Source organism: Solanum dulcamara, chromosome 7 (genome assembly GCF_947179165.1).
Source record: "Solanum dulcamara chromosome 7, daSolDulc1.2, whole genome shotgun sequence".
Taxonomy (NCBI): Eukaryota; Viridiplantae; Streptophyta; class Magnoliopsida; order Solanales; family Solanaceae; genus Solanum; species Solanum dulcamara.
The window spans coordinates 1,353,264-1,476,473 of record NC_077243.1 but is presented as its reverse complement, the minus strand read 5'-3'; the positions used below and the strand labels follow the sequence as shown (position 1 = coordinate 1,476,473).

The following is a 123,210-nucleotide window of genomic DNA, read 5'->3' as shown; positions in this document are numbered from 1 at the left end:
TTAAAAAAAAAATATTATTCTAATATTTTCTAAATATTTTTTTTATTATTATTATTTATATTTCATTTCATTCTCATTCCTCATCCTTTACATTTTCATTCATGCAATTTTTCATATTATTTATTTATTATTATTCTATTTCTTTTTAAAAATAAAATTTTGTTAGTACATTGTGTTAAAATTTGATATAAGAGCATTACGTTAAATTTTTTGTTTTGAATTTAGGATTTATGTCATACTTTCAATTTCATTTGTTTTAATACTATTGACTTGATATTTTACACTGGAAAATATTTATTTTTTAGTTAAACTTGATAGATTATAATGTTTTAATAATTTTATGACATTATATTTATAAAATTAACGTTTTTGTCAAACATACATATCATGATGTTCATAAAAATCTTTTACTTTTAGTTTATTCGATTAAATTATTTAAAATATACTAATTTTAAAAATATAAATAAATTATTTTTTATAATATTAGTTAAGAACATATGTTTATTAATTAATATTTACGTTAATATCATTTATAAAGATCCTTATTTGTCTAATATAAATTTTAAATTTAGAAAATAACTTTTATTTTTAAAATTTAATAGAACCTTGTAATTACACTTGTACAACTAAACAGAGCAATTGTAATTAAATTATGGCAAATAAACAGGTCATCATAATTATCAGATTGTATAATTAATAGACTAGTAATTACTATTCTAGTAATTACACCAATTCCAATTATCAGGTGACTTTTCAAACAAACCCTTAGGAAGAAAAATAAAATTGTACTACTGTACTTAGGTTTTCCTGTTCCTCATTGGGTTGGAGTTTTCTCTTTTTACCATATTTAGCTAGGTTTGGCTACATATTTTCAAGTATTTTTGAAAATTGATTTAGATTGAAGTTTCAAAATGTGTTTACTCATCATTTTTGTAAAATATATTACATTTTTTTATAACATAAAAAGGTCAAAAATATTTTTAAAATATGTGAAATTGAACAAAAATATCATTAGTTAATAGTTTAATCTAAAAATGTCTTATAGTCAATAGGTTGGTCCAAAAATGTCATAATTATTACTTAATGGAAAGAAAAATACTTTTTTTTGAAATCAATATATATTTTTTTAAGCACATTCGTTTGCTAATGATAATTTATTTTATTAGCAAATTTTTATCCTATTTCAATTCAAAAAGATTAGGAAATAAAAATATTTCCTATTTTATTATTGAAAGAAAAAACTATTGCCATGTTACTTGAACCAAAATTAATAATGGAGTTACTATGTTCTTATGTATATGACATATATTATCAATTTAAAAAGTACACAAAGTTATTGTATTTTGATTGATAAAACGAGATTAAAGAAGAAGAAAAATATTATTTTCTGCTTATTTATTAGCTAAATTGATTTTAAAAGAAAAGAAATAATAATAAGGTTCTTTAAAAAATAAAATTATTATGATATTATGAATAGAATGAGTTTAAAAGGTAGATATATTTATTAGGAAAAGCATATTTTTGATCCATTAAGTAACAATATAGATATTTTCAGACCGAATTATTAACGGATGACATTTCTGTTCAATTTCACATAGCGTAAGGCATTTTTGACACTTTTTCGTTTTTACATGAAGTATGATTTTGCATCCATAAGTTCTAAAAACTATCAAACTAGTTATTTAATCATATTAAACAAACATACTTGTTAATCCCAAATTATAAAAAATCCTCATTGATGACATTCATATCACAAATCCTAATCATATATACAGATAAATTTGGCACAAAATTGTCATTTTTATAATGAATTAGATGATATATTATCCTAATATCATAACACAACATTTCAATAAAAAGTGTTAATAGCACAGTTACTAGCTACTATATTTTGCCAAATTACAATAAGTTATGAAGATTCATTAGTGAAAAAAAAAAGATAATACATATAACAATGGTAGGAGATGAGAGACCTCATAAATTAACAAGAATTTACAATTTTGAAGAAAAAATTACAAGCAAATAGCATTCAACCAGTGTATGGGATGTTTGTTCCTTTTCATTATTATAAAAAAAAATTATATTAGAAAAAATTGTGCTACAAAATAGAAAATGCTGAAATTAACAATATTGATTTTACTATTCATATTTTATTCACTAAATAAAATTCATAAAAGTAGAACGGTATATTTGCCATCAAATAAAAAATATGTAAGATTAATTAAGATAATATAATCTTTAATGATATGAATATGTTGGTCATTTCATTAATCTCGACCAGAAAATTGAATCCCCTTCCAGTAACAAGCATGTAAAAAGTAAGAATTGATATAAATAATAGAATTTTTATTATCCACATAACTTATGACATACTTTATGACATTATAGAGGATAGTCAAAAAGGTTGAACTAAAAAGACCTTTCTAGAGAGAAAACACGACCGACGTAGTCACTAGTGTCAGAGACCCCCCCCCCCCTTGAGTACATCACCGGAACCATCGGATCCACTAAGGCAAGAAGATGAAGAGATGCATCAACGCCTCTCCTTCAAAGAAATCCTAATCGACAAACTCCCTACTATGAATCAGGGTTATGAGACAGCACCATTAGAAGACAAAAGGACAAAGGCCGATTCCAACGAGGAAGGCAAATCTACGGGTGCCATTCCTCTCTCAGCTGAAGATAGGCAACAGATCTACCAACCATGGAGGTTCTTTGTCATTGTCAAGTTGATAGAACGGAAAATCCTCACCAATCTCTCTAAACAAAACTTACGGATCTATGGAAATCAATGAAAAACTTAGTCCTAATTGATATAGGATGGGGTTTCTACATAGTGAAGTTCTCAAAACAGGAAAATAGAGATAAAGCCATACATGGAGGACCCTGGTTCATATTGGGAAATTTCCTATGTGCTAAACAATGGGAACCCAACTTCGCACCCCATGAATCCACCCCCAACACTTACCGCCATCTGGGTTAAACTCCCACGGTTACCAACAAAGTTTTATGACAAACAGATTATGGAAAAAATAGGAAGGAAATTAGGGATACTTCTCATACTAGACGCATGCATCTAGCCATCACTTTCTCTATTTAAAGAAAAAGAAAGAGGGTGCGGGTCAAATCCACACGTCCTCAAAACTGAGAGGGCGTTATGCCCATTTATGCATCCAAGTCCCACTAGGCTATCCAGTCAAGAAGACAGTCCAAATTGAAGACAGCTTACAAGTCAAAAAAAAAAGTTGGTCTGCACCTATTTTTTAAAAAAACTTATAAGCAGTTTTCAACTCATAAGTTGCTTAAAAATAAGTCAATCCAAACAGGCTATAAAAGTGCTTACGTGCTAATTGACCACCATGACCAATGTCAGTAGAACACTAACACTAACAAATCCTGGATCTGGAGAATACAAGCCCCTAACAAAATCAAGACTTTCTTATGGCTCTTCTCTCATGGGAGACTTTCCACCAGTCACTACCTCCATATTATTGGACTAAGTGTGAACCTTATCCGTAGATACTGCGAGCAAGAAACAGAACATATTGATTATATATTCTTCCACTGCATAAGAGCAAAAACCATTTTGGAAAGCATGGCCAAGCTTAGCATCTTTGTGGAATACATAGACTCATCCCAGTTAAACACCAGCAATTGGAAGGAACACTAGAATCTCCTTAAAAACAAGGCCTTTGATAAATGGATCCCCTGAGGGACAGTCCTGCCATACTGCTCGTGGGAAATATGGAAAGATAGGAATGAGAACCTCTTTCAGAACAAAAAAAATCCACTAATACTAATCATGTTATCTCTCAGGCAAGAGAATACTACTTCCTAAACCAAAAAGAGCCATCGAGCAGGAAACAAAGAACTGAGATGCAAAAAAGTTGGCCCCCCCAGCCTACAATGTCTTCAAACTAAACACTGATAGAGTTGTCCCGACCCAACCACGGAGGGGAGGGATAGGAGGAGTCATTTGAAATCATAACGAGGAATGGATAATTGGATTCATCAAATCATGTGCTCACACTAGTGCGACACAAGCTGAATTGCTAGCCATACTGTATGGCTTAAGAATAACTATATCCAAAAACCTCCGCCCCTTGGAAGTCAACAGTAACTCAGCGCAGGCTATACAAATGATTACTAACAATGCCCAATGTTTTAACAATATAATTTTTGAATGCAAGTACATAATGGGAGAATTGCAGGTCACAACTATTAGGCACATCTTCAGAGAAGAAAACATGATGGCGGACAGGTTAGCTAAGGAAGGAGCATGACGCCTTTTTTTGGAAGAAGTTAGCTTATTGGAAGTTCCACCGGTGTGTGCTATAGATGTTTTTGAAGCAGACACCCTCGGAACTCCTTACACAAGAAAAGTTAAAACTTGTATTATTCAAAGCATTTCAGGCCAAATCTTAGCCCCTAATGATGTACCGGCTAACACCGAAAACAATGTACAAAGCTTTTTGTAGAAGTAATATAACCTCTCCGTTCTACCAAAAAATAAATAAATAGGATAGTCAAAAAATGATGAACAAAAAAAAGCCAAACGGAACGAGGAATTAATAGCATGCTCTAATTATCGTTTAGAAGTGAAAGTAATAATAATAGGAAATGATCATACCTCACTTTATCAGTGCAACTTAAATCAAGTAATTTGCTATCTGTCTCTTGCACCTTACTTAAGTTCAAAATTATTTAAAATTGCAGAAAAATATTGTTAAATATTTATTAGACTTTACAAATTTAGCATTTTTTTTGTTTTTTCTTCATGAATGAGTTCTTTATTGGACAACATCAAAGCCTCATGTTTCGACTGATAAGTGGCCAATTGATCTTGCAACATTTGCATTGTTTCGAAAGATTTGTTTGTTTAAGATATTTTCTAATATAATTTATTGAAATAATAATTTTTGAATTTGCATAAGTCCACGATACTTAGTTGTTTAAGTCACTTGAATCGTTTGGTAATTTAATTGCACTCATTGACTATTTGTTATTACTCGAAAGTATCCTTCACATGAATACCTCCATCATGATCACGTATAACAATTGTAATAGCTATTTCACCTTAGTGATTACTTCATCCACGTGCTGTGACACTAGACGTGTTGAAATTTGAATTGTTTGCACAAATTAAAATCATCATTTTCCGCATTTAACACATCAATATCAGTTGAACTTTATCTCCTTGATTGATAAGTAAGTATAATAATATTTTAAAATAATTAAAATTATCTTTATCGCTTAAATGAACTTTATCTCCTTGATTGATAAGTAAGTATAATAATATTTTGAAATAATTAAAATTATCTTTATCGCTTAAATTAATGACAGTAATTTGAAATTCTCGATATTTCCCGCAATAATTTAGAGTCTGTTTGGATTAATTTATTTTAAGTGCTTTTTAGTTAAAATAGTTTTTGTTGGATATTTAAGGTGTGAATGGAAAATCAGGAAATGCACATTTTGGATGACACCTCTCCATCTCACCTTTTCATTGTCTATAAATTAAAAGGTTTTGCTTAGATTTTTAAAATAATGAAATATAGACAATTTTGAAATTATTCTCTTCTTCTTTGTGTGATTTGCTCTGTTTGTTGAGTTCGGTGGAGTAGTAACTGGGTTAAACACATATTACCAACAATTTTAAAATACTTTTGGAGTGTTTGACTAAATTAAAAATGTGCTTACTTATAAGCAATTGGCTTTAAGCTAAAATAATAAAAATAAGCCAAAAGTCAAATTAGAAAAATAAGCCAAAAATCAAAGTAGAATTTCTAACTTGTGACTTTTAACTTATAAGTTAAAAGCTAAAAGTCAATCCAACTAAGCTTTTATGCGGGTTATTCTTCTAATAATTCTGTGATCACTCTTTGTTTAGAAGTATCAAAAAGTACAAGAGGTTGTTTAACATGAGATATGAATTGAACTTTTTAATCGTGAATATTTTGAATCGCAAAATAAAATATGATTAATTTAAGTCAAATATAAACTAAAAGCATGTTTAAATGGGGAAGCCTAACAAAATGCATTTCAAATTTTGAAATTACCAAATCTAAATTCTAAACTCCACTCCAACTAGTGAAAGAAGACAATTCTAACTTATGAGAGAATCGAAGTCACAAAAAGAAGTGGGCAATGGGTACTGAGCATTCAAAGTTGTACTCTTCATTGCCAGTGGGAGTAAAACCTACACGTACTTATTGAATTAATTTCAGTTGTTGTAGCCACTAAATAACCAACTATATGTAGCAATTGTTGTTTAATCATAAAGATGACAATTGACATTATTTTTAGATTTTGACAATTGATTACCTGCAAGTTGTCGAATCACAATTAAAAATAAATCTCTTAATTAAAGTATCTCAAATTTAAAGCTTTTTGAATAATTTTTTGATTAAGTTCATCGCACGAAATTTATTTAATACAATTTACTTCTTATAATTAATTTTTAAATTATTATATTAGAATGAAAGTTATCCGTGCACACACAAAAAAATTACAGATTCCTTATCAGAAGAAATGAAGGGCTAATTGAGTTAATCGCTTTCGGATCATTTCCGGTACATATTGACGAGTCATTGAGGAAATATACTTCTCTTTTTATAATTACTCAAATCTTTACGAAAATAATAATAATTAGAAAACCACACAAATTGAATTCATTAGGCGAAATATTTATTTAAATTGGACCCAATTTAAACTATTCATTTGAGTTGGCCCCACAACCCAAACTATTTACCTCTATGCAACCTTCTTCTATTCATTGTCTTCCTACTTGATACTACCAGAGTATATATATACTTTGATGATATCAAACAATAATTAAATATTTTTTTACTGAAACACTGTCTGTTATATACATACTCTAATGATGTCAGTGAATAAATGAGTAATGTTATCTTTGATACCATCAGAGTATATGTTATCTCCTGTATTAAGATTAGTAAACCAGAAACACTAAATATGAAGAATAAAATAGTATTCGAGTCCACAGAATTTATTACGTGTCCTTAAGGAATTTAATCCCCTCGCTATACCCAAGGATATGGATTATTTTCTTCCAGGATAAAACGGATAGAACATTAAAGAAGTAATGATACCTCAAATTTTGATAATATCAGCGAACTCGAAAAAACAGAAACGTAATCACACAAAGACACAATTTTGTGTGTAAGAAAATATATGTAGAAGAATTTTTTTTTCGATGCCGAAAATTGAGAGGAGACCTCTTTATTTATAGCCAACAATGGGTTATAATATGTTTGTTCAGAACAGTCTCATCTGTTCAGAATAGGCACAGTGTCTTTTGGGAAGGAAGTGTCTTTTCGGAAGGAACATGTCCTTCTGAAACATTTCTGCGAAATTTAAAATAAAATTACGGTTTTAGTTATTTCGGTTATTTTAGTTAATTCCGTGAATTTAATTAATTCAAATATTAATAATCAATAATTCTGACTTAATACTGAACTAATATTCAACAAAAGGAAATCAAATAATGAGATTAATAAATAAATTTTATTTAAAAAATTATCAATCAAATCATTTGCCAAAGTCAAAGTCGAGACGAGCGAGTGATAATGACGACGCTAGGAGACACTCTCTACTCAACCCTTTATGAGTTAAAGGAAGTCTTTTCTAATATAAAGACAAGACTTTTACTTTCTTCTACTAATGAGGGAAAAATGACTTTTCATTTTCCCTTCATTTTGGTTCCCTCACATTTCCAATTCTTCTTTTTCATTATTTTCTATTTACACTTCACTTAAACCCAACAATATATATATACACGAATGATATTAAAATAAGGATATGAAAGTAAGGGAATAACTATTCGTAAATAGTTTTCATTTCTAGTATAAATATTCTTTTTCCAAAAAAAATAAATAAATTGAGGGAATGTTTTGGTCCAACTTTATAAAAGTTGATTCTATATATTACGGGCCACACGCGCCGCTGGACGGCATCTCTCTTTTTGTTAAAAAACTTAATGGGCGGTTGGTGGGCCACATGTCGGTCATCTAATTAGTAGACTTCGTCATGCTAATTTCCTTTATTGTCTTTAATAATTACTAGTATAAGTAATTTCTAATTTTTTCAAAGTATTCGAATTATTATTACTTCATTCTTAGCAATTTATGTAAAACAAATTCAATTTATTCAGAAAAAATATTACTTTCTTTTATAATTAAAATAACTTAACTTTTAAATTCTTTTTTATTTTTAATAAATTAATTTATAATTATATAAATATTTAACAAAATTTAAATTATGAATCTTAAACGTCTTTTAAAAAAAAATAGTATTTAATTAAATAATATCACATAAATTAAAATGAAAGAAATAATAAAATAAAATAAAATAATATTGTGTATAAATCACTTTTTTCAGATTCATAGGTGAAATTTTATTAGATTTGTTGGTGGTGTTATTGTTATTGGTTAATAAAGTAGGACACGGTAATTAGTAGGAGGCAATAAAAGCTTTTACCAACTCATTTCATTACTTTTTCAGCTTTCCCAATAAGTTAAATGATGAACAAATTCAATTCTTATGATTGACATTAAAAAAATCAAATATATTTTATTTTCGTAAAAGGAAAAGAAAACAATGACTTGTGTGTTCTATGACTTTTTTATTAATAAAGAAAGCATAGCACTGCTTCAAAATTTCAAATGTACTCATATTCATTATCGTAAAAATTGTGTTCAAGTTTTCCTAATTGATTTTAATTACTGGGTTTAGACAATTACAAATGAGGGTAAATTATTTAATTATGACTTGCTTTTTACATAATATAATAATCCCTCACTTATTACTTATGACATATTTTACTCAATTTAAACAGTAATGGTTGCATATTATGTAGCATATCAAATTTGAATTTGTATTATTATCGTTTTAATATTTTCATATTAGATTTATGTAAATTAAAAGAAAATATTTTTAATTTTTATTATTTTATTGATGACATATATTTGGTATCAAATAAAATATTTTAAAATTCATCATTAAAACAAATAGAAAAACTATTTTCGAAGGATTGCAGTCTAGATTATCTTTTAATTTTGTCAAACTAAACCCCAAAAAAGGAGGAAATTACTCTATCTTTAGAGTAGCAAAATGTTCTTGTCTACTTCAATTTTTTCAACCTAAAAAAACACCATTTGATTTCACCTCTCTCTGTGAAAATAGAAATAAAAAATCTCAGTGTTAGTGCAAAATTCTTGTTTGTTCTTTTTGTTTTTCCTTTATATTTCACCTGTGTCATCAGATCATCGGATAGTCCAAGCACACTTTTTAAGACAAAAAGGGCTGCTGCTTGCTACCCCTCCATCTGAGATCGCAAATTGTCTACTCCCTTCCCCTTTTTCAAGTTTCAAGTCTTTGCGATCTTCGATTGGGACCTTTTGATCGAGATTTCTACTTCTCAGATGGGTATGTTTTACTTTCTTGTCTTCCGATCCATTTTTTCAATTCTTGAAGTTTTATGTCACTACCCCTTCTTGAAAACCCCTAAAATTTTGATGATTCATTTACTGATTTTGTATAACTGAATGATATTAATTAGTGGGGTTTTCACGGTTTAGCCCCCTTTTCTTGGGTTTATTAGAAAGATTGGTTTTTGTTTATTGGATGTTTGAGTTCTTTAAATCTTGATCTTGATTTATGGTTTCTTGTTGATTGCACTATGTTCTTCTGGTAGACGGCAGTTTGGCTTAGAGATGAACTGAAACTGAGTAACCTTTGATTTGATGATTTAGTAGATGTAATTGGGTTTTTGCAGCTCATGCATGTTTTCAAGTTGGAATAGTTTGATTGCTGTAGATAAAGTAGTTTAGAAGTGTTTTTCTTGGGGGTTGTTCTAGGCTGGAATCAGATTACTGCACACTGTGAATGTGCTGAGTGCAGTTGTTGAACATACTTTTTGTTTGTTGTGTAAAAATGTAGGGTGCCCCCAAGAGGGAAGGTTGGTTTGAACTGATAAATAAGAGTAAATTTTACCCACTTAATAGCTTGACCATGGGACTTTCAGCTTTTCTGAATCAACTGTAGATTCTCCTTTTTTCCATCTTGTTATGAAGTACTATGATGCTTTAATGAAGGTTGTTCTGTTCATGTACAGAAGTTGGGTTTTTGTTAACTTTATACTCTAATGCTTTCAGATAATAAGGATGAGTGTTGTTCAACTCACCTCATTGACGGGGATGGGATGTTCAATGTTGCTGGAGTCGAGAACTTCATGAAGGAAGTTAAACTGGCAGAATGTGGCCTTTCATATGCCGTAGTGTCTATTATGGGCCCACAAAGTAGCGGTATGGATTCTCTCTCTTAAAACCTTAAATAGCTAACACTTTGGAATATAATTACTTCAAATTAGTTTGGTGAAGCTTGACGAATAGTAGGTCCTTATCATATCTTTATGTCCTCGTCTGTGAATGCTTCATGTTTTTGACTAACACTGGAGCTGATTCAGATCTTTATGTCCATGTCTTTGAGTGCCTCAAGTCTTATCCTCTCCTTTTTGTCAGGGTTTCCTTATTGTATCCTTACTGTTTGACTACACTAATCACCCTACTGTCCTTTATGAACTAATGCTATTATATTGTTTTCCTATAGTGACTAAATTTAACTGTGATAATGCAGGGAAGAGTACACTGTTAAATCATCTTTTTCATACGAACTTCAGAGAGATGGATGCATACAAGGGAAGGTATGTGTAATTGTTTTATTTGCTAGATGTCTGCTGTTTAATTGTAGGGTGAGCTGACCGAATTAAGTATTTTCTAGGTCACAAACCACAAAAGGTATTTGGATGGCTCGATGTGCTGGGATTGAGCCTTGCACCCTTGTCATGGATTTAGAAGGAACAGACGGTAGAGAACGAGGAGAGGTGTGTTGAAAGTACTTTTTAGATGATGATTTACTTTCCGTTTGTTGGGCTTATATAAAATAAAGATTAATTGAAAACAAGTTATATGCTTGTGACCCACAACAACTGATAAGGCCAACTCCATCATTTATTTTCGTGTGACCAGATGTATATTATCCTTAAAGCATTTTTCCCAAATGCTGCACATCTTTAATAAGGGTGCAGATGAAAGATAGCATCATGGACAACTGTTTGTTACTTGTTGAAAAATAAAGTATGGATCATTGATTTTTTTCACATCCCCACTTCTTGCTCTACAAAAATAAATTTCAAAATCATTGTAGCTTCCTCTTTGCAAATTTTAATCCTATGATGAACACACTGAATAATTTTTGACAGATTTCAGTAGATTCCCAGCCTATGAGATCTTTTACCTCACTGTTCTGTGTGTTAATGTAGTTGCACTGTGTCCAAAGATGTCTATGGATTTCTTTGCTCGATATACTGGGAACCATTAACTGTTCTGTGATTAATTTGGAGCTAACCGAATTTTGAGATGATCCTTGAATAAAATTGCTCATGAGGTGGGATAGCTAGCAATTGAGCAGATTGTTTCTCATTCAGGAGTCGCAATTTTTTTTGTAGGATGACACTGCATTTGAGAAGCAGAGCGCTCTATTCGCTCTTGCTGTTTCTGATATAGTGCTTATCAACATGTAAGTTCCTCTATAATGTGAAATATGCAGCACTTGAACTTCCAATAATTTAAAATTCGAACAAAATATGTCTGCGTGGCTCAAGAGTTTAACAATTCAGGTGGTGTCATGATATTGGTCGTGAGCAGGCTGCAAATAAGCCTCTTTTGAAGACTGTCTTCCAGGTAAAGTACATAGATGTTTCTTTTTTCCGAATATTCCTTCTGGATGTTTTACGACTTACTTTTTTTTTGACCAGGTTATGATGAGGTTATTTAGTCCACGTAAAACAACATTGATGTTTGTTATTCGTGACAAAACAAGGGTATGTGCCTTCTTCTCTCAGAAGTGCTTTTCTTCCATTTATAGTATCTACGGGTCCTGTGAAAAAAAATTATTTAAGCAGGTTGTTTTTTCACTTTGTAGACTCCCCTCGAAAATTTGGAACCTGTTCTAAGGGAAGACATTCAGAAGGTACCATATTCATGTTTTTTTTAGTTTTCTTGTTTTGTGTTTCTTTCTAATCTCTACATTATTGATTTTATCGTACCTGTTCTGGCTGTGTAGATATGGGATTCTGTCCCAAAGCCACAAGCTCACAAGGATACACCGTTAAGTGAGTTTTTTAATGTGAGTCACAGTAAGATTTTATCTGCTGTTACATTCTTGTTGTCTGTTTATATTTATGCTCACAGATTTGGTGAAATTGATTGAGTGTTCCAGGTTGAGGTCGTGGCTCTTCCTAGTTTTGAAGAGAAGGAAGAACAATTCAAAGAGCAGGTGTGTGTTTTTATTTTTTTGAGCATTCATTGATTATATATATTCCTACAATATTCGTTGTATTACAAATACAATTGTCGTTCATATCTTCTTCTATCATATATGGTTTTCTTGGATATGTTGTAGCCAATAATCAGATCAGAAGACTTACTTTTTGTTTAGTTGACTCTGATTTACATGTGTGCTTTCCTCCTTGTTTCTTTGTTAAGGTGTCTAGTCTAAGACAGCGATTCTTTCATTCAATTGCACCTGGTGGGCTTGCTGGAGATAGGCGGGCTGTTGTTCCTGCTTCAGGCTTTTCATTTAGTTCACAACAGATATGGAAGGTCATAAAGGAGAACAAGGACCTTGACCTGCCTGCCCATAAGGTTATAACCTAAAAATCTACTGCAATTGAAATTATCAGCTAGTTATCCATGTATCTATGACATGCTCAATATTGATCTAATTACAGGTTATGGTAGCTACGGTGCGGTGTGAAGAGATTGCCGATGAAAAATATGTTTCTTTCACTGAAAATGAGGTATACAGAATTGTTTAGAGGTTTATTTGAGAAGTTATATCTTGTTCTGTTTTATCTACTATTCTAAAGATCACTGTTAACTTTAAATTAATTGACCTTGTTGTAGGAATGGTCTCAATTAGAAGAGGCAGTTAATTCTCATTCTGTACGAGGCTTTGGAAGGAAGGTCAGCTCAATTTTGGATGCTTGTCTATCAGAGTAAGGACACAATTTTCGTGCGGTATAGCATGGTTGTGCTTCTAGTAACATACACAAATAATGTTGGAAAGCTAGTATTTTCACACGTGAAGTTCACCTGGAGCAGATGTTCTTAATGTGATATTTCTTGCCTTCCAAAAGGACGCGTATAGCCGTTCTTGTGATTAGAGCAAGGAGAATATACGAATTAATTGATCACTTCATTTTCATCATATTTGATAAAGCTTATGGTATGAAAAACAGCTAGATGAGTATAACATTAAAGAGCGTTGAGGACAAAGGATAAGGCCGAGTGGTTTCTCTCTATTTTATCCTGGTCTAGTTCTCTGCTAGAATCCTTGAAATTTTGTTCTTATCTGCTGCTTCTCCCTTCTTTTATTACCTAATTAGCTGTTTAATGACTTAAGGTGTTGGGAAGGAAATGCTGGTGGAGCATGGTTTTTAGGTTGATATACACAAGAACTAATGATAGGCAAAAACTATGGTTGAGGTTCGGGTGGACCTTATTTTGGTTTAGCATCAATGTAGGAAAGCAAAGAGATTTAGATGACTACTTTGGTCAATATCTTTGCCATATCGTGCTAAAATGAAAGTTCTTTTTTTTTTCCCGATAAATAGTTGTGAGGTGTTACTAGGTATGTCAAAAAAGGTTTATTACGGACTGATAAAAGAAAGGGTGTTGCGGTATTAGGTATGTGGACCCTTCGGGGTGGCCTAGTGGTTTGGGTTGGGACTTCCATGTTGGAGGTCTTAAGTTCGAAACCCCTTGCTAGCAAAAGCAAGGGGTTTGCCTTTTGGGTCGAGCTCGTTGCACCAGACTTGCTTAGTGCGGGTTACCTCTCTTGTGTGATTTGCGAGCTATTGCATAAGAGCGGAGTTTTCACTTTGTGCGCATCCAAAGGGTAGTGGCTGCGGGTTTCCCTTGTCATAAAAAATGTATTAGGTATGTGGTTGTTGTGGCGGGCTGTGGATGATCCACCTTCTCATTTGTTTTCTCTCCGGATTTACTCTTTGACTGCAATGAAATTCTTGGGTTGTGTGCCTAAAATCCCTCTGGATATTTTAACAAATATGATTACCTAAACCTAGGGTACAAATTAAAGGAAGCAAATCCTTCTCTCAGCATTCCTCCCATCCTTCTTTTTGTCCTTTCAATTATCGGAGAATTACCTCTGGTGCACTACTCTTTCTTTTTTCGTCCTCGAGGGTTAGCCAATTGCCAAAGGTTGAGGAATTTGTGTCTTTGGTCACAGGTTCGACCTTTGCGCCAAGTGAAGTAACTATAGTATTTAAGTGGAGAAGGGTAGAAGGGTGGGCTGATCGTCCCTGAGTTCCGGTAAAACTACTTTCTTTTTCTTTTTCTTCCCCCTCACTCCCAACTTTAGTCACCCACCCCACCCTCTTTTTGCAGGATTAAATTTTTTCTCCTCTACCGTCTTTCTTCCATTCTACCCCTAGACTAATCATGATGGCTAGCTAAAACCGCAGGACGATTTTTCCTCCTTACTTATTCTATATCAAAACAATCTATCAACTATTCCACAATCCTACATTTGTTGGTGTCCCGCCATACAAATCCTTTGTATCCATTCCCTCTGATTAGCCCTCTTTTTATTCTAATAGTAATTTGTTTTTAAAGGAAAATTAGGAGATTTTTGAACTTGGAGTTCTCTGAATCTCACTCTTATCGCTGTACTGATATACACGCCTCTAGTAAGGCTAAAAACACTCCTGGCGAACAGCAGATCTGATATATATATAACAACTACTGAGCCTTTACCACAACTAGTTGGTATCTATTATATAAGTATTCTGCTTCTGTTGTATTTGTTTTTTTTTTTTGCTGAATTCCCCTTGATTCCATGAGAATATAGCTGTTTTGAGACTTATTTCCTGTCATTTTAGGTTGTACATCTTTCTATTTAAGTTTGATTAGTCATCATAGTCACACCTACAGAATGGTGCATTTTGTGGGATGTGATAACTTCTAGTTTTTTCTGTTCTTGTATTACTGCACATATGTCTGAACATCTGCCTTTTTGTGACGATCATCCTGTGGATTTGTTGGGCTTCAATCTCATATCACACTCATTTCGTGACAGTATGGCCTGAATATGAGTGGAAGCAAATATTATAATAGTATTTGAATTCAGGAAAAAACTTTCAGATGTGCATAGGAAGACTAGAACATGTTTAAGAAGCCTTAGTCGACCTCCGGAGGACAACAATTTGGCTCAGCGAAAGAACTGCCTAAGCATACTTTTTCGGATCCAAACTTCAAGGTAGCTTGCCTGCCAAGCCGATAGTATGATGGTGGTTGTTAACCTTCTATTTAACGGTCTAGTTGAGTTCAGTGATTCGAAGGAGTAAAGAGTCTTAGTCAAGGGGTAATATGTTCAGTTAGTTTGATCAAAATATGTGACTTTGATTGGTTAAATGAATGTGATCTGTTAGAACTTTAAGTTATATGTATAATATTAGCAGGAAATTTTGTGATGTCCTGAAATAGAAAGTATCATATAATTTGAAATGGAGAATATTCTTTTTTATTGTAATTTCTTCTTACCATTTTTCTCCATTGGTATGTAATTATTGTTTTCATTTATGCACATATACATTATAAGAAGGGCACACATGGATAATAAGAATTTTTTCTTCATAGGTATGATACTGAGGCTACCTTCTTTGATGAAGGCGTTAGATCCTCAAAGCGAAAGAATTTGGAAGAGAAATTGCTTCAGGTATCGGGCTAGTTCTGCTTTCTCCTAAACCTGTTTTACTACATACACACAATCCTTTGGGTATATTCCCTGCACTAATCATTTAAGTTGCTGGTTCCTGTGTCTTAATGAGAACTCTTTGGCTTCTTAGAGTCAACCAAATCAATTCACATGCTAAAATTTCTAACTTAATGGTACTCTTTCAACTAATGGTGTAAATGCATTTTGTATCTCCCACTAGAAAAACACTTTTTTTATACTCATTTTCCCAAAATGAAGGGCCATTTTTTGATTGCAATCTGCTTCTGATTTATCCCGTCTTTTGTTGTAGCTTGTCCAACCAGCCTACCAATCTATGCTGGGACACATCCGATCTGATGCTTTTGAAAGATTTAAAGAAGCATTTGAGAAGGCAGTGAAGGGGGGTAAAGGATTTGCTCTGGCTGCTCGTGAATGCACCGAGTCTTTTATGTCCCATTTTGATGAAGAATGCACAGGTATAGGATGCAATCTGCCATTGCTGTTACTGGTTTACCCTTCTTGATTTATATCTTTTCTGCTGATAAGGACATATTATCCTTAATGTCAACCCCCCCACAGGTCATAAAAAACAACCAAGGAGTTGATACTCTACCATGTAGGGAGTCTAGTTATAAAAACTGTTGGTACTCTGGAAATAGATTTGTACAGCTGACTAAGATTCTTTCAAGTGTCGGTTAGTTGAAGTAGTTGCTTATTACTGATAATTATTTCTTGAAATGTTCACTTGGGTTTGCATGGTAAATTTCTGATATTTTTTGTTGCTATAAGGTACCCACTTCTATGCCTTTTTGGTGTATGTCATTTGAACTGCAACCACTGTTGATATGTTCTTCTTCCCCTTTCTTGGAGAAATAACAACTTTTCTGGTTGGAAATATCCAACCAGAAAATAATTTTTGCAAAGAGATTGATTTTCAGCATTCATAGGAAACTACTGTTCATTAATATTTTTCTTCTAAAGATCTTGCTGAACTTGTAGCTAATGAAATGCCCAAAGAGGGAAAGCTTTAATAGGTGATATTTTGTGTGGGAAATAAAATGTTGAGCATAAATGTTACCTTCTCAAAAAAGGAAAAGTTGAGCATAGTGTCAGCAGCTTGCTTTTTGAAATTTGACAGCTGATGCATTACTTTGTAGATGCTATTATTGACCAAGCAAAATGGGACTCATCTAGAGTGAGGGATAAGCTGAGGCGTGATGTAGATGCTCATATTGCTGAAGTTTGCAGTGCCAAGCTGACTGAAGTGACAACCTTCTATGAGGTATAAAATTTGACAACCTTTATCGTTTTCCATTAAGTCTCACGTTGTAGCCATTGTCTCCTTACATTTTGAAGGATGCTCGTTTCTGGAGCTAGCTTTTGGGATTGAACAATGCCCAAGGTCCATTTTCTTAAAATGATATTGAAGCCATACCAACCTTTCCTTCTTGTTGTGAAATCCAATGATAGACCCTTGTGTTATACAACACAACAATCATAGACCCTTGTGTTATTCACCTCCAAATATCCAGAGTGTGTTGTGCTTGAGGTGCTAAGGGTTCCACATCGGTCCAGTGCATGGGATGTCATCTCCCTATTTGGTCGTAGATAATCCTCACCTTCTTATGTAACTTTCGAGGTTGAGTTAGGGCCAAAGTTTACTATATTAATGTGAATTTGAGCTTACTTCAATTTTTTGTAGTATTCTGTTCTAGGATTTTGAGGTAAACAAAATGGGTGTTGGCATACTTGGTATGCTTAATAAATATTATTTCCCTCATTAAAGGAACATGCCAAAACTTAGTTGCCTCTGATAGCTCAATAGCTAGTGCCGGATGCATAATATTTGTAACTATTTGTTGTTGTTAGTGGATCCCACATGATAGCAAACTAGTGGGAGGACCATTTGATTTTAACTTTAAATGTAAGTATATGCTGGAACTGAAGAGAAATTCTTTGTTTAGACAAAATTGAACGAGGCATTGGGTGGACCAGTTGAGGCCCTTTTAGATGGAGCAGGTGATGATACTTGGCCAGCAATAAGAAAACTGCTTCAGCGTGAGACTGACACAGCAGTAACTGGTTTTGCTGCTGCACTTTCTGGTTTTGAAATGGATGAAGAAAGTAGGGATAACATGGTTTTGCGGTTGAAAGATTATGCACGTGGAGTAGTTGAAGCGAAGGCAAAGGAAGAAGCTGGAAGGGTCTTGAGTCGCATGAAGGACAGGTATGGACATGAGTTGATCTTGTTCTGCAGCTCTGAAATACACTATTTATAATACAAAGAATATGCTGATGACCTGAAAATTATTGGCAGGTTTTCAACATTGTTCAGCCATGATCAGGATTCTATGCCACGAATTTGGACTGGCAAGGAAGATATTCGCGCAATTACTAAAACTGCACGATCAGCTGTATGATTGACTGAAATAAGTTTTCTTGTTTTGGTGTTTGATTTCACGTGTCAATTATTACATCTAAGATTGTACTGACTTCTGTCAAATTTCTTTCAGTCTCTGAAGCTCCTGTCAGTTATGGCCGCAGTTCGCTTGGAAGATGAGGGCGACAGTATAGACAAGATACTTATAGTTTCTCTTGTAGATGGAAAAGCAGGTACTTCCTCCTCAAAGAGCATTACATCAGTTGATCCTCTGGCGTCTAGCACTTGGGATGAGGTAATTGGCTTACTTATGTGGGTTGTCTTGGATGCTATTTGCAAGCAAAAAAATTGGTTGAAGAAAAGGGGAAGATAAGATTCTTTCCATTAATAGGCCAGTCATCGTTACATAGTTCAGAGTGTAAATATTTTGTTTGGGATCTTGCTGGTGATGACCATCAAGTAAATTATGTCAAATTTTCAATTGTATATAATACAACCCAGTTCTAAACGTACAAGCCAATCTCCACTGCATAGTCTGGGGTGTTTTTTGCTTCATCTGAATGATTTGATTTTTAGACCTGAAAAGACTACAAAGGTCCCTAAGAATATTTTCGGCTTTAGGAACTAGACTCTTTTTTTGTATGATGAAGTAATCTTTGTGTGGTATAGTTCATCCCATCAAAATTTTCATCTTGTGGTCAATTTATATTGCAGGTCCCTCCATCAAAAACTTTGATTACACCTGTCCAGTGCAAGTCTTTGTGGAGGCAATTCAAGACGGAGACTGAATATGTTGTTTCACAGGCCATTGCTGCTCAGGCAAGATATTAAATTCTACTGTGCATCTCTTTCTGCTTTTCTGAAAGTACATTCTTTTATGTTGTTTGATTGTTGGTTGAAGCTTGAGAAGGTTCAACAAGGGTAACAAAAGGATTGTAAATGCTGGCTATTTTCACTAAATAATGGTATTAAAAACAGGAAGGTATTGTAAATGCTGGGTATTCTCAAATTTCACTAAATAATGGTATTAAAAACAGTTGAAGTGCTATTTCGTGTCCATTGAACACCCGAGATTTGTTATTTGGATCAAAGAGTGGGATGTACCTTTTGGTACTAGGATTTTGATTGTTTTTCATGCTAGGTGTATGAATTCTAATTTTTAGTGCCGAAAAGTTGGAGAGTACCTAAACACCTGTTGGTGATGTTCTGGCATCGATAATCTTTATTTGAAGTTTTGCCCTGCGTTCTTGATAGCTTCTGATTCTCTTATTCAACTTTCAGGAGGCTAGCAAGAGAAATAATAATTGGTTACCACCTCCATGGGCAATTGTTGCCATGGTGGTTTTGGGATTCAATGAATTCATGACACTTTTAAGGTATTCCTTCTGAGTTGTAGCTCATGATGCCTCCTATATTTTACAGTATAACGTGGTTCATCTCATAGCTCATGTGGGTTTTACGTTTTTTTTTTCTTTCAGAAATCCTTTATATTTAGGGTTTATATTCGTCGCCTATCTGATATTTAAAGCTCTTTGGGTGCAAATGGATATCTCAGGCGAATTCCGCAATGGAGTTGTAAGTGCTGAATCTTCTTTCTTAGAGTTCTAATATTTGCAAACTAGAATGAATTCAACAAATATCTATTAAAAAAAGCAATTCAACCAAAAGTGTCTATAAAAAGGAAAAGCAATTTTACCAAATAACTTTTGCAGACTCTTGCTAGTCGCTACTTTAAAGACTGTTTGAATATTTTTTTTCTTAACTCTTGCAAGTACAACACACTGATGATTTTCAGTTGCAAATGACTTTCTAAAGTTCTGTTCGACATAGTTACAAAAAAGAAGTAATGAAGTTGTGATCGTCCCGTGGAGCTTCCTTTCATGGGTTCGTTATTTTCCTGGAGATGTTTTACCTAGGCTAGGTAACTAGGGAGAAAGAAGAAAAAAATAGGAGAGCTGGAAGGGAAATAATTCCCTTTCGTTTCCTGATCTGATCATCCAAACAAACACAGCAACAGAACAGAAAATTTTATAACTTTTCCTTTCTTTCTCTGTTTCCAAGCTATTCAAGGAGTAGACATTTGTGGTCTTTCAGTAGGTTGTTATCTCAGTTGATTTTCCAAGGGTGAAATAGATTTGTCATTTCCTTTCTATTTTTGCGACATTTTATACTTCTGTTTATATTTTGACTTGCTGTATATGAGTTAAACAACCACTCCGGTTTAACTTATTTATCTTCTATAATTACTTCATTCACATGTGGAAACTTTTGAAATAATGGTCTTCTCGGGGATGTGATCTTCTATATATGCGTTTTGGCAGCTTCCTGGACTTCTTTCTTTATCCACGAAGTTCCTTCCTACAGTCATGAATCTTCTTAAACGACTAGCAGAGGAAGGACAAGGTATGGCAAATGGTCAACCTCAGGGTAACCCTGCTCCTGCATCAAAGAGCTTCCGCGGTAGCACAAACGATAACGGTGATGTATCGACCAGCGGTACATCCGAAGTAACTTCAGAAAATGGAACAGAGTACTCTAGCTCCTCGTTACATGACAAAACACAGTGAGCTATTGTTTATAACACACTCTTATTCTGCTACAGTAAAATTTTTATGCTCATCCAGACGTGGTATGGTGCACAATTATGCTTGACGGGGGCTATCACCTTTAGAGACAAGGCATATGAAAGAATCAGACACTGAAGGCATTGATTTTTGTACACTGAATAGGCTGTCTTTTAATTCTCTCTTGTTCTTTTTTCAGTTGATTTTATTTTGTTGGTGAACTAAGAGGGCCATTCTTTTCTGTGTTGTTTGTTAGCATTCTCCTTGTTTGCCATCAAAATTTTCTTGTGAGAAGCCTAATATGATGTCTGTATTTTATGGATAAGCTGATGAAAGATATCAGAAACTATATTTCTAATGAGATGGGATTTTTGTCAAGATTATTAGTGAATCTCTGAAATGTTTTTCTTTTTGTTTAAGATACATGCTAAGATTGTGATGTAAAATATGTGCATCTAGGGAAAAGTGAAACTACATCCTAACATGTTATGAATTTGGTAGGCTATATGAATTCTCATTGTCCAGGTTTCTCCATGAATTGGTAAGTTTTGTGCCAGCCTATCATAACCCTCCTCCTTTATCTGAGCTTGAGATAGACGACATATTAGTTTGGTTGTAATCTGTTGTATGAATTTTCATTGGCCATGTTTTTGCATTTAAGCTCTATATGTTAGCCTATGGTAACCCTCATATGTTTAGTAGTTTCCAGAATTAAGCATCAGAAACTAGTAAGCCATAAAAAAAGGTGAGATATATAGTTCCTACAAAAATGTACAAAAGTGAAAGATTGTATTTACTATTTAGAGGAAGGGTGTAAGGACCACCAATTATTGAATTTCTAGGCTGTAATTTACATTATTTATCTAGCTATATATTGCTATATATTAGTGAGTCTTTTCTGGCAATCTTCAATTATTATTTTTATTAATTGCTGAGTTGTTATTATTGTGCTATTACTGAGCCATGTGAGCAGCCTATAACTAAAGGAGTAAATTGAATTTTTCAAAAGGAGGAGAAAAAAAGCTTTTACTTTTTCCAAGCCATTTATAAGAAAGAACTACTATACTTTCTTAATAGTTGTCATATTTATCTTTTCAACAACAAGAACAACTACATTAACAACATTCCCATCACAGCGTAATCCCATAAAGTATCTCACAAAGTAAGGTTTGGGGATGATAGAGTGTATGCAGATCTTATCATATTTATTTTTTTGCTAAATTAAATTTAAAATATTCTAAAACTATATGGAAAGTATTTAAATTGCAATTTTCTCATGCCAATATGATGAAAAAATATATTTTAAAATAATGATTAAAGTTCATATTATTTGATTCTCAAAAAGGAAATTGTGACAAGTATTTTCAATTTGTTTGTTCTATTTTGATTCGACACGGAGTTTAACTAAAATAAAAAAGAATTTTGGATCTTAATCTTTTAGTGTTAAATATGTCATGCATAAAGTTGGAATTAAAAATTGTTTAAAAACGAAAGTGTAACAAATAAATTAAAATGGAGGAAATAGTAAAATTGACCAGATAAAGTATGCACCTGACATTTTTGATCCTTCAACTTTGTAAAAGTTTAATCTTTTAATTATGTCAAATGTTTATCGATTTTATTTGTTAAATTTAATAGGAACTATGAAAAAGAAATTATTGGGACTCACATTTAGAGGTACAAGTTTTGTAGTTTTTTTTTTCTTCTAAAGATTGGTGCAGTTTTGAGGTGTAATTTCTGCTATTTTTTTTTAAAAGCATATTTTTAGTGTTTAGCGCAGTTTTTTGTGTTGTGTATTTTAGAATTTGATAGAATTTTTTATTTTAGGTTTGTGGTCAAATAGTTTTTTTCACTGTTTCGACAGATATTAAAAGTGTTTACTTTTAGAAAAAAATTAAAAGACCAATTATTTAATGCATATTTAAAGAGAGGCTATTTGATTCCACCCTCAACCATATGGTCATCATTTTTGTTATTTTCTCAATAAAATGTGACAAACATATCTGGTCCAGCTGGGTGCATTTATAATATTTCTTACAAATATTATGTGAAGTTACTTTCAAAGGTCTATTTCTCTAGCATCTAACTATGTTACGTGATTGAATACTTGCAACATACATAATCATAATATTAGGTAAACGAAAGAAACTCTTTTTTTTTTTTTTAGTTTCTCATCCGATGATGTTTGATATCTGTATTAAAGTTTGATTAATTTGGATTTACGCATTGCGAAATTCATTTCTTGAGATAGCATTTTTAATCGAATTTTTTTCATGCCTAAGATTCGAATTCGGGCCTTTTAAATAATGATAGAGAGATCCCAACCATTAAAAATTTTAAAAAATATCCTACGTACGTACACATCAAGAAATTAAAGAGCAAATGTTTTAATTAATTAGACAGTCAATTACATGTAATTAATTGGATCAGTACTGAGCATGAATTAGTGGACTATAAAAGAGAATGGATAACATATTTGATGAATCCTAATTAAATCTGTTGACTAAAAGAGAACGGATAAGGTGCTCGTTTTTAAATTGTAATTTCCAACAATGACATACCCGTAGAGTCTGAAGAGGATAATATATACATAAATTTTTGATATTTCTTGACTTAAAAGAGAGTATCCGATGCTTAATTGTAAGCAAAAGAATAGTAAAGTAACAAGATACAAAACAAATAATAAATAGTAATAATTGAAAAATATAAATGGTCATTTGACGTATTCATTGATTTTGGATATTTGATATCATTTGTGGTTTACTGTGTTTAGATAATCGCACCTTATTGTTATTGTTACAGTTCCTTGCATTTATGTTCCGCAATGCTTTGCTCTTAGTTATGTTGTCATGTTTCTCCCCACTATCATTTTTTTCTGTTTAATTATTATTTTAATTTGCTTAAGATGAGGATTTTTCGAAAACATCTCTACCTCAAAAAGATACTAATAAAACTTATATACACTATATTCTTTTGGGACTTTACTTTGTGGGATTTCTCCAAAAAGCTATTGGACTTCAGTTATTACTGCAAATTAGAAATGCAAGTTGTTTTTAATTAACCAACAAAGGAAAAAAAAACAGAGAAAGTGTAAAAGAGGAACAATTAATTTCCAGCTGGATGGATGGGTGAAATAATACTAATAAGAATAGTGTAGAAGGTAGCTACCTTAATTTATTTATTAAGAAGGTAGCTATATGATGAGCTAGCTAGCAAAAAAGGTAAAAGAAATTTTTTTTTAAAAAATCAAGTGAAATTGAATGTATCAGTCCAAATCCACCTCTACCTCTATTAATGATATGATTCCAGCTCTTGTTTAATTATTTCTCTCATGTATTTCATCCTCCCTTCTACAAATACTACATAATAATATAAATAATAAGTATTAAATATGTCTGGTAATAATAATATGGGCAAGTGAACATACATATATGTATATATATAGATTTCTGAATTTTTATAATAAATCACTAATTAAGTGGTCGGTGGAAAACGGACATACCCGAAGAAAATAAAAAAGTATAGAAGAAGGAAAATATGGAGAAAAAAATAATCTGTTGTACATTAATATATAAAAATTTAGAAATATATAGTTATATATATGTAATATAATAGATCCCTCTCTGTTGGTTATTTCACCTATTTATATATATGTATATTCCTTTTCTTCAATGATTAATGACTGACAAACAGATAATATATCCTTCTAGAAGTCTCTGTGGTGTAATTTTATACATTCGAGGATTCTTATATATTACTCCTCCTCTCTAATTGGAAATTGTTCATGGGATGTTGTCTCTCTAAAATTTGTATAATTTTTTGATATTGAGTTATTTACGATCAATATTTATAAATGTACCTGAAATTCATGATGATCCCAAATGAAAGAGTGTGCGCATTCTCTTGTAGTTTGTTTGTTGTTATATATAATTAGAGTGTCAAATGAATATGTTTGAGTTAAATTTAAAGAAGTAAAAAAATGATCTAAGAGTCCGTTTGGATGGGCTTTAAGTTGGTTAAAACCAACTTAAAGCTCCTTTTTAGCTTTTGGACGTGTTTGCCTAATGCTGACTTTAAGCCATAAAGTTCTTAAAGTCAGTCAAAAATAAAAAGTTAGGATTCTTAACTTTTTTGTTCTAAGTGTTTAAAGTCATTTTCTTTGACCATAGAAATTACTTTTATATCCCTTATATTTTAACTAAATTCCCAAACTACCCTTTTTATTCTTTTAATCCTAAAATTCACATCATTTTCCTCATTTAAACACTTTTATCCAAACACTCAACTGCTTAATTATAAAAATAGCTTTCAGCTCTTCAAAATTCTAAAAGCACTTCATACATAAAAGTTACTTTTTAAGCCCATCCAAACGGGCTCTAAATTGATAAAAATCAATTTTTCGGGTTATAATGCATTTAAAAAGAAAAGTAACAATATGTATCAATATGAACATTTTGACCAAAGTATTAATAGCATGGATATTTTTTTATCAAAGTATTAATAAAAAGAGCATTTTAAAACAAAACTATTAATGAAAAACGTTTTTGTTGTATTTTACATAATTTAATGGCGTTTTTTCTTTTATCCTTTTTCGTATATTCCATGATTAACGTTTATGGTTTGGATTTTCACACCTCAATTTAACATGATATGGTTAATAAGGGATAAAATTCATTAGGTTTTTTCCTTTATCCTTTTTCGTATATTCCATGATTAACGTTTATGGTTTGGATTTTCACACCTCAATTTAACATGATATGGTTAATAAGGGATAAAATTCATTAGGTTTTTTCCCCACTTGTATCCTTATCTATATTATATTAAAAGCGATCTTTAAAATTTTGATTGAATTTTTTGTCCTTCATTAAAAGACTTCGCTTTAGACAAAATCGTCTTTTCATCAAAATATATGGTAAAGTGAAGAATATATTTTAAAAATAAAGGAGTCCTAAAATATTTGGATTAATAATTAAGGAGTCATAAAATATATGTAAAAAAAATATATTTTAAAATTTAAAGTTTACTATTAATGTTGTCATTAAAAGACTATAATAAATAAAATTATCATTTTACTATTTTTTAAAAATATTTAAGAATTTAAAATCAATTAGAACTTCCATATTTGAAGTATAATAATAATGTAGTAAATCATAAGGGATACGTAGAACCAAATATAAGCACTAAGGTGCAAGTTGAAGTACATGGAAGTAACAAGATTAGTCCACTTCCAATTCAGGTAGGAATCACCTTTAAAATTCATCAACTTTTATCATATAATAATTATTTTCTTATTTGAAAAAGGAGTTAAACTCAATAATAAAGGCACTAAGTACATGTTTGACCGCCCGTAGGACTACAATATGAAGCCCACAAGAAAATTTTCAATCATCTTCTCCGTTAGGAAAAAAATATTTTAAAAATAAGAGTCCTAAGATAGTTGGTAAGAGTAAAATCTATGGTGAGAGGTATTAAAAAAATTAATAAATTAAGTAGTCTTAAAATATATGTAAGAGAAAAATATAGTTTTTAAAATTTTAAGAGTCCTAAAATATATGACAAAGAGAATAATATATAATTAGAATTTTAAAGTTAAAAATTTTAAACTGTAATAATTCATATGTTTAAATTACTTATTACAGGACACTTTAATTTAATCGGCACTTTAATTCGAAAAGAAGACTAATTAGCATCTTTGATTATTAAATTTTTATATTAAGTATTTTAATTTATTTTTAAATAAGTGAGTAAATGATATTTGCAATTACATTAAGACGTTTTCTATCATAATCAGAATTACCTAACTCAATTCAAAACAAAATGACAGAGAAAAGATAGTTTGTGATAGAGTCACTTAAATGAAGGTGTTGTTCTTCAAGGCACATACATTAAAAGGCACGATGTAATAGACGTTTGAGAATATGCAAAAAAAGAAAAAAGAAAAGGAAGAGGCCAGTGAGAGATGTCAGATAGAGAGGCGAGCGACAGTGGAGAGAGAGAGGAGAGAGGCGAGGGAGGAAGAGAGGGAGAGAAGAGAGAAGAGAGAAGAGAGAAGAGAGAAGAGAGAAGAGAGAGAAATTTGCTATAAAATTCTAACTATATTTACGAATTGTAATTCGCTTAAACTATAGTTATGTACAATAAATACATATCACATGTTTGTCTTCCTATGTAAATTTTTCTATAACCAATTACTACGTGTTCAAAATATATTGATTCTAATCATTTTATCAATATAGTATTTTTATTTTCATTATTTGAATGAATTATGCATTTAGTATAAGGTTATAGTTTTTTTTTAAAACGGTTGTTTTTCTTATTGTTTTATATTAATTAACGCAATGCACACGTGCAAAACACGCACTCTAAACTAGTTCTAATAATGCAAAGAATGACTAATGAGGTAAAAGGAAGAGTAATATAAAATTGAGATAAAAATAAATAAATAAGAGTAGTTTATTTTTCAATTACTTGTCAAATTCTAAGATAAGATCAATTAACTCTCCCTACTATAAAAGAGGTATATATAACGATTTGTAGTTTGTCCTTGTATATACTTAGGGTATCAAATGAATCGATTGAGACACTTTAAATTGAAGATATATAAAATGAACTAAATTAATAAATAGACTAATTGAGCTGATTATATTTTATGGTTTAATTTCGTCACCTTTAATCATAATCAAACCATAAATTAAATTCTTCATCATATCCATTAAATCTTATGTGATTCAATTCACCTAAAGTTTATTTGTTATATAACTCTACCAACTCAACAATGACCCAAGCAAATAACTGAAAGCTAATGTACTTTTGTTTTAAAAAATATTGTTATCGATTTAAGTTATATTCCAAATTATATATATATATATATATATATATAATTTTTTTTTACTTCTTATTAAGAGCTTTTATCTTTACATTTTATTGATGACTCGAATTCATAATTTTAAAATTAGAAGTCCAAGAATATTTATCACATGAACAACCCCAATCCTACCGCCAAAGCTTGACTTTACTAAACTCCTCTGATCAAAATCTAGGAATTTATTGTTGTGTACATGTTAGGATTGCGTAATGTTTTGACAGAGTATTTTGATGAGTCATTTTACATTTTACCCTTTGAATTATAAGTCAAACAAACGAATCTAATACAATTCCAGTGACTTTACTATATTTTACACAAACTTATGTATAGTTCTGTGTCTTCTCTTTTTTTATTATATAACTAGTAGAGTACTCCCCAGACGATCTATCTTTATTCGTCTGGTACTCAACCTCTCTTAAGAAGGAATAAATAAAATAATAAATTTTATTTTATTATTTATTAAATATAATAAATTTAATATTTTGAAAATTAATCATAGTTAATAATAAGGATACATAAATTAAAAATTAAATGATAAATTAATTTTTAATTTTCTGAATTAAACATATAAAAATAAATATTTAATTTTTATATAGTGGACAAATAAAAATATACTCATTTTTTTTAAGGTGTCAACGGTATCAAGCAATATATACAGTACATGCATTATATTATTTGTGTGTGCACATATATAGTGAGCTGTCACGAGAGGGAGAAAGTAATAAAAAGTAGTACTCACTATTAGTAGCTAGAAATGAATCGAACGGCCAATATGAATGCATTGATGATTCAGTGTAGCAGTTGGCATTGATTTCCCACACCATTAATGCGAGCTTGAATTTAATACCCACCTAGCTCTTCCAATGTAAATTGCCATTTGTTTCAATATATACTTTTACGTTCTTGTTTGTTAGCAGTAACTCATTTCGTAGAGCGTATAAAAATAATATCTAAATATAATTTAGATATTATTTTTTATATATTATTTAATTTTATGTATTAATTTTTATCATTAACAAATTAATTATAAAACAAATATATATGCAACTATTTGTTGACATTTATATAAAACAAATTTATTTTTGAAAAAAGTATTGAAAAAATTTATGAATTTGACATAAATTATTAGTTTCATTTTAAACTATCGACAACCTTAAAAACATTCTTCTACTTAATTAATTAAATTTAAATACACTTTCAATCGATCACATAAATCGTGAGACTCCTAATAAAAGTGGATGGATGATTATACTGTATACATTTGGCACATACATTAGTAGTGCCTATATATATATATATATTAGACACACAAAACAAGGCCAAGGAGAAGAAGCCACATAGATAAAATTAAGGTTGAGGTAGGAAGGTTCTTGATGTTGTAGAGAGAGTAAATTTTGTGTTAATAATATATTTTTCAGTGTAAGTTTGTGTCTGAGGTCAAATGGCTGTGGTTGGTCATGTGTCTGTGATTTTGAAGCTTCTTCTCTCTTTACTTGTATGTCATCTCCACTTCACTACTCTCACTCAAGGTATTTATTTTCAATTCTCTTCTAGCTATGGTGATTTCATTTTTCTTCGTCAAAATCGAGGTGGTCGGTTAGTGTCAAATACTAGTATTAAAATTCTTGTAAAAGAGATCATGGATCTTCCCTTTTCACTTGTTTTTTGTTTTCTTAATTGATCATGCTCATCTGCTAATCGATCTATCCATCACAGATACACTTAATTAAGTTGCATGATTTGTTGTTAAAATTTCTATTTTTCGAGTTCCCACTAAGTCTTATCAGTTAAACCAAAGATTTTTACTAATTTTACTGCTAGGTTCGTCCAAATTTACGTTGCTTACTTTTCTTTTTATTTTGTACTTAAAAAAATTCTCTCTTTCGGTATTTGCTACAGTAGTTAAATTGGGAAGGGAGTAAGTTATTTAAGTATGAAATTGTGTGGTTATCTTATCTAAATAAATGGATAGATACTTTCAAAATATATTTTATTTATTTAATTATATTATCATCCATAGTTGCTCAAAATGTATAATGTTGGTTTTACTTGCTTTTACAGATGAATTCAAAATTTTTAATAATCTTCACCATTAACTATTAGTATTAAGTGCATCGAGCTTTTGCAATTTTGAATTCAGTTTTTTTAAAATTTAATATTTGTTAAAATTTCACTAACTTCTTTTTTATATATATAAATTCAATTGAGTCTCAATAAATCTATACGTACATTAAATTGAGAAGGAAGAAAAAAACTAGCCTAGTACCTGCATTATAAGTATATTCTTAATTTATGACAAGTATTGCCTAATTTTGATACAGCAGGAGAAGGGAGATGGGAAGATAAATACCCATTCATAAGAGAAGCAAGTACATTTTCAACATTATCATATTCTACAAACAAGGGTTATTATGACTATATAATAGTAGGAGGCGGCACAGCTGGTTGTCCTTTAGCAGCCACATTGTCACAGAAATTTAGAGTCTTATTGGTTGAAAGAGGTGGAGTTCCATTTGCAAATGCAAATGTGTCCTTCATGCAAAATTTCCATATCTCTCTTGCTGACACTTCATCTACTTCCGCTTCACAATTCTTCGTTTCTACCGATGGCGTTTTTAATTCAAGAGCTAGAATTTTGGGTGGCGGCACTTGTATTAATGCCGGCTTTTACACTCGCGCTGGTCCAAGGTACCTTTTTTCTTCGTTTCATTTTACTTGACTCATATATTAATATTTTTTTATTCATCTATTTTAATCAACTTCCTTTTTGGTATCATTTTTTATTTATATTCTCTTCGTCCCATATTAGATGGATTTATTAAAAATATTTGTCTCATATTAGTTGATCATTTACTAAATTAAAATAGAATTAATTAATTTTTTTCTATTTTACTCCTACAATAAATATGGCCGGCTTTTTGAATGTAGACAATTCCAATACTAACATTGATATAAACAAAGGATAAAATGGTAAAGTTAATAATTTCTTAATCAACTCAATGCTAAATCTAAATACAATAAATAAATAAAAACGGAAGGAATAATAACTAACTACCTAAAGTAAAGCTAGTAGTTAAATTTAAATGTCTAAAATATAATTAATAAGATTAATTTAATAACATAAATCTTTAATAAATACTCGATGAAAGTGTCCAAAGTCAATATGTACACACTAAAATGAAACGTAGGGAGTATGACACTTCTTGTCTTATCATGCATTTAATTTATATGTATATCACCTCTACAAAAAAAAAAAAGTACAGGTTTCTTGTTAAATAGTTCGTACATAGGAATATATATTTTTTAATCGAAAATTTATCAAAAAAAACTATATTCTATTTTTAATTTGTGGTAGGGTAGTTGTTATCATAGACAAAAATAATAATGCTACAGCCTAATTTTGAGTTATTCATGGCTGTTTGGTGGATGAATAATGAACTCCCCAACTAGAAAAATGAAATGAGCTTGTGGTTTTTTTAATGCCAATAAATTTTGGTCATATTCTTGTACTCACATTAAGTTAATTTTTATTGCTTCTTTGAACCAAACAAAGAAAGAAAAAGTAGTGGTTGTTAATTTTTTAAAGAAAAGTGAAAAGATGAAGCAAAAAAAGGAAAATATACCCACCTATTTGTATGGCCAAAAATGTGTAACTTAGTACGTCCTCTTTTTGAAAATGTCCACTTTTACTTTTTCAGATAAGAGATTGAGAGATAATTTATTACTTAGTTCTTAATTTACCTTTATTATTAGTTATAGTCATTTTTTAAAGAATTTAATTTCTTATATTCAAAGGATAATATAGTAAAATTATCAATCCATTCATTGTTTCTTAAAATGTGTGCGAAGTTAATACTGAACAAGTAAAAATGAATGTAGACGAAACTTTGTTTTATCAATGAAAAAGATCGAGTTAATTGAGAGAAACTTAATTCATTTCTATGTCAATATATGTCATTATCAAAAGTATGCGGACTAATTTTAACTAAATGCTTTAAGATTCAATTAATTAATGTGTGCCTTCACAGAAATATTTTCCATTTTGGTCAGCCTAAGTACAGGACCTTACCAAACATGATTTAGACTTTTGAAAAAACTCAACTACAATTATATTCCATTAATTGTCTAGTGAGACCAAAATATAGGGACCCATTACAAACCTTCTTTTTAGTTATATGACATATTTCACAGGAAATTTTAATACTAAGACGTTAGAGATTTGTAATGTAAGTTATAATTGAACTTTTTTAGGGTCATTTTCTTCTATTTAAATCATAAGTGGTTACTATTATTTTTACCATCTCCTCTAAATATAGCTGGGGTTGTCCTTATTAGTCCCGTGAAATCACGTTAAGAACACGTTTATAATGTCAATATAAAAAAAATCTTTACATGTAGCACTAGCGTGTGATAGGTCTTATTTCAAGATACACATCCCATATTTTGAAGGAAAGCTTACTTATAAATATCCTTTCAATGGCCTGATAAATATGAAAAAATAATAATTTAAACTGATGGTGTATATATAACTAAAACTCTTTTCAGATAGGCTTTGGTCACTACAAAAAAGTCTATTATTTTCCCATTGAAATTTCTCACTTAAAAATGTTCAGTGACTATTCACACATATTTTGATTGAATCAAATCAGTGAGAAAAGAAAAAATAGTAGTGTTTTCACACGAAAAAATTTAGGAAGTTTCTTAATATTTTGATGATAATCTGTTTACCACCATGTGTCTTCCAAGTAAGTTGGTTCGATAAGAAATCATATTTTATAGCACAAATTTCCCATTGATTCGTGGTAAAAAAAAGTCTCTATTTCTTGTATTTGTGGACATGAAGCTTTAAGGCATTGTCCTTGATTAACTGATTAAAGATAGAACTTTTAATAGAGTATTTGAGACATATATATATATGATGGCTGTCTTCTTTATTTCTTATCCTTGAAATAAAGATTTGGTAGGGAATGCAATGCACAAATATTTAAAGACATAGCAGAAAATGAGTGTACATGTTTAAATTGAGCCCATTGTCTATTAAAACAGGCCAACTACCAATCTTACATAGTCATTTATTGTACTTAATACTATCAAGGACAATAAAATTTAAGTTCCTTATTTATGATGTTTATTCCGTACTATTGTTTAAGCATGGGTGGTTAGTGATGAATCCAAATATGAAACAGAGAAGTAGGTGCACAAGCAGTTAATGTCTTGTCCTAATGCTAGCTTACATGTCCTAAATATAAGTAGTCGCATTGATGGAACTAGAAATTTTTTTATTTTTTCTTTCAAGATTGGGTATTAGTATTAATTAGGCGAGATGTTTAATGAGTGATGATAAGGGTAGTTTACACAAATACTCTTTATGTTTAAGGTGGTTGCAAAAGTTCCTTCCAGGACATATGATAAAGAACGGTTGCAAAAAATCTTAAAACACAGATAATATGGATGGGAAGTAGTAGCTTGAATTGACCTTCAATACTTTTGTCCAGAACTTAATCCATTCTTTATACTTTAGATTCCTTTTATCTTTACTATTTTTTGTCTTGAATTAAAGGGACAATTTTTTTCCCGCTACAATTTTTTTTCCCGCTAAAGCGACACGTATTTTGGGACGGTGGGAGTAAATCAAACAGGCTCCAAGTACCGAGTCACAATTGTTGTGTTAGAGTTATAAAAAATTGCAGATCATACATGTTGACGTTGTGATCTTCTTGAACTTGCAGTTACATCCAGAAAGTAGGTTGGGATTCTAAATTGGTGAATGAATCATATCCTTGGATTGAGAAACAAATTGTTCATAGACCAAACTTGGCTCCATGGCAAGAAGCAGTAAGGGAAAGTCTTCTTGAAATTGGTATCTCACCTTTCAATGGATTCACTTATGATCACATCTATGGAACCAAGGTTGGTGGGACCATATTCGACCGTTTCGGACGTCGTCACTCTGCTGCTGAACTACTTGCCTCTGCTAATCCTAAGAAGCTGGATGTGTTGGTGCATGCTATAGTTCAAAAGATTGACTTTGATACATCAGGTACGTCTCGATTAGTTAGTTAAATGTATCCTGAAACACGGAATTTGTGTAACAGTAGTAGTAATAACCGGATTGAAATAATTATGTAGGAAAGAAGCCAAGAGCAGTGGGAGTCATTTTCAAAGATGAAAATGGGAAACAACACAAGGCATATCTTTCAACGAGGAAGGGAAGTGAGATTATAGTGTCATCTGGTGCAATTGGGAGCCCTCACATTCTGATGCTTAGTGGAATTGGACCAAAGGCCGAATTGGAAAAGTTGAACATCCCAGTGGTTCTTGACAATAAGTTCGTTGGTCAAGGCATGTCAGACAACCCCTTAAACACGATCTTCGTCCCCACAAATAGGCCCGTTGAACAGTCACTGATTCAGACCGTAGGGATTACTAAAAAGGGAGTCTATATTGAAGCTAGTAGTGGATTTGGACAGTCTGGAGATAGCATTAGTTGCCATCATGGAGTCGTTTCTGCTGAGGTTAGTAGCAATGTTTCAACTTCTATGAATCACATCCTGATCGGATTGTTGTTTCCCGTTGTTTTATAAGGTATCGTTTCATTTTTTGGTTTGACTGTATTGTACTAGTCTTTATGTCCATTAATCATGGTTTTCCTCGCATTTTGGAATAACCAGATTGGGCAACTGTCCACCATTCCTCCAAAGCAGAGAACACTTGAAGCAATTGAAGCATATCGAAGAAGCAAGAAAAACATACCACACGAGGCGTTCAGAGGAGGTTTCATCTTAGAAAAGATAGCATTACCTTTGTCAAGAGGGAACATTAGCCTGGTGACTACCAATCCTGACGACAACCCTTCCATCACCTTCAACTACTTCAGCCATCCACGTGATCTAAAACGATGTGTAGATGGAATACGCATTGTGGAGAAGATCGCGAAATCTAAACACTTCACCAACTTCACACAGTGTGACAAAGAGACATTAGATAGGCTGCTTAACATGAGCATCCAAGCTAATGTTAATCTCATACCAAAACACACTCATAACACAGAGTCCTTAGAACAGTTCTGCAAAGACACTGTGATCACAATATGGCATTACCATGGCGGATGTCAAGTTGGAAATGTGATCGCCCCCGATCACAAGGTTCTTGGTGTCCATAGGCTCCGTGTCATCGATGGTTCCACATTCAAAGAGTCGCCAGGTACAAATCCTCAAGCCACAGTGATGATGATGGGCAGGTAACATCATAATACTACAAACTACTCCCTAGGTTTCAATTTGTTTGCTTTACCTTACTTTTTAGTCCGTTTCAAAAAGAATTCTCTTTCCTTTTTTGGCAACTCTTTAATTCTAACCTTCTAAATGACATGTTTAAGACCGCAAGATAAAAGGACATTTGGTAAATTCCACATTTCTTTAATTTAAACCACAAGATTCCAAAGTCTTATATACTTTCTTAACTCCGTGCCAAGTCAAAACCAGGCAAACAAATTGAAACGGAAGTAGTAACTAAAATGCTATACGTAATACGACAGTCAACTTAAATCATTTCCCGCTAATTTTCTCATGATTCTAGTTGTCCCATTTGATGCAGGTACATGGGAGTGAAGATTCTAAGAGAGAGATTAGGAAGAGCAGCTGGTTTGTAAAGACTTACACAACTTTGAAGTAGAAGAAGATTAGACCCATTCTTTTAGTTTGTTTTGTTGAGGGGGTGTTGAATCAAGTGGAAAGAATTTGCTGCTGCTTCTTTTTTAACCAAAGACTCTAGGTTTTTACCATTCTAATTCTTAGCAAGCATGTGTAGTCTGTCAAGATTGGCTTGCCATTGAAAAAAAAAGTGTGTATGTGTGTGTATGGGGTTGGAATTGGAACTTTATGTGCTGTTGTGTTCACATTGTAATGTGTATGAGTATGACGTTCATGCTTAATTATTATTTAACCTTGCATCTATATTCTCATCTCTAGCTATCAATCTTTTTGTACACCGTCAGTGCATATAACTTGAACTCTTTCTGTATATGTTATTTCATGAATTTGAACGACTTGCAAATATGTCCATGCCATGTGAGTTGTACTAATAACTCAAACAATAGTCATTAGGTTGATACGGCAGTAAATAGACACAGAAGCAGTAACCATCATGCTGTAGAAATAGCAATGAGAGTTCAATGATACTGCAAACAAACAAGTTTTAAGAGGTTTACATTACTCTAGCTAAATGAATTCATGCCAGAATCTGTCAGGAAAGATCAACCCTTTGAGAAATGAAAGGAATATCGATATATGTAGATACGAATGGTCCTTCTGTTTTACAATTAGTAATGGTCAATTTGATTAATTTCCTGAGTGAAGTACTGGTAGAAGGGGACTGGAATTGTGGTCTACTGGTCACAACACACATAAGATTTCAGAAAAAGAAGAAAAGGAAAACAGACAATAGAGAATGATCAGTACAACAACAACATACTCAGTTTAGTCCCCCCATGAGCAATACTATGACTACTAACATGAACAGACTGCAAAACACACTACTACGTACTAACCTTCTACCAGAATTTGTGTCCTCCACACCCCTTTATCTAAGATCATGTCCTCGATAAGCTAAAACTGCACCATGTCATATATAATCACTTCTCCCCATTACTTCTGAAAATAGCTTCAGCTATTAAAAACTACAAAATAAGCATGAATTTCTTAATAAAAAAGAGGAACTACAAAGTTGTAGTCGTACATTAAGTTTTGCACTTCAAAGTAGAGAGAAGTACATAAAATGGACATTTTAAATCATCTGGCATTGAAAATACTAATACAAAATATCAGGTTTAAATCTTCTTATATATCTACAGACAAGATAAGACAAATCCAGGAGCAAGAACACAGAACAACAATTTCATGTTCTGATATAATATAGGACTTTATGATTGTTGCTAAAAGTTCTCGTCATGTTTTTGATGAAAAACTATGTTCACTCATGCTGCCACTTGAAAGAACTCTCAACCTTTGCCAGAAATTCCTTTTTCTTCCCATTTTCAAAGGAGCAGAATTGAATTGTCTCCTAAAAGACTCAGATTCTAGTGTTTCATATCTAGCTGATGCACTCTTTAACTCTGAAGCTGACAATGCCATTTGGACATTTAAAGGAGAATCAAAACCTGGAATTGGTTTATGGGCTAATGAAGTGTCTGTCATAGAAAGGTCCTCGCGGCTGCAGCTTCGCGACATAGGCTCTCGTGTATCATCAAATTCATCACATACTAATTTCAAGGCTTGAACCACTTCTCCCATGAAAGGGCGATGTGATACTTCTGGCTGTACACACATTGATGCTATTGCTGCAACTTTGCTGATGCTCTCAATTGGGATATCAGACTCTATAGCTTTATCTATTATTATTTCTAAACCTTCCTTGGTTGTCAGAAGCGGACGAGCCCAGGCTACAAGATTTTCTTGACCTGGAGGCTGTGATAAATCCACAGGTTTTCGTCCGCTTAAGAGCTCAAGGAGAACTACACCATAGCTATAAACATCACTTTTCACCAGGAGATGGCCAGTCATTGCATATTCTGGAGCTAGGTAGCTGCAGCAAATAATTAGCAAAAGTTAGGTACAAGCCAAGATCATATGTTGGGATTCTTCGCCATGTTGCTTATTAGCAGAGGCGGATACGATATAAATGTAACGGGTTTAACCATATAAGCAGACCACTAGTCCGATATGGCATATCTGCCTAACTCAACCCCAAAAGTTAACTCATGAAGGAAGAATTGTCTAAATCCATATACGCAGACCATTGGTCCATTTTCCAACCAATGTGGGACTCTAACCTACTCTAACAAGATCACAAAATCTGATCGCGTCAAGTTCAAATTTTGACTATGCTTCTGCATATTAGCGATGTCGCCTGTCAGCACTAGTAGAAGTATAGCAAGACAGAAAACTTCTCTCAATGAAAGAGTGCATAATGCATACCCAAATGTGCCCATCACATGAGTGGAGATATGTCTGTTTCCCTCCTCCAGTGCTGTTCTAGCCAAGCCAAAGTCTGAAACTTTTGGTGTAAAATCATGTTCCAGCAAGATGTTACTAGACTTGAAGTCCCTGTGTATTACACGAGGGCTTGAGTCCTCATGCAAATAGGCCAATCCTCGAGCTGCACCTAATGCAATCTTCATTCTTTCATACCAATCAAGAGGAGAAGCCTCCTTATCAATTCCTGAAAGAGAAAAAAGATAAACCAAAAGCACTTATTCAACCGGATATCTAATGTATGAAATTTAAGTTCTCGTGTATTCATTTGTCAGATATGTACCAACCATGTAAGTGTGACTCTACACTCCCATTAGGAACAAGTTCATAGACCAGGCAGCGACAGTTTTCCTCTGTGCAAATACCTATCAATTTGACCAAGTTTCTGTGATGCAGCCTACTAAGCATCTCAACTTCTGCCAAAAACTCACGGCCTCCCTGCCGATCATCTCTTTTTAAAATCTTAACTGCTACTTTCCTTCCATCATCAAGGGTTCCACTGTACACAAGTCCAAAACCACCTTCCCCAAGGACCCTTGAAATGTTGAAGTTGTCAGTGGCTCTCTCTATATCGTTTGTACTGAAAATTTTCGCAGTTCCTGTGTAAGCTAAAATACTAGAACTGAAGGACATTGATTTTGAGCTGGGCTTACTGCCCAAAAGCATAGATCCAGTACCACCTGTTCAGTATATATTCATTAGTTCTAAGACACATCATGTAACAGTTTATCTGCATTTTCTGTTTACTACTCCCTCCGTTTCGATTTGTTTGACTTGAAACAGAGTTTAAAAAAATAAAGGAGACTTTTGAATCATGTGGTCTTAAACTAAAGATATGTAAATGCACCAAAATGTCCTTTAATCTTGTGATCTTAAACATGTCATGCAAAAAGTTGAAATTAAAGAGTAGTCAAAAAAGGAAAGAGACATTCTTTTTGAAACATACTAATAAGGAAAATAAGACAAACAAATTGAAACAGAGGGAGTATATTTCAGATATTGCATTTTCTATCAGTAGAATTTACCTGATGTTTTCCCCTGGGAGGAGATTAAAATATGTGGAGGTCGCTCGGGTGATTGAGCATAACATCCGCGCTTAAACAACAGAAGCCAAATAAATCCCATGCAAACAACAAAGGCTGTGATTGATGAAAGGACAATCACAATGATCATATTTCTAGCTATACCCTTCTTTCTCATTCTTGGAACATCTACCCCCAGAGGTTTGATTGTCATTCCACCATTTTCATTGCCAGGATAGGCTGGTAGATCATCAATAGTAGCACTGCTCGAATGACGTGAAGGCGGAGAAGGTGGTAACCCTGCAAAAGAATCAACTTTATAAGAACTCAAACAATTGAATACGTATAACACTAATAAAGTGCAGAGACACGGTTATCAGAGAATGGAGAACAAGCAAAATCAGCATGATAGAACTAATTTAGCCAGTGAACATTGACATTATAGAAATAACAACCAATTAAATATTAATGGTACTAATTGACAACCTGGATAACGGACATAAACCATCTCATAGGCACCAAAATCCGTAGATTTAATGAATACCGCCCTCTTCCAGAACTTCTGGTAGATGGAAAAAGCAGTGGCAGCATCAAATTTTCCATTTGTAGGAACCAAGTTGATGTGTACAATTGTTTTCTCAAGCTGTTGATCAGCTGCATTTGCTCCCATAATATGCACTTGACTCATGTTTAGCGAAACGCCAGCAGCAATTTCCTTGGCTAGCTCAGATACCATAGGAAAGAAGGTATAGAGTGTGACACTGAGGCGCACCGCTACCTGAATGGGCCACACACAGCCGCAGGGTGATCCAGGAGGTGTGTACGTCAACGGCTCAGTGCATGTCAAAGAACTGCAATCTAAAAATCATACATTTTACTTAATCAAAAATGATAAATAACGGAAACACAAAGAACATCAATAAGAGAGCTAAAGGCACTTGTCTAAGTACCATGATTTGGAGGCGGTGGTGGCAGTGTCATCACAGGTAAACGTGGTGCTCTCAGTTTCTTTCCTTTTATAGATGATCTCGATGGCGATATTGTAGGTGTACCCATCGGAACTGACAACAATACAAAGAATCAGAGTTAGCATTTGTTAAGTGTTACTTTTTATTACAAATAAGAAATGAGATGATGCATTAGCATTAATATTTAGATACATACTTCCTGTGTGACTAGGTTGGATTATCGGTGATGATACAGGTACCCAACTTATTGAAGAAGGAACAGGAGACGTGAACGGAGAGATTGAAGGACCTATATGTTTTATGAAAAGAAAAAGATAGTCACTTGTTTAGGTAAAACCAAAAAAGTTAAGCTAATCTTTGAGCCATCCAAAATTATTTTCTATTTACAAGACCGAAGGCAATATGTTTTTAGAATAGCTTACCTGACCAGCTTGAGCTCGGTGGATGAAGGGGATCATATGGTTTAGACGTAAAGTCAATGTGTTTGTTTCTCCTGTTATGATGCCTAATATAGGAGATTGAAGGTGCGGATGCAGAACTGTGTGCTTGCTTTCGGCCAGAATTCTTAAAATGGGGTGAAGTTGAAGGTGCATCCGCGTAATTAGATGGTTCCATGATCTTGTGCTGATAAGTAGCTGTAGAACCAAATCTGACTATCAGGTTATACTAAAAAAAAAAAAAAAAGGACAGCCCGGTGCACTTAAGCTCCCGCTATGCGCAGGGTCCGGGGAAGGGCCCGACCACAAGGGTCTGTTGTACGCAGCCTTACCTTGCATTTCTGCCAGAGGCTGTTTCAAAAAATAAATAGTTCTAGCTATTGAAAATACCTTTAGTTGGATGATGATATGGCTGTGGAGCACTGTGAAATGCCTCGACATGGAGCGCAGCAGCAAACACGTCATGTCTCTTCCAGCTAGAAGTTGGAACGGGAGAAAAATCTACAATGTGTAAGCAATCCAACATTATATCAAAAGATCTGCTAGTCAGGAAATATCTATTACATTTTACATGACAATAGCTTTTTGTCATTTTCAGGTTTATACACATTTTTGCATAGCAAATGTTGTTTATAATATCATAGAAACAAACTTTAGGTGGCCTTAAGTAAATGAAGACACACGAGTGCTAACATACGAGGAGCATGACTATAAAAGGCCTCAAAATGACGAAATCAAAGAGCATATCCTCGACTTCTGTAAGCTGATGATATATTAGGGCAGAGCTTGTGGTGAAAAGGGGAACGTGAAAGGGGGAACATCGATTTCTTTTGTGACTGTTTGGCTAGAGAAATTTGCTCTGATTTTGCTCTCAGGATGTAAAGGGAGAATGTTGTAAAGGCGTTTGCCATTATCAAAAAGGGGGAAATTGATAATGCTCTTGAAGTTGGTTTTGATGATTTGACAAACTCGGGGAACAGGTCGAGGACCTGTTCCCTTTGAGTACTTCTTGCTGATAATGACAGCAGACAAATAGTACATAACAGATCCTGCCAAATCTTTAGGTCTGTGTGTACGCGGCCAAGTCCCTGCGCAGAAGGTCAGTTGTCTAACCAATACAAATCGTCCACCACATGGTATATCGGTGATATATACATTCTTTACAACATTTTCACATTTAACTTTTTGAATCTGAAAAAGGAATATCCATTAAACCTCATGCTCTCAAGTATTGGAAATTTTCTCTTGAAGAAGCCAAGTATCTAATAGAGTTACCAGTGTTTTTGTTCTTGTTTTAGAGTTGTAATTTTTTGTTCTTAATCTTGTAAGGTCTACTTCCTAATTTGTAAAGTAAGTTAGATCAGCTCTCATTTGTTATCTCTTTTGTTCATCTTGTCGATTGTCGAAGTAACTAGAGCTAGTTATGGAGACCACCTGAACTCTAAATCATCTAGGAGGTTAGTGATTTAGGAAGCAATAGAGTTATTGTTTCAAGTCTGTAACTGAGTTGTTACAAGGAGTGGAGAGGGATTGTGAGTACAATTCCTAGGTTACAATAGCTTGTAATCTGAATCTCGGCTCAGTTGTTCTAGTGAAATTTGAGTTGAAATCCTGTGGGACAGGTCGTGGTTTTTCTCCCTTGAGCAAGGAGTTTCCACGTAAAAATCTTGTGTCTATTTTATCTTTCTGTTCTTTAAGTTTTTGCACTAATTTCTGATAAGGGTCCCGGTCCCTACTGTTCTTGTGGAAGCATACATTCTAACAACTTCCTTTCTAGTCTTAACAGTGTATCGAAAGGCAGTTCATATCTCTAAAAATTGTCATGAAAGGACTAATGTCAGAGCAAGATCTGGCAGCTTAAGGATATATGGATACAGTGTATACACTGACAGATGAAATAGATGTACATTTGAGAAGTAAAGCACTAGATGGCAAGCATTTTAGAATAAACGACCATTGTAGAGGTCAGAGATCAAACACATTCAAACGGAAAAAATGTCACCTTCTTGTAGTAGGGATTTACGTGATCCTACATTTCTCTGTACACTAAGATCAATTCGTCCGTCCTTGAATTTGAAAAATGCAGAAGCTGCTGTTTCCAGTGAATGTAGATTGAATCCTGCAATGGTGCTAAAGCTACTTAGTAACTCTAGAATACTCATACAAAACTAGATCATCACTTCATATTCCTACTTAATTCCTAAAGCCATCCATTGCATTTACTCCAATTTCTTTTTATCTTTTCCTTCCATATCTTGAAAACAAAGAAAAAACAACTAAACTAGAAGTCCAGAATCAGCGAAGCTTATAATCAACGGGTTCAATTCAGTACACGTAATATACATATGTGAGAGTGTGTGTGAAACACTAAGTATACAACACATTTTAAATTTTGAGCCCTTAGTTATACAAGGACGAGTTCAGTACTAAGATTGAACTCATTAAGTTTAAATCTTGGATCCGCCACTTGACTGCAACAAACACGAATCCCCATCTTAACCCTCTATCTTAACCCTCTTTCATTGGAAGAGCAAACTCACAATCAAAGCCCTTGCCCAAACAATCAAGAATTGCATTGTTGACACAACAATAACAACAATATACCAAAGTGTAGTCCTACAAAGTGAAGAATAGAACGTACATAGAACTTACCCTACCTTAGAGACAGACATTGTTTCCAATAGAGCCTCGGTTCAAGCAAAAACAGTCCAAAAACAAATAACGGAAATGAAAGCATAACAAAGCATACTGAGTAGTAACGTACAAGAAACAACATAAATCAAGGTACAAGAAACTAACTACAGGACAATGTGATCACAATATGATACCTGCAGATAATTGGACTGAGAAAACACTTAGAATCACCAAGAATTTCAGCAACATGAAAATCTGCAGCAACCCCATTTCCATCCTCAAGAAAAATGCAGAGAGGATCAAATTACAAAACCATTCATTGGTCTATCAAACCAAGAAAAAAGAATTTGAATGAAAACTGTACTATTTTAGTACAATGTGGTCAGAAAGAACATGATTATATGTTACAAGGACTACAAAAATACAAGTGTCTTTAGCTTATGAAAATGAGACCCCAAAAATGGTACTATTAAGAACCCTGTTTAAGTTTGGTGGGGAATAAGTAGTAATAAAACCACAAATTTGTCATATATTTTTTTTTTATATTCTTGGAGTGAAATAATCATAAAAAGGGGGTTTTAAAGACTGTTAAAACTGATCAAAGGAAAAAAAAAAGATATAGTACGATACTAGAGGGTTGATCAAGAAAAGAGCTAAAGCTAAAGCAAGAGAGACACTGTGAAAGAGAAAAGCTCTTTTCTTTTCTTGTGGGGGATGAAAGAAACAAAGGATAGAGAAGAAAATATTCTTCTTTGAAAATTATTCATAGATCCATTTGACATGATTTGTTTAGTTGAAAATTACTAATAAACATTGAAAATCTCTTCAGTTGAGATTGTTGACATATTGTTCAAGTGGAATGCCACCCCCATTTTACTGACTTTATATTTTAATGCTATAATAATAGGTGATTCTCTCCGGAATCACAAGATTTTAGGTTCAAATTTTTTTCTATTTATCTAAATATTGATAGGCAAAATTACTCGAAAGTTATGTTGATGGAGATACGAGGTAATTATAAAATTAGTCGAGCTACGTGCAAACTAACATGAACACTGCACTTTATCGAGATACGAGCAAACTGACCCGAGCATTAGACTTGAATAATACTTCCTCCATTTTAATTTGTTTGTCTTACTTTTTTTTTTTAGTTCCAAAAATAATATTTCTTTTCTTTTTTTGATAACTCTGGAATTTCAATTTTCTATGTGGCATGTTTAAAATAACAAAATTAAAGAACATTTCTATATTTTCGTATTTTAAATTTAAAAGCACAAAATTTAAAATTATGATTTACTTTAAAAAATAAAGTAATAATTTGTTATAATGGTCAAATTATACTGACAATATTTTAAGGTATATTTTTAATCCTTGGCAGGTCCCATCATTAGGAAGTAATGGTCCACTTGCAGTATCATTTTCAACTCACTAACTTGAAAAGATTAGTCTTTGATTTGTTAATTACACTCTAATGCAAGCAAACTAAACTTGAGGATAATAAAAGGTAGTGTCATTTCCACCTTTTACTTTTAAAAAAAATTGAAAGCAGCAAATTACATAATGTCCCACGTTCCATACGTGATTGGACTTTGATCAATTATTTATCATTTACCATGATCTTTAAAATATTTGTACACATTAAATTAATCAATACCAGTAGCTACTTCAATTCCTCTTGTTTCTCATTTACAGATAACTTTTTCCCTAACATCAATCAATACACCAATCTTAAATCTGAAAGAATTTTTTAAATGAACTTTTGTTTCTTTTTTTTTTTGTATATAATCATTGCTTTCTAATCAAGTTTGCCTGAACTCGTTGCATTTATATATATATATATATTGTGTCTCAATAATTATCGGTTGAATTAATCAATTATTGATCAAGTAACTTAATCTATCAAAGCTTAGGCAAAAATAAATAAATGAATAGAATCACCTTGAGTATTTTATTTTGTCGAAATTTAAATTTTGATCTCTACAGATAAAAATCAAATATCTATGGGACTTACATCTCATTACTCGCGGTTTACGTTTTATCTCAATTCTCACATCCAACCTCTTAGAACGCTGATTCTATTGATAAATAAAGATGAAGTAGATCATCTGATAACATTATAGCTTGTCGAAATTTAAATTCAAAGCTCCTATAATAATATATATTTTACTTTATTAACCAATGAATCACACCGTTGAAGTGCAAGTGAAATTCCATCATTGGTATATGAATATTGAAAAATTGAAACAAGAATTGGACAGCTTCTAATGGGTAGAACCTAAATGTCATGTCTATTAATTGTCGATATATGGTGAATAATGTGAATCAGAATGGGTCTTGATATAAGTACTATTTCATAGATGACACAATATAGAATTGGAATAATATGGGTTATGTCCCCACACAATATAATATACGAATCTAATTGAATTCAATAATTTTTTATTTAAATTATATATTTATATTAAAAAATTAATTAAGTATATTTAAATATTAGATTTAGAATACAAGTAATATTATCTTTTAAAATCGTCATATTTAAATACGAAATTCATAAAATTAAAATTCTAAATTTACCTTACCAAAAAAGTTAGGTCAGGTTAGATGATTTTGGAATCTGTATGTATAATCTTCTTCTTTTTTTTTATGGTGGAAATGAGATGTACTTTGACGTCAAAAACTCTTCGACATTTTGTCGGTGCTCTTGGCGCGCTTCCCAATAAACTCTATTGACCACAAACTCTTGTTTTAAGGGATAATAGCATTTTTAATTCCTCGATTATTAATAAATTTTGATTTTAATCATCATGATATATGCTCCAACATAAGTAATTAATCTTCATCGGTTAAAACGTGTGATTTTATTCTCTTTGTATAGGAAAATATGTCTTTCTCCCTTCATCCTAATTTATACGATGTGATTGAAATTTTAAGAATAAAAGAAATAAAATAGCCAATCATTTTTGGATCATATCAACCATATAAACAAAAATATTATTCAAGTTAATATATTTGTGTAAGATTTTCATAATATATGAAGAAAGCGTTTGATTTCAAAAGATTATGAGGGGTAAAAATAGACGCATCCAATGGAAAGTATTAAATAATTTAATGTTTTTTACAGTTGACGGTAAAGAACCCTTTAAAATGTCGTGGAATTTAATTATTATTATTTTTAGCATTTAAAACATTTATTGGAAGGGAGGTGAGAATTCAATAGTCTATTAAACCACTTGTTCTTTTTTCTTTTGAAAAAGAGTCAGATCTTTTGAATAAAGGAAATGAAAGATTTTAATTTATTTTTTTGATGAAAAAAATATACTTTAATCATATGCTCATTTATTGTAAATAGCCAAATAATTTGTCATCATTAATGTTGCCCATTCATTTAGCAGGAAGACTATTGGGTCTCCTTAAGGCCCAATGAGTCCATTAAGTGGGATCGGCAGGTTGAGTATTTTGGCTGTTGGGTTTCTATAGGCCCATCAAGGCCGTTACTGGGCTTTTGCTATTTCTACGAATCTTACAAAAGTATTCGCAATGTAAAACACGGAACAACTCTAGTAAATGATACTAAAACTCGAAGGATGATTCATAAGGTTCAAAAATTGGTCGTATAACAAATTCGAAAACTGGTCATCCCACCTAGTTTTTGTAACTTTGACTAAAATGTCAATAGCAAATTCGAAAACTGGTCATGCCACCTAATTTTTAGGTTCGTACCAGCCTAATTGGGCCAAACAGAGGCAATAAAAGCAAAACGCAAATGATTTAAGAGTTGAAAGTAGCCCATAATATGTGCAACAACCAAAGAGAGGAAAGGCGGGACCCACCCATCACTCTTACACTTGCCTTTTGCTTTTAACATTCAACTATTCCACGCAACGCAATGCTGGAGAAGTTCATCAAGGATAAATATATAATATCCGATTCAATTTATCTGTATTATTTATTATTTGAACAATCGAAAAATATTTTATTTGATCAGAAATTTTCTAAATAGTTTGAATTGTTAATTATTATGATTTATAACACGTCTAGGATTCGATCAGATTTAATAGAGATCGATTTAACGAAATAAGGAATTAAATAAGGATAAACGAACCTTACTGAAGTCTCTCTTATGTTCAATTCCGTCATTTGAAAGGATTTCTTTCTGCCATATGTAATTTTCAAAAGAAAAATGAAAATTTTATGTTCGAAGTGGGACATAGTTGTTGAGGAGGACACATCTATCTTAGGTGCAAATTACACAAATCTAAACTCCCACTCGTTTACCACGCGACTGTACCACTAATTCAGCTTCCTCCTCCTCTTCCTTTTTTGGTTTTATTTATTATTATTATAGCCAAAATTCTTAAGAACTATTTTCCAATATTCCTTTATGCTTTTCTGTATTACTTTCCTCACACGTCAGAAAAAAAGTAAATATTTTTTTCTATTAAAAAGTAGTACTCCTAATAACATTTCAATAATAAGTTTGCTTTAATTGTTTCAATTTGCTTTTCCTCTCTTCTTCAATCTGACTCGTTAACAAAAATACTTAAGAAGAAAATGAAGGCAAGTGGCGGATTAAGTAAAATAACTAAAATAAACTCTCTCCATTTCAAATTAAGTAAATTTGTGACGGATTTTTTATTGTTCAAAATAATTGAATTGTTCAAAAATCAAGATAGATATTTGAAAATTTTTTTTCCTATTTCTCCTTTCATTTATTGAAGTTTTATATTTTCTAGGAGATAAATCACACTTACTTGCAAAGTTATATTTATAATTTTACAAAGGCCAACAGTAGAAAGTATGGTTCAAATCATGTCCTTAAATATTTTTCTTAATATATGTGCATTGCCTCACAAATTCACTTGGAATGAAGGGAGTATATATATTAGTTATACATAGATTGAAAATACCATCAAACAAGATATTAAAAAATTTCAAAATTAATACATCCTACCAAACGGCCAGTGAAATTTATCAACCTAACTTCATGGAATCGGCCATTCAAAGATAGTGCCCTCATCCATATTAGATAGACATCTTATTAAAAATAGTTGTTCTATGTTATTTGATCACTTATTAAATTAAGATATAATCAATTAATTTGTTTTCATTTTACTTCTACAATTAATACGGCATTTGGAATTTAAATGATTCTCAATACTTGTTATTTCTATAGTCTATGTATATTTTTCTAATTTATTTTATATTTTTATGTGCATTGATATAAACATAGAGCAAAATAGTAGTAAAGTTGATCAATCTATTAATAATTTTTTAACTATCATATAAAATAAAAAATGACCATCTAATATGAATCGGAGGAGTAGAAAATTTATATTATCAAGATCTTTAATATGAGATAAGTATCAAAAACAACGAACTTCATCGGTGGCCCCTAAAGTTGACACCAACTTTCACTTAGACACATCAACTAGGCTTTATTCATTTTAGACACCTCAAGTAAGGCTCCAATGTGTTATTTTGACACTTTTTTGACAATCACCAAAATATATTAAGTGTGTGTAATGCACTAGCCTGACGTGTCAAAAGCAGCGAATTAAATAAAGACACATGGCATATATATACATATTCATATCAAAAATAATTATCAAATAATGACTTTTGAATATAAAAATGACCAATAATTTGATGACACATGGCATTTTTAAAATTCAAATAAAATTTTTTAAAAAAAAAAAAATTAACAACTATTAACCCCCACCCCCACACCCTATCTTCCAACAACACCCACCCCTATTTTTAAACTAGATTACTACTTTACCGGCATTGTTTATTTTCTCTCTATGCTGATCGATAATTTCTCCAGCTTCCTTCATATGTCGAAGCATGAGATATGATGAGAGTATGCAGACATAATTTCTGCTAGTCATTTTTTGATTAGTCATCTGTAAGGATTTTTAAATTTGATCAAGCTTGTCTTTATTTCCAAATGCACCATAGAGAATAAAATCCGACAAACCTCCATTTTTTTCGGCAAGATTAATACAAATCTAAAATTACTCACTAATTATTTTGATCTCAAACAACTCTTCAGCAGTAGAAGGAAATTTAATCTAAAATATAAATCAAATTGGTCCAAAAAATCCGACGAACCTCCATTTTTTCCGGCAAGACTAATACAAATCTAAAAATATTTTCTTTGAAATTGTTAAAAAATTCAAACCTTAAACAACCCCATTGAAAGCCTCGACTACGAGTATGAATCATTTTTGTCAAAAACTAATTGTACTTGTCGCTTTGGTCTTTGTTTTCCAACTTGTTTTTTTTACCCAGATTACCAATTCAATCAATTATAATTGTGAATTCTCTCTATGCATTATAGTCAACTCTTTTGATGATGATGATAATACTTTCTTTTTCTATGTTACTATTGATGTTAATAGAAGAACCAAGAAAATGAACTGCTATGGTAAAAAGTCGATTTGATCTTTGATATTCAAATCCTCGAGTCTTTCTATTTATGGCTGTCTGGGTCCTTTTTATGGGTTTTGGGCAAATGGGTATTGAAGAAAATGGAGAAAGATTGTGTTTTTTAAAAGAGATTTGAACCAGAGCGTTATTGCAAAAGAAGAACAACAAATGAAAAACAAGAATGCTAAAAATGAAGAAGAAGAAGAACAAAAAAAAAAAAAAAAAACGTTGTTCACGCGCTTAAAATGGGTGCAACACACGCAATGTGCCAAGTTAGCACAAAGTGTCAAAATGCCACATCGGAGCCTTATTTGAGGTATCTAAAATGAACAAAGCCTAGTTGAGTTGTCTAAGTGAAAGTTGGTGTCAACTTTAGAGGTTCACCGATGGATTTCGCCTATAAAAAACACACTTAAACTATCTCTCTTTTTTGAGTTTCATATATAAACTATTGGGAATATGAGTTTCATATATAAACTATCACTTATTACTTTGAAAAACACACATATTCTTTTACTACACTCTCTCTTTCATTTTAAAAAAAATTATGACATCACATTCCACATGGACAAAAACAAAAATTAAATAAATTATTAGAATTAGTTAATTAAAAATTAAAGTATTAATATCCCCCAACCCCACCACCTTCAAAAAAAATTATAAAATATTTTTCTTCTCCTACTCTACCACTTTCTCTCACCATAACCCCCTTCCAAATTTTTTAGTTTTATTTTTATTTTTTTAATAAAAGCTTTTTTAAAAAGAAAATCTCACTTCATCTGTCCCTCATTCAAATAATAATTTAGATATTATTTTAACTTTTTTAAAAAAAATTCTACCTGCCCCACCTAATCCTCTGCTTCCAATTTTTTTTTCCGTTTTGTATTAGATATATACACATGATTTTAGAAAAATATTTTTTACTTGCCGCAAAACTTTTATTGTTGTTATATTTGGTACACAAGTAGAAAAAAATATTTTCCTAAAAAGACATGTACATATCTAACACTAACACAAAATGAGAAAAATGTAAAAAATATTTTTTTTTAAAAGAGCAGAGGGTTAGGTGGGGTGTATTATAATTTTTTTTTAATTTTTTTTTTGAGATTAAAATACTTTAGTCTTTGACTTTATTAATATTAATAGTTTATTTAATTTTGTCAATGTGTAATATTTTATGCATGTGGAATATCATGTGGTCAAAAAATAGAGAGAGTATTACACACATCACTAAAGTGTATTTTTCAAACTAATAAGTGATAATTTAGATATGAAACTCACACTTTAGTTCAAACTGAAAAAAAGAAATAATTTAGGTGTATTTTTAATACTTTATCTCCTTTAGTATAGTTGACCTTCTACTTGTAACGTGAAACTGTAATCAATAGTTCAAACTCACACTTCAGTTCAAACTCAAAAAAAGAAATATTTTAGGTGTATTTACTTTATCTCCTTTAGTATAGTTGACCTTCTACTTGTAACGTGAAACTGTAATCAATAGCTGCAACTCAAATCTCATAGAAATGTTACATTTCCATTTATAAAATGTTTTGAAGTAAGGCAAGTTTTCTTATAATAAACAAATTGTCAGAAACTTGCAAGACTTTGAGAAATGAATTGTTTTTCCTTCTTTTTTTTTTTGAAAATTGGGCCCTTAAATAAAGAAAAAGATGACATATTGGCGAGATTTGAGGCCTTGATCAGTTGATTGGTTGGGCATGGCATGATATTGAATGCTTTGGTGAGTTAATTTTGATTTTCGAATTTTAAAGATATTACATGAATTTGATATCTTTCAATTTAATTTTAGTATTTTATTATATGATACGATAAATCAATAATCATAGTTTATTCGATTTTGACTTATATATACTCATATAATAGATAATTATGATTACAACTTTCTAAAAAATCTCTATTATATCATACTAACACCTTATACATATAAAAATATTCAAAAAAAAGTACAAACAATTTTTCTGTTGGTTAATCAATTACCCACACACAAAAAAAAATTCAACGTTTAAATAATTAATTTTTTAATAATACTAATTTATATATCTATTAGTATTATGAGAAATATATATAAAATTATATACTTTGATATTATTCAATATTTCTTTCAAATAATATTCATATCATATCATATAACAAAAAAAATAATCAAAATTCGTATCAAAAAATAATATCGAATCACAATATTAAAAAATTCGATCAATATCTATCGTATCATGCTCATTCCTACTTCCGACCAATAGTTTAAGAGCCCGTTTGGATGGGCTTAAAAAAAGTAACTTTTATGTATAAAGTGCTTTTAGAACTTTGAAGTGCTGAAAGTTATTTTTATAAATAAGCAGTTGAGTGTTTAGATAAAAGTGCTTATGATGTGAATTTTAGGGTTAAAAGAATAAAAAAAGGTAGTTTGAGAATTTAGTTAAAATATAAAGGATATAAAAGTAATTTCCATGGTCAAAGAAAATGACTTTAAGCACTTTGGAAAAAAAAGTTAGGAATCCTAACTTTTCATTTCTGACTTTAAGAACTTTATGGCTTAAAGTCAGCATTAGGCAAACACGTCCAAAAGCTAAAAAGGGGCTTTAAGTTGGTTTTGACCAACTTAAAGCCAATCCAAACGGGCTCTAACTCTGATCTCAAAACGAATCTTTAAATGTTGATTCATAAATTATTTTCCATAAATTAAAATAACTGTACTGCATATACAGTTAAAAAGGTAATAACAATAATAATAATAATAATAATCATTAATGACCCTAATTAGTGTTGATTAAACACTCGCTAATGAAAGCGTGTGGTGATTAGTTGGTGAGTGACACCTATAATTTGAGTATTATTAGTTATAAGGTACTTGTCTCTTCAAAAATCTCCATTGTTGTTCTCATTTCACCATCATCAAATTCACCATTAATTAATTCTCCTTTTTCTCTATATATAACTCACAAAAGAAAACCCTAATCCCTATTTCCTATTTCCTTTTTTTTTTCTTCAAAAGTTGCTAATAATATGGCGGATAGAGTATACCCAGCTGCTAAACCCGCAGCCGCTAATGGCACAGCCGCTCCTGCTCCTGCCGCCGCCGTCAACGGCGGAGCTAATCAGGCGTTTCCGGCGAATAAAGCTCAACTTTACAACGCTGCTAGACCTACCTACCGTCCTATGCCGCCTCCCAAACGCAAACACCGACGGAGCTGCTGTTGCTGTTGTTGCCTATTTATTACCTTTTTTATAGTCATCGTTATACTACTTGCTGCAATTGCCGGTGCTATTTTCTGGGTACTTTACCGTCCTCAGAGGCCGTCGTTTTCTGTTTCTACTCTTCAAGTCTCTCAATTCAATCTTACTTCTACAAAGCTCGCTTCTAAGTTCAATCTCACCGTCGTGGCTCGGAATCCTAACAAGAAGATCTCTTTCTTCTACGATCCGATTAATATTTCGTTCAGTTCCGACGATGTTGACATCGGAGACGGATCGTTACCGGCTTTTATGCATGATACGAAAAATACAACGATGTTGAGGACTGTAGTGTCAAGTTCGTCGAAAAATCTCGACGATTCGGCGATTTCTAATCTGAAATCTAAATTGAAGAAAAAGAACACTCTACCATTGGAGATAAAGCTTGATACAAAAGTTAAGGTCAAAGTTGGAAGTTTGAAAACGAAAAAAGTTGGAATTCGAGTTAAATGCGATGGTATTAAAATTACTATTCCTTCCGGCAAAACTCCGACGAAAGCTACTACTTCCGGTGTGACATGCAAAGTGGATCTTCGGATCAAGATCTGGAAATGGACTTTCTGATGGATACTTTAATTTTAGGGGTACAAAGAAATGGTGTGATTTTCCTTTACCCTTTTGTTTTGCTTGTTGAAATCTTTGTTCTTTTTGGCTTAATTTTTGTTATATACACATAATCTGCAAAATCAAATTTGTTCAGTTAGGATTGGGAGTAGCAGCCATATATTCATTCTTAATATACAGAGTATTTGTCTGTGGTATTTGATCATATATTGAATTTGTATTTCAATGATTCTTCCCTCGGCAATCATCCAACTTTTTTTCATAAAAGTGGTGTCCGGTTCACCTATTGTGCGACTCGTCTCTATCGATAATTTAAATTTTTCACTAAGATTTTCATCCATTTTATTACCGGAATGAAAGTTGATGAAAGCTGTCAAGTGATTAAATTATTGTGTGTTTGATTAAACAGAGTGCATTGACTTAATTAAACACATGATTGGAGTAGGGGCAAGTGCCTGCACACCAGAAAACAGCTGTGGTAATTTGATAGTCAAAATCTGTAGACAGAGGCGTACCACAGTATGATATGTGGGTTCACGGGAACCCACGTTAGGAAATCCACTAAATATATATTAACTTGATGTTATTAAGAAAATTATAAATTTTAAATTTTGAATTAGCGCGAGGCAAGTAGGAAGGGCTGAGGGGGCGAAGGAGTGGTCCAGGGTTCAATTATGAAGATTAGTTTAATATAGTGAATACGGTGAAGAAAGGTGTCGGTGAAAAAACATTAGCTGGAGTAGTAAGACCATTCGACGTTTCCCTTCAATTTCCGAGATTTGTCATTAGTTGCCTTTCTTTCTGATGCGAGCACAAATAAACTGATTAAAGTACACAACTAAAAAAGGGTTTGGAAAAGTCAGTATGTCAAGGCATGTTGTGGAGATATCAAGACTGTCTTTAAGGAAGGCAAAACAGTAATTTGAAGGGTTGACAAGTAACATGGCAAGAAATGATGCCAAAGCATGGCATTTGGTTCCAAGTTGCACAAAGCAAAGGTATCTTGAGGGTAGTAAGGCAGTCTAGTAAATGTTGGATGTATAACTTGACATGGCAAAAGGACACCAAGGCATGACATATCATTGCCTAGGCAAAGCAGTTAGACGGTGTGATGAGCGGAGCTAGGGTCCTACAAGGGGTTCATCCAAATCTCTTTTTAAAAAAATTATACTATATATTTACAAAGTCAACTTCTTTGTATGTTTACTTATTTATATTTTTAATATTTTTAGTGAAAATTTTTAACTCTGCTATTGATTGGTGCTGCTCTTGCACGTAGGAGTCACTAATGGCATGAGCAAGGCAGGATTCGGCTAAAGCGCAGGCAACAAGCATATGTTCATGACAACAATTGGACGAATTTATGCCTGGCATGTTCTAAACATGGGAGTTATTTGTGCCTTATGTTTTTAAATTAATTTGAACACCTAACAATTGGGGATGTCAGTTTTCATAGGATAAAGAGTCATTCTCAGTCTGACGCGTGTAAGTGGCAATACAACACATTTGATAAGACAGAATTTCAGCAAAGAAAATCACAGTATGACACTAGGGATGACAAAGATCAATGAGAGAGGAAGGTATCTCTTTCATAGTATTGAAGAATTGAGTTAATGAGTACATAGACATCAAAGGCATGTGTAAGCTTGGGTAAAGAACCACTATTTCAAAACAATACTACAAAATGGAATATGCAAATTGCAATTAAGTAGCATGATTGGTATATGGTGATTGGGCATGTGGACAATGCCATATTGATGTATACTACTAACAAGTCCAACAAATAGTAACATGCCCACATGTTTAGTCATACTTGGCTATACTTCTTAAATCATTGTAACTTAACCAATTCTCCAGCCTCCAGCTCATATTAGAGTGACCACTGCCTCCTACAATGGTCTATTTCATGGAATTGTCATTGAATTTAAGTTTTATACACTAACCATGCATAAAATTTTATTCTTTGTTTTAAGCTATCAGAAGCGAATTTTGAATTTTGAATTCTGAATTTTAAAAAAAGACAATTTATGGGATGCTACATAAATTATTTATGCATATTAAGTAGATTTATTAAAGCAAATATAGAATTTCGGTCAAAGCTATTGAGAGCCCGTTTGAATGGGCTTTAAGTTGGTCAAAACCAACTTAAAACCCCTTTTTAGCTTTTGGACTTGTTTGCCTAATACTAACTTTAAGCCATAAAGTTCTTAAAGTCAGTCAAAAATGAAAAATTAGGATTTCTAATTTTTTTTTTCTAAGTGCTTAAAGCCATTTTGTTTGACCATTGAAATTACTTTTATATCACTTATATTTTAACTAAATTTCCAAACTACCCTTTCTATTCTTTTAACCCTAAAATTCAAACATTTATTTTCAACATAAGCACTTTTATCCAAACACTCAACTGCTTATTTATAAAAATAACTTTCAGCACTTCAAAATCCTAAAAGTACTTCATACATAAAAGTTATTTTTTTAAGCCCATCCAAACGGGCTCTGAGTCTTGCTTACCCATAATAGACACTCTAGCTCCGCCTCTAGATCTAATATCTAGAGAGATAACGTAAATATAGTTAGACCTCTCTATAAGAGTTATACTCTCTATAACTATATTTCACTATAATAGTTCCGGACAAATAATATCATTATAAAAAAGTTTGACTATATTTAATCCAACTATGTCAGCGATTGTATAAAAAATCTTTGTTATCATTGTTATTATATTAATATAAATTTAGGGAATCTAAGTAACTTAGTTAATTGACTATATAAATTTCTACTTTGTTGGTGAGAGTTCGATTCTGGCATACAATTATGAAAGTCATTGTCCTCCTTCCTATCTAAGTTCAATGATTGGAGGCAGTCACCAGATAAGCATTTCCCTAATTCTACACTAGTCCACTACAGCTCATTCATTAATTATTTGTAAAATATATCTACAATTAGAATAAGAATCCCTCTATAAGTCGTAAAGTCTCAATTGTTAGGTTTTCACTACTTTATTTATTTATTACTGTTTTCTTAATAAAGACCCACATAATTTCTTTAATACAACTTTTAAGTACGTGGATGACGTGTGTTAGCAATTAATAAGACCAATTATATTTCTAAATCCCGTGTATTTATAGTGGGAAGTTAAGAAATTGCAGGCTTTTTAATATATAGTCGAAAATATTTTAGGCAAAATGTTGAGACAAGTGTAAAATATGTTGGATATGAAAAATAATTTTTTCGTACTCTCACGTTTTTGTTGCATCTATTTGTCCACTACTACTATCTATTTTGTAGATCAATTTCTTAGGGGATTAATAAAGCGTAAATTTTCCTTTCTTGAATCGAAGATCTATGAAAAATAGTTTTTCTACCACACAAAGATAGAGATAAGCTAGAAAAAGCACAAAGCTTTCCTGTTGAATGAGGCTATCTCTTCTATCGCTCCTTCCAAGTGAGCCTCTTTCATAGGAATTCCCCCGTCAGATCAGGGGGTTCCAATAGGGGCCAGGTACACTCTACCTGAAAATGAGACAGAAATGAATGCAAGACTTCGAAAGCTTGCAAGGCTTGAAGCTCAAAAATGGATGATTTGAGATCCGTTGAATTCAGAGGTCTTATCCTTACTCCTCCCCGGATCTCACAAAGGCAAATCTAGATAGTTGATTTAAAAAATTGTCTTCAATTTCCCTATTGGACAACGACCCAGCTACTATTTTTAGGGAGAACTAGAAACGTGCTACCTAAAGAATTAGCATTTCACTTGACTCGATGATGATTTCATAACAACTACTAATGTTTTTACATAATCTGAGTAATTAATTCTTTTTATTAGTAAAAGATATTTCTGATTTCTTTTCTTTTCTTTTCAACGAAAACATCAAACAATCTGATCATTTAACAGTGACAACCCATCCAGCCACCTAAAATTTTCAAGTATCGATCAAGCTAGACATATATGTTGAATGTACAAAAATCAAAGAAATTAACGCAGTACCACAGCTTGTATTCTTGGAGACATTTGAACTAATCAGTAAACTATAATGTGCCGGCCTTTCCTTTAAGCAACCACCTTTATCTATATGAAATGACAAGTATGAAAGCTATATATGCAGCTAACCAAGAAGCTTCCCATTTTACATACACAACCTGCCAAACAGTAGCAGGGCGACAAGCTCCTAAACTTTCCAATTCAATAGTTCTCTTACACACTTTCTGCCTGCTATAAGTCTATATACATTAACTTCAGATTAACTCATTGTAAATTTCTTAATCTTAAGCCTTTGTACCTGCAAGTTCTGGATTCTAATTATTCAGTTAATTTTTTTTAGCTTGCTTCATGGTTTTCTGAGTGGGAAGGTAGAAAAGTTAGTTCTCATCCTCACCACTAAAGAAGTAGAATTAAAACACAAATTGGCTTTACACATTCTTTTCCCTAGAAACCTTTAAACCTTCCACTACATCCCAGATGTTTGGCCTTACGCTGCAGCATAACCAATAGAACCAACACTATGCCTCCATCCCAAGTTAGTTGGGGTCAGCTATATGAATCTTCACTATCAACCCATAAACGTATAGCCAAGCAGGGCAAGGAATATGTGTCTGAAACTACCGACAAGGAAGCTGCAGGCCAGTCTTCTTGAAGAAGAAAAACAGGCAACTAGAGCATGGGTCTTGTCTGAATTAGTAAAAGCTAAATAAGACTGAAGATTCAAATTCCTAAAGCAACATCACATAATAACAACCCAACAAACCCGGCTCTTCCTTCACATTTCACATATTGCAGAGCCTCTCACACTGCAACACCAAAAAACATGGAATCTCGGGGACAATAAAAGCAAATTACTATTTCACATTCGAGAGTGATTGTGCTGTTGCAGGTGCACATACATTAAGCATCTAAGTTCAATCTATTGATCCTGCATCTTACGATAAGTGATGTTGTCGACAGGCTATTAAATTGGGTCTTGAGACTGAAAAATGTACAATGTTATATATAAATAATAATATACCTTTTCCATTTTGAGAGGAACAACCCAATTCATAAACATAAATTGGTCCTCCACCAATTCTTGATATACGTCCCTTCAATTTTGTTCCTCCAGCATCTCTCCAAGTAATTCCGCACCTCTTTTGTTAATGTCACCACCTCTTAACAGTGTTGTAAGGAATCTCGCAGGATAATCCAGGCTACCAGGCATATCCTACACAAATTAAACGCAAAGGTCAGCCTACGTTGTGCAAAAAGTAGAGACTGCAGGTCATAAGTGATAACAAGAAGAGAAACAACACTTAATGTGCTTACCTACAACAACAACATACCCATAGTAATCCCACAAGTAGGGTCTGCACGCAACCTTACCCCTACCTTTGTGAAGGTAGAGAGGTTGTTTAGGATAGTCCCTCGGCTCATGTAACTACATCCATTTTTTGATGAAGTAATATCATTAAAAGACATCAAGAACATGCAAATAATAGTACAAAAGATGATAATATGTTAGCACCACATCATGTAATTTAATTCATGCCATGTTATAGGACACTGTTGGTGCAATACGATACATGTAAACCAGCACTATATCATGTAACTAACTTGACCAGACACTGGGCAGTTAAGCCACAATGATGAGCAGAAATGGAATTACAAGCAACAGAGTTTGATTGCAAATCAACAAAAGTATTGGAACCTGGAAAAGAAATGTATGCTTTTTCAGAACCATAAATCTAAGGTTCAAATAGTCAACAATCTGCCACCGAACATAACCTTCATCTCCCGTTACTTCCATCCTTACCATTTAATTCTATAGACCATTTTTTTGCAGCGGATTACAACAGCATCTAGTTTACTTTTAGTCATTGTCCAGTGGATAGCTGTACTACACACGTACACACAAAGAGAGAAAAAACATGTCCCCAGACGACCACATTAACCTCAATTTGACATCATCATCCATAAATGATAAGCCTGAGCCTCTAGTTGTACCTTCTAGCTCGTCAACTTTTAGGTGCATCAGATAAATCATATATATATATATATAACACTCCGTTCATTCACTTTTACTTATCCACTTTGGACTTTGCATGCCCCTTAAGAAACAATGATCGACTTGAGTATTTTACCACACTACTGTATTAATTGATGTTAGTCTTAGGTCTTGGGAAATGCTTTGGATAATAAGTAATTAATGTTAAGGGCAAGACATGAAAAAATGTTTATACTGATATGCTAAAAGTGACAAGTAAAAGTGAACAGATGGAGTAATATTATTATTATATTATATTATAGATTATACTAATCTAAAAGTGGGAAGCCCCCAAGTCCAAAGTTGCATTATCAAACTGTTCATCAAAAGTTGAATGACCATTTTACCCCTCAATCAATCACTACTTCTATAATAACTTTATACAAATCAATATTACTCTATCAGATTTGAATACTATACAATGAATCAATGTCCATCATAATGTGTCTTGAATATATTAATTACACAATGTGTTTGGTATTTCTTGGGAACTGTTGTATGATTTGTATTCCATATAATACGAAAGGTTGTACCAGGCCGGAATAGGGTTATATACATTCTCATAATGAGAAGGGGCCATTCGGGCCTATCTAAATAGATACTATGTTTGCATATGGATCCTACATCGTATTTTATATATATATATATATATATATATATATATATATACTGACTAATACTACTCCCAGATTCTCAGATCTTTGTCTCCATCTGGCCGGACATGAACTCAAGCCAGCTCTCTGATATCCTCATTCTTTATAGGTAATTTTTTGCGTTTTTTTGTTTACCATTAGTTCAAATTTTTTTCCTTTTTTTTTATTTCTATAATTCTTTAGCCAAATTTAGTATGTTTATATTATTTTATAGCTTAATCTTGTTAACTAAATCGATTTCTTCCTTATTGTATCTAGAAGTAAATTTCAGTTCAAACTCATTTCTTGGACTTTTTATGTGATTTTTCATGTTGGCTTGACTATAGGGGTTTCTATTTTCAACCTTTCTAATTCTATAATGTTCAGACTCTTTTCTGACTTTTTATTCTGTATGAGATCAAACAATTAGAAGATATGCAACAAAATTTACCTTTTTAACACTTAAGAGTAATATATAATGTCACCAAAAAAATTGAGGAGATATAATAGGTGAAGAATTCATCAACATCAAAATTAAAAGAATTATGCCTTTTTTATATGGAAAAGCCTCCTCATTAGCTCTTTTATCTTTGGAATCCACCTCATCAAGCTTAACATTTGTGGGTTTTTTTACTAAGGCCTACTTAACAGTCCGATGGTCGATCCATAATGGTTTAAGCCTTGAGAAGGGAAATTCAAATTGATGGGAAGTCGCCCCAAAGAGCGGACTGGAATCTCCAGACCCCAAAAAAATCATGCTATTCCGAATAAAGAACACCAACTAACTAAGATTTTATCACTACTTCAATTTTAGAAAGACACAACGAAAGACTATGGAATCGCTTAAGTAACTCGATAAACTACGAACAAGAAACTCATCAACAATTGGTCCAGATGCACCTACTAAGCCTAACTAACTTTCAAAGACAACTACTTTACAACCCAAAAACTATGTTAGCAGTCAAGTGATTTAACTTCATATTGCATCAAGGTGCTAAGCTTGTATGTCTAATACTTCATTTCTTTATCCTTTTTGAATCCTATTTATAGGCCTAACTTTACTTAGAAAACCTTTTATTATCGGTCATTCAGTCCGGTTTTGTATATTATCGATTCGGTTTATTGGTTATCAATTTATAAACATGCTAAACCGATAACCAAACCAATAAGATAATTATTATTAGTTTTCCGCTAATCGGTTAGCAATCCTTAATGATTTGATTTTCGGTTTAGCCGATAAGAAAATGATAGTTTAATTTGTTTTTTCCTTTCTCTTATTTTCAATTGTTCATATATACCATCTTCATGGTATTAATTGCTAACATAAACGTCATGAACTAATAAATATGAGGTCAAGAAATAAAATCAAAACTACTAAAAAAGAAGTAATGATGAATGATTGTAACGACCCGTCCCGTTGTTATTAAAAATATTAACGATGAGATGCCCATGTTTGAAATTTTGGATATCTAGTCGAGTTAAGCCGGGATCACCCCCATCTTGTTCAACAAAATTTTTCTTTTACGCGGGAAGAAAGGGTGAGGGCACCGCCTAGGACCATTGTAGCGACACCAAGCAGTAGCCCCAACGAATTTTAACTCTTTTTCTCCTAGTTTAGGTTCTAAAAGAGTTGGCTCCTCCTAGAAACGCCCTAGGGCTATTCCTAGGTGAAAAACCTCGATAACGGAGAAGCAAGGCTCTCAACTAACGCATTTCCAACTTCTTCTTCGCAAAATCTCCATCAATCTCGCTAGAAAGGAACAAAGGGACAACGATTCATGTGTAGCAACAATTTGGCGTCCAGGTAGGTTATGCTTTATGAGTAGTAGATTGCGGTTAGAAAACATGTACATAATGTAGATTTGACGGGGGAATCATGATTAGGCCTGTGGGCACAGCATTTTGGATGAATTAAACTTGGTGATTAAGTAAAAAGAGATCTAATGGTGTGTTGATATGTTATTGTATGGATTCCTTGATGGGTGTTTCATGTTGATACGACTTATTATAGGGTAAAGATGTGAAGATGGATAACGATAGAGGAATTGCATGAGTTCGTAACCTAGTAAATCAGCTTAACTTCCCATAACAAGGGTAAACTTGTTGTTTTGTTGGCTTGAGGGTAGGATACTCCTACCTAGTTATTGTTATGCTTAGGGACCATGACAAACGGGGAAAGGTTTTCTTGTTGTTAATTGGAGCTTAGACTGGTTTTAGATTCATGTATGCACTCAAGTTGAATAATTGTTGATTGGTCTTCGGACATGCTTATAATTGACGATGTGATTGTTGATGCTTAAGCATGCATAAGTTATTGATTGATGAATTATTGAATTTCTTATATGGCAAGTATACAGATAATGGTTGTACATTGAGTTACATGTGTGAGAGGGGTAAGGGTAATTATAACCTTCCTATTGATGAGTGGCTCGTGTCCAAGGTGAGCTTCCGTACGAGCGGTTACATACATTCGAAGGGTTAGTTTATCGATTAAAACGATTTTTAGACACCCCTACTTTTAATACCAAAAGGCAAAGGGGTAATTATTATTAATAGGGGTATTCACGGAAAATCAAAACACCGAATCAAAAAGAAAAAATATGATATTGTTTTGGTTTGGTTTTAGAGTTGATTTTTTAATTTTTAAACCCCGATGAAAAAAAAGAAAGATACATATATAATATTTTGGTGATTTGTGCTAGTGTATCTTTGATAATTCAAACTAAAGAAAGTCCAAAAGTAATTTTTACACACTGAAAATTTCAAAAGGAAATCAGTAGAAGAATGGAAATATATTAAAAATAAAGCCAATCTAAACAAAACGTGAGTGCCTCCTCCGTGGTCCTTTCCTTGTCAGTCTCTCTTGCTGTCTTACTAACCTCTGTTGTTATTCTATTATTCTTCCAATAATGTTTACTATAAACAACTAAATTCTCTCATCTTCGGCTAATTTCTTTCCTGTATTTTATGGTTTTTGGCTTCAACATGCTGCTCAAAGGAGCCGTCTTTTACTAGAAAACTATATATTCTTCAACCAATATAATAATTCACGAAAAAATTAGAGTTAATCATATATTATTTGCACCCAATACTCTTTAACAAGATCTATTCTATTATTCTTCCAATAATGTTTACTGCAAACAACTAAATTCTCTCATCTTCGGCTAATTTCTTTCTTGTACTTTATGGTTTTTGGCTTCAACATGCTGCTCAAAGGAGCAGTCTTTTACTAGAAAACTAGAGATTCTTCAACAAATATGATAATTCACAAAAAAAATAGAGTTAATCATATATTATTTTCACCCAATACTCTTCTGCAAGATCTTTTACATACGTAGATGTATGCATAAGTCCTTGTTCGTGAGTGAGGAGCACACCACCTAATCTTTTATTTGACGGTAACGCTTATTATTTTGTATAGGTATCACATTCATCATTTGTCATAAAGACTTAATTTAGTGTTACAATTCTTTTAATAAGTTACTTGGATTATTATATTGCATTACAAAATTAGTAATAGTTCTACACATTTATAATTACTATATGTATAAAGTTATTAAATAATATTATCATATATATTGCCAGCTATAGTTGCTCACTTTTCCATATGCTTTTTATCATATGCTTTTTATATATTTGTTCGTCATTGTACATTAATATAATTTGTACATACATTAAGGAAATTATTTTGTTTTTGAAAGTTAGATTTAGTGCAATCTATTAATATAACGTTGTGTGTAAATTTTAAATTTATTATATTCTTCCTTTGTTGAGCTATGTAGGATTGATATTCATTATTTTTAGGAATTTTTCAATTTTTTAGTTGATATGTATTTGACTACACAACATTTAATATTATTTATGTGAATTTAAAATATTTGTTAATATTGATAAGGGGTCCACACGCAACGCGTGTTTCTAGAAACTAGTGTTCAAAATAAACTCTTCCGAGGAGCTCGAGTCTGGAAATTTGGTAAAACAATTTCTATCACCAAATTTAATTTTTCAAAAAACAAAGAAACGAATGAAAAAACAGAAAATTACAGAAATGAATAAACCATTTATGGTCTCCTCACAAGTAATTTCTAATTGTCTCAGAAGGTTCACTACATGAACTCACTTTAAAGAAGGATTATTCTCATTTAAATTAGAGTAGGTGCTAGCATGACAAACCATTTGGTGAAAGTCTCCTTCTGCACTGTTTGCCATCTCTGGCTCCAAAGGCGCCTGATAAAAATGAAAAACACTTGTAAGAGAATTTCATCTTAGGTTGAGCTTGTGGCTGAGAAGAACAAATAAAGAAAAGGAAATGTATATAAAAATTCCTAACCTTTCCTTTTTTATTAGAAGTGTTGTTGTCGCTTTCCCTTTCATTTCCAAGATCTGCTCTTTGAGAACCCTTGCTTGTCTGGGCAGCTTTACTGTTAGGCACTAGCTCTCTAGGTACAAAAGTGTTTCCTTGACATACTTCATCAACTTGGATAGCAAGGGTTGCACTACTACCTGATTTACGATTCGCTGCAAGAGTGTTTCCTTGACATTGTTTTAAAGCTTCTTTAATGGCACCAAGAGCAATGTTGTAGCTCTCCTGAGTCAATGATCCCTCTTCACCCAATATTATTGCTCGTCGACACAAATCATTAAAACGGCGGACCTTAGCTTGCGTTTCATCCAGTCCTTCGCTTATGGAATGCCTGCTCATGGCAACATTGGTCCAGCGTTTCAATATATACTTAGAAGGAATATTGAAGACACCAGACATTTGAAGAACCACAATAGCATGTCTACACAGGTAACCTTTGTACTCAAATGAACGGCATGAGCAGTATAAGTCGGACTTTGGTGCATCCCACTCCACCATGAAGTTTTGATCTGCATCAAAATCTTTGACAGCATATGTTATAGATGTGCCGTTTTCTGATTCTTTTTTTAGATGACAGGCAGAGGCTCCTAATACTTCAACTTGGAACTTCTTGAATATTTCATGACTATATATAGGCAATATCTGTTTTTCGAAGGGAGAGGGAGACTTAAGCTCAGGCATCTCATGCCATGCATCAAAATTAGCTTTGGCTTCTTCTTCATACCAGTCTTCAAGAATTAGCTTATGTTGTCCAATAAAGTCTCGAAGAGACGTTTCACTTTGGATATATTTGTCAAAGTAAGAGTTTATGCTTTCGGTTCTTGAAGCCATAGATAAGCTGGCAAAAGATACATCCCTCATAAAAATTGGCACCCAAAGCTTGCGATCTTCATACAATGACTGGACCCACTCATCTTCTCTAAGACTGAACTTTTCGATCAACTTCCACCATCTGTGTTCAAATTGCTCTTCAGTCCATGACTTATATATGCACTTCCTAAATTTTTCCATAAATGTTTCATGCCACATGCTGAGATAATCAAGACGCGTTGGTATCTTCTCCAATATACTCCACAGGCTAAAATAGTGCTTGGTATCTGGAAGGACTACTCCAACAGCTGCTTTGATGTTGTCATTTTGATCAGATAACAAAATTCTTGGACCTTGTCCACCCATTGCCAGGCACCATGTCCGCATCAACCATATGAATGTATGCACTGTCTCATCAGCAATTAGCGCACAACCTAGTAAGGTGGGTTGAACATGATGGTTTGCTCCAACAAAGAGAACCAAAGGTATTTTATATTTGTTTGTGAAGTATGTAGTATCAAATGACACCACATCACCAAAGTTGGAATAACTATCCATGCCTTTGGCATCAACCCAGAAAACATTTCTCAATCGATGTTCCTCGTTTAAGTCTACAGCATAGAAAAACTTTGGATTCTCTCCCTGCATGTGCACAAAAAGTTCAAGCAAAACCTGAGCATCTCCTTCTTCTAAAGTCAAACTTCGACCTCTGTCATGTTGGTTCCTGAAAAGATTCTCCAGATTACCAGAGAATTGGTATGCACCATACTGTTTTGATACAGAAGCCAACATATTTTTCCGTCGAACTTTTGCATCATTGTTAAGCGGATCAACATTTCTGTGGCTTCTGAAGAAGTGCACTTGAGCTGGTAAAAGCTCATGGTTGTGTTCTTTAATGAAACTATGAATGTACCACTTTCCATTTGACGGTTTTCTCTTCACGTGCATACTAGCTTTACAGCCTATCTTAGGAGAAGGTCTAGGGTTGATCGCATCATCAGACTGCTGCTTGTTACCATATCTGATGCAAGAAAACTTTGCATCAATAAACTCTTTGTTTGCCCTAGAACGACGGCTGCTCAATTTGGCAGTGCCAAACCCCTCTGATTTTGCATATTCTTTGTAGAATTCATATGCTGCTTCATGTGAATCAAATTCCATATCATCTCGAGCCACCGTATTACTGTTCCCCAGCCCAACAATTGATTCCATTGCTTATGTAGCACTACTTGCGTCTAGATTTAATCAGAAATTTGCTTCGAGCTAAGATTTCAGTAACCTTGTACAGTATAAGATACAATGTCAGTTTTAAACATCATCCACAGATGACAGAACAGAGCACAAGTGAAAAAGGATCAAAAGGAGTATATTTGTATGTGTTAGATTAATACACATGTAGTTGATCTTGAATGAAAGACTGAAGATCAAAAACTAAACCAGTTTATCATTGCATCGTTAAAGCCGCAGAATTCAATTGAATTGGCTAGAAGGAAAAAAAAAACTAAAAATTTTTGCTCAATGATAAACAGGTAGGTCCACATTTCAAATGATAAATAACAACAAATATATGAGTTTCTTATCCGTTTCATAAAGTTCACAACGAAGAGATGGACTATTGCTTTTTTGATAACCTACAGAAGTTTTCAGAAAATTCGATTACTAATACTCCAAAGCAGATTGATTACAAAACCATCACAAATTTTTAGCCAAAGCGAGAATCCTACATCGCAAATCAAAAAGTTAAGTCATGAGAGACTCATAACAATCACAAAATCCGAAAGTTAACCATAGAAAAAAAAACATCGGAGAAAAGGATCAGGGTTTTTTATATCGTTAAACCGGAGAAGAGAAGTAGAGTAAACAGAGACGAGATCTAACCGGTGAATTTCGCCGGAGAACTGGACGGAGCCGCGGAGGAGTGATGTATTTTTTGATGAAAAATATGAAATTTTGGGACTTAGGCGTGCTTTACTAAGCAAGAGGTGAGTGTGTTGGCGCCTGGCGGACTTTCACAAAGTAAAAGAGCGGTGTGTATTGCATTTTACACCCCTAACCATGTATTTTTTAAATTTGCACACCCTATTGTTTTAGTCCTTACACTTTCTCCCCAACATATTATGCATTCGGTTTTTTGGTTTTGATTTTGTGTTATTCGATTTTCGATTTTGAAAAAATGTCATCCAATCCAAACCAAAAAAATTGGTTTGGTTCAATTTGGTTTTTTTCTGTTCGTCTATTTAATTATATCAATAATTAATAGCATAATCAAAGTTATATTTACATGCTAAAAAAATAAAAATTTCATACAAGGAGAATTAATAACATTGAATCTCTTAAATATACTTTTTAATATAAGTCGGGGGTAAAAATTTAAAACACAATACTTAAATTATACCAATATATGTCCAAAAATAAAATATAAACTAAATTCTATATATATATATATAATTCGGTTTTTCGATTTTCATTTGTTCAAATTTCGAAACCATACAAATAAATAAATTCTTAATCTGAAACAAAAACAAAAAAATAAAAAAATCAATCCAAATTAAAATTTAATTTAATTTGATTTGATTTTTCAATTTAATCCGAATAATGCACACCCCTACTCAGAATCTAAAAAAAAGTTTTTTTCATGAGACAAAAATGAAACTATGTGATCTTTTGTTGTTTTGGAATTATATGATCTTCATATTTCAAGTAATGTCATTTTTGGCTGAAAAAATATTAAATTTTGAAATATGCATGTGTCACAAAGCAAAGGAGTTGAGAGTGTTGCAATTCGCATAAGTATTTTTTTAAAAATTTGCACATTATCATCTTAGTTTTTATACTTTCTACCTAACCTATTAATCATATTACAAAATCAAATAAGTTTTTTTGTTTTCAAGAGATAAAATTGAAATAATATGATTTTTTATTATTTTGGAGTTATATGATCATATTTATTTTCAAGTGCTGTCATATTTTAACAGGAAGAAGATCAAAATTTGAAATTTAGATATGCATTATGAAGTAGAAGAGTTGAGTACTTGGCGGACATTCACAAAGCAAAAAAGCTAAAAGCGGTGCATTTTGCACCCCTTATCATTTATTTTTTTCGATTTGCATCATATCATTTTAGATCTTACACTTTCTCCCCAATATATTAATCCTATTACGAAACCAAACAAGCATTTGTTTTCAAGAGACAATTAAAATATCTTATCTTTTATTGTTTTGAGATTTTACTTTTATGTTGTATTTAAGTAAATTTGAAAGACCGGAGAGTCCAAGCTTTCGGAAAGTCAATGCAATTAAAAAAATAATTAAAAATAAACATATTTAGAAAGTCTGACCAAACGAACCTGCCAAAATGATTACATATTTTAAACTATTTTCACGCCAAATAATCCTTACATACCATTTTCACATTTCGACATTTTAAAATATGTTATGAAAAAAAAATTGTTAAACACGATCTGTTTTTTAATACAAACATTTAATTATTCGAAACGCTTCCTTTGTTATAAAATAAATTAAACTTAACAAATTAAAGTGGAGAAAAAAAAATACCAGAAGGAAAAAAGCCAACAAATTAAGGCGGAGAGAAGAAACTATCTGAAGGGAGAAAGCCAAAGTCGTGTATGTATATCTTTTCTTACCATTCATTGTTCAAGATTTTGCCCATTATATAGGCACAAATGATAACCAAGTTGAGTGTAACACCAAGTGGGCAATTTGTCCACTTGAAAAAGTAAAATGAAAATGACATACATTATTATAATATTATAATACTCCTTCTTGTATGTTCAACAAAAAACTATTCTAGTTAAATAATATATATATATAGCTATTCTGAACACCCATAGATATTGTGTCATGTTAAAATCTTACTAGGAAAAATTCAGTGGGAAAAAGCTTAGTGAAGGAAAAAGAGTACACACATCTGGTAATACGCTTTGAGTGTTGCCTCATTAAAAACATTACCAGAAAAACCAGTGGGACAAAACCTTGATTAAGGGAAAAAGAATACAATGCGTGTTTTACTCTCCCTGATGAAAATATCACTTAATATCTTGAAGACGACGCATTCCAATTTTGTATCTCATTTTCTCAAAGGTTGAAGTCGGCAATACCTTGGTAAACATATCTGCTAAATTGTCACTTGAACGAACTTGTTGGACATCTATTTCACCCTTCTTTTGAAGATCATGAGTAAAAAAGAATTTTGGTAAAATATGTTTTGTTTTGTCTCCTTTGATGTATCCTCCATTCAGTTGAGTTATACATAAAGCATTGTCTTCATACAATATTGTTGAAACGTCTCTTTTCAAAGAAAGGTCACATATTTCTTGAATGTGTTGAGTTATTGATCTTAACCAAACGCATTCTCGACTTGCTTCATGGATGACTATTATCTCTGCATGATTTGAGGAAGTGGCAATCATAGTTTGTTTTGTTGAATGCCATGATATAGCTGTACCACCACATGTAAATAAATAGCATGTCTATGATCGACCTTTATGGGGATCAGACAAATATCCTGCATCTGCATAACCAATCAATTCTGACGTAGATTCATTTGAGTAAAACAATCTCATATCTATGGTCCCTCAAAGGTATTAGAATATATGCTTAATTCCATTCCAGTGTCTTCGCATTGGGGAAGAACTAAATATTGCTAACAAGTTTACTGAGAAAGTTATATTTGGTCTAGAATTGTTGGCAAGATACATTAATGCACCAATTGCACTTATGATATTTCAGCACCAACAAACTCTTCATCATTTTCACGAGGTCGAAATGGATCTTTATTAATATCAAGAGATCTCACAACCATTGGAGTACTCAGTGGGGTGCTTTATTCATGTAAAATTTTCTTAAAATATTTTCTGTATATGTTGATTGATGGACAAATATTTAATTTGCAAAATGTTCAATTTGTAGATCAATAATTTTTTTTGTCTTTCCGAGATCTTTCATTTCAAATTTCTTTCTCAGACATTTTACTGTCTTTGAAAGTTTTTCAGGAGTTCCGATGATATTCAAATCATCAACATATACGGCTATTATGACAAATTCAAATTCAGACATTTTCATAAAGACACGATGGCAAATTGAATCATTTTTATATCCTTCTTTTAGCAAATATTTGCTAAGACAATTGTACTACATTCGCCCTAATTGTTTCAGCCCGTATAAAGATTTTTAAAGTTTTATTAAACAAGTTTATCGGGAATTTTTATATATTTCAGGCATTTAAAATCTTTTAAGAATTTTCATAAAAATATCGTTATCTAGAGAACCATATAAATAGGCTATAACGACATCCATCAGATGCATGCCAAGTTTTTCATGAACTGCCAAATTTATAAGATACTTGAAAGTGATTGCATCCACCATAGAAGAATATGTTTTCATATAATCAATGTCGGGTCTTTGCGAAAATTCTTGTGCCACAAGTCGTATTTTATATCTTACGACTTCATTTTTTTCATTTCTTTTTCGCACAAAGACCCATTTGTACCCCACTGATTTTATACCTTCAAGTGTTCGGACTATTGGTCCGAAAATTTTGCATTTTTCAAGCTAAACTTATTCAATTTGAATTGCATCTTTCCATTTTGACCAATCATTCCTCTGTCTACATTCATCGACATATTTTGGTTCAAGATCCTCATTTTGTTGCATTGTTTCCATAGCAATATTATAAGCAAAATTATTGTCGACAATTATATTATTTCAGTTCCATATTTTTCCTGATGAGACATAATTTATTAAAATTTCTTTATCATTTTCAGGTGCCTTAACCTCTTTTAAGGTCTTATCAATTGTTATGTCTCCTTGCTTTTCTTTAGCAGGTTCTTTCATATAATGACCATCTTGATTGTTTGCTCATTTTCTTGGAACTGATCGATCTACTACATTTTAAATGTGGTTTAGACTCATTTGCATTAATTAATTGTCCTATTACGACATCAACTCGAATTGGAGCAGTAGCAGCTGGAATATGAGATTAGTAACTCTTAATAGATCAGTGAATGTATCTGATAGTTGATTTGCAATATTTTGCAAATGAATTATCATTTTAACTTTCAGTTCACATTTATTTGTACGAGGATCTAAATGAAATTGTCATAATGCATTCCAATCTATTTCTCGTTTCAACTGCTTATTTTCTCTCCCCTAATGCTGGGCATACTGATTCATCAAAATGACAATCAGCAAATCTTGTGGTGAATAAATCTCCAGTCATAGGTTCCAAATATTTTATGATAAAAGAAGATTCATACCCAACATATATCCCCAATCTTCTTTGGGGTCCCATCTTTGTGCGTTGTGGTGGAGCAATTGAAACATATACTGCATATCCAAATATTCTAAGATGGGAAATGTTCGGCTCCTGACCAAAAACAAATTGTAATAGGGAGACTTGATGATAACTTGTGGGTTTGATTTGTACAAGACTTACTGCAAGCAAAATAACATGACCCCGTAATGAAATGAGAAGTTTTGTTTTCATAAGCATTGGTCTAGCAATTAATTGGAGACGTTTAATTAGTGATTCCGCTAGACTATTTTAAGTATGAACATGAGCAACCGGATGCTCACCTGTTATCCAGTAGACAGACAATAATCATTAAATGCCTGAGATATGAACTCACCAGCATTATCAAGACGAATTGTCTTTATTGCATAATCTGAAAATTGTGCTCTTAACTTAATTATTTGAGCAAGTAATCTCGCAAATGTCATATTACGAGTTGATAATAAGCACACATGTGACCATCTTGTAGATGCATCTATTAAAACCATATAATATTTAAATGGTCCACATGATAGGTGAATAGATCCACATATATCACCCTGTATACGTTTCAGAAATATTGGGAATTCAATGCCCACTTCGATTACTAATGGTCTAGTAATCAATTTGCCTTGAAAACATGCAGCGTAAGAAAATTCTTTAAATTAAAGAATCTTTTGGCTCTTCAAAGAGTGTCCATGTGAACTCTCAATTATTTTGCGCATCATATTATAACTGGGATGACCCAACCGGTCATGTCAAATAATAAAATCATTTGAGTTAGTAAACCTTTGGTTTGCTATGGCATGTGTTTCAACCATGCTAATACTTATGAAGTATAAGCCTGATGAAAGAGCGGGTAACTTTTCAAGTATAAACTTTTTGCCCAACATCATTGTAGTAATGTAAAGATATTCATTCTTTTCATCATTTGTAGTCTCAATATGATAACCATTTTGACGAATGTCTTTGAAACTTAATGAGTTTTTTGAGACTTACTACAATATATTATTTCATTAATTGTTAAATTTATTCCCCCGACAAGTATAACTTTAGTTTTTTTGAATCCTTTAATTAATCTTGTACTATCAGATATTATATTAACATTAGCTTCTTTCATAATCAAATAAGAGAAATATTTCTTATCTCATAAAATAGTGTGTGTTGTGGCACTATCAATAAGGTACATATTATCATAATTGATGTTGGATCCAACTGATGACTGGAGAATTTCTATATTTTTCATAAACAAAAAATACATTATACAACAACAACAACAACAACAACCCAGTGAAATCCCACAGTGTGGGGTCTGGGAGGGTAGAGTATACGCAGACCTTACTCCTACCAAGGTAGGACGGCTGTTTTCGAGAGACCCTCGACTCAAAATTATTTTTTTTACGAAGGATAACATAATATCAAACATAAAAAAAATAACTATTTTTATCCCCAGTTAGATAATCAATTCTTCAGTCAATATTTATAAAATCTTCAGCTTCCAAATAAGTAATATTTGGTAGATCTTCGAAAGCATCATCTTTATAAGCAAGATTCGCCTTAATATCTTCATATTTATGTGAGGGAGTTGCTTCATTATTAGGGCTGGGCATAAAATACCGAAAACCAAATTACCAAACTGAATCGACTATTTTTGTATTTTGGTATTCGGTAATTCGGTTCGATATTCGGTACTGAATTATAAAATTCGGTATTTCGGTTTCAGTATTCGATATTTGGGAAATATCGAATATCGATTTTTTTTAAAAAATTTTTACAACAAAAAAATTGGAAAAAAAGAAAAATTACCAAAAAGAGAAGAGTAAATAAGAGGAAATCATCCCATTTTTTTATTTTCTTTACCATTTTCATTTCAACTTTCCCACGTTTACAGCATACTATATGCACACTTTCAAACACGTACATTATGGATAACTGCTAAAATTTAAATTCATGTACATCTAAAAATTATAAATTATAATTTCAAATTTGTGCAATTGGTTAAGAATTCTAATTTTACTTTGCATGATTCACCACGTCAGTTATATACATAAATTGTTTGGTAGTTACATTGAAAACAAAAGATTCCAACTCTTTCATATCTTTGCAAGAACTAATTAATAATTAGTGCAGTGATGTAGAGTTTTTGGATAATTCAAAGAAAAACATATGTATAAAAATTATGTGTGATATATTAGAGATTTTTGTTTTCACTCTTTTTCGTCATTTTTATTACATGGTAATAGTTTATTTATTCTGTATCTATTCATAAATTATTTTCTCTTTGTTTACGATGTATCATTTCTCTTCCGTAGAATGTGGCTTCAGAGCAATTTCGGCTTCGGTATTCGGTAAGTTAAAATGCATATATTACTTAATTATGGTGTAGTAATAAAAATATAAGTTAAGATATGTATTCTTTAGGTTAATGTAAATATTACATGCGGATAAATTTTTATTGTACATTAATTATTAAAAAAATATGGTATTACCGAATAGGCGAATACCGTATCGAACCGAAGTTTGATTTACCTATTATCGAATTATCGAACCGAAGTTTAAAAGTTCGGTATTTGGTATATACTTTGAATTACCGGTTATCGAACCCGAACTTTGAAAATACCGAATCGAATACCGAACGCCCAACCCTATTCATTATCATCATTTCAAAAATTCAAGTGTGCCTCTACATTATTATCTATTCTTTTGAAAGAGGCTTGATAAAGTTTCACAAAATGATCGGAAGTACGACATTCACGTGTCCAATTATCCTTCATACCACACCAGTGGCAAATATTGGATTTACTTATGGAAAGATTATTTTGAGGAACTTTATTGTTCTCATATTTATTTCCATCATGATGACGATAATTGTTTCTTCCTCTACCATGTCCTCGCCCACGTCCTCTACCATACTATTTTTTTAATGTAGTGTGAAAGCAAACGACATTCTCTATTTTTATTTTTAATTAAAGAAAAACAACCGACATTAAATATATATTTTTTTTAGCCTAAAAATACGTTTTTTTTAAAAAAAGAAAGTGGAGCAATTCAATCGCGAGATGAGGAAAACAAAAACAACAATGATACATACATTTTAAGAAAATAGAACAATTTAAACAAAAATATTTTAATGTAAGCAAATTTTAGAAATTTGACAAAATTGAGTGCTAAAATATACATCACGAAGTAGGCAAAAATAATTAAAAATAAAATAAAATTATAGTTGAGAAAAAAAAAGAAGGAATTCTTAAACCATAAACCCTACAGAAAGCATTTTAGCACGAAGCAGAGAGAAGGTGGAGAATTACCTGTCAAGTCTGCTACTTCCGGCAGCTGCATTCTTGCATTTCCTCTTACTTTCAGAATGTTTGCTTTCTTGTCATTCTTTAAATATTGAAATTATTGGGGCAATGTTCAGAGCTGCTGCAGCTGTTGCTTCATCAATAAGGTATATGCGCTTTGCTCATAGTTTTATTCTCAAACACTTTCATGATTCAATATACTCAAAAGGAACACAAAGTTCACTAACACTTAAACATTGCTTCTTGTCAGGTCATCAACTTCCAGGAAATTGGTAAAATATCTAGTATGACTGTAATTGTAAATAATTGATTGGGTCAATTGGGTGTATTGCATTTATGACTTATTTACTTGATTTTTTGTTTTGTTTTGTGGTAAAGGTTTCTAGTAGGATTATTTCCAGCAGAAATTATGTTGCCAAGGATATCAGTTTTGGTAGCCACGCACGGTTAGCCATGTTACAGGGGGTCAATGAGCTTGCAGAAGCTGTAAAAGTCACTATGGGACCAAAGGTAATTAGGATTTATGTTATGCCTCTCTTGATCTGTTGCTTACAGAATCGGTCACTGATATCGTATACTAGGAAGACAATTTGAATTAGATCTTAATGTTAATTGGAAAAAGTAAACTAATCAGATATGTTACCAATATGAAACGTATGATACTGATTATGGAGCTTAGCATTTCCCTTCTGATTTTTACATTCTCTTAAATTTTTACTTAATATGAACACTTGATGAAGAACACATTCATATACGTGAAAATGTTTCTTGTTTCGGAATACTCGGGAAGAACAAAGCCATATTAGACACTTAAACAAAAAAACAAAAAAGACAAAGCCATATTGGGCAGAACAGGATAGACTTTTGAGTTTCAGTTTTCATCAGTGATTTGTGGAGGAAACTTTTCGAACATTTCTTTTTTATTCACACACCCCAAAAAGGATGCAAAAATGGTGGTTGCTTAGTTTACCAATTTTAGTTATTGGGTAAAAGTCGTTATAGCACTAGAGGATGCTAGCATTTCAATTATCTTTGTCACCCTTTTCTTCTGAAAGGTTCAATATGCTGTAAATGACTTTCCTCCAAAATTTGAATTAATAATAGAGAATATCTAGAACATCTTGAATCTTGCATTTTCACAAGGTCTCTTTATTGAAAAGAATAACTTGAGTCATCATCATACTGAAGACTATTCTTCGCCTTTTTTGACACAATCCAGGGTCGTAATGTGATTATAGAGAAAAGCCCTGGGAATCCCAAGGTCACAAAGGATGGTGTCACTGTAGCCAAAAGCATCAACTTTGAGGAGAAGGCAAAGAATGTGGGAGCTGATCTTGTGAAGCAGGTTGCTAATGCTACTAATTCAGTTGCTGGAGATGGTGAGACCTCTACTTTGGATTAGCTTATTTGTGAGTCATATAAATTTGTTAGCTTGCAGTAGATATTATGCCATGGTAAAGAAACTTTTATATTCATCACTTCTTTCCTGAAAAGAGATCTTTAGTGTATATTACAGTCTTGAATCTTTGAGGTGCACTTTTTGAGTACGATGATTATAGTTTGTGGGGTCAAGCTTTACACGTGTTCGTCTAAATTGAATGTCATGTGGCAACAGGTACTACCTGTGCAACTGTGCTTACTCAGGCAATTTTCACAGAAGGTTGCAAAGCTGTTGCTGCAGGTGTAAGCGTGATGGATTTGCGTAATGGTATTAACATGGCTGTTGATGCTGTTGTTGCTGACTTGAAGAGCAGAGCAGTCATGATTAGCACCCCGGAGGAAATTACACAGGTGAAGTGTTAATGGAGATATGAACGAACTTGTATCATGCTGTGGACAAACACATCAATCAATTGATCAATAGACTAACCTCAAATGCGAACCACTTGGGGATACCAAACTGGATGGGGCTTCAGACAAACACACAAGATATAATCTAATAAACCTTAGTTAAGCCTGCTTTCTGCAAGTCATAATTCAGTTTCAGGCAAAACCACTTCACCAGACTGCTCCCACAGTTCGATATTGCTTTCCCATTTTCAATTTTCCTGTTCTTTTTATGGTTTTCGCTCTTCGTTTTGCCAAACTGACTTGTCAACTGGGAAAAAATCATCTTCCTGAAAATATGATGAAATACTTTTTTCTCTTTCCATATTTTTTTTGTGGCTGCTTTCATTTTCCCTATTTACATTTTCCTTTTACTTGAGAGCACGATGTCTTCATTTGCTTTTCCCTATGTTAGAGCTAAAATCAGGTCTTTACAAGTTATGATCAACAATGATGCTGTAATTTGAATATAATTGCATGACATGTGAAGCGAACTAGTTTACGAACACATCTGTAAATTTGTGCATTCCTTACAACTTATCTGAGAAGACTAGTTGAAGGCTAGTGCTGTTAACTGAGAAAAACACATGGAGTTCTTACATGTTACCCCCCCCCCTCCTAAATGGTCCCCCTTTTGACGATGATATCTTACTTTGAATAGGTGGGTGCTGTATCTGCAAATGGTGAACGTGAAATTGGGGAACTAATAGCTCGAGCCATGGAAAAAGTTGGGAAGGAAGGAGTGATTACTGTTGCTGTAAGTAATACTGATATTAGTGTTTCTGATACAAATGCACTGACAACTTTTTAAGCTTGAAATTAAAATCTCATATATTTTGAATTAACAGGATGGAAATACCTTAGATGATGGGTTGGAAGTGGTAGAAGGCATGAAGCTTGGCCGTGGTTATATATCTCCTTATTTTGTCACGGACTCAAAGACTCAAAGATGTGTATGTAATATTTTCTACTGCTGAGAATTTTCTGAATTGGGGACTTGGGAGTTTTAGACGTTAAAGTGTTGACTGAAATTTATCAAAAATGTCTGGTCAGTGACTTGAAGTGTAGAAGAATGGCTTAATGATGCAGATGCTAGCAACTTTCATTATTACTGCAGAACAACATTCTCATGATCTTCCCCAAATCCTTCCATTTCTTAGTGGCAATTGGCAACATTTCCTCATTTGTTCCTGACTTGCAAGTCAGAAAGTAGTTCTATCAGCCAACGCATACGCCACATGACACAACTATCTATATATCCTATATCAACTTATAAAGTTCATGACATGATATCCTGACTTGCATGTAAACAGGAATTGGAAAATCCATTGATCCTCATTCATGACAAGAAAATCTCAGATTTGAACTCGCTTGTGCGGATATTAGAGCTTGCTCTTAAGGTAATCGGTATCTTCTAAGAGTTTATGTGCGTGTGTGTTTGGGATAATTGATCTTCTAACTTTCTTCACCAACAAGCATGACACATATCTTTTCCTCTTCTGGGATAAAGGAGAGCCTTGTTGATAAAAAGCAAAGAAATATGACGCTAATTCAGAATCATTTATTTTTAATGGTGAGGAGAAACAGTCCTCCTGTTAAGAAAATAAGCAAATGCTGAAAAAAAGCTTAATGAACCATTTTATGAAGGGAGCCTTTCAGCCATGTTGCATGTCTGTAAGTGCCACATCCCAGAGAGCTTGTTTCTTTGTTAGGATAAAATATGTCTGTGCAAGTTACAAATGCTGAATCCTGCAGAAGTGAATACCAGTGAAAATGGAAAGGAATTGTTCTTTCGTGGGCAATGTTAGTAGCTCAGTTTGGTTGACTACTTAAATTTTCACCTTGTTAGTGAGGGTTCGATTCCCCACCTTGTAATCACCTCCCCCCCCCTTCCCTTTCCCTTCCCCTACCCCCAATTATGGAAAAATAATAATTATTCTTTTGCTATAAATGTAAGATAATCATCACAATATTGTTTTCTATCTCTATTGCAGAGAAGGATGCCTCTGTTAATTGTTGCTGAAGATGTGGAAAGTGATGCATTAGCTATTCTTATCCTAAACAAGCATCGTGCTGGGATTAAGGCATTGAATTTTCTCTAATTGTTATCATTTTTTGTGATCATGTTTCAGCATATAAATTTTGAGGATCATTTTCCTGTGTTTATTTGTAACTAGTCCCTCTACCCGCTCATACCCAGAATATCATTTATTTCAAGTTACTTTAAGGTCTTCCATTAACACTGTCGTTTTGGGGTTAATAGAAGAGCCAACTTTGGCCTTGTTTTCATCTTTTATCATATTGTTTCAGCATTTAAGTCTAAGGATCATTAGTCTGCACATTTTTGCAATTACTCCCTGTTGATAACAAGAGTTTCATGTTACTTTTAGGTCTGTGCCATTAAAGCTCCTGGTTTTGGGGATAATAGAAGAGCCAACTTGGAGGACCTAGCAGTTCTTACTGGAGGAGAGGTACGATACCCGTTTCATGCTCTAATTTATTGTTGGTTATCACTATAATTTCAAATTCGTAATGTTTTGTACAGGTCATTAGTGAAGAACGTGGTTTGGATCTAAACAAAGTTCAATTTGATATGCTTGGTACTGCGAAAAAGGTTTGTGTATTCACTATTCAGTATTTTTTTTGTCTCAATTTGAAGTGTTTATATACATGCAAAATATACAACTCTCTTTTTGAGCAGGTTACTGTTTCCCTTGATGACACCTTAGTTCTGCATGGAGGTGGTGACAAAAAGCTAATTGAAGAAAGGTGTGAGCAGGTAGTGATGCTTTATCCTTTTCTTTCATTTTACGGTGTTATGAAAATTACTGTGGGTGTTGTATCCATTCCTTTGTCCCTACTTTGTCAGACCTTTGAAGAGCCAAGAGATGGCATTCTGTCATATATTTTGTATTTTTCTCTTTGAATTAATTTATTCTATTGTATTTCGAAATGCTTATGTGGAAGATCTGAATTCCCTGTGGGCGTATCTGGAACAGAGAGTCATTAGTTTTATTGATTTTTTGGTTAAGTATCATTGACAGTGCATGTTCCCGGGTTGAGTAAACACTGACAAGTTGTGCATCTCTGAACAGCTAAGGGTAGCCAAGGAAAAGAGTAGTGCTATGTTTGATAAGGAGAAAGCTCAAGAGCGTTTGTTAAAGCTATCTGGTGGTGTTGCTGTTTTCAAGGTATATTCCTCAGGGTTTGAGCATCCTACGTTTGCATTTGGTTACACTCTTAGCATCCTAATTGGATCTGCACACCATTTCAGGTTGGAGGGGCCAGTGAGGCGGAAGTTGGGGAAAGGAAAGATAGGGTTACTGATGCCTTAAATGCAACAAGGGCTGCTGTGGAAGAGGGCATTGTTCCAGGTTGGTTATTTTATTGAATGAATCATCTCTGCTTCTGTTGACCTGACAAAATGACGATGTTTCCTTAGGTGGTGGTGTTGCTCTCCTTTATGCAACCAAATGTCTTAAAGGCCTTCAGACTGCAAATGAAGGCCAAAAAAGGGGAGTTGAGATCATTGAGAATGCTCTCAAGGTTCACATCTTCTAGACTTTTATGTTCTTTTTGTACTAGTTCCTCTCCAATTGGTTATTTGCTGTACTGAATTCTTTGCCACTTCCCAGGCACCTACTTTTACAATAGCTTCAAATGCTGGCGCAGATAGTGCCTTGGTTGTAGGCAAGCTCTTGGAACAAAATGATCTGAATCTAGGATATGATGCAGCTAAAGGTTTGTGCCCTCACATCTCATTAACTCAATTTATCTGATCGCATTGTGGAAATGTTGCCTAATATTCGTAAAGTGAAAATGTTCGGTCAACTAGTTTGATATGAATAAGCACAGAATTTATTTGTTTACCTAAATGGTAGCTTTGTTTATATTGGTAAATTAGTAATCTTCAAGACATGTTAAATAAAATAATCCACCCTCTCTCTAAGTGAAATGACTCAGTTGGGACTTGGGAGTGCAAACATTCAATCTTTGAGTTGATTTTCAGCATCAGATCAATAAATTTTGGAGATCATACTTGTACATTCAGAAACTATATAAATTGGAGTTTCATATATTTAAAAACTCTTCAAAGAAAGTAGTAAATAAAACAAAGTTGTTTGATCATCATACTTGTTGCATCTAAATGGGGACATCCGAAGTGCTATTGTCCTAATTGTAGAGAACTTCCCTGTAAAGAGTACATTTTCGTTTTGTTCTTGGGAGCAGTACATTTATGGGATTTTAGTTTGCCCATGCATATAATGGCTTTTTCCAGAAAATGTCCTCTATGTAAGAGTCGGAACATATGTTTTAAAAGAAACTTGACAGGGGCATCTACTTTTTTGTTACTAAATTTACACGCTGCTCTAACATACATTTGAGAAATCTAAATGTATGCTTCTGAATGGGCATATAATTCTTGAAAAGGAAATTACAAGTTTTATTTGCACGGCTTAATTGACTGCTATTTACTCGTATTTCTGTAAAAACATATATTGGTGCTCTTTTGCATAAGCAGGTACCTACGGTCACATGGTGAAGTCTGGAATTATTGATCCCCTGAAAGTAGTTAGAACAGCATTGGTGGATGCTGCCAGGTAAAGATCGGATCATACCACATTCCAGTAAAACACTAGGTAAAACTTTCACTTGTATTAACAACGAGTGGCTATATATACTGCAGTGTCTCTTTGCTATTGACGACAACTGAGGCTGCCATTGTGGACCATCAAGGAGAGAAAAACCCACTTGCAAACCGTATGCCAAACATGGGTGGCATGTACTAGTATAGAGAACACAGATGAAACAGTTGATGATCGTATTGTGGCTGTGAGGAAGCAATCCTAAGTCATTCCGCGCATGGTCCCTTCATACAAGTTTTAGTCCTTTTTTGAAACTTAAATGGTTTCTGGATTAGGAAGTTATGTGAATTGACCACAAATATTGAAGAGACTGTTGATTGTCCCAGTGTAATAGAAAGTTTTTGTGTGGGATTCTTATTGCTCAAGGTCTCATTGAGAAATAATTTGCTGCTACTGTTTATTTGCAGTGTATTTTTTGTTGGAATGGAATTATGTGAAGTTCAGTTGGTTCGAGCCCAAATCAATAAATTTAGTTGAATTCTCTATATCAACCATAAGAGATTGTAAATTGTAGTAATATTTTAGCTCAATTGGAATTAACTATTAGTTGAGTGATTGTTTGAGTAATCAATTCAAAATATATTTGCTCTATGTGGAAAACTATGGAAAATGACTTTATTTAAGTTTTAATATTAACATACTGATTTAATCAACCAAGCACACACGAAAGAGACGATAAATGAAGAGATCATTGTATTGAGAAGTTATGTCAGCCAAGATTGTCCCACGTTGTAATTTTATTTTGCTAATTAATAGGATTGTAGTAATTAATTTATAGTTGCATTACTTTACTTTTTATACAAATAGAATAATTGATTCATATTTCATGAATCTTTCGAATCAAGTGTCTTAAATTTTTTATTTTAAATTTGCTTAAAATGAGTTTCTCTTTCTATAATTAGTAATTTTCTAACATTAAGATTATACGTGACTTTTTTAAAATGATAAAAATTAAAGAAAATTTCAATACATAATCATATCTTTAATTTAAAATCATAAAATTTAATTTTTAATTATATTCTTAAACTTCATATCTACTAACTAAGATACGTAAATCGAAACAGAAAAAGTAACAACATTTAAGTTTTGCTAAATGAAACTAATGTCACGAAAATTCACATGTCCAAATAAAAAAAATGGCCGAATACATTGACTGTATACTTAAGGAACTATATTGAACCTGCCCTGGAACATAAGGGACCATTTTTGCTATTTTCTGGCCTATATAAGACACATTACATTACACATGGAGCTCTAGAACCCGCCAATTTCCTGAATTTCCAATGTTCCTTACAAAACCCAAACCCTGCCTCTGCACAAAGTAAAAATCAGTACAACTCCACCGGAAAAAATTCACCGGCGGAGACGACGATGTTAATCGATAAAGTGGAATTAGCTAAGGGAAATGAATCAGCATCACCTGCTTTCAAATCGCCCTTCACCATCGGCGATGAAATCGAGGTTACCAGAGAGGAAGTGGGATATAGTGGAGCTCACTACGAAGCCGTCATTGTCGAACCATTGAAGCCAACGGCTCCATCTACGACCCCTAAATGCTTAAGTAAGAAAAGGGGATTTTGGGTTCAGTATAAGCATTTGTTATCTGACCAAGGTGAATCCGTACCTAAACGTGAATTCATCAGAAAACAGTCCCTTATACGACCGGCACCACCGGTTGCGAAGTGGGATCAGCGGCGGTCTTTTCGAGTGGACGATGTTGTTGATGCATTTCATCTTGCAGGGTGGTGGCCTGGGGTTGTTGTTTCAATTGTTTGGGATGATGGTGGTAATAATGGTTGTAGGTTCCGGGTGGCTTTCAAGGACCCGGATGAGGAAATTGAATTTGCTGAACATGACTTGAGGTTACATCTTGATTGGGATGGTGGAAATTGGGTCCGTCCATGTCCGCCTCATGAAAAGGTACTACCTTTGTCCCTTTTTTTTTTGTTGATGACCATGGTGTACTGCTTGCGCACACCTCTGCTAGTTCACGGGATATCTGCCACCATGCAACTTTGTCTCTAGAACATATAAGAAGAAATCATCTAGTGTTTTGACCTTATGATTCTCAATCTACTTTATTGAACACTAGGTCACAGACTCACATCATTAGGTCCCTTTTGTCTTGTGAAGCGCTTTACTTTTTTGCCGAATGCCACTTTTTATATTTAGAAATAATTTAACTTCGTGTCCATTTAGATACGTTACATAAATTGGGACGGAGTGAGTAATAAATTTTATCTTCAATTTGCTTGTGTTTATTGAAGATCAACTTGGCCAGAACTTTGAACTAATTAGCAAAGTTTTCTTTATACTGTTTTTATGCAAGGAAGTTGGATATTTGCAAATTCCATGCAACAAAATTTTCATATCTGAACATGGAATCTTAATAAAAAATTCACTAATTTGAAAATTGACAACCAATTCGAAGACAATTTTGATGATGTACTGTATGGTGTTCTTGCTAGGGTGGTTGATGTGTTTCCTTGTATATGCTGGGTGGCCATTTCTCGGTTATTTACTCTATATTGTGCACTTTCTCACTGCTAGATATGATTTGGATTTGCATCTGCTAATTAATAGATTGTTCAGCAGACTCTATCTACATTTGCATCCACTAATAAATAAGTAGTGTGAATCAATTTGGAGCTCAAAGTCTTGGTCACTGGTAGCTAGTGTAGTATTTGTTATTGTTGAGTCCCATAGCGGTGCGACGAGTAGAAATCGGTGTCTTTATTTAGTCTTGGGCAATTCTTACCTGTTGAGCTAGCTTTTAGGATTGAGTTAGGCCCAAAGTCATTTTTTTATGATGGTATCAAGGCTAGACCCATCTCAATTCATGGTTTAGTGATGTTGGCCCCATATTAAATTACCCACACTCCAGATGTCCAGTGTTGGGCGTACGAGGGTGTTGAGTCCTACATTGGTGGGATGAGGAGAAATTAGTCTCTTTATATGATCTTGGGCAATGCTCACCTCTTGAGCTAGCTTTGAGGTTGTGTCAGGCTTCTTTATCAGTTAATATGTTTTGATTGGACCTCCCATATCACTGATAATGATCCTTATGCCCATATTGGGTCAAAAATATTTTTATGTTCCCTTATCTTTACAGTTTAATTAGTGCAATGATTTATTTGCTTGTCCAGTTTATGTTTCAGGGAGAACAAGCCATTTTGTGTAGAAGAATATCACTTGCTAGTAAGATGGTGGAGCATGTAATTGTTAGTTAGCATGGCGTCGATAATGATATCTAAGTTCATCATGTTCTAGCCTAATTATTTACCTGCTCTAAGTTCTATGGATATCTGTCTGTGTTAATAATGATGTTACGTCCAAATCTTGGGAGTAGTTGTCTATTGTGAGATAACCACAATTTGGCTAAAAAATTGACATTAACTGTATAATTTCCCAAGTTTTTGATATGTTTTCCTAACACAATGTCTTGGAGATGCCATTGTACATCTAATTTTTCCCAGTTTTATTTATTCAAAATTTTACATCATTAAGCAATATAATCACTCACTCCTGTGTCAATTGTATCAGATGCCTCTTCAATTGGGAACTTCAAGTCCTACATTAAATCACATGATCAAGGGAACAACCTCTTCTAAGAAGAAACTGGAAACAGATACTAGGACTGATGAGGCACGGCCTCCAAAGAAGTTAAGAAGTAGAAAACATATTGTAGAAACTTTGGAGAATCAAGAATTACCTAGACCTTTTGTATCTGGGAAGGCATTTGTAAGTGGCTTCTACCATCTTATGCCTAGCTCATGCTTTTTTACTTCTGATGTTTTGCATGATAACTCATCAATTTTGTTTCTATTCTTTTTGAACTTCTGTAAGTCTTCTATCATTTATTTCTTTTGATAACTGTTTTGTCCGGGCTAGCTTGCCATACCTTGAATTTTTTCACGGGGTACCAGCTACCTCCCACTAGCACAAATATTGGGTAATTCTTGAGGCTTGGATAGCTGGGAAGAAATCATCAATGTTGTGCCTCTGCTGAGATTTGTACCCGAGACCTTATGGTTCTTAAACCTCTTCATTGAGTGCGATCTCCATGGTTCTTAACCCACTTCATTTATTTAAATATTGTTCTCAAATAGAATTCGTTATTGTAAATACTACTACGAATATTTATCAGTGGTTGTTTGCAGAGGTAAATGTTTTTCATGATTGAGGTTTTTGGTCAATCTTTTTACCTTCCGTGCTTATTTATATGTTGTCCATAAACACTAAGTAGTATTGTAATTAGTTTTATTAGTTATATTTGGAGATTTTCTTGGATACTCGAAATGAGGGAAAGGAGGGGGGATCCAAAATAAACATTAAGCTCCAACTTCAATAAACTTAAAGGCTACCCACAAAAAGAAGAAGATAAGAGCAAAATTAAGACGAATCAAGATAAATTCGATACATTTCTCAATGTTGTAAATTCAGTTCCATTGTAAAGCTTTAAAATTTTAAGAAAATAAAGCCAAAAATTAAGTAAAACTAATATACGATTATGAACATTTCTAAAAGTTCAAAAGTCAATTTCATTCTCAAGTGCACATCCAATTACTGCATATTTTGTTATGTATAAACCTCATTTCCCAACCAACTTATTTGTTCCCATAGCAATCTACTATAAAAAATTCATCTCCGAAAACAAATCTTCGAGTTTAAACTTTTGCATCTAGCCAAACTCATATGCTCAAACCGAACATGAAAACCATATTCCTCAAAAGCATCTAGCCAAACTCATATGCTCAAATTGACCATGAAAACTATTGATTTCATAGCTTTGAGGACTAAGATATTATCCCAAAAATCTGCCTTCCAACCTCATACCTAAGATAAGACTTTGTATCAAGGTACCCTATACATGAGCAGTTTAGTACTACATAAATGTACCTTACGTTTCCCTGTAGCCCCATTTCCATGTGTATATTCTTACTTCCCGGTGTGCTATATGTGGCATCATATATTCCGTCTTGCATCCCAAACAATATAGTGATTTTACAAATTTTAAAAAAACTAAGCTCCATAAAATCCAGAGGAAACTTGCTTGAAAAAATCGATGTTACATAAAAGACAAGAACATTCTTACACTCATTCTATTAAAACTTAGTGTACAAGGAAAGTTATTTTTTCTAGGAAAATGTTGATACTATATATATTTTTGTTTCTATATGTAGCATTCACTCACACACTTAATTATCCTTCTTGCTCATCATGCTATTAAGCTAATCAAGTTATAAAAGATAATTACATAGACAAAAGAAATTATGCACCATACCCTTTGGGGTGGCCCAGTGGTTTGGGCTTGGGACTTCCGTGTTGGGGGTCTCAAGTTCGAAACCCCTTGCTAGCGAAAGCAAGGGGTTTGTCTTCTGGGTTGAGCTCGTTACATCGGGCTTGCTTAGTGCAAGTTACCTCTCTTGTGTGGTTTGCGAGTTATGCATAGTAGTGGGGGTTTTACCCTTTACGCACCCAAAGGGTAGCGGCTGCGGGTTTTCCTTGTCATTAAAAAAAAAGAAATTATGCACCATAACCAAGTTTTTCATGCAAAAGAAGATCGGATGATACATAATGCAGTTTAGAATCAACCAAGATAAAAGAAAAAAACCCCACAATAAGAAAGCGAATGAAGGAAGAAAACACAAAATCACTCGAACAACACATAACTACATACTATCTTGTTTTCATCTTGTTATTGCCTTCAATCCTCAGACTTGTGAAGATTATTGTAATTACTTTGTACTCTTCTCTAGACTTCATTGTTGTCTTTTCACCAACTGGACACCACCCTCGTTTCCTTGCGAGAAGTTTAAAAATGAAAGTCTTTGCTACAATTCTTCATGATGCTGTGAAAAAACTAATTCAAAGGAAATTTTAGCAACGACAAATATTTTACAGAAACAAATTTCCCAAAAATAAAGCTAAGTAGATATTTAGTACTAATAAGCATGCATTGACCATCATAAAGAGCCTACAAAAACACATCAAGGTTTGAGACGACCACCCTTTCAAATTGCAACATTTGAAGATAACAATAACTAACCCCAAAATAGCTACAATAGATTTCTGGTATAATTTCGTACAGAACTTTTTTGCGATGCATTCTGTGCCATATCTGCAAAGAAGGAAAATTTGGTCGAATTTACATCCATGGAAATCTTAATATATCCAAAGTCAGCTGATTAATTTAATGAAAACCCTGCAAAAGAAATTTTGTTTTAATTAGTTTATATAATCCACAAAGATTCAACAGTACTTTACTATAGTTCTGAAAAACAAACCTTGCAAGATGAAGCAGAAGGTTGTGAAATGGGCAATTTCAACTTTCACTGAATAAAGACGTTCCGGCTTTCAAACATATTTAAGAGGAGACCGTGAAGAGATAAAAGAAAACAGGCAAGCAAACTACTTTCATTGTATAAAACGTTTGATCTTACATTTGTATTTTTATGCGTATCATAATTATCCTTATTGAAAAAAGGAGAGAAAAAGGACGTGTCTTTTTGGTTTTTGAAGGAGTGTCTTTTGGATTTGTAAAAATAGTATAGTAGATAAATAGGGAAAATAGGATTAAAGCCAAAAAGATGACAAAAACGAATGATTTGGTTTCTTGCTCAATGAGACGTGCCACGTCACCAGGTTTATGTCCCCAACTATATATTTATATAATTGAGAGAATGATCCTGTCTTAAGTAACAAGGATTTAAAGGACTTCTAAACCTAATTGATTTTTATGCTGTCTGCATGTTTCATTGCTTTATCTGTTCAAGAATAGCTGATACAGCATACCTATTTGTGATCTTTGGAACACCCAGGAAAATGTAACATGTGGGAAGCATTCAGAAGTTAGTTGATGTCAGAACAAAATTGGTTTGTCAATCTTTCTTTTAGTTTGTCAACCGTGAAAAAGAGACATTTTCGCTATTGCTTGACCAACCCAAAAGCACTTTAAAGGAGGTTGATTTTATTTTCCATTGAATTGATTCTCCTTTTACTCTTGTTCTGGTTGGGGTCTCACTGATTCTAGTCCTTGAGCTCATTGACCAGTGTGTTGAGAAACTTGACATTTTTACTTCAGAACCTTCAAGCATTAAGAGAACATGAAAAGTTGAACTACTGTTAGTTTTTCTACATTGTACCCAGCAAGTTTTTCTCTACAAACCTTCTCTTTTAGATCCTGCTTTCCCTTTTTGTGAAAATTATACGTTTCTGTGGTGAAGGGAATAAGATTCCCGAATATCTGTTCTTTCCTTCCTGTTCTCTCCATTCTCTTATAGTAAAAACCTGAATGTCTGATTTTTCTCTTTCCCAGCTCACTGAAAAATTAAAAAGAAAATAAAGAGATTAGATCCCAAAATCTTGTGATTTGAAGAACTAATTTTGCTTCTTAAATATTCTTCAATAATATTCTTTTTTTTACCCGTCCCTAGGAGCTTCCGGCTTTTTGCTCCCTTGGTGACTCGAACCCACAACCTTAAGGTTGGAGGTGGAGGGTGCTTACCACCTAAGCAACCCCCTCTTGTCACCCCTCTTGTCATACTTCATTGATCAAGCTCTATGATTACTGATAAAAAAAATCAAGCTCTATGGTTTGTTCTATGTTAAATCGAACTTCACTGGCTACTGATACGTTCAGTGTGTTTATCAACTTTGTTAGAATATTCAGATTATAACCTAATCAGCATTGTTAATAAATGACTTTTCATCTGTGCTGAAGCAAAAGTTGGTTTACATACCTTCGTATCTCTGTATTGGGGTTGGAATGAGAAAGGGAGACAGTTCGATAGAGCCTGACTCTTTTGGTGGTTTATGCTAACTTTTGCAGACTAGAAAATCAAGATTACTTGATTTTGTAGAAAGCCAAGATTACTTTGAAAATGTGGTTGATATGGGAATCCTTGTGCCCTGTGTCCACTCTCTCAAGCACACCGGAGATGAGGATGGGAAGCTAAGTAATTTTGAATTTCCGATTGTTGAGGTAACTTATTATTATACGGCTCATTCATCTGCATCTAATCTATCATTTAGAATCTGGGAACTGACAGTTGCATATGATACTTGGATACCAGAATACCATCACCTAGATGCTTTGATTCTACCTATACAGCATGGGCCTAAATAAAGATTTCAAGGATATAAAAGATGTCATTGATTAAAGTCTGAATAATCCATTGGCTTGAGTTTCTTTGCCTTTCTCCTCCATAAGTTCACTTTTCAGTTCATTTCTGATTTATTCTGGTGTTTGTTTTCTATTTTATTTTTTGTCATCCAGGGTAGCAGGGGTAGCAGAGTAAGAAGTACCGTGGACCTGTCTGACCATAAATCATTTGCTGTGACACAAGGTAACTGATTTCGGTGTACAGTTTTGTTCGCCTGTTGCATCATTGCATAATGTTTTGCTTGATGACAGGTTTGGAGAAACAAGTAGTTGAAAGCACTCTCCATGACTCGGTTAATGAACCAAATGCAACAAATCAAGCTGAGTTATCTTCAAGTAAAACTAATGGGATAAATACTTCAGCAGGTAAAGCATGCATTTCCGGTGCAATTTAACACAACATTTCTAGTGTAGTCGCGTGTCCTGTTTGCAATCGTTCATCTTAATGGTGTTTAGTAATTCCTATGTGTTTAGCTTCTTGTTTCAAAATTTGTGGTTTTTCAAAGAAATTTAATTCTAATGTTAATTACTTGAATTATTCCTACTAGTTTTAACTTTTATCTAGATAGCTTAATAACTACTTTTGTACCAAGAGATATTTAGAACTCCAAGCTGTCAGCATTGTTTGATACTATTAAAATATGAAAGAGAGATTTCTAAATTAAGCATCATCTATTTCTAAGTGCATGTGTTCACTTACAACAAACTGCAGTTGAACAGAAAAATATGAATATCGAGGTGTTTGTGCAAGACTGAAGCTAGTTATGGATAGGTTTGTGAGTTTGAGCTCAATTAGACCTTATAATTCGATACAAGCTCAACCTTGATATTATTTTAAGGACTTGAGAAGGAAATAATATATTTTGATACTTTCTTTTCCGGATAAGCTGGCCAAATTTCAATTATTCATTTTGGTATCTTCCTTAAAAATTATAGTTGGATAGTTAATGTTAAATATTAGATGGAAGATGATCACTACCAATCAAAGTAGTACTTGAGCGAGGTTCCTGAGCCGTCGAGTCGACAACTACCATTTTCATATTCAAATGCACTGATCATTTGAACCATTTCAAAAACTAAAATTGTTGAGACCTGAATTGCTCTGTTTCCACCTAAAAATCGCCTAAGCCGGTGCTTGCCATTTCTGATATCCTGCAGTTTCCTAGAATTTTTTATGTCATGATCAGGATTGGTTGATGTAGTCATCATTTGCAGGAGCCTCTGCTGCAGTAGTCCAACCATGTGCTGGGACCACTACGCCTGAGACTGAGCTGAGGTTGGTATTGCCATTTATAAAGAACTCCGCTCTTTGGAGAGAATTTGAATCCATGGAAGTATTTACAAAAATTCCGCAAAATCCACATTTTTCACCTGTAGCACAATATGAGGAGAATAAACGAGAAGAAGTAGCTTTACTAAAGATGACAAAGTATGTTTTCTTTGTTGAAAGGATACCAAAGTTAACTGTTGCAGAACTTAGTAGTTCAACTCTCATTAGTGAGATGCTGGACACTATCAAGGACTTGGAGGAGTATGGATTTGATTTTATTCCAATTAAACGTCATTTGAACGATTTGATGTTGAACAACGAGAAGCAAACTCAACTTCGAAGCAGGTTGGAAGAAGAGGTGGGTAAAATCAGAAAATGCTGTCTTGACAAAGCAATAGCTAAAAACCAGATTAACAAGATTGCTTTGAAGATAAAGGATCTAGAGAAAGAACTTATGTCAGCCAAAACCAAGATTGAGACGATGGAGCATCATATCAAGGTATCGGGATCTGTAAAGGGTGCCATTTGTGATGACATTCGCCATGTTGAGCTTGATTTTGAAGCAACAGTGGCTTCAGTGAAGCAAATCTTCAGCTGAAAGAAAACATCAGCTTTTGTAAATCTTCATATGAAAGACAACTGATTTCGTCAAAATGTTGGGAAGTTAAGAAATCCTTGCCGATTTCAGTTCTACATAGGAGTAGTATGTTTCTCATTAAAAACAAATTTGGTACAGAACTTCTTAGTTATGAAAACATATTTTGTAAATCAGTCTAGTATGTTTCCTTTAATCGTTGATAAGAGTACTTTTTGAATTACTTGCTAGAGAAGATTTGTGTAGTCGATGTTAACTTGTTTGGGGTCAAGACATAGTTATAGTTATTGTGCTTTTAACTCAGTGTGCATGTGTTGTAGTCGATGTTAACTTGTTTGGGTTGTGTTTTTAACTCAGTGTGCATGTGTCATGACTGCTGTACTACTGTCTCTGTATAAATGGTGAAGGTCAAAATGGGGAACTAATAACTCGAGCAGTGGTAAAATTTGGGAGGCGAAAGAGATTGTTGTTGTTGGTACATCTATTTTAATATAATTATGTTTGACTATTTAGGCCTGAAATTGAAATTCATATATATGAATGATTGCATGTGGTTCTTCTCATTACGATACAATTTATTGGATCCTTCTCTTATATGTGATTTCACTACTATATCTCAATATGCATGATAATTTGGTACATGCATAAATTGAATAAGCACTTGGACTTCAAATTAAATCTACACCCGATCCTAATGTAGAATTCTTCTTTGATTCTCTTCCATATCCTTTAGTGTCATATCTTGTTTCTATTTTAACTTTCAGTTACTCATCTTCGTCAAATTCACCAAACAAAAAAATGATAAAACTATTTATTTGTGTAGCTATTTTAATAAAGATAATTTAGTAAAATAAATGGTCTAATATCAAATTTTACTAAGTGGTTTAAACCTTTTGAATAATATCGTCGTTTCCCCCCTTTCTTATAGATATAAAACTTTTAGTTACATATATTTATATTTTCAAAATTGACAAGGATTAATTCAAGCTAATAAGATATTGGTGATTTGTTTATAATACATTATTTTGGATCTTGATATAAAAAACTTAATTTAGTAATATGAAGATTTCAATAATTTAATTTAAACTTCTAAAATATTTCTATTGTTAAAATTAGTTTAGAAGTAATTCATATTTTTACTTGTCAACTTCAGCAAACTCCTTTAATTAATATATATAAAAGTAAATTGTAGTGTTATCAATAATTAATTATTCGTAATTAAAGTTCATTTGATGGACTTTGAATTCGTTGATGTGGATTATAATTATGATCAAAGTTTTATTTGAGGGTAATGATAAACATATGAAAAGGTCTTTTGCTTTTTTCCTTTTAAAGTACTTTATTTCCTCAGTTTTCAAAAGCTCTATGATTAGAGGTTGCAACAAATAACAAAAAAGATAGACATTGATGAATTATTTAGCACTAAGGGGGCATGTACATTTCAATATCTGTTTAAAAAGTGAAAAGATGATTGGAAATCCAAGATGAGTAATTATTATTATTCTTTTTTTGGTTAACAATTATTACTATTATTCACATAATGAAGGGACCATGCATCATTTTTACTCTTTACAAGTACTTGAACACAGTAACACTCAATAAAGGTCAACTTGATTAATTATAGCTTAAACACAGGTTGATTAATTTTCACTTAACAAATGAATTTACTAAACAATTCTCACATACTCCTTTGGTTCCATTTTATGTGAAGCATCCAAGAGTCGACTTGCAGTATTTGTCGTGTGATTTTTAAATATGTAAATTTTAATTTTAATAATAAATAAATAATCTACACCTGAATTCATAATTAAGATTTAATCTTTCAATCCGAACTACTACTCACAAATTAAAACAAATAAAATTTGACAGACAAAAAGAGAACTTTTGAAGGTTGACAGTGAGGAAGGTTAGTAACATGACCAATTTTGACTGGTAGTTGGTTGGGAATCGGGACGTTGGCTAACTTGGGAGTTGGGGCGTCAGCATAGCATGCACTTAGAGGCGGATATTAGTATTCCACCGGTTTAACTGAATTTAATATTTTTTTTTTATAGTGAGTATAAATTTATATGTGATCACTTAGTAATATTTTTTTTACGTTGAACTCAATATTTTTTTTATAGTGAGTATAAATTTATATCTGATCACTTAGTAATATTTTCTTTATTTCATATTAAGTGAATTTTTGAAGATTTTTTTTATTGTTTAAAATAATTGAATTGTTCAAAATTTAAGATAAATGTTTGAAATTTTTTTCATATTTATTTTTGCCTTTAATGAAGTTTTTTTTATATTTTCTAGTAGATCAATTGCACTACCTGAGATTAAACAAAAGGATTATAGTGAAAAATATGATTTAAATTATGTGCTTGAATGTTTTTCTTAATAGATGTGCATTGTCTCACAAATTCATTTAATATGGAATAGAGAGAATATTAAATTTGAATTTATAATTTTAAAAATATAACACCTTATGTGTTAAAACTTATAAGAAAATTTAAAAAATTGGAGTAGGAACTCTAAGTTGCGTAGAATTTGTTATTTTTGATATTTATTTAATTAATTTCTAGTTAAAATTTATTTGTGCTAGTTCTTTGATTCCTTACCATTATAAATAGAGATGTTTCTAATTGTTTTCAAAATACAGAAATACAGAGATCTTATACTAAAATTCAAAATCTTTTGAGTTTATGAATAAAATATTTTGCCTCAGTTACACCTTTGATACCTCTTTACCTCTAATCTAGGTATACTTCCTTCGTTCCAATTTAAAACGAGCCTTTAACTAATTATAGAAAAAAACATTTTTTTTAGAACATATTAAAAAGGAAGGGTTAAAGCGATTGTGTAGTAACCAATTATAGTGCCTATGTTACATGGATTAATGACTTATCAGAGAGAGTTAAGGAAATAACATGTGACATTTGACCACTCTAATAGAGAATTGAAAACTGTGCAAATAAAATTAACATGTAAAAAATGTAGAAACAAAGTTGACTGACTGAAAGTGACACAAGATGAAAATAGGAAAATTATAAGAGGTCTAATATAACTTGCCTTCCTCGATTAACAATACAAAGACAGGTGCCTAACTGCCTCTGACATTTCTTATCTACTGAACAATATTATTTTCGCCATTTTAATTTATACGATGATGTTTGAATAAATAAACACAATACTTTAAAGAAGATTCTTCTTTAAAAATTATGAATTGGTTTGTATTTTCCAAGTGTAATTATTTATAATTAATAAGACAATTATATTATAGCAAGTTGGCATCTAAAGAATGTTATGTTGACATAATGCCGGTAGTCATTGGTATTGTCACTTTTTGTCTTAGCTTGATTCCACTAATTAATACTACCAAATTATATTTTACACATGCATGCAGTTGATTTATATGGCTTTACTGTGTTTTGCTACTAAAAAATCTGCTATTTTTTCGCTGAAAAATATTGAGTGAGTACTTGTTTTCATTATTTTAATGAGAATCTATTTTTTAATATTTATTTTTTTAGTGAACTGGTTCAGTGAGAATGGGGTCGGAATACTTTAATCATGCTACATTATTTTCCAATGTAGCTTATATACACCTATATACACGTGCACGGAAATGAAATTGTCATTATTAATCAAGTGTTTGCAATTTCACTTTTCACTTATCTACATTGAAGCATGCATAAATTAAAATCTCATGAATTACATAATCAATGCAATTTATTGATGAAATCATATTACTATTACTTTATTGTTCCAACAATTATGATCTAAAACAAGTAATAGGGACTCCGGGCCTATTCCTTACTCTTTTTTAATCAAAAAAAGTTTGTAGACCCAATTAGAATATAATTGATCCGTTGATAGATCCAAATTTGCATGTCCATATCAAAGGGATTTCTTGCCCTCTACACGGTTCGGCTTCGCTACCATACGTATTCTTAATCCTACCATATCATATCGGTTTCATATCAGTCCTTTAAGAGATCGATACGTGGTCTTTTTTAATATATCTTGAATAATAAATGAACAAAACTTATAGGTGATGAGTTTCGAACAGGCAACCTAATATAATGCAAAATAGTGCCCAAACCACCAACTTGCAAAGCAATATTTTTCCGATTATTTAATTTAATTTATATTTATATTAGATAAAAATTTCATATGCTTTTGTAGTGCCCCGTTGTCTTCGAAATAATGCTTTTGATTGCAGAGTATAGCAGCATGGTTAAAACAGGCTGCATGGATGTGTGGTTTGTTTTGTGACATCATAGAGGGAAGACCAGACTGGCTGGTGAAAGAAAGTAAGGTAAGGGGTAGATAGATAGTAAACTCAAAAAGAAAAGTAGTAGTAGTAATTAACAGCCTTTTGTATGGGCGTCAAAACTGATCCCACCTTGGGATTGAAGCTGCCCACATTGCACCACACGTCACGGGTCAAACAGCATCTCTTTTCCCTTTACCCTTTTACTATCTATATATAAAAAATATGAACCACCCTTGCACTTGCATGCACCTGTCTCCCTCTAATATCCAATATCTACATTTCAATATTATTTTCAATTTTTTTTTTGTTAACAATAATAATAATGACTATATCCCTCGATCTCAACAAGTTTAAGCTTATATATTTCATAAAATAAATAAAAGTGAAAATTAATTGGTAGTACTAACTATTAAGGGTTAGGAGATTTTTCTTGACAACTTACTTCTATGTGATTTTTGGCCAACCGAATCAGCCTTTTTAATATTTACTATAGTTTCATATCAAAGCGTATTCAAACCATTTCAATGAAGCTTCTCGCATAAGTCATATTTTGTCCTTAATGTATGTTACTTATAAATTTATTAGTGCTTGTTATGTAAATTTATTTGTAATTATCAAATACCTTCTGGTTGACTGGTCATGTTTCAAAACAATAAATTTGGTGTTCATTGGGTTAACAATGAGAAAAATATTTGATAATTACAAATAAATTTACATAACAAGCACTAATCGATGGCAACATGATAAAATTGGTAAATTAAATCTACTCTAATTAATAGGTTTCACTATACGCCTGATTTCGTAAAAAGAATCTTGATAATATCAACATATATTATATACTATAGTATATAATATGCATAGCCATAACTTTCTATCCCTATTGATCGACAAACCACATGCCCAAACATTTACCCGATTCAAATGCTAATTATTCTCATCAAATGAATCCAATGTTAATTTTTATTTGGTACCACCAACTGTACACGCAAATATGATTTATTATAGCAAAGACAATTTTTCATGCTGGTATATATTATATGGTCCTTTAAACGGTAAGAGATGGTCAATTTGGGTTGAAAATAAGAATTTCTATATATCTATGTCATGAAGAATGCTTTGTGCTGGTCGTTTACATGTGCCTCACCAACTCGACAAGAAGTATAATTGAAAATTTTGTCCTATATTACATGCTTATGCAGAACCCACTTCCAACATATAAAATTATACTCCGTTTATTTTTATTCGTCCACTAAAATATTTAATATAGGTGTATAGTATAATATTAGTCACGTCATATATATATATATAACAACTTATTACTACCAATATCTTTACTCATCATATATCTTTAGGAATTGCATTAAAAGGCACTAATACATACTAATTGCTTGTTAAAACTACAAACTGAAATTGAATTTAATTTGGATGTCACTACCCAAAAGAGTTCATACAAACATGCTTTCACAGCATACTATTTATAAGATCATGAACAAAATCAATATAGGAAAGAGTGCAGAAACGTGGTCCAAGTAGTAAACACTACACATTTATAGATGATAAACTATCACATATAATAAATTCAATGAATGAAGGTGCAAAAATTAAATATTGGAAGGACAAATATCCTTCCAACATGAATTTAATTTTTATTCCTCCGAGTGCATCAGAATGCACTATTTTTGTATAAAAATGTCACTGTCCATAATAGCTAGGTAACAACAAAAGAGACTATCTAGGCTAGGGTTTTTCTTCCCAGTTCTAGCTATCTCTTTATTCTGAGGCCAAAAAAAAAAAGGCATAAGGAAAAAAAATAATAATAACACTAATACAGATCTAACAATTACAGACATAAAGGATCAGAAAGAGGGAGAAAAGAACCTACAAGTTAACTTTGCCATGTTTTGTGATTTTGGGACTGATTTTCGTTGGAAGTAGTATTAACTAGACCAGCTATATTGAAAATGTCGCTATGAGAAAGAGGTCTTAAGCCTAAGAAATCTTTGGTCATATCATCGTTACCGCCATTATCGTTCTTTGGATTCAAAATGGCAATGCTGCTAAATGGATCTTCGAAATTTGATCCTTCGAATCCTGTAGGATTAGCGGAAGAGAAGGAATTCATCATATCCTGAAGAGAAGAAGGAGTGAGATGAGGTGCACTTGATAATGGGATTGTAGCAGGAGCAACAACAGCAGAGGCAGTAGAATTAGCAGCTTTATTCCCATATGAAGCCAAGCTATTGAAAAAACCAGTGGTGAGGTCTTCACGTGAAGACAAATTGAGTCCAAAATCTGTTGCGTTGATAACAGACTCAGCAGCAGCAGTAGCAGACACGTGAATTTGGTGGGGTCTCATCAGCATGGTTGGGCCTGGGCCTGATGAAACTGCAGAAACAGTACTCGCTTTGTTACTCATGGTAGCACCCATCTGAGCTGCCTTCTGCAACAACGCAGTTGCAGAAATATGTGGAGAGGCCATTGCTCCAGATGTAGGACCGGATAGACTAGGGTTAGGGTTCATGAAGTCTTGTTGGTGGTGGCTCTGCGTGTAGCCCTGATCACTGAACCTAGATGATTGGAAGATGGAGGAGCTTAGGTTAATAGGCGGTGGCGGTGGAGGACCATGTCCAGGACCACCACCACCTCCAACCAATAGCCATGGCGGAATCTCAGGCCTCAAATTGAAACCGGTTTGTTGCTCTTTCTTCATAGAAAATGTAGCTGGAATTTCATGGTTAAATGGTTGAAACTGAAAATTCATTTGAGATGTCGAAGAACCAGCTTGAGACGGGAGAATTGGATTTCCTGTTATCGCTCTTGCACTTTCTTCCGCTAACGCATCGCAAAATGCTCTGTGAGTTATGAAACTATCCCTCCTGAAAAAATGAAAAAATATATAACTTCTTCCGCCATTAACGATCCTAGAGAATCCAAAAAATAAAATTCAAATTTAAATTTCAGATAAATTAAAGAGCATGAAGAGGAGAGAGAACACTACTACTATCTGACTAGACTCTAGGTTGTTTTTATCATGATTCGTCTTCACATGCTTTTGGAAAATACTGTATGAATCATTTCCATTGTTAGTTACCTTGAAAAAAGAGTTCCACAGTCACATCTATACTCTTTTGTGCCACAAGTTTTGGAGTGAGCTTTCCAGTCCGATTGAACTGCATAACGCTTTGAACATTTCTCACATTTCCACTTTTTCTCACCATGTTTTCTACAAAAGTGTTTTTTGATTCCAGTGAGATCTCCAAGAGCTCTTGTTGGGTCATGATGAACACAGCTGGTTTCTGGGCAAACATACACTTTTTTTCTAATTTCTTTGCTTGTTCTCTGCTTGAGCTTCCATGGCAAGTTGTGTCCTCTTCTGTGAAGTTGCAGATTCTGATCTCTTTGAAATCCTTTGTTACAGATTTCACAAACAAATCTATTGGTTGCCATTAGTGTCTTGGGTGACAAAGCTATCACTTCAGCATCTGGGTCTGTTACCACATGATTGGTCCCAAAAAGGGGGGGGGGGGGGGAGAAAGTTGAATGGATTTTATAAGCAAAAAAAAAAAAGATGAGCATACAAGAAAAGTACTTCAAAAGCTTTGAATTCAAACCTGGATTGCCTGGTTGATTTCTCTTCTTCTTGATTTGTTGTACAGGTTGATTTTGTTGATTTGGAGGAGTAAATTTATACTGATGAGGAGGATAGATATTATTATTATCATTTCTATTGGAAGAAGATACACTTGCTTCACCAGATGCAGAAGTTAAATTGGACATGTTCTCCTCCACAACAATAACAGGTACTTGAGTTTGTTGATTCATTAAACCTTTCATCATCATCTTCTTGATCTCTTTCTTCTCCTTCTTCAAGCTAATCTACCAGCTGATTTTGACATTTTTTAAGTCATAAGTAATACTGAAGAGACTTGATAAGAAAACTCAAACATATAGCTTGTCATGATGGGAAGCAAAGATCTTTTGTCAAAATAAGTATGAGAAAGATATAAATAAGTTAGAGATCTAAAGACAAAAACAAACTAGAAAAAGATAAAAGTAGATGATATATATAATGGACAAAATTATATAGAGGAAAAAGAACACTAAATTGGTTTCTTTGAGACTTGTTTGAACTTGAAAAAAAAAAGGAAAAAAGAAACACCTTCAACTACCTCTCTAGTGTTGTGGTTTCTTCTTCCTTTGGCATCAACCCAACAAACAAATCTTGTTTTTTCCAAACCCCAAAGAAAAGAAAAAGTGAAAGAGAGAAGACTGTTTTTTCATTCAAGTTTTCAATGGAGATATAATCAGCTTGCTAAAATCAAGAAAATCCAATAATAACCATGCATATAAGAACAAATGAAACTGGACCAAATTTCTTACAACTGTGAAGAAAGAGAAAGAGATTTGGATGAGAAGAGGGAATCCTCTCTGTAATCCTCTCCACAAGAAAGAAAGAGACCACCCTACGCCTAACTCTGACGTGCACTTTGTGTCTTTTCTTTTGTTCTCTTCTCAAACCCCCAGAAAGAAAAAAAATCTCATCTTTCTTTATTGTTTTACTGATAATAATTCTGCCTTTTAACAAAGTCTCAAATGAAAAAAATCACTTTCCTCCCTTCTCTCATAAAGTTTCTTTTTTTAAAAAAAAAAAAACATGTAAAAAGAGAGTATGATTTTGTATATACACAAGATTTGAGATTTGAATAGGAGAAATGTTGATTTTTACATCATTGGTACACATGATCAGTTGACCCCTTTCTCAAATGCAACTTTCTACACTATTATTTTCACATTGACATGATTGAGTAATTGATTAACTCTTAATTCTACTCTAAGTAACACAGACACCAGTGTTGCCTAAAAGTTTACTCCCTTATTTTTTAAAAAAGTGATATTTTTTTTTAGTCTATTTAAAAAAAATATGACTTTCGTAATATTTTAATTTTAGTGTTTCGTAATAAAATTAAAAAATATTTTATTACATTTCACATAACATCAATTTAAAACCATAAAATTAAAAATTATTCTTTATTTTTTTAATTTCGCGTCAAGATAAATTAGGTTATTCCGAAAGAATACTATTTTTTCCCTTCACTTCTTTACACTAGCTTCCCCTTTTTCTACCTTTCATTTCATTAATCATTCAACCTTAATTTTATTTTATTTTTGAAAGACAAACTTTGCAGAAATTTCTGACATTTTGCAGTCCATTTTAATTTTAAAAATTTAACAAGTAAAGAAATGGAAATAGTGAGCTCTGCCTAACTTTTCCCACCATCTTCTTCCCTCAGCTGATTATTAATTTTAGCAGGCCGGTGTGAGTAAAGAAAGTTTTAACAAGTCCATTCAATTTTCTCACTAGTCTATTCCGTTAGAATTTGTGTGTGGGTGTTTAACTGACATGAAGTTTCAAAAAAGGAAAAATAATTGAAATTTTTGGTTTAAACTAAGCCATTGAAATTATTCTCTTTATAAATTAATTCATTAAGAATAAAATTGAAGAATTTAAAATTAAATTATTATTAAATATATAAAAACATCAAATTTTTTATTGATTAAAAGAGAAATATTGTCAATTTATTGGGATAATAATATTTGTATGCTTAAAGGTCCATCCTATATGGCAAGAGTGGAGTTAAGGTGCAAGATATTCATCTAACTCATTTCGTTGGGAAAAAATTATGCTCTGTATATAAGATTATAATCATCACACATATTGAAACACTTTTAACTTTTTGGTCAATTAAAGGGATTTATTTATTTTTTTAAAAAAAAAAAGCAAACTAAAGCGACGGACTAGTAACTCTTTTATGGATGACTTGATTTTGTTTTAGATTTTTAAATGCATTTTTATATTTCCTAGTTAAATGTGTGAAATTGACAAAACATTAAGAAAATTTAAAGGGAAACATATTAATGAAGAACATTTTGGAAAGCAGTGCGTCTTCACGGATCCCAATTAGAGTAGAAAGTAATACAGCTATCAACCTGAAAAACTGGGTAACTTTCTGGGGGTAAAAAGACTTTACACTGAAAAATATTGAGGTTTTTTCACGGACTAACAATGTTTATATATTCACCTTAATTAACCAGCACTAATAAGTGTTTCTAGTCAGTTTTTTGTGTATACTAATTACATTAAATTTATTATTATTAGGGATCATCTCAAGCTAATAGCGGTCGACTACGTAAATCTTTACTAATTTATGTAGCTCTAACCATGATGAAATATTATACAAAACAAAAGTATAAAAATTTTCTATTGGTTTACATAACTCGATCATTAATATGCTTCTAAAAAAAATTGGACATAAAAAGTAAATGGAAAAATTACTTGATTGTGTGCTTTTTAAAAATTAATTACTGATTTTAGCGATATTTTTTATTTATTACCATTTATAGCAATATATAGCAATATTATGATAAATCTACACTTGTATTAAAAGTGAATTATGCATACAATATAAATGTATTATAAGTGTTTTAAAATATATATTATGTTTGTGTAGTAAGAAACTAACATAATGTATTATAAGTCTATTAAAATATGTGATAAATGTATTATCCATCTATAAAACTTGTATTATATATGTTTTATAAATAGTTCTCTGCAATATGTATTAAAACTGTATTATAAATGTATTATAAGTGTTCAGTGAAATTATTTTTTTATTACTATAAATGGTAAATATTTTCTTAATATTGTATATTTATGTAAGTTTCCCAAAGTAAATTGACTAACTGCATGACTATAATTGGTAATTTGGTAAGACGAATTTTATGGTCACATGTGCGTACGTGCGTGCGCAGGGGCGGAGCCATGGAATGTATAGGTAAGGAGTTCATCTGAATCTTCTTCGATAAAAAATTATACTATTTTTATATGATTAAAATAATTATTTGTGTATAAATAATAAATGTCGAATCCCCTTCGGCTAGTTCGTGTATTTATTTTTTTAGATTTTAAACTCTTTATTAAAATTTTTGATTCTCCTACTGTGCGTGCATAGTAAACTTCGTGAAAATAATCTCCTAGGACGATTTACAAAGTTAAAATAAAAAGGAAATATTTTTTTATATATATAAAAATAAAAATTCTTTTTTATATAAATCAATTGTTCCTACGGTAAATTTAGTATCTCAAGATTAAAACTGAATTTGTTTCTTTCTGTCGATATCCGTGCAATTTACGATAGGTAACTACTATATGCTATAATTTTAATGATATCATTTTCGAGTTTTTCAGAATTAACAAATAAAGTAATTAAAAACAAGCAATATTTATTTAAAAAAATGAAATACAGTATTGTCTTATTAGGTAGTGTTCAGATTAAAAATATGTATCCACAGTTTACGAGGAAAAAAATGTATGGTAAAGTGGAATAAAATAATAGTATTGTTTTTGTCATTATCTTGTTTATTCCTCAATGATTTAGTTTTGGAAATGGGATCTTGCTCTACCCAAAGTCCCAGACATGCTCTCCCAGCTCATCTCTCACTTTTTATAAATAAAATAAAATAATACAACTGTACTGTATGATCTGCTTTATTTTATAAAAATCAATATAGTTTAAAAAGGTATTGAGAAAATATATATTAAGAGAAAAAACTCTAATGTGATCTCCCTAGAGTGCTACTCGTGTTGTTCTCCACAAGTTTATTAGATTCCATTATTAATTTACCATCAAAATGGAGACCTCTTAGCTATTCATGCATGCATCTGAGTAGATTGAAACTCAAAAAAATGAATGGTAATAGGAGAATCAAGATTTTTTGATTAATAAATATTAAAATAATTATAATTATATTGTTAGATAGGATTGAATTATTATTTTTTTGCATTACTTTAATTAACCATTGCACAAACCTTCAACTTCTGTTTAGAGGTGTCAACATCGATTTATTTATACAATATAATTTTCTGACGAAGCCATTCATGATTCAATGTAATTTATAGAGAGAAAATTTAAGTTATATATATTGATAACATAAGTAATTTTACGCCACTTTAGTATGGCTTTTATTTCCTTTCAAGTGATTTTCTAGTGTTTTGAAATTGTTTCAAAGTAAGTAATCTTTTAAGAAATTAAAAAATATAGTATTATTTTCTTTTTCTTCTTTACATTCCTGAGAAATCTTTCAAAACTTCTTTACATTTACTATGCATATATCAATCTTTTAGTAAAATAATCAACTTAGTGAATGTAATTAATTCATGAGTACCTTCTTAATAAGGAATATATATAGCTAAGTTTCTTAAAATGTGAGACTTACAATCTTAAAAATAATATCTACTATTATGAACTTTACAGGTAAAGACAATCTATTAGTATAAGAAAAAATAAATGCTAGCAACATATTACAATGTAAACTAAAAATTTAAGGGAAAATTATGGTGATAAGCAAACATATACTAGTTAATTAGCTATATAGCTATAGTTTGAATTAATTATGGCTCGCTGCAAACATCTAACTGTAATTATAATTTGAGTTTTGTATAAATCGCGTGATTATACTGTTGAATTTTGTATAAGTCGCACGATTTATACAAATGTTGTGCGCGAATTGAATTATATAGCTAAATATATAAACATTACAAATTTTATAGCGAATTAAACAAATGTTTTACATGAATTGTATAGTGAAATATACAAACATTATACAAAAATTATGATTTGTATGGCGAATTATGCAAATGTATACAAATGCTGCACGAATTATACAAATGTTGTTATAACTATAGCTACGAATTGTAATTAACAAACTATAGTTATGAGATATAATTAAAATATTTTTGAAAAAGTATATGTGAAAATTCCGCATTTAATCGAATCTATATTTGTAAGTCGAGAAGTAGGGAATTCCAACTAAATGAGCCCGAGTATTAATAACTTCTAGGTAGATAACATATTTTCCCTCCAATTCAAATTTAAATTAATGGAATTAGTAAATTTTATTGACCAAATGGTTAAACAAACTAATACTCCTAATACAGTATTCACAGAGGAGATCACGAGAAGGTATTAAAGTGGGTCCGATCCAAAGCTAAAATGATTGAGCAAATAGAGGACCCACTCAAAAAGCACAGCAGGAATAGTCATATTATGTATGACAGCGAGAGAAGAAACGATACTTCTTTATTTGCTTTTATTTTAAAAATAATTATTTTGTATTTAGGAACTTACAAAAATTAAACTGAACAATAGAAGAGAAATTAAAGAGAATAGTACTATCATGCTGGCGTTGAGAGACAAATCGAGTTTCGTAGAAGGAGTTAGGAAACAACTGCATACAGACAATTCCAATAACCCCTGATAACGATGTGTACATGACCCTTACTATTCTAGCTTTTCCAAAGTAAAAGTAAGTTTTTATATATATATAGTGTAAAGAAAATTAAATTTTTATACGAACAGGTTATTAAAAAGATATTTAATTGCATATAAATTTGCTTAAAATGTAGGATTATAATTGAAAATAAGTTAAATTACTTCCTACAAGTTACAACACATAAAGCCGACTTGAGAAATGATAATTATGTAAGATTTTCTTACACTGATAATATATATAGCATCTCCATCATCAACCTTCTGCTTACTTTCTATTTCATTTAGTTACGAGCTAAGTTGAATTGCATTGCAAAGACAGCGCTTGTATCCCAATAAGAAATTTAAGTAACAGATTAAAAATATATCTAGAATTTGTTAGAAACTAACTAAATATATAATAAAATAAAAGAGAATTAAAAAAAAATTGTCTCAATTTATATCATACATTTTTTTAATCGGTCAAATATTATTAATATTTTACTCATTTTGAATCCCACTTATTAAGCAAAAAGGTCTTACTTTTCTATTTAATCGAGAGTCTTTCAGAAACAGTCTTTTTATTTCCATGAGGTAGTGGTAAGATCTACGTGTATGGAATTTTACTGGGTATGTTATTGTTGTTTTCCTACTTTTCTATTTAATTTAAATTATTTATTTTACGGATAATTTCTAATTTTTTGTTCTCTGATATCTGCTATTATATATTACTTTCAGTATTTTCCGTACTTTGATTACTCTATTTTATTTGTAGCGCCCTCGTTATTTGCCTTATCATATTGCTTTGAACTTATTCACCTCTTAACTTCTTATCCTTCTCTAACGTCTTTTTATGCTTTATTGAGCTGAAGTCTTCCGAAAACAGCCGTTCTATCTTAGTAGGAGTAAGGTCTACATACAATTACCCTCTCCAGACCCCATGTTATGGAATTCTACTGGATTGTCGTTGTTGTAAGGATAATTTCAAAATATTGTAAAATCCTCTTATTTTTTTAAAACTCCATATTCAATTAAAGAAATAAAATTCAAAGCAAGGAAATAGCAGTAGAAGTCTCCGGAGGAAACTCAGAAAGGAGTGCTATGCTGATGTGGGACCACAGTACACGTGGCCCATGCCGTATTCCACATTTCAAACCCATGCAAATTGCGTCCGTATACCTGTCCTTGTCCACGCTCAGCTTTCTTCATTTTTTCTTCTTTCTTTTTTGGGTTAAACAAAAATAAAATTTTGAAAATTGTTCTAAAATAAGTTTAATAGAAAAATCCAGTGATAAAAATAATAAAATAATTCACTATTCATGTCATTTCGTTTTAAGCTCGTCATTATCCAATAAGGGGAACTCCATTCCATCCCTTTTAATTTATTTGTTTACTTTTCTTTTGATTAATACTTGTGTTTAAAAAAGAACTTTTTCCGTTTTAAGCAACTTTTCAATTTAAATTTTCATACACGACATATTATAAATTACAAGATTAAAGATACTTTAATATATTTACATATCTTTAGTTTAAAATTATAAAAATTTAAAAATGTTCTTGATTTCTTTAATTTTGTATCAAGTGAAAATCAGACAAATAAATTAAAACAGAAAAGATAGCACTACTTTAGCCTTTACATTCTTTACTACCCAATAATTCATTGGGGAAACTAAAGAATCCTAACAAACTTTAAATTTAAAGCAAACGTGCTAATGTTATAAGTAAAATATTAGTGCTACCTCTGTTATTATATCCTAAGTTTCGCCAGGTTTGCATGAATTTTCTAATAGATTGTAACAATCCTTTTATGTTATGCTATTAAATTTACACCTTATGACTAATATGGTCATTGATAACAGTTCAATAATGAAGAATATGTCTCAATTTGAACAAAAAGAAGAAGCTATTATCTGTTACCGAGCACATAGTCTCAAGTTGACCACCTTTGCAGCTCATGCTATAAAAAAGAGTAGTACCATACTCAATTATTTCCGTATATAAGATGTTGAGTACAACTTGTGTCGTGTTTACAGAGAAGAAAATTGTCATTTGCCTTGGCTTCTCATTTTCAACTTTTCCACACCGTCCATTTGTTATTTTCTTTTCTTATATATATATTTAGTCCTTTTTCTTCCACTATTTTCAATTCTCAAAGTCATGTTAAAACTTGAAAAGACCACGATATGATTCCTTTCATACTACATTCCAACAAATCGCTACTTAAATATAATTTTAAAAAGTATCAATAATTGGAAAAAAAAGAAAGATAATTGCAAGGTGTTAGTGTGTCATAGAAAAGTAGTATTTACTTATCATTTATGTTACTGTTTGTTGTTTCTTGTTCTTCGATTCCCGTAGTGTTTGTTGTAGCTATTGCTTCTTTTTCCAACTTCTTTGTCATACTCTTTATAGTATTTTGTCATAACTTCTCCATTTTGTCATTTCTTTTTTTGATTTGCTTTGAATTGCTTTTCCTTGAGCCAAGAGCTTATTGAAAACAATCTCTCTATCTCTCAAAGTTGGAGTAAGATCTATGTATACTCTAACTTGTGAAAGTCACATGGTATGTTGTTAGTATGTCATAGAAGTAGGGATGTAGCTAGGGGTAGCGCATGGTGCTCATTTGAATCCCTTTCGTCAGAAAATTACACTATATACAAAGTCAATTATTTTTTCTTTATATGTAGTACATGTTAAACCCATTGACTTCTTATATGTTTACTTCTTTATATTTTGTATCTCCTAAGAAAAATCTTGGCTCGATCATTGGGAAGAAGTCACACATAGGAGACAAGACCGTGTTGAGTGCGTGCAGAGTAAAAGAAACACAAAAAGAAGAGGCATAATATATAAATATGACCCTTAACTTGGCCTCAGTTGGAAACTATGACCTCTAACTTTACTAGTGCACAAGTAGAAACTTTAACTATTCAAAACTTGAACAAATAGACACATTCATCCTACATGGCAATTTTGTGTCCTATGTGTATTGTGTCACGTAGGACATGTGTATCTACTTGTTCAATTTTATACAAGTTTAAGTGCTTACTTACCCAAAGTTGGAGGGCATAAATGTAAAATGAGGTCAAGTTAAAGGGCATATTTATGTATTATGCCAAAAGAAAATGATAGAATTCAAAACATATATTGTTGAGAAAAATATTCAAATTGAGTTTGCAGTCCTCATCCATCGTCGCGGAGAATTAACGATCGTGGATGCAATTGTATTTTGCACCCGCTGATTTAAAATCCTATGTCAGTCTTTCTATACAAATAACATCTCCAATTTGTACTTGTAAATTGTTTTGGTAAACAAAGTGCACCTGTTTTCCTTCAACGCAATTGAAGCTAAAATATGCACAAGGAAGAATTAGTGGAACTTCGCATTGGTCCCAAAGAATTGTTGATGCAAAATCCTGAATGATCTTCATTTATTCAGAAAGAATAGCCAGGTTTGTCGAGTCAAACCTGAAAGCTTACAAGCTCACTGGTACTCGAAGTCCATCATAGCTAAGTTGCACATCCATGCCTTCCGTCTCCCTCAGTTTCAGTAGCCTTTCATTTACTACTTCATGATCCATGAGATGCATCATACCTTCAAACCACATCAAAACATGTGCTCGTTAGCTATGAAGCAGTTCTTGATGTGCATCAAATTTCAATTACTATTGATATATCGGCATTATAAAATTAGTATTCACCAAGTAATTCATATAATTGTTGTGTAAAAATATTCCTCAGAGACAAATCAAAGCTCTGGTATTTGAAGATCTGGTAAGGTCTAAAAGACACTAGTCGAAGGAGATACTGAAAGCCTAGCCATCATATACAGAAGTAAAATAGAAAAGGAAAGAACAAACATAGCAGTGTAAGTGCACAAAATATTGAAAAGAAAATACTAAAATAGGAAAAGAACGAACCAACATACCAGTGAAAAGTGTTCTTTTTGGTTTGATTTTTCGCACTTCCTCCAGAGCCTTCAAAATGTTATCATGGAAATGTCGATCACAGAAATGTATAATTATTCAACTGTTAAAAGCTCTCCATACCACTGCCCTCAAGTCAGCCCAACAAAAGATAAAAAAGATTAGAGCTCACCCTTGGAAGTCCAAAATGTGTTGCGGAAGATCTATCTGGTCGCAAAGCATCCTAAAAATGTTAGAAGACATTGGTTAGTTGGTTTAGCATTTAACATTAACCCATTGCTGGATAAAAGAACGCAGAGTTCAAAGGAAGAGAGACAGAAAGACCAACCATGATAAGGAGTTCACAGTCCTGTAAAAGTGGGTAAGTTTCTTCGGGTATATCACTTACATCACTAGGAAAGTCAGGTTGGGGTAGGGAAGAAGGAAAACGTTAGTCGCTAAGGTTCATGCCTGCTGATGAAAACTTCAAAATCAGAGAATAAGGTTTACCTGATATAACATGTATTCCCAAATCGAAAGCCCAAAGAACGATAACCGGAACCATGCCACACTGGCAAAGGAATTACCTACTAGGGAAACCAATGGAAACATGTAGGCATGATAAATAACCATTTCAACTTATAATGCACAAATAATCAGAAGGCCGATGGAAGGATGGACCAACTTGCGAGAGAAACAATGATAACTACAGAAAGGCCAAGTCAAAAGAAGTACAACCACACCTTGTACAGCATATTAGTGTTATACAATTTCTCTATCCATATAGCAAGTATATAGGTAAGCATGAGTTTTCTTAAACAATGGCTACTGTTTTTCATAGCCTTGTCTAAGTTATTAACCACGGATTCATGACAGTGGCAAAATTTGACATACACTGCACCCCCCCCCCCCTGACTTTGAGCAATTGGAAATTAACTGCATTCAAGTTGCTACCGGTCAGGCGGTCACAACAATTTAGATCTTAAATCAAAGTCTACACTTTTCAGTGTCATTGCCTAGTACTCGTGTCTTGACGTGAAAGGATTGCCTATACATATAATACTAAGAAGCTAGGATTCCAGCCAAATAAACAGCGCAAAAATATGATCCCCAAGAAAACAAGAGGGTCTTAATATCACTTACGTTGCGAAACAGTTGCTATAGACATAGTAGCACATCCTTCAGCAATCAGATATTTGAAATAGTACTAATGAATCCAACTAATCAACTAGTAGAGTAAAAAGCCTTAACCTTAAGATCATGTACAATGAATGGATCTTCCTTTATGATGTTAAATTGCAACTCTGAGACTGCAGCTCCCGGAATGATATCACTTTTGTCTATCAAATAATAGTGAGTTTTCTTCATCACCTAAAATGAAAGAAAAAATTGCAAATTCTGAGCTAATAAAAATACATACCATTTTCTGGAGCAAGTTGCTATCTCAGAGTGGCAAAAGAATACTAGTGAATTAGAAAACAAATGTAGTAACTTCAAGAAATTCCAGCCAGTAGCTGAAAATAAAAACCCTTCCAGCAAAAGGACATGATATAATATTTAATGATTGTTGGACAGTCCCTTCAACCTATCTTAGTACTTCAATAACTATGTATTGTCATGCATTCTTGCAACTTGGTTGTCATATACATAGAATCTGGAAGTCAAATCTGTTCTTTGTTTATTTATAAGTTTCCTTGAACTTGTAATGATCTAATTTGCTCAGTAATACAAAGTAAATCACACATGACTAAGATACTAGCTATCAAGAAAATGATAAAGGCTGAATGAATTCAATTCTAATCACTCAGCTAATCAAGAGATGCTAAAAATGAGATGATGCATTATCATTTAGTGGCACGAATGTTTGTATCTGTAGCTTCATGATGAAATATCAAGCACTGCATCTAATGAATTTCAGAAGAACTCAGACCTCAAAATCACGACTTGCCACATAAATAGGAATAGAGGGCTGGACATTGTTAGTCCAATCGCGAAGATCATCCATACCTGCAGGAGTGTGTGCGCTTTGCTTAGATATAGAGAGAAAGGAGGACCTTTTTGGGGGTAGAGGGGTAGGGGGTAGGGTGCACCAAATGGACAGGAAAAGACATATCCACATTGCACTAAACATCACAAGTGATTTTATCAGAGACCTCCAATTGCATCAGCATGAGAATGAGTTATAATGACCGCGTCAATTGTTCTTATCCTGACATAAAACAACTAGACACGAGTAAGTCAAACAGATCATAAGCAACAAGTTATGAAGTTTTTTACTTTAAAAGGGCAGAAAGTCAATACTTCAAAGAATCCAATTCATGAAGGAAAAAACAAAAGGAAACAGTTAATCATAGAAGAATAATGCTGATATTCTGTTGTCTCGGCCATTTAACTTAGCAAGTTCAAAATCCTCTTCAAACTATATCACGGAACAAGCTTATAATTCTAGCCTAACCTACTGATTCTCTCCTGTACTCTTCACACACTCAATAGATCATGAAAAGCTTCTGTCAGAAAAGCAAATATTGGAAAGAAGGATGGCATGGGAAGAAGTTCACAGGCACTATTAGCAGAACTTTTACCAGAAAATGTGATAAACAAAGTCTTCCTAGGTACAAGTATGTCCCACTCACATGGTATGGAGCAATAAAGCTATTTTGAAATATTTATTTATTCCCTTTAATAAGCAAAATAGGAATCAGATATAAAATCTTTTAGGTGAGTTATAAACATTTTAATCGAAACCTAATGGACCACGGGGCAGTAGCATTCCATTTCAACATGCGTGTAAAAGCAAACTCTTTCAGCACTCGAAGACATCCAACCAGGAATCATGACAGATTCAACCAAAGAATCTATGTAACATATGGTATATGATCTTTTGATGTGGTTACGAAAGAAGTCTACTATGTGATGACGTGGAGCAGAGTCAAAATAATCACAATTATTCATAACATGTAGGTCCATAGCTATCTACTTCCCTAACAAGATCCTCAAGGAAAAAAAGTACAACTAGCAGTAGAATGAGTTGCCCAAAACTGCAATCTAGGAGGTTGACGCATGTAGCTTTAACATTTTTGCACAAAAAATTCTCTTCTGGCTTCACACTAGCAGCAGCTGAAGTTTATCCTTTTAAAACACATAATACCATATATATTCAGAATAAAACAAAGTGATATATGAATTTAAGTGGAAGCGGCTTACCCATAAGCAGGAAACCATCTCATAGCACTATGGTAGAAGAACCTGGATCACATAAAGGAAAATGCTATTAGACATTAAGGAATTAGAACCTAAGCATATAGTTGAATCAGGATTAACTAAGTTGACAGAACAATTTCAAAATACTACCCCCATTCCGAATTAACAACACCAATAAGATTATGAGTTATCTCAGAATAAAGTTTCCGGAAAATTAACTGAAACACAAAAGAATTCACAAATAATCATGATCTAAAATTCTCTAACATACTTGCCAACATCTATAAGAATGTTATAGTTGCCCGCGGGCCTGGTATGGCGAATAAGGATGCTGGTGTTCAGTCTCCTATTTCTGCTACCCGGCTCAGCAGCTTTTGAGCACACCTGTAATAGGACATTAACAAGACCATATAGTATAACCACTTATTGTAATTCGAAAAACTACTCTAAAAACACAAATAAGGATGCCGCATCAAGTTTCTCAAGCTTACAGGGCACGTCTTCAAGGGTTTAGTGAGGCAGCTCACTCGAGGAATTCCTTCACTTGTTCCTGTTCCCAAAAATATTATCTCAGATTGATGTGCAGATACCTCAGCTCCATTCTGAGAACTTGCAGAACCTGTAACATGATTAAAATTACTACTGCCGTATATGAAGAATCTAATGAACTGTAATTCCGTTAAGCGAAAATTATTGAAAATTTGGGAAGATACTTACTAGAATGAAGAGAAGCTGTGAAAACAGGTTTGAATCGAGAAAACCTTTTTCTAGATATTGAGATTGAATTGTTATTGATGAAAGAAAATTGGCGAGTGAAACGAGTGATATAGAAGACTGAATGAGAAGGAGGACGAACAATTCCGAGAAAGACCGTCATTTTAGCTTGTGATTTTGCAGTTCCGATGCAACTCCGGCAGCTAAACTCCCCAAACCGGTTTCGTTTCAACTGTTTGATTTGTAAGGACAAAACGGTTGCAAACGAAAAATACATACAAGCTGGGCCATGTGTAGTGGGCCGGCCTTAATGGTATTAGTACCTCGTTATGGGCCGGCCTTATAAGGACAAAGTCGGGAAGATTTGGAAAGAGTCACTTTTAGAGCGGTTATTTAAAAGTAAACTTTACCTAAATTCCATAATGGAAAAGTCTAATTACTATACATCCCTCATTGTATCAAAATTACCCGATTTCCCCTTTTTTTTCAATTTTTCTGATACATTAGTTATGTATCTGATACATCAATTTAGCTGTAGAATAATTAATGAAGATCATCTATTTATGGATAGTATCTTAATATAAGGTATGATTGGTTCTTTAAATCAATTACTGATCTAATTAATGAGATTAATTTGGTTAAAACAAATAACGGTTGTGTACATGAAGATTCAAGCCAAAAAACAGAGTATAAAGTCAAACCAAATTCGATTTCAATTTTTTTTCCAGTTTTGCTGATACATAAGTTATGTATCTGATACATCAACTTTAGATGTAGAATACTTAATGCATATCAGCTATTTACGGTTAGTATCTTAATGTAAGGTATGATTGGTTCTTTAATTGAATTACTGGTCTAATTAATGTGATTAATTTGTTAAAAAAGCAACTGTTATGTTCATGTAGATTCAAGCCAAAAAACAGAGCATCGTCTCGAATGGAAAAAACAGAGCATCAATTCAAACCGAAATCGATTTCAATTATTTTTTCAGTTTTGCTGATACATAAGTTATGTATCTGATACATCAACTTTAGCTATAGAATAGCTAATGCACATCAGCTATTTATGGATAGTAGATTGAGATAAGGTATGATTATAAATGAGATTCTGATACATAAACAAGATGTATCAGAATCACTAAATCTTGATACATGAGATGCTGATACATATACAATATCAGAAGTATTCAAGTTTGATAAATTAGAATCTGATACATTAACAGTATGTATCAGAAACAGTCAAGTTTGATAAATTAGAATATGATACATTAACAGTATGTATCAGAAGCAGTCAAGTTTTATACATTAGAATATGATACATTAATAGTATGTATCAGAATCAAGAAGCAGTCAAGTTTGATACATGATAATATGATATATAAACTTTGATCTTATATTAGAGTTTCATACATGAGAAAAACTTAAAAGTTTGGTAATTGTACATTCTTCTAATACAAAATTCAAAAAAAAAAACTACTCGACGTCCATCGGTTCTCCTTGACTAGGAGATATGAAATCTCTCTTAGGTTTTTTAGGATCATCGTTATCGCTAACATAACCATCCTTGGCCTTCCAACAACCATAATTCCACAATAGTGTGGCATATCTTGAACGGAAGAATTCGGCATGTAGTCCAGTATTTGGAATAGAAATTCCATCCTAAATAACTTTATACCTTCTTTACCTATTGATGATTCAAATCATCAAGAAAATTAGCCCTATATGCCGTGCCGAATCTCAATGGGTGTGACAAAATCTTCTTGATGACGTATTTCATTCCCTGCATTGACATGAAAAATAGTTAAATATAACTTGAACTTTATACATAAATACGATGTATCATATGCATTAAAATATTTGATTCATGAGATTCTAATACAAACAAAAGATGTATCAGAAGCAGTAAGGCTTTATAAATTATAATCTGATACATAAATGTAGATGTATCAGAATCATTAAAATTTGATGCAATAGAAACTGACACTTAAACACGATGTATCAGAAGTGGTAAATCTTCAAAAAAATGGCATTTAAAAAAAACACTATGTATCAGAAGAGTTAGCGTTTGATACATGATAAGCTGATACATAAACGATATGTATCAGAATCAAAGAACCTTCATAAAAACTTCATTAAAAAAAAACCTTAATTGAACTCATACCTTTGGGAGATTAGGGCATGTTGTAACCCCTTCAATCTTGTTGTCTGGTTCTTTGGGTGCATGTTTAACTGGAGCTTTCGACTTCAATTTCTCACGTAGCTTATCCATTACTGCTGGATCGTTATGATGTTTGGATCTAACCTCGTCGTAACCTTCCCAAGATGAATCAGAACCAGGTGAAACAAGAATTCCTTGATTTTTATTTGACTGTTTGAGACCATGAACGGATTTCATATGTATCATTGAAGATATGAGTTACAAAAACAGAAAAATTTACAGAAGAAAGCAAATGATATCAATTTTAGAAGATTTTTCAAAGATTTACAGTAGAAATCAAATGATACAAATTTTAGGAGAAATCAGATTGAATGAGGATGAAGTGAGATTCCATATAAGGAAAAATTAAAATATACCTTAGTTAGAACCTTAAAATTGAGTAACTCATAAATTCAAAATCTCAAAAACTGATGAAGAGGAGCGAATTAGGGCGAGGATTTAGGGAGGAAGAGTGATGTATCAGTGAGGGAGAGAGTGTTAAAGGAAAAAGAGGGATTTTGGAAATTTTTTGGTATAATAGGGAATACAAGTAAATATGGTATTAGAATATGTGTAAAAAAGTATTTTTTCCTAATTAAAACATAACCAGCAGTTGATTCCATCTTAATGGGGCATATGTTTTCTCTTCTTAAACATATTTGAATCATTTCAATATCGCTTTTCATATCTTCTCCACCATTAAAAATTTTCCCCGTGTGTCTTCGTTCCACCCCATTCGAGTAAAGTGATATACATTTATTTTGCTTTATTTTTAAAATTCTAGTTAGACATTGTAGATACTAGGCTAAAGTAATTATATAAATTATTCATTTTTTCCAAAGTCAAATTGACATTAGACTAAATTAAAAATGGTATTCGTACTTAGTCTTAAGTATTCGTTAATAAAGTAATCAATAATATATTACTGACTTCCAATCCATTCCATACGTACAATATTAAATTTCTACATGTTACATATATACATAAGATAGTTTTTCTAGTGTTTAATGTTTATGTTTTTTGTCTATTCCTTCCGTCTAAATTTACTTATATTTTTTGCTTTTTCGAGATTTAAATTATGTGATTTTTTAAAAAATATTTTTTTTTTCAACATATGATGATGAGAAGAATTGCAATATCTAAATTTTAATTTTAAAATATTGAGTTAATCTAATTTAACTTTAAAAATTAGTTAATTTTAGTACTAAAAAGGTGAAAAATGTCACATAAATTGATATGAAAAAAGTATTAAATAGAAACTAGGTAATAATCTGCCCTGGTGGTTGGTCAAGGAATAATTTTCAGCCGGTGTGTGGAATTCCTTACAGTGAAAATGGTGCATTTTCAGAAGATTCAACACGTTTAAACTTTAAAGGAAAAATATCAGAAAAAAGGACGGTAAGCATTAAAATTTTAGTGGATTTAAATTCGTAAATTAAATTGGACTATATTAAATTCAATAAAATAATTCAAATGATGTGGCAATTCAAGTCAAATTAAATGAGCCACTAAAAGCACACCACGTGTCAAAGTGATATGGCAATTCAAGTCAAATTAAATGAGCCATTACAATCATGCCATGTGCCAAAATTATGTGGCAATCCAAGTCAAATTAAATAATTCACTAAAATTATGCCACATGTCAAAGTTATGTGGCAATCCAAGTCAAATTAAATGAGCCACTAGAATAATGACACGTGTATATGCGACATGTTCTGACCAATCAAATTGAAGATCTTCACCAAAGGCATCTGATTGGTCAGTTCAAACCGACCAATCAAATCACACAGGGCTACCACTCCCTACAACTATAAATAGGGGTCCTCATTATTCTTAGAGAGGGGGGTTTTGAAGAACAAGAAGCAAAAAGAGAGCTCGTGGATCAAAGGCCGCAAATTCTTTACAGAGCTACAAAGTTCAAGTAATCAAATTCAAGTTCAAGATCAAGAACGAAGGCAAATATCAAAAAGTTCGAGATCAAGTTACTTGTTCATATTTACTATTCGTCATAACCGTGTATTCGTTAAGAATAATTCAAATCCAAATTTGAAGACAAAGATTCAAGATCAAGCTATTCGAGCCCTTGACTCTAAATCAAATTCAAGTTCAACATATTCCATATTATTTGAAGAATCAGATGATCATCATAGAGATTGTTACACACACTATATTTTGAAATTAAATATTACACTTTGTTACTCCAATTTTTCGATCTTGATTATTTATTTTTCTCGACTCAAAAATTTGTTGTTTACAAGAACCTTATATTCAATAAGCTCAGCCAACAATTCAACTAGTTTGACATGAACAGGTGGGCACCTTCAGGTTCACAGGCCAATCTAGGATTCAAATTTTATAAGTTTGAGTTGGAGATTCTATAACAACTTATTGCCTGGGCTTCATGTCAAAGTTATTAGGTTCAGATAACCTGTATGTAGAATTTTTCGTAAGCAATATCAAAAATGTTAACAAATGAATAGATCACTATAATCATAAAAGATATGAATTTATATATATATTGATACGTATTATTTTTTGTTTTGCTTAGTATATGAATATAATACATATAGCAAAATTTTTAATTAAGCAGTGTTCCGTGACACTACTTGAAATAAGGGATATCCGCCCTGAAACTGTATACTACATCCGCCCCGGTTTACAATTTGGAAGAAAGTAGTCATGGGCACATTTGTCCATCCGCTTCTAGATTGGGCCTACACGGATGCAAAGTCAATGGTCTAGTTTTTTAAAAAACTATCTAAATACATATCTTATTTTATTATAATTTTTAAAAATTTTCTACTATTTAAAAAAAATTCAAAAATTTTCTCTCGAATACATTACTCCCCTCTCACTGATACATCCTTATCCCCCTCTCGGATATATCCTTCTCCTGTGTATCTGGATGTCTTATCCCCTCTTTAATACATTCTTATCCCTTCTTTGATACATCCTTCCGCTCTCTGAGACATCTCTCTCTTATGTATCCGAAAGTCTAGTGATGTATTTGAAATTCAAAAAATTCAAGGAATTTTTATAATTTTACAAAAATAGGAAAATAATGTAATTGATTCTTAAAACTATTAGATTTAGAAAAATTACACGTAGTTTTTCTGGTTACCCGTTCAGGCCCAACTTCAGATATGATCTTTGCATCATTGCAAATAATTACCTTCTTTATTTATTTTTTTCTCTTTAAATAAATTGATCCGTAATTCTTGTCTGTTAGCGGGGCATAAATTCTTTAAAATTGATGTAATACTCAAACATAATTTATGAGATATTATAAAATAAAAGGATAAATTTATGTCCACGAAAAAATTATTTGTTGCGAAGGATCAAAAAGAAAGACCCGGCAACTTCTTCCCATCATTAATTTAACGCGTGCCAAGAAGGATGGTCCATTTTACTTTTCAACTTATGAACAACATATCTAAAAACCAACTTTGCACACGGCAAAAGTTAATATATCAGTCACCATGTCTCTAACAACTTCACCAGTTTGAACTTTTAACACCCACTACTAGTTGATGAAACTTATATATATAAAATAGTAGCCTTGAAGTAGTAATTAATTATTTCAACACAAAGATGGGATATGTTAGTAGTGTTTGGCTTGGAGTTTTGGTATTCATTTCAATTCATGGCTATGGCAATATTAGACTATGTGAAGCTTCTTCTCGTGTCATACAAACATCCGATCAGATATACCACACTGGTTATCATTTTCAACCTGCCAAGTATTGGATGAATGGTAAGTAATTACTCATCCATTAGTAATGATGATTCAGAATATCACACATTCATTAATTAAAAAGAGATTCAACAACGGAAAAAGATTCAATTCTTTGTGATCCTTTCTATTGTTCTTAGGTAGTCAATTAGGTTAAACTTAAACTTGTGCCATTTTATCCTAATTGTTTTTTTTTTCTTTTTCTATTGTCCACATGTGACTTTATGATGATCAAATTCGCAATTCTTGGTTTTGGTTCCGCAGATCCTAATGGTAAGTATCTCAAGTTATTTATTTATTTTTCTCTGAACGTGTTTGATATGACGAAATTCATTTTTCTTGAACTTGTTCTCCGAAAATGTATCTCATATCGCTAAGTGGGCAGAGAATTCCTTTATAAAATATTTTTAAAGTCAAAAAAAATAAAATTGGACAAAATGTAGTAAGTCAAAAACTTGCACTAAGCACCAGTTATATCATCATTATGCATGCAGGACCAATGATATACATGGGGATTTACCATTTCTTCTACCAGTACAATCCTTACGATGCACAAGCAGGTAACATAGTATGGGGCCATTCCACGTCGACCGATCTCGTCAACTGGACTCCTCAACCGCCGGCGCTTCTCCGATCAGAGCCTTACGATTTCAAAGGCTGTTTTTCCGGTTCTACAACTCTTCTCTCCGGCGGTAAACCGGCAATTCTCTACACCGGCGTAGATTTCTCCGATAACCAGGTTCAAAATCTAGCCTTCCCCAAAAATTTAGCTGACCCGTATCTTATCGAATGGGTAAAATCGCCTTATAATCCATTAATCGCACCGAATTCGGTGAACAAAATTGACGGTCAAAATTTCAGAGATCCAACTACTGCTTGGCTAAATCCTGATGGAAATTGGAGAATGGTAGTTGGAAATCAACAAAATGGAAACGGAATAGGCTTATTGTATAGAAGCAAAAACTTCATCGATTGGATTCAAGCTGAAAATCCACTGCATTTTATGAACAATTCTGGAATGTGGGAATGCCCTGATTTTTTCCCTGTTTCAACAATCAGTCAAAATGGTTTAGAAACTTCCACAATGGGTCCGAATGTGAAACATGTATTCAAGGCAAGTAAAGCAAGCACTGATTACTACACAATTGGTATATATAATCTGAATAAGGATATATTTATCCCGGATAACAAATCACTGGATATTGGATTAGGATTTCGATATGATTATGGTAAATTTTATGCATCGAAAAGTTTTTTCGATAATGCTACTAATAGGAGGATTTTGTTTGGATGGGTTAATGAGTCAGTAAATAATCGTGAAATTAATAGTATTAGAGGATGGGCTGGTCTTCAAGGTATTCCTAGAAGGATTTGGCTTCAGAAATCTGGAAATCAGCTGCTGCAATGGCCGATAGTTGAAATTGAAAATCTTCGAATGAACCCAGTTGTTCAAGATACTACACTGCTTATGCCTGGATCAGTACGTGAAATTTCTGGAGTCACTGCTACCCAGGTAAAGAAATTTTTTCAACCTGTTGCAAACAAGTAATTCGTAGTCGATTTAGGATTTTTATTTTTAATATTTTTTTTAAAATATGTAATAAAATAAATAAAGAGATCCGACATACAGTCGTCATTTTTCAATGAAAGGGTGTAAATATTGATATGAAAATTATACTATTTATAAATGATTAAAATAATTTTTTATGTATATATAATAGATATCAAATCTCATTCGATTAGTTCGTGTGTCTATTTCTTCAGATTTTAAACCCCTTAATCAAAATCTTGACTTCGCCACTGTCCACCACCACAAGTAGCTTGGTGCCTATAATTATCGTTGAAGCCAACCTAATTGTGATTTTTTTTTTTATTCAAGTATTTGTATTATTTTTTGGATTACTAATTTCACTTTTTAAGGACTGTTATTTTTAATTAACTTTTAGTTGACCTAGTAATATATAAGTATAGTTATCAATACTTTTTAAAGCAAATTATATATAATTTCACTTGTTATGAATGACTGAACGAGTGACATCTAGTTACATGTTAGCTGACTTACTGTTTTATTTTTATATAATCAATATATCAATATCAAAGAATCGCTAATTTCTGACGGATGTAATTACATGTAACTTTTTCAACGGCTTTTCCATAGGAAATTGGTTGGCGAGGAGCCAAATTCCAATAGGATGTCCGTGGAAATGTAAATTTTTTGCTTGCTTCTGTTTTTGACTAATTTGTAACTTTGTTTTGGCTTACAGGCAGATGTAGAAATGTCATTTTCAACTAAAACGTTGGAAAAAGCAGAAAAATGGGAAGCAAATTGGACAAATCCACAAGAAGTGTGTAGCATAAAGAGTGCATCAGTAAAAGGTGGGGTTGGCCCATTTGGGCTACTAGTTTTGGCATCTAAGGACATGCAAGAATATACTGCAATTTTCTTCAGAATTTTCAAAGGAGATAACAACAATTTTATAGTCCTCATGTGTAGTGACCAGACCAAGTAAGAAATTTGATCTCTCTTTCCCTATTAATAGTCAACGTAAGAAATTTTTACACTATCGAATTATTTATAATCCTTTTTTTCTTAATTAAACTTTTTTTTTCCATGTTGTAGGTCTTCCTTACACTTGCCTTCTAGTGATTATGATAAAACAACTTATGGGGCCTTCTTGAATGTGGATCCTGTTCAAGAAAAATTGTCTCTGAGGACTTTGGTATGTTTTTTAGTTATAAGTCATGATAAAATCGTATACAATTTGGTATGATACGAAAATATTTTTTAGAAAATGTTTGAAAAATATTTTCAAGAAATAAGCCAATTTTTTATTTAAAAAAGATTTTTTTTAGCCAAATATTAATATACGACTATCAGTCTTTAATCTCTCCAAACATTTTCCAGTAATACCAAATGAACACTCAGTTTCGATGGGACTACAATGGATATGTGATGAGAATATTATTTAATTTATATTTTTGTTTTGTTTTTTGGTAGATTGATCACTCAATAGTGGAGAGCTTTGGTGGAGAAGGAAAAGTTTGCATTACAGCTAGAGTTTACCCAACTAATTTAGCAGTGGATGGTGCAACCCATTTATATGCCTTCAACAATGGTTCACAGAGTGTTGACATCTCAAAATTGACTGCTTGGAGCATGAAAACAGCTCAAATCAATTGATTTAATCCAACATTTATAGATTTATTTTCTTAATTGTATTTTATTAATACACTCTGTAATCTGGCATATTAAGAGACATATACTCGAATAAACTGTATTTCTCTTAATGTATTATATTCAAACATAGGAACTAAGTGTTCGGTGCAGTCGAACAATTTTCTTCAATAAACTATATGGTATATAAGAAAAGTTTATATTGTGTGTATATATAAGACAAAAATTACTTAATATAAGTAATTGTTTTTATTAATTTGACTATTACATAGTATAAATCTTCAAACTAATGGTTGATCGATTTCCTAGCGGTTAATCATAATACAAAAGCACTCCACAATTTGTAAGACCTAACTATGGATCTTACAACTTTCTCAAACAAATTAAACTCTAGATTCTGAATTTGCTACTCATTAAAAGACCAAACGAAACAAAAAACTTTCTTGAACAATTCACCAAGTCAATTGAATTCTAGATCGTGAATTTGCCTCAGGAGGGCAACACAAAGCGGCAAGTTGGACAAACCCTCTTTACCCCTAACCAATTCATTAAACAATTCCCATGGTACACATGAGAACAAGGCATTTTTGTTGCTTCACTTCCAACATCCATCTTTTCCATACAAATCACACACACACAATCACTTCCTAATTCTGTTTCTTCAATTTTCACTTTCTCCAAATCTTCTTCAACCAATTCATTGGCAGGACGAATTACCTCATCTCTACTTTCTTCAATGAAGTAATTGACAGGAAGGCTAAAATAAACTGTCATTGGCAATATTTTCTTGTTCCTATTATAAGGTTCATTGGCAATTTTATCAGCAAAAGAACATATTTGACGTAATATCATTGGTTGTCTATGTACCGGCACTTCCATGATATGTAACATTCTTGTAACATTGTGCCACGATAAGTTGTTATGGGGCAATCGATCACATCTCTCATGAAATATTTCAGTTTTAATAATGCTCTCTAAACGGGAAATATCGAATTCATCATCATCATCTTCTTCTTCTTCTTGTTCCCTAATAAATTCGACCTCGAATTTGATGAAGAATTGATCGTAGGGTGTTGGTTCAACACTGCTTGTGTCAAGAGTCTCATCTTGGTGGGCATCACAATAATCATCTCCTGCATAATCCATTAGGAAATTTTTAAATGATTTTTTTTTTTAAATAAAAAGAGAGATATTGTATTGTGAGTTTTTAGATTACAATTTATAAACTTTTAAAACGAATGGCAGATACAAGGAATCCTGACCTACTAGGAAACATTTAAATTGGTTTTTAAGTTGGAAAAGGATTAAGGGGAAATCCTGAAAGTATTAGGAAAGCTATTAGAGTGGGTTAAGAAAATATTAACGTTGGATTTAATGTGGAAAAGTTTTAATTTGGAAAATATCCCTTTTGGCCTCAATAAGCTAAAATAGTAATACAATCATAAGGATGTTATGAATCCAATGCATTTGGTGAATGTACATACATGTTATCTTATACATGTACAAATTCTTGATAAATCATGTATCAATTAAATAAAGTCTTCAATTCTTCTACTTGAGAAATAATTACATGATCATTCTCATGTAAAATAGATTACAACAACAACACGAGATACATTCTACTATCTATATTTCTTGTCTATATTGCTCTTATTTTATAACAGAGAATTTTTTTTAGGTAATATTAAGATTATATTGAAAGTTGAATGATTGTTGTTACAAAAAAACACTGTTTAGTAATTTACGTTGTAATGAGGTGATGTTGAGTATTGTCTTTAATTTGAAAAAAATTCATAAATCCCCTTCACGTTTTGCGTTTTACTAACCTCCCTTGCGTTTACAA

The 123,210-nt window shown here is 32.5% G+C and overlaps 11 protein-coding genes across 18 annotated transcripts; 6 read left to right on the top strand and 5 right to left on the bottom strand.

Annotated features, from left to right (window-relative positions):
• Positions 1–9,131: 9,131 nt before the first annotated feature.
• LOC129893742 (protein ROOT HAIR DEFECTIVE 3) lies at positions 9,132–21,141 on the top strand. Of its 2 annotated transcripts, XM_055969101.1 has the most exons (23): positions 9,132–9,447; positions 10,176–10,325; positions 10,657–10,723; positions 10,801–10,903; positions 11,528–11,598; positions 11,699–11,762; positions 11,837–11,902; positions 12,004–12,051; positions 12,145–12,207; positions 12,301–12,357; positions 12,567–12,725; positions 12,812–12,880; positions 12,987–13,078; positions 15,741–15,819; positions 16,130–16,295; positions 16,977–17,101; positions 17,784–18,046; positions 18,137–18,233; positions 18,333–18,494; positions 18,914–19,018; positions 19,481–19,575; positions 19,678–19,774; positions 20,521–21,141. In XM_055969101.1, exons 1-23 carry the CDS (start codon positions 9,444–9,446, stop codon positions 20,764–20,766), a joined length of 2,448 nt encoding a protein of 815 aa, XP_055825076.1. In that variant the 5' UTR covers positions 9,132–9,443; the 3' UTR covers positions 20,767–21,141. The 2 variants fall into 2 exon arrangements, with proteins under 2 accessions (XP_055825076.1, XP_055825075.1); XM_055969100.1 differs by lacking the exon at positions 9,132–9,447 and having other exon boundaries at positions 10,166–10,325.
• A 7,688-nt stretch (positions 21,142–28,829) lies between these two features.
• On the top strand, positions 28,830–35,583 carry LOC129896723 (protein HOTHEAD-like). 2 transcript variants are annotated; one of them, XM_055972678.1, is made up of 6 exons: positions 28,830–29,157; positions 29,953–30,316; positions 33,358–33,668; positions 33,758–34,143; positions 34,300–34,868; positions 35,225–35,583. In XM_055972678.1, the coding sequence occupies exons 1-6, from the start codon at positions 29,070–29,072 to the stop codon at positions 35,277–35,279; spliced, it is 1,773 nt and encodes a 590-aa protein (XP_055828653.1). In that variant the 5' UTR covers positions 28,830–29,069; the 3' UTR covers positions 35,280–35,583. The 2 variants fall into 2 exon arrangements, with proteins under 2 accessions (XP_055828653.1, XP_055828652.1); XM_055972677.1 differs by having other exon boundaries at positions 28,831–29,157; positions 29,950–30,316.
• An 812-nt stretch (positions 35,584–36,395) lies between these two features.
• Positions 36,396–43,502, bottom strand: LOC129895806 (receptor-like serine/threonine-protein kinase ALE2). The gene is made up of 11 exons (XM_055971577.1): positions 42,915–43,502; positions 42,089–42,205; positions 40,477–40,587; positions 40,072–40,284; positions 39,846–39,938; positions 39,632–39,742; positions 39,168–39,539; positions 38,685–38,981; positions 37,947–38,339; positions 37,603–37,846; positions 36,396–37,210 (listed from the first exon to the last, which is right to left on the bottom strand). Exons 1-11 carry the CDS (start codon positions 42,994–42,996, stop codon positions 36,574–36,576), a joined length of 2,670 nt encoding a protein of 889 aa, XP_055827552.1. The 5' UTR covers positions 42,997–43,502; the 3' UTR covers positions 36,396–36,573.
• Positions 43,503–52,028: 8,526 nt separating this feature from the next.
• LOC129893776 (NDR1/HIN1-like protein 13) lies at positions 52,029–53,167 on the top strand. The gene has a single exon (XM_055969162.1). It carries the CDS (start codon positions 52,171–52,173, stop codon positions 52,960–52,962), a length of 792 nt encoding a protein of 263 aa, XP_055825137.1. The 5' UTR covers positions 52,029–52,170; the 3' UTR covers positions 52,963–53,167.
• Positions 53,168–57,775: 4,608 nt separating this feature from the next.
• LOC129893775 (protein FAR1-RELATED SEQUENCE 4) lies at positions 57,776–66,774 on the bottom strand. The gene is made up of 4 exons (XM_055969161.1): positions 66,660–66,774; positions 63,939–66,060; positions 63,782–63,835; positions 57,776–58,157 (listed from the first exon to the last, which is right to left on the bottom strand). The coding sequence occupies exons 2-4, from the start codon at positions 65,991–65,993 to the stop codon at positions 58,041–58,043; spliced, it is 2,226 nt and encodes a 741-aa protein (XP_055825136.1). The 5' UTR covers positions 65,994–66,060; positions 66,660–66,774; the 3' UTR covers positions 57,776–58,040.
• A 7,539-nt stretch (positions 66,775–74,313) lies between these two features.
• Positions 74,314–81,330, top strand: LOC129896151 (chaperonin CPN60-like 2, mitochondrial). Of its 2 annotated transcripts, none has more exons than XM_055971984.1 (18): positions 74,314–74,518; positions 74,623–74,644; positions 74,751–74,882; positions 75,592–75,751; positions 75,988–76,163; positions 76,861–76,956; positions 77,048–77,152; positions 77,513–77,599; positions 78,194–78,283; positions 78,590–78,670; positions 78,745–78,813; positions 78,901–78,978; positions 79,295–79,390; positions 79,474–79,573; positions 79,642–79,745; positions 79,835–79,940; positions 80,722–80,800; positions 80,887–81,330. In XM_055971984.1, the coding sequence occupies exons 1-18, from the start codon at positions 74,481–74,483 to the stop codon at positions 80,987–80,989; spliced, it is 1,722 nt and encodes a 573-aa protein (XP_055827959.1). In that variant the 5' UTR covers positions 74,314–74,480; the 3' UTR covers positions 80,990–81,330. The 2 variants fall into 2 exon arrangements, with proteins under 2 accessions (XP_055827959.1, XP_055827958.1); XM_055971983.1 differs by having other exon boundaries at positions 74,623–74,656.
• Positions 81,331–82,081: 751 nt separating this feature from the next.
• On the top strand, positions 82,082–91,097 carry LOC129895122 (DUF724 domain-containing protein 1-like). Its single transcript, XM_055970778.1, has 6 exons — positions 82,082–82,765; positions 84,389–84,586; positions 88,677–88,829; positions 89,124–89,193; positions 89,262–89,375; positions 90,225–91,097. Exons 1-6 carry the CDS (start codon positions 82,217–82,219, stop codon positions 90,875–90,877), a joined length of 1,737 nt encoding a protein of 578 aa, XP_055826753.1. The 5' UTR covers positions 82,082–82,216; the 3' UTR covers positions 90,878–91,097.
• A 5,662-nt stretch (positions 91,098–96,759) lies between these two features.
• On the bottom strand, positions 96,760–99,817 carry LOC129894954 (protein indeterminate-domain 7-like). 3 transcript variants are annotated; one of them, XM_055970551.1, is made up of 4 exons: positions 99,298–99,817; positions 98,750–99,021; positions 98,230–98,626; positions 96,760–98,014 (listed from the first exon to the last, which is right to left on the bottom strand). In XM_055970551.1, the coding sequence occupies exons 2-4, from the start codon at positions 98,976–98,978 to the stop codon at positions 97,024–97,026; spliced, it is 1,617 nt and encodes a 538-aa protein (XP_055826526.1). In that variant the 5' UTR covers positions 98,979–99,021; positions 99,298–99,817; the 3' UTR covers positions 96,760–97,023. The 3 variants fall into 3 exon arrangements, with proteins under 3 accessions (XP_055826526.1, XP_055826527.1, XP_055826525.1); XM_055970552.1 differs by having other exon boundaries at positions 99,519–99,758; XM_055970550.1 differs by having other exon boundaries at positions 99,308–99,691.
• Positions 99,818–107,523: 7,706 nt separating this feature from the next.
• On the bottom strand, positions 107,524–112,518 carry LOC129895918 (putative hydrolase C777.06c). Of its 2 annotated transcripts, XM_055971706.1 has the most exons (13): positions 112,267–112,518; positions 112,041–112,168; positions 111,821–111,933; positions 111,553–111,594; positions 110,502–110,557; positions 110,279–110,355; positions 109,600–109,719; positions 108,859–108,935; positions 108,698–108,761; positions 108,542–108,592; positions 108,372–108,420; positions 107,912–108,038; positions 107,524–107,791 (listed from the first exon to the last, which is right to left on the bottom strand). In XM_055971706.1, exons 1-12 carry the CDS (start codon positions 112,424–112,426, stop codon positions 107,920–107,922), a joined length of 1,056 nt encoding a protein of 351 aa, XP_055827681.1. In that variant the 5' UTR covers positions 112,427–112,518; the 3' UTR covers positions 107,524–107,791; positions 107,912–107,919. The 2 variants fall into 2 exon arrangements, with proteins under 2 accessions (XP_055827681.1, XP_055827680.1); XM_055971705.1 differs by having other exon boundaries at positions 107,524–108,038.
• Positions 112,519–117,905: 5,387 nt separating this feature from the next.
• On the top strand, positions 117,906–121,499 carry LOC129896598 (beta-fructofuranosidase, insoluble isoenzyme CWINV1-like). Of its 2 annotated transcripts, XM_055972537.1 has the most exons (6): positions 117,906–118,213; positions 118,457–118,465; positions 118,687–119,705; positions 120,457–120,698; positions 120,813–120,912; positions 121,191–121,499. In XM_055972537.1, the coding sequence occupies exons 1-6, from the start codon at positions 118,051–118,053 to the stop codon at positions 121,371–121,373; spliced, it is 1,716 nt and encodes a 571-aa protein (XP_055828512.1). In that variant the 5' UTR covers positions 117,906–118,050; the 3' UTR covers positions 121,374–121,499. The 2 variants fall into 2 exon arrangements, with proteins under 2 accessions (XP_055828512.1, XP_055828513.1); XM_055972538.1 differs by lacking the exon at positions 118,457–118,465 and having other exon boundaries at positions 117,907–118,213.
• Positions 121,500–121,597: 98 nt separating this feature from the next.
• LOC129896599 (uncharacterized) lies at positions 121,598–122,549 on the bottom strand. Its single transcript, XM_055972539.1, has one exon. It carries the CDS (start codon positions 122,511–122,513, stop codon positions 121,857–121,859), a length of 657 nt encoding a protein of 218 aa, XP_055828514.1. The 5' UTR covers positions 122,514–122,549; the 3' UTR covers positions 121,598–121,856.
• Between the last annotated feature and the right edge of the window lie 661 nt (positions 122,550–123,210).

Excerpts from the sequence above, each read along its gene's own strand:
- LOC129894954 (XM_055970551.1), bottom strand. The coding sequence starts at position 98,978 with ATGATGATGAAAGGTTTAATGAATCAACAAACTCAAGTACCTGTTATT. Across the intron at positions 98,627-98,749 it reads AAATCAACCAGGCAATCCAG|ACCCAGATGCTGAAGTGATA; the intron begins GTTTGAATTCAA and ends ATGTGGTAACAG. Across the intron at positions 98,015-98,229 it reads TGTGGAACTCTTTTTTCAAG|GAGGGATAGTTTCATAACTC; the intron begins GTAACTAACAAT and ends TCATTTTTTCAG.
- LOC129893742 (XM_055969100.1), top strand. The coding sequence starts at position 10,166 with ATGCTTTCAGATAATAAGGATGAGTGTTGTTCAACTCACCTCATTGAC. Across the intron at positions 11,763-11,836 it reads TTTTGAAGACTGTCTTCCAG|GTTATGATGAGGTTATTTAG; the intron begins GTAAAGTACATA and ends TTTTTTGACCAG. Across the intron at positions 12,208-12,300 it reads CGTTAAGTGAGTTTTTTAAT|GTTGAGGTCGTGGCTCTTCC; the intron begins GTGAGTCACAGT and ends TGAGTGTTCCAG.
- LOC129895918 (XM_055971705.1), bottom strand. The coding sequence starts at position 112,426 with ATGACGGTCTTTCTCGGAATTGTTCGTCCTCCTTCTCATTCAGTCTTC. Across the intron at positions 111,934-112,040 it reads AACCCTTGAAGACGTGCCCT|GTGTGCTCAAAAGCTGCTGA; the intron begins GTAAGCTTGAGA and ends GTCCTATTACAG. Across the intron at positions 110,356-110,501 it reads TCATGCTGATGCAATTGGAG|GTATGGATGATCTTCGCGAT; the intron begins GTCTCTGATAAA and ends ACACTCCTGCAG.
- LOC129896723 (XM_055972677.1), top strand. The coding sequence starts at position 29,070 with ATGGCTGTGGTTGGTCATGTGTCTGTGATTTTGAAGCTTCTTCTCTCT. Across the intron at positions 29,158-29,949 it reads CTTCACTACTCTCACTCAAG|CAGGAGAAGGGAGATGGGAA; the intron begins GTATTTATTTTC and ends ATTTTGATACAG. Across the intron at positions 30,317-33,357 it reads TACACTCGCGCTGGTCCAAG|TTACATCCAGAAAGTAGGTT; the intron begins GTACCTTTTTTC and ends TTGAACTTGCAG.
- LOC129893776 (XM_055969162.1), top strand. The coding sequence starts at position 52,171 with ATGGCGGATAGAGTATACCCAGCTGCTAAACCCGCAGCCGCTAATGGC.
- LOC129896151 (XM_055971983.1), top strand. The coding sequence starts at position 74,481 with ATGTTCAGAGCTGCTGCAGCTGTTGCTTCATCAATAAG. Across the intron at positions 74,883-75,591 it reads AAGTCACTATGGGACCAAAG|GGTCGTAATGTGATTATAGA; the intron begins GTAATTAGGATT and ends GACACAATCCAG. Across the intron at positions 78,979-79,294 it reads TTGAAGAAAGGTGTGAGCAG|CTAAGGGTAGCCAAGGAAAA; the intron begins GTAGTGATGCTT and ends ATCTCTGAACAG.
- LOC129893775 (XM_055969161.1), bottom strand. The coding sequence starts at position 65,993 with ATGGAATCAATTGTTGGGCTGGGGAACAGTAATACGGTGGCTCGAGAT. Across the intron at positions 63,836-63,938 it reads CTTCTAATAAAAAAGGAAAG|GCGCCTTTGGAGCCAGAGAT; the intron begins GTTAGGAATTTT and ends CATTTTTATCAG. Across the intron at positions 58,158-63,781 it reads AAGGAGACTTTCACCAAATG|GATATGCCTGGTAGCCTGGA; the intron begins GTTTGTCATGCT and ends TAATTTGTGTAG.
- LOC129896598 (XM_055972537.1), top strand. The coding sequence starts at position 118,051 with ATGGGATATGTTAGTAGTGTTTGGCTTGGAGTTTTGGTATTCATTTCA. Across the intron at positions 120,699-120,812 it reads ATGTGTAGTGACCAGACCAA|GTCTTCCTTACACTTGCCTT; the intron begins GTAAGAAATTTG and ends TCCATGTTGTAG. Across the intron at positions 120,913-121,190 it reads AATTGTCTCTGAGGACTTTG|ATTGATCACTCAATAGTGGA; the intron begins GTATGTTTTTTA and ends GTTTTTTGGTAG.
- LOC129895806 (XM_055971577.1), bottom strand. The coding sequence starts at position 42,996 with ATGGAAATGGGGTTGCTGCAGATTTTCATGTTGCTGAAATTCTTGGTG. Across the intron at positions 42,206-42,914 it reads CTCAGTCCAATTATCTGCAG|GATTCAATCTACATTCACTG; the intron begins GTATCATATTGT and ends GCACCATTGCAG. Across the intron at positions 40,285-40,476 it reads ATATCATCATCCAACTAAAG|CTACTTATCAGCACAAGATC; the intron begins GTATTTTCAATA and ends TTGGTTCTACAG.
- LOC129896599 (XM_055972539.1), bottom strand. The coding sequence starts at position 122,513 with ATGGATTATGCAGGAGATGATTATTGTGATGCCCACCAAGATGAGACT.
- LOC129895122 (XM_055970778.1), top strand. The coding sequence starts at position 82,217 with ATGTTAATCGATAAAGTGGAATTAGCTAAGGGAAATGAATCAGCATCA. Across the intron at positions 82,766-84,388 it reads CATGTCCGCCTCATGAAAAG|ATGCCTCTTCAATTGGGAAC; the intron begins GTACTACCTTTG and ends CAATTGTATCAG. Across the intron at positions 89,376-90,224 it reads TGGGATAAATACTTCAGCAG|GAGCCTCTGCTGCAGTAGTC; the intron begins GTAAAGCATGCA and ends CATCATTTGCAG.